Genomic DNA, 113877 nt, shown 5'->3' with positions numbered 1-113877 from the left:
TTCAAAAAACAAATAACTAGTCTGCACAGCAGAACCAGAGATATCACCTTTACCAATCCACACATTCTTCTTCCTTTTCAAAACCTGGCACCTAAATTACCCACAATGCAACTCTGCCACCTAGTGACATCATTGGAGGCAATTAATCAGATTCAGTGCAGCTTCCTCTGGAGCCGCAAAATGCTTTATACTACTTTTTCACATATGCAGTAGAACTCCCCAAAGACCTGTAAACACACTTTAATGTGTAGAGTTGGTGGAGTTACCCTTTAATACTTTCCATGTTAGTCATGATATCCCGTTTTGACTCAGTATTTATTGTTAATCTAATTTTCTGATTTTAAGAATGTTACTGTCCAAAACAGTATTTTAAACCATCTATGACAGTTGTTGATAATGAAGTTAAAACAAAACATTATTAATAGTCCTCATTAGTTTGCTGAATTGTAATGTTAGTTAAGAGTTTACCAAAGTACTGTCTGGCTGGCAATTTAATTTTGCAAGTGTTCATAGCACTCTCCACCAGTAGGCCTTTACAACAAGGACAATTTCTCATGTCACAGTAGGAAAAGCACAGGTGTAGACAATATAATGAATGATGGCTCTATTCCATTTAGCTGCTTCAGTTTCAGGGTCCCAGACTCCCAGTACTCATGCAGACTCACTGTCACAACTTAAACACGCAACTGAATTACAAAAGAGCCATCACAGCAGCTAGTTACGGAGGATGTTAGCGTTGCCTCAACTTTAATGTTATTAGCAACACCTCTACTTTTCCCAGCGTGCTGCTGACTATTATACACCATTTCTGTGAAGGGATGCAGTTGTGAATTTGTAAGCACCACAAATGTGATTCCATCCACCTCCACTGTGAAGCAGTTTTGGAAACAGGCATCATGACAAATTAAACAAAATTTATTTACATGGCTAAATACCAACAAGGGTATGCCAGAACATGTTTTTGTTGTTGTTTTGTAATTTACGTGAACTTCTCCTTAAGTGGCTCTCTGGCCACCCCAGACCTACACCACACCACACATTTTCTTTGATATATTTCAAGAACAGGTTTTATTGATGACGCACCCAAACATCTATACTGTAGGAATACCTTCAATGGGCTAGATTCTCTTATTTACATAACGTTTCCACAAAGTCATACAAATACTTGGTAGGTTTCATGTCAAAGTATAGATATAATACATTGAGAACTGGGAACAGGGAATTTAAATGTTTTGTAAAGCAACTGTCACAACAAATCTACAAATGAAAATGTATGATAGAAAATAAGGGACCAACCGTTAAACTCGTCAAACTACTGCAAAACAAGTCCTACTTCAAACTCTGTACAAGCGAGTTCTCGAGTGTCCATGAAATCAGACGGAAATGCAGCTCTTTTATGTTTCTGTCCTCAAGAGTTCTGATAAAGGCAGATGTCTAATGTAGTTGACAGTAATTCTTTCAAAGGCAAGGATGAGATAAAACAAGCAGTTTGTACAGCGAATCTCGTCCTTTTTATTTGCTGCCTCAAACAAAAGAGAAGTGTGGGATGTGAGGAAGACAGTTCTTCACTTCTCTTGTCTCTTTTGAGGGTGGTTCTCACTTGATGTGGAGCACTTTGTCCTCTGTTTTTAATCGTTTGCGTCTGGGCTGTACAAAGTCGTCCTCAGAGTCGTCTGTGTCATCATCCTCCTTTTCGTTTGTCTCCGCAGTCTCCTCGGGTTCAGGTGTTTCAGGGAAGCTCTGCCCTGGGAACATATTCTGTAACTTCTCCTCAAAGTACATGCTCACTGCCTCGCCGGATATCGCCATCTCCGATCCCGCCTGCCGAAAGATGAGGAGGAGGAGGAGGAGAGGGTGGGAGAGGAAGAGGAAGGGAATGAAGAGCGACATGGAGGAAGCGGGTGTGAGAATACCATTGAGCAGGAGAGATGGATGGGTTGAGGCAGAGAGGAGGAAGAGGAGAATGAGGAGACAAATTAGATCTGGTTAACACTCCTGGTGGTAGGGTGGCCCTGGCTAAACCTTGCTGCAGAGATATCCTGCCTCCCTGTCCCACTGTGGCTCCATGAAGCATTTCCACAACTCACAGAGAAGTTTCAACATTTCAAAAAGGCTGGCTTTAAATACTTTTTTCCGGGGTCAATGAATCAACCAGCAGCGCATGTTTTAAACGTTGTTAGAAACCTTTAATGCCAGTTAGACCAAAGTTAACATTCAAAACATTTTTTTTTTTTTTAAATCACTCACACAAAAAAACAACAATTCTGTAGATGTTCTCTTTTCTCTTGTCAGGGGTTCACTCACATTAAGAAAAAGATTGTAATGTCACAGCCAGTACATCCTTGGTTTTTAGAAAGCCGAGGAAACCAAAATCCATCTTAGAATGAACCATTCATGTGGTCACACCCTGAAATGAGAAGTTCCAACCCTGCAAACTGTCTCACATCCGCATAGCTGACCAATCATGGCATGACGTGGAAGTGAATGTCTTGATTGCTGGTTTCGCAAAGTTACAGAAATGGCTGGAAACAGCACCTCCTAATCCAACAAGCAGTGCTGACAGAATAAACTTCAAGACCTCTGATGTAAATTTAACCAAATATCAACACATTGAGACATCTTTAGACATTATCAGGACCTCTGGACACCCTGCAATCTATCACATTGTTCTCATCACCTTTCATTAAAATTAAATGGGAAGAATGTAATAATTTTTTTCAGCCTTTCATGTGTAATCATTATAGTTTGAAACTCTACGACTGCCCAAGTCTTCTTCTCATGATTATCTAAGGTGAAGGGCAAAAACATTTCTTGGAGCGTCAGTGGGAGGGGACAGGACATACGTGCTCTACTTGAAACGTCTTACCTGCGTATTAATCTTTTTCTCCTCATCATAAACCTGGATTATTCGAGACATCTAAAGAGGGGCAATAACATTACAACAAACACAGTGAAGCAGCAGGGGGAAGAAAAGAGTTCACAGCAGCACAGGCAGGTTAGATAACAGATCAGAAATCTGTTTACAGCCTACTGTGCTCAGGTCTACAAGGTGCGCAACACTAAGTACTGCAGAAATTAACAGCAAGTCAGGTCTACACTCAGTCTTAGGTCTTCTTAGGTCTATCTAGTCAAACAGACAACAAGAAACTAATGATAATGTTAAATAATCTCAAATTCAGTTTGGGGGTACATACATTATATATTTTTTACATATACACATTTCACACAACTCTCAAAGGTTCTATATATTGAGAGTATGTGTCAAAAATGTAATCTTTACAACTGATGTAATCACACGAACAAATCAATCATAGATTATGTAACTGTAGCTGACTGAATATAGTTTATTCTTGAAGTAGGAATGCTATTAACATTATCAAAGCCCTCAATTAACCAGTGCTTTAAGTACTGCTGCTCTCCACAGCTCTTCATTATAACTTCTGATAGCCTCTGAAAGGCAGGTTTTTTTCCTGGCAAGGACAGCATTAAATAGGACAGCCCTTCCTAGCTAACATTTTATATTTTGTTGGTTCAAAGTAATCAGAACTTTTTCTAATTCCTACACATATACAAATGGCTTAGATACATAAGTTATTACCTACGCAAGACTGACTAATTGCTCAACAGACAGACCCAAAGCTGTTCTAAATGTCAGAAGAAACATCTAAAGGCAGTTTCTATTATTGAAGTGAAACTGATTCTTTAATCATACAAATTCAATTTTTTTGTAATAAGATTTGTTTGATTAAAAACCTTCAGTTCTGGAAGATTAAACGATAAAAAGAGCTTTAATCCATCTTCAGTCTAGCCCTTCATTTTTGTTGCCATGAGTAATTGCACTCTAAACAAGGACTTCCTTCTGCTCTCATTACTTTAGCAAAAGGGACTTGAGTAATCTAATTACATTACATTGATGATGTCTTTCTGCTCTATATTGTTAAGTTGTTTAGACTAAAATGACACAAGGTGTCTCAAACATTAACATCCTTCCCAAGTTAGATCCTGGCTTGCTGTTAATTTGGTTAGATAAGAACATTATATATATGGTGAGGTTGTCCTGCAAAGCTCAGAGCCTTTAAGATCACCATGAGCCAATGGTGATGTCTCCGGGTAGTCTGGCTCCAGACAGTGTTCACTTTTCGATTAAACAGAAGCTCCCTCATGTGGTTGGAAGGTATAATACATGATGATATACACTGGACTTTATAGTAGACCGACATCAAGCAAGACTGTGTTCCAATATACACAGACGGTGCATGGTATCATAGGTTATTGAACGGATACCCACACCAGCATCCACATGTAAAGAATCTAATGAAATAAATACATCCAATATACATTCAAAAATATCACCCCCCATAAGAATATACTTAAAGATGAAGTGAAATATGAAATAATTCAGTGAACACTGTCATCCATTAAAACCCAAACTTGTGATTTATCAGTGTGGTTCAGACAGTGTTAACAGGATTCAAACAGTGCTCCTGCAGCAAGAATGAAGTTAAAGCAATGACGTCTTTACACTCCATCCTTCAACAGCCAGTGTTAGTAGGTGGATAAAACTGGACACACTCTGCAGGCTGTAAGCACGACTTCCTTTACCAATGTCAGGCTGTGTCTTTACACAAGGTTGGACTAATATACTGGTTTGCACTGGCCTTATTGAAGTGATATATGGAATGAAACACTGACATATGGACACTGTTTAATCTGTTTTTTTCATTGTTTACTTACATTTCTGGAAATTACTCATTAGTGTTTTAGTATAGCTTGTAAATAGTCAAGTGATTGTATCTAAGCTATGTAATTACCTGGTGGCAATTTAAACTACAACTCATATAATTCTGTCTGCATGCACACACACAAGCAGATGCCATTTCCCAAAGCAGGCTCAAGACTCATGCTGCTCACCTCATTGTACTTGGCACAGTTTTTAAAGATCAGGCGCATGTCGGACACAAACTCCTGGATGGACTGGTAGTACTGGGAGCTCCGTAACTGCAGCCTCTTCTTCACCCTCTTCAGGTCCATGGGCTGCTTGATAATCTTGTAGTAGTTCGGCACCTGGTTGAAAAAAACTGGATCAGACAATTGCAACAATGTGGCTTGCAGTCAGACAGCAACAATAGTCTCCAAAGGCCAGTGGAACTAAGGTTTAAGTTTCGGGAAATATAACTTATCGGTGTCTTTGGGGGTAGTTTGGATTTCTTTACATTGATGCATGATTATTAGTTCTAGCAGGGAATCTAGTGATTTCACAAACAGGTGGTGACTGGTCAGAACAAAATGCACTGCACCGTCTATATTTTTGGCCTTTATTGGATAGCTTTACAGTAGAGACAGCCAGGAAATGTGGAGATAGTACAGGAAAACATGCAAGAAAGCTCACACTCATAACTAAACTGGCGATGAAGCATCACATGGCGTGTGCCCAAGACGAGAGGTACACACTGCTAAACAGTAGGGTTTCAACTAATGAATAATTTCAATTTCAAAAAATGGGAAAAATGTCAATCAGTGTTTCCCAAAGCCCAAGATGACATTCTCAGTGTTTACTCTTATAGAGGGGTAAAGAGACCACAAAATATTAGGAGCCAAGAGACTGGAATCAGAAAACTTTTGAGTCTTTTAATCACTCAAAATGACCAATTATCAAAATTGTTGGTGATCAATTTACTAGTTGACAACTAATTGATTAATCATTACCTGACTAAAAGTAAAATAATTTAAAATAAAAAATGTGTTGCAATGTTGTAGCAAGGAAGCATGGAAGAAAAACACATGAAACAGTTCAGAAATAAAGCTCAACAATATTTTCCACTTGTCACAAGTATGTGGAAAATACAAATCGCCTCTCCTTTCAACCATCTACAAAACTCGTTAATCAGACGTGATTATGACCGTCAGGCACCTGCTTTGCAAACATGAAGGCTATATGAAATTAGGTTTATTTGTAAAGCTCTTCATCAGAAGCGTGCCTTAGCATATTGTGTGAGTTCATAAAATAATGAGCCTGACGAGACAAATCAATGAACTAATCGGTTATTGACCACGGGAAAAAAAATGATACAGTTTAGCAAGCAATGAAATAAAACACAGTTCCAGCACACTGGATACAAAACAGCTGCTGCCAGGTGTTTTCAGAGCATTTCAAAATTCTCCTGGTTTGCAAAAGACTAAAAGCATTTGGAATTTGAACTAAAGTGCAGTTGATTCCACAGCGAAGTAAACGTGTATTTATCTGTGGAAACCATGTGTACTTCAAACATCTTTGTTTCAGAACAGCTACAAAGATGAGAGTAGATGTGGACTGAAAAAAGCAGAGGAGGAAAAATAAAAGCTTGTCACCATATGAGAAATAGAAGTAAAAGAACAGGACAGAAGATACAGGATGGGGGCCAACAGGTAGTGGAACTGGCTGATCTGTGTGTGTTTGTGTGTGTCATGTAGAGCTACTTACAGAGCTAGGAACAGGTTTCCTGAAGCCCACGCTGAGCTCATGACAGAAGACGTTCAGCAGGAGCCGTTCACATCTCTGCAGAGAGAGGAGGAGAGAAAATCAACTCAGACTCAGACAACTTTATTAATCCTTTTGGGAGGTTCCCTCAAGGAAATTGAAGCTCCATGTCACTCACAGCACTGTAACACACACAGTAGAAAGTGTAGAAAGCCTCGTTCTTATCATGAAAAGGCCTTTGAGCGTGCAGTGGCTGTACTGACCCTTTGGTCCTCAGGATTCAAGCTCTGCTCTCCAGTGATCTTCCGGCTGTCTTCGCAGTACTCCAACTCAGGGCTGTTGAGACTCCGGCAAAACGTGCAGAGAAAGTCACCCCTGACATGAAAAAGTAATAAAGTCACACTTTTCTTATTCTCATAAATTTGGGAATGCCCTGGCTATAACAGCGGTTAAACTGTAGTTATAAAAATACATCACCAGAACAGAAAAAGAAATCACTGTTAACGATCACTTACTTTGGTAAGATTTTTATGGTGGGTACATGGCATTTCATGTGGAACACTTTGGGACAGCGGTCACAGCACAGCAGGTCACCACCATTAATACAGACAGCGCACCAATCTTCATTGGGATCATCTTCTTTCCCACCAGAGTTGTCTGTTCCAGCTGACTGCCCCACTTTGGTTTCTGTCCCCTTGTCTAAGTTTCCATTAGTGAGCGAAGCGCCAGCGTTGCTGCTGCTGTTTCCGGCGGATAACGAGGTAGTGGAGGTCATAGTGGTAGTGGAAGGAGAGGAGCCATTTAGTCCAGAACAAAGGGTCTCAGACTGGGGTTCTGTTTTGATCCGCTCCCCTAAAGCCTTGAGAGCATCTTGGCCTGCAGATATGGCTCCCAACACAGGGAGGGGGCTGTTCTCTGGGCTGCTCATCTGGTGGAAAATGCACACAAAAACATTAGAATGTTTTAAGATGGTATGATAATCTTAGGAATATCTGGCCCATTTTTAAAAACACATATATTACAAAACTGTTTGTAAGGATGGAGCACATGTATTATTTTCATCCATTTCCCATTTTGTCCATACTGCATTCTCTTGTGATGCTGTGTTAAATGAGAGGGGCATATCTGAGTATGTCCAAGACAAACGCAAAAGCATTTTTACCAGTATACGCCAATTAATGTAGTTAGAAGGATCCTCTAGTTCTGGTCCATTAGGCATATATTGTTTATACTCAATACCTTCTAATTTACATTGTATTTTCAGCATATCTTGCTGAGGACATTTGTCTGTTGTTTTAGGTAAGATCATAAATAACTAAACAGTGTTATCATAGTACAAGTACTTTTACTGCACTCCAAAACAGCCCTCCTTCACACCTAGGCTGTCTTTCCATAATAAGCTATTGGAAGGAGACTCCATGTGACAGGGTGAGCATATCTTGATGTGAGCTGAACAAAAGCACAACTAGAACTACCGCCTGGCGGTTATATGCCTCCGTGAGGCATACAATTGCCAGACAGTGAAAATAGAGTGGTGGGGGATATGGGAATAAAACAAAATTTCCTCACGGCATTCTTGTGATATTACGTTCACAAGATGTGATGTTCCAGTGACCTTTGACCTCCAAAATGTAATCAGTTCATCCTTGGGTCGAAGTGTGGGTTTGTGCCAAATTTGATGAAAATCTCTCAAGGCGTTCTTGAGATATCACGTTCACAGGAATGGCCCAGACTAACATGAGGCCACAGTGACCTCGACCTTTGACCTATGACGTACGTGCATATGGATACATAATGCCTCCGGCCCTGGCTGTCGTGGAGGCATACAAATTCAATATAGTCCATTCCTAGTTAACACATTCACAAACCCTAAAGCTTCTTTTAAAACTAACTCTTGAAGAACAGTATTCATACCATGCATGCACTCCTGCCATCTTTCCCCCGCTCCGTCTTCATAGAAGAGGCTGGGCAGCTGTAGCTGTCTTCTGTACCAGGCTCCTGCTTCACCCTCACCTGCTCCACTGTGGCTCCACCTCCTGCCCCTGCCCTTCCTGCAGAGCTACAGCTTAAACACACAATAACAAACGACAGAGAAGTTATTAATGCAATTGCAAACTTATTAATAACATCAAACAGATAACTACTAATAACAACTCAAATCATTTATTCGCTGAGACTATACAGGGATCATAACTTCTGTGACTTGATTTTTAATCTACTACATAAAAAGACAAAATAACTGTCTGACCCACCCACCCTCATCTCATGTATCTTTCAACAGATATCCCATCCCTAGTTTCAATTTGAAAGCATCTGGCCAAAGATTTGCATTATGTATTGGTGGGTTGGGTTATAGAGAGAGATGGTAGAAGCAAAACATACAGGATTTTTGAGCGAACATTTTGTAATGTGATACCCAATGTCTTTAACACCATTTCCAGCCCACTCTTTGCACAAACCTATGCTGCCCTCTATTGTCTTTCATTCTCATACACATATAGACACACATTTTGCCATAATTGTGGCGTTAATGCTGAGAGAGACAAAGTGCTCTGCAACATCAAATTAAACCAGTAAACAATTTAGGAGTTGAGAATTAACCTCAAATGAATACTCCTTCAAAAACTGTGAATGTAACGACTAAGCATTCACAATCTGCTAATGTGTCTATTACACTAGCAAGTTTAGCCATTTTCCTCTGTCACATGCAGCTACGTTTACCCAACTAGTGACAAATTAAAGATTTGCTTAGTTAATTTTCTACAAATGTTTACAGGGTATTTTGCTTTAAAAACAGCTTGGGATCGTCTTACCTGCCTCTGCTGCCTGTGCTGGATGTGCTAGAAGGTCGTGCTGGTGTGTGTGCATTCGACAGACCTGCAGATAGATAAGAGACAGGAAACAGGTGATGAAACAACAGTGATCACTTCTTATTGTGCAAGTACATGACAGTTTCATTTCTCCAGAGTATCTAGGAAGGAGATACAGGATATGATAAAGTGATGGGCAACATTCCAATATTTCACACTATATCATTTTATATCATAATAATGACAATCATGTAATGGTAATTTTCTGCTTACAGAATTATCACTTTTGTGTCTAATCCCATTTATTACATACAGCCATGGTCAAAAGTTTACATAAACTTGTAAAGAAAATGTATGTATGTCATGGCAGACTTGAGTTCCAATGATTTCTAAAACTCATTTCCTTGTGATGTAATGAGAGGAACATATATTATATTTGCTGGGTCAAATATATACATACAGTAATTCTAATATTTGGTTAAAAGTCTCATGGCTATTTCACCTAAATTAGGTGCTTTTGATAGCCATCCACAAGTTTCTGGTAGTCCTCTTGCTGAATTTTTAACTGATTCGTCTTGACAGAATTGGTGAAGTAAACTAAATTTGTTGGCTTCCAGGCACGGACTCGTTTCTTCAGCTCAGTCCACATGTTCTCGATGGGGTTCAAGTCAGGACTTTGGGAAGGCTCAGTTCTCATAGATGTAAATGAACATGTGAGTACCTGAAGATCCAGACGAGTGTGTGGACAGTCCAGGTGAGGGGTTCATGTCCACTGAGCCAAGCTGATGCTGCGTGCTGGCTGTGATGTAACGAGACAGAAGGTGTCCAAGGTTGCTGGAACCTGCGTCCTCCAGCTAATGATGCCAGAAAAGTATGTTACTCAAGAGCTCAATGAATTTGTGAAAATAAACATATGTTTAATGAAAACCGGACTCTCCAATATTGGGAAATTTTTAAATTAAGAGTTAAATTTGTCTACTCCTGCACCACGTCATACTTTGTAGCTGTATTTCTCCATATGCTGCCTGGTCAAACATATATATAAATACACATGTGTTTTTATAATTTTAATTTAAAAAAATATTTTGACTGGCAGAAATCTAAAAGTGGTAGGTGAATAAAAACAATGTTATGGATCCTTTCCTGGCTGAATCAAAGAAACAGTTATAATATGCGCACCTGAATGGGCGGGATCTCAGGTAGGCAGGGCAGGTTCTCAGGATTGGTGACGGAAGGGATGAGCTCGATGGGACCTATGATGGGGCTGGCAGGGCTGCGGTGAGCATGGGCACCAGCCATACTGGCACTGGTGGGACTTGTGGGGTTGGCATTATGTAGGGATGCCACTGGAAAAGGGCCTGCATGCCCCGGGTTGGAATGCTGCACAGAAAAGAGAGAGGGAGGGATGGAGGACAAAGGAAGGAGGGGAGGAAGGACAATGACAGGAAAGAAGGGAAAAAAGGAGGGCAAGAAAGGAGGGCAGACAGAAACAATGATCATGGTCATTCACGCAGTTTTATAAAATATTCTTCGTGGTAAAACAACATAGTTCCATGATCATGCACTTGGGCGACAACACATGCTGCACAAGACACACAAATGACAAAGTAGGAAAAAGGTGCCAAACCCCCGATTGTAGTAAGAAACGAAACCTTTGGTGGCTCATCTCAGATTCTATAGACATCTGGACACAAAGAAAAAGGAGCTGGATATAGTGGGGGTTCCTCTTACCTAGTCTTACATGCAGGCAGTGTACATTTTATACTGTATATATTATTTGACTTAAGCAAATAATCAGATTTATATGTATAGATACATTACTAAGGCAGTGTGATGTGAATGAGGAAACAGTACATTTGCACCATGCTAAGAAAATAGTATAAAACAACTTTTTTGATTGAACAACTCGGCTCAACTGCATGTGTAGGGAGGTTCAGATATTTCACTATTTAATTCAAGTAATTCAATCTAATTTAATTAGCCATTTGTTTGCATAAAATAATGCTAAAAAATACATTTTTATGTTTGAAATTCCATTTTTAACCACCAAAATCAAACCTGTATGTATTGTTTTCAGTACAATCTCAAGTACATTGAAACTGAATAAAAAATGGACATAACATTTTAATTTTCAATTTAATTTTGGCAGAAAATATGCAAGTTAAAGGTTCCCTGTGAAGTTTTAGACCTCAAGTAGAGCTACGGATCTGTTTTTCCTCAGAGTGTGTCCCCAATTGGGTAACTTGTACATGTGCATCAGTCATGTCAACAGTGTCATTCTGTTCCAGTGATCCACAGGTGGTGGTAACAAGCTAAGATAAGCTGCAATGTGACAACAAAGACGGGGGGGAGGGAGGAAGGCTGCAAGCTAGTAAACATAGATGTAAACAATGCTGGATTTTAAATATTTTACAAAACCCCACGTCTATGTCCGTTCGTCTTCCGATTTATCGTTTTGCATTAGATGCATTAGATAAAAAAGGATGTAAACAAACAACATACTACATATACTGTATATTATTTCTGAGGCAGGCTGTTAGGCTCTGTTTGTTGTCATCCTGTGTCTCTATAGTAATTGCTATTACAGTAAGACTGACATTTTGGATTAAACAATTAGTCACATTTGCACATCAGTTTCAGTTAATCCAACATTAACAGCAACAAATGTGTTAGACAAAAAACAAAATAAAATGTACGACAAATATCCAAATTTCATCTGTTTGTTGATTTCCATATGGTGAAACCGGAGTGTGTTTGTACTGACCTGTCTCTGTAGCTGAGGCTGCATCATGGGGGGGTACTGCTGGCCATTATGTCTCGGCTGAGCCGTAGGCATTCTGCCCTGTGGTGGACCTGGGAGACGCATATGGTGGGAGGAAGGGTACATGGGGGGACCTGGCCCACCATTCATGCCCCCAGGCCCTCTTGGTAGCTGCTGCATACTGATGAGCCTTGGAGGCTGTCAAAAAAAAAAAAAAAAAATCACACAGACTATATGAAAATCAGATCATTGGATACACACAATCATGGCAATTCATTCAAACAGCAGAGCATTTTCAGGGTCATGCAATTATAGGAGCAACACATATTATTGCTGACATGAAAAGTAGATTTATGGATTTGCCGATCTACAGAAAACAATTGAAGACTTGAATTATCAATTCATCACTTCAAGCATTTATCCTTGAGTAATACCAAATATTAACTGGTTGCAGCTTCTCATATGCTATGATTCGTTTGTTTTTCCTTGTTTTAACAACACTAAATCCCATAGTTTGTATCTTCTGTCCTAAGTGACCTTAAGAGACCACTATGGGTTCTTGTCTTTTATTACAGCCATTAAAGATTGTAAAGACCAAAATAAAAGAAGAGAAAGAGAAGTAATCAATTCATTTGATTTTGATTTATTTTCGTGCAGAATAAAAATCAACTTCTTGAGACTTCAACCCTTGCTTGAGATTGGTAAATTTGTTTTTAAGTTCCAATTATCCCTTTGACACCACCCAGGTTTATTTAATTGTTGCATGCAATGCTATTTTGCTGCTGGTTCTTAAATCTTGAATAGAAAGGTGCTCCTTTAACAAACCACCGATTACTTTTCACTCAATGTACAAAAACTCTAAATAAAAATAAAAGGTAAGAACCTGCTTACTGTATCTCAATCAAGTTCAAACTCTCTGCAAGTTGATTTCCTGATGTATTGAAATTAACTGAAACACCTGAAAAATGCAAAACACTGGTATGGTCTAAGAAGAAAAAACTGAGAAAGAACCCTTTCAAAAAAGACCTTCTAAGATCTTCTATTTCAGCCAATGTCCCACATGTTGTTAGGTTTTTTTTTTTGGATTAAGTCTTATGGAAATTTGTCACTAAATCCCTTCAGATGGCTCCATTATGAATAATCCTGATCTCATATAGACAGACTCTGGTAAAGCTCTCAACGGTCTGGACAGAATCTTATCCAAAACTAAATATACTGATAAATATTTTTTTTTTTAAAATGGAAAACAAGACATTTGGACATTTTGCTTATCCAACCTGGTGCAGATTTTTTTTTTTAAATTAGTATATTTGGACAAGTCACGTGAGCAAACAATTGGAGCAAATTTCCATTCTATTCCACAGAGGTACATTGATTGGTGAATGTTTTCTGTACCTGCTGCTGAACCAGAGGTGGGCCTGCCTGTCTCGGATGCTGCTGGGACATTTGGGAGGCGATGCGCATCTGTTGCTGGATCTGCTGTTGGTGTTGCTGTTGTTGTTGTTGTTGATGTTGATGCTGCTGCTTCTGCTGTGCGTATGCCGCCTGCTGCATGTGCTGCAGACGGAGCTGCGCTAGGTTGATCTGTCCTTGGTGTTTGCCGGCGTGGCTTTGGCCTGTCGAAATGGGCGGTCCTCCTACCATCATATTGGGCGGTTGTGCAGGAGGAGGCGGCTTCTCAATTACCAAATTACCTACAATAAGAGTAAGAAAGACAACATTAAGAACAATTTAAAGATGTGCACCTGCATGAAGTATGAAATATTCCTTTACTTAATATATGCAGCAGGACACATTGATCAATTGCTCACTGCTTCTTTTTCATGATGTTTATGGCCATTATACAGCAAAGCAAGACTCTATCTGAATTTAAGGGCAAATTATGACGGTTCTCAGTTGTAAGCTTGATTAGAAAAAATCAAAGTCATTATTTAAAAGGGTTTAATGACTGATGAGGGATAATAAGTAAAAAGGCCTCTCTCACCTAGATTTACCACGTTTTTGGCCCAGAACGTGGGATCACAGAAGAAGCGCACAACTCCGTTGGCTTGGGGAGCTGGCTCCAGTCGAGCCTTGAAGAGCTGGCGAAGCTGGAACAGGATCTACACGCACACGCACACGCACACACACACACACACACACACACACACACACACACACACACACACACACACAGAATAAGCCTGGCTATCTCAGAGCAACAAATAGTTCATTTGTCAACATGCCATTTGGGAGCATTACCCCACAATCCCACATTAAGTTATCTCAATTATCTAATTTGCTGATGGTCTTGTGGTAAGTAGTGAAATCTACGTGGCAAAAATGTCCCATGTTTGAGCCCAAAAGAAAAAAAAATCTCATCAACATAATGTGGGGGAAAAAAAGCTGGTTCTGCAAGTTTAGATAGTAGAAAAGGCTGAGCCATTAGTGTACTCTAAATAAAATGACATGTTCTTAAACTTCTGTAATACAGACTTCCAGGGCAGCAAAATACTAATATACTAAATACAACCCTACATCTGATTTAGTTTATTGCAGACACATCTTAAATATTCAAATACAGAATTTGACACTATAACTGGTGACACTTCTTAGGTACAGTAAAAATATTGGATCCAACCAAAGTCGAATGTAACGCTCTGGTGCTCAAGAGAAACATACCAGCCTCTTGCTGTAAAGCAGCGCCGTGCTGCTCCCAGTAGTGATGGCCCAGGAGCAGAAGCTGAGCACATGGTGGATCTGTTGGGCCAGCTGGGTGGTATCTTTGTGCTGAGCCACAAGCCTCATAGTGCGCTCTTTGGTCACACTCTGGACAGAAAGTGAGATTATTCTGGTTAAATGAATGCGCCTTGACCAAGCCATATTGCTTTCCAAGCTACTACAAAGATGTTGGCGTATGCATAGAGATCAATCAGATGATGTGATTAGATTAAAATTTAATGATCCCTATGGGGGGTTTGGGTTATTGCAGCACTCCAGAATAGAACGCAGCGAAGACAAACAATTAAATAAATCACAGCACAGCTAATGGGGAAGTAGTCAAGTATGACAGCATATGATATACAACAAATTGCATTCAGTGATAGAACCAAGTGAAGAAAAACAAATCACATCAAATTTGTGATAAAGCAGGAGGACGAAATTCAAACTATTTTTAATTCATGGGATGAAATATTAAGTAAACAGAATGCATCAGAAAATCAAGATATATTCAAAATCTATCATTTAATTAGAAGGTTGATTTGTCTGTGCAGTCTAGCCACACAAGCTACAAAAAGCTTTTTGCAAAACACATTTTCACATTGTGGTGTAGTATCAGTGAAGAGAGACATTCGTATGTTTCAGTTCAGTAACAGCGAGTCAACACGCAAGAGTTGAACAAGAACAACTTTTGTTTAAAATCCATTACAATTAAGGTACTGATTATTTTTTTTAATTACTTTGCAGCACCTCATGAAGCTCTGAGTCAGACTGCCTTTTATTAATATTATCTTACCTCCAACTGCTGCAGTAGGGATTTGCCCTTCTTGTTGATCTCATTAATTAGAGTAAATACTGCAATTTTAATCTCGTGCTCCACCTTCTTATGTGTCTCATTCAGCTCTTTTAACCTGAATGAAAAACAGACAAAAAAAAAGAGAAAATGTGAAAGAGAAATGAGCCACAATTACGTACACTGACTGCATAAGTCAGGTGTTAACATATAGTGAGTATCTCAACAGACAGCACTGGAGAGGAAGTTGATGAAGAAAAACCCGCACCTGCTTTGAACCTGAGAGACAGAGTAATGGACGTAGTTCTTCTTTTCCTGTAGTTTGGTCACGCCGGTCTCAATGATGCCTTTCTGGTTCTGAAAAGCCTCCTCCAGGAACTGGTACCTGACAGATGAAGAGTCACTCTAACAGTCATCAACAACTTTCAATGAAGTGAATGAACACGATTTTACTAACTGTGTTCAAAACATACATTTGGCCTCTAGGGACGAAATATCATTAGAAGTTCACAAACGGGCCAAAATGAAGAGCCCCTGTCAAATGGGAATGTTCGCAATTTAATCACCACTGCTAAGGAAACGTGTGTGAATGCAACTACTGTTTTTGCCATCATAGGTAAAAGCATAATTAATTTTCTGTCCTACTAAGCGGGATCTTCCATTCACCTTGCAAGATGTAAATCAATCCCTGATTAGATGACTAAAATGAAAAACCAGCAGGGCTCCAGATTCAAATCACAAGGATTTCAAACTACTGATATCATCCACCAATTGCTTTGTTGGAAACCAACCTAACACTGAAGATTTTATATGGTGTTCTAAATATAGAACAGCAAGCTGGATGGTACATCAGCTGATAACTTAGGTCGGCTCCCTGTGTTCCTGATTTGATTTAACACCTTGAGAGGATTTCGAGATATGATTCCAAATGCACTTGTGGTCAGTGCTAAAAGAAGCACAGAACAGGGGTGTGATCAGAACTCGTTTTGTTGGACTTCGCATTGGCTTTTATAGTAGTGGATATGTTGTAGTCTAGCATAGTCAGACCTTTCCAAAGGTTTTTGTTCAATTACAGTAAATGCCACTGAAATATCAAGGGGCATATGGGGGAGAAATTGCCTCTCCTGAGGTTTTTAATCCTTTTTCCAATTATGTAGTTAGGTTTTGCCGGCTGGGTTGACTAAAGCAACTGTGTTATTACATGCAATTTCTGAATAGGCTTGACAAGACAATGAGCTACATAAATATAAGTTAGTTGACAAATGTGGGAAAAAAAGATTTATACAGGACTATATTGCTAGGCCATTTATATCCGCTATTTTGACTCCCTTTTTATCACCAACACATCTTGAAACCTTTTGGTCGGACTTGCAGAAAAGCTGTTGTGCGCAGTCACACTCCCAGTTCCACAAACATTAAGGTGACCACATGCTCCACTGTGATGGATTACCTGTCTGAAGCATATTTCAGCTCCCTGCAACTGATTTTCATAATGTACTGAAATGAGCTACGGTAGGATATCAATCACAAATCTTATGCTGTGCTTTGGGAAATTGACAGCAGTAATGCTGAGTGCATGACAACAGCAGTTAATGGTCTGAAACACAGTAAACCAGTCTACAACCAATATGCAAATTTGAATTAACATAAACATTATAAAAAAACAGTCAGAGAAGGTGACAGGCGACAGAGAAAACTAGAAATAGCATAGATGTGTGTTACGATGAGCTACCTGTGCTCCTTGTGCTCCAGCAGCTGGCAGTCCCTACAGGTCAAAGTGTCACAGGTCTCACAGTAAAGTTTCAGGGGCTCCTGCTTGTGGACGGGACAGAAAACAGGCCTCTGCCCTGACGTACTGACGGACTCTATAGACACACAGAAGAAAAAACGTCACTGATGCTCATCTGTACAGAGAGAAACATCTATGGAGGCAAATTAATCATAGAAACCGAGGACAGAACTAATGAGACAAAAATCATCGGCGTGAAAAGAAAGTTGCATTAAAGTAGTTGTATCTGGGTAGAGCCTCAGGATGTATGGTCCCTGAGCAAGAGTTACCATATCAGCAACCAGACTCTGCAGCACTGTTACCATGGCAACACCCCAGCAGCAGCAGCTTCAACTAGGGTTTGTCTTGTTGAAAATTCTGCAGTTTTAGCTTCAGTAAACATCGGTCTGCCCTTCAACGTGTGGGTCAGCCATCTTACCTGAGGCGGCATCAGCGTCAGCATCCTCCTTCGTGCGAATCTTGTGATCCTTGGTAATTTTGACCCTCTGGTGGGCCTCCACACAGGTCTTACACAGCCATTCTCCACACTCCACACAAAAGCCTATGGTTCCTGCGTTGTCTTCACAACTTGTGCACACCTTGAGAAGATAACACCAATAAGCATCTGAAAGAACTCTACATAGAATAGTGTTGGTGCTGAATGGGAAACTCCTAACAATGTGTCTCAATACTGATGCAACGCATTAACAGTACTTGTTTAAGGACAATGTAAAACACATCCAGGTTGAAGAAAAATGTCTGATGTCAAAGTACTAACTTCCTTATACTGGTAGTTCTGTGAAGAGTTGCATAACTTGTATAGAAAACACAGTTTGGTGTATTAAAGCCGAACTACATGGTGATTGTCATACTACACAAATTCTAATAGCAAAAATTAAACCAAAAAGTAATCCACGAGGTACCAATTAGATTTGATATTATTATCACTGTGTCTTTAGTCAACACTGTACTCCATAAATGTGTTTTGTGAATAAGCATTACTTGATAAAGGTGTCAGGTATTGCAATCTTTTGAAAAGTGTGGTCTGATGGTGACAATAACTAAATGGGTTCTCTAAAATCAAGTGGTTCATTTGAAATGTGAACATGATTGTACAATGCAAAAATTGCGTCAGAGTAATTGATCAAGAGAGTGGGGTTTATTTGGTGGTGCTAAAGGAAAGCCAGAGCAATCAAAACAAAACTAAGCTCCGTCATATATTCGGAAAAAGGGATTATACAATGATTAGTGTATAATCTGATTCTTAGTATTTATATATGCTATGAGCTAAACTGAACTTGTGCATAACTAGATAAACTGGCCCGATTCATGGATTCTTGTATTCATTTTATTATAAAATAAAATATGAGAATATCAGGAGACACTTATGTACAAAACACCATGACCACAAGGCCAACTGTTCTGACATACCTGTGCAGACTTTTCATCAGACGTGCTGGTAGCTTCTGTGGTTTCTTTGACAAAGTAGTTGTCAATAATGTCACTCTGTTTGTAGTCCTGGTGGCACACTGAACAGCGCATAACATTCACTAAAGACAGAGAAGATACAGAAAATAAGGGGGGACTTCAATCAAAAGGTCAAACAATGGGTTACAAATTCAATGCTTAGTGAGATTTCACTGATGAATGATCTTTGAAGGAAAATTAAAACAAAGCCAAACAAGCAGTAACAATTAAGCTTCACAAGTTCTTAGGAAGCCCTACTTTCTCATTTCCTTAACTCTAAGGGAACCTGCTCCCTTAACTCTAAAGGAATGAGAATTGAAAATTAATTACATTTTTAAGAGGTACTTTTTGCATGATCTTCCGAAAACCTTTGTATGTATTGTATATATATTCCATGAAATTTTTGTGAGATCCTGCAAAACTTTTGTACGAGTGGAAAGGTCGGGTGTCTTCAGGGCGGGCTGCCCCTCCACACACACCAAGCTTGGACACAGGACTAACATTACTTGAGTTTGGCAAGGTAGGGTTTGCCTACATGCTGCTCATGAAGGGCAGCCCACCCTTTGGACACCAGGCATGTCCTCTCTCTCTAGCACAGATACAGTTCAACAGCAAAGAGCGGCTCCAGAGGAGAAGTATGACCCCAGAAGAGAAACAGCAAGACAGTCAAGAGGTACTGCAAGAGCTGAAGATGGCGGTGTGTTTACCAGGGAAACTATGGAGGAAAATGCAGGTCACAGTCCCCAGGATTAGCACCACCCTGGCTGTTTGTTATACAAACCAACCGCAAAAAAGACTGCACATAATACAGCCTCTCTATGCCTGATTCAAACTGTTAACTAGACATAAGACTACTCATTCCTAAACCTAACCATTTGTAAACCTGATCAAGAGAGGACTTAACAACTAATCACATAAGGGCACTCAGCAGAGTGTCCTTTCTCCCTTCCTTTGGCCTATCCATTCTCGCATCAACCTTTAAAAAGGTTTCAGGCAGGCAAAGGGCAGACAAAGAAACAAGACAGAAAAGGACAAAGGGGTACAAATACTTAGATTTAAGAAGGAAAACAGCTTTCCAATGTGTTCAGTGAACAGATACCAACAAGTGGGTCATGTGACATAAAAAAAAAAAAAATAAATAACCAAAATGAATAAATAAATGGAAGAACCACTTCAATCTAATAGAGACAGGTGTGTCCTATTTGTCCAGTGTAGTAATAAAGTTTGGAATCGCTTTGGAGTCACTGGGTTACATCACATGGAAGCTACTGGGGGCAAAAAAAACAATGAAAATATGAAATAAAATTGAAGAACAAATATCCAGTTAAAGATGTGTGTCTTATTTGTCCTGTGGAACACAATTTTTTACTAATTTGGAGACACTGGGTCTCATGACATGGATGCTAATGAAAAAACTGTAATTACTTTCTAATCAAATATTCATGCGATGTAAATAAATCAGTTCAATAGTTGCAATTAAAATAGGTGTTGCTGCATGAAACGAATGATTTTGCTTTCATTACAAACACACATTGGTTTGTCTCACAAATAACAACAATTCATCCATTACCTTGATCTTGCAGAGATTGTTTTAAGTGTTATTATCTTGATGCCTAAGGTGGTGATCTGCTGATGAATGGCATACAAGTTTTTGGCATAAAAAAAAAAACTGTCTTTGTCGGAATTATTAACAGAGGAGGTGGCCAATACAGAGGCTGTCTGCATTTGAGTTGGAAAGGGAGGGAAAAGCCATACATAAGAGAGATAATAAGAGGCCTACAGTAGACTTTCTGCTTATTTCCATAATTTCCTTAAGGTAAATTCCTGTTATTAAAAAATTCTTGGCACTGTGGGATACCTCCTGCCCATTAATTTGGGGCTAATTGATTTAGTGCTCGTCTCCAAAAGATTAAATCCTGTCATCCTTGGCAGTTTTATTAGAATATTAAATCACTCTGCCAAACAACAAGGACTGATTCCACTTAATCACTTTAGTTTGCTTCGTTAATGGAATTAGTTGAATTACTGCTATAATCAAACACCCCAACAAATAATTAGTTCAGCACATTAATGTTGGCATTTATTTTCTAAAGTCTAATATTATGCACAAGATTAAACTTAAAATAAATTATTTAAATTGAGTTAGAATAATAATATCTCATTCCTGTAGCTGAGGTAAAAACCAGTTTAAGCCGGTTTGAGCCAGACAACACTGGCTTGAGCAGCACACAGCCGGTTTGTGTAAGCTCCAGCTGCATGGGTCCCCCAGTGATTGGCTGTGAGAGCAGCTGGACTGGGATTGCGTTGAGGAATCAACACAACCCCTAAAACCACACACACACAAACAAATGTGCCACACAGCTGTCACTTTGAACTGGAGCAGTCCATGCTCAGCTATATCTCCTGTGTACCCCCTCCTCCTTCAAATCAACATCCACAATTAAAACCTTACTATAAACAGGATTGGGGTTTGTGTTTCACTACATTCATCAGTACAATCCTCTAGTAAAGAAAATGAGGGGTAAACAAGACTATAAGAATATTTAAGCCCATTAACAGGTTGATTTGACAGAATACAGCTATTGCTTTGCCAAATATTAATTTAGTCATTAAGCATGTGCTCAGTACCACTAGTACAACTGATAGACTTGAGCAAGCTGCAACCACATCTTACAGTGGGATCCAAATAATACTAAATTTCCTCAAAACACAGGAAAATAGAGAAATCTCACAGGACATCAAATATCATGCAGATTAAAACATGACTTATCTAGTTATGAAGTAGTATTGTGCAGCTTAATGCAAATCTAACTATGTGCATCAGATAAAGCATTGTCCAGACACCTGACAGGATCCTCTGGATATTTCAAGGTCTATATTAGTGAGACGCAACAACGCATGTCACAGGGTGTCGCATTAACAAGCTGCTACCACCTATTATACCTGACATTACAAGGGGTAGTAGAAAATGAGGGTGAATTCATGAATGAATTAGTTGATACAGGTGGGTAGCAGGGAAGTTGCTTCTGATATGAGCAGTTTACTCACCTGGCTTTTACATTTCCTCATTTTATGTGTATATTCACATACTATAGCTTCTGATAACTTATTAGCCAGCTTTCCTCCAACCAGGTAAGGAACAGGATTTAATACTATCAATCAGTAGCCTGAATAAGTGCTCAGGCTGCTGGGCAGGAATTGCATACTTAGTCATCCTTTATGTGAAGCTAAGTTAATCAATGCTATACATCTGGTTACTAATAAACTTTTGGTGGGATTTAACTGCTAAGGTGGATTAGGTGAATTAATAATTCCCTGAGATGTTTGGACAAACTGAGGAAAGTCGTTTGGAAAGACTGTACCAGAAGCTGTATGGTTCACTATTATGTTAACTTATAAGAAATGTTGTAAGACTCCTCTTCAAAACTTTCAGCCCAGGAACTACTGAGTCTTGTAGCAACTGTGACCAAAGGAACATTCAAAGTGAAAACAGTTTGCCATATCACTTTCAAATTGTAGGGCTGAGTCTTATCATATTAACCACATTGTCTGCTGAAGTGAGATAAAAAAAAACTCCCCCTAAAAACACAATATGTTAATGTTCAGTCAATCCAAACATTATCTAAATCGCATTGTGGTCAAGAATTTAATATCCAGTTTGCAGAAGCTGCAATTTTTTTTTTATAAAAAGGTAAAATGTGCGACAGACATTATAATTAAGTGCTGCAGCGTTACAGAGATGGTGTTGCCAACATACCTGTTGTTGGACTTACAATGCTGCTTTGTCCACACTCTTGACAGCACATCCCCACTTTATCTATTTATTATATTTATATGGACATTCATAACAACCTCAGTACCAACTTGCACCTTATGTAAATACTGCCTATATCTCTTTTTATCTTATTTATACCTTTATATTTCTCTATTTTAATCTATACATTTTTTTCAATTTTTATTTTAACTAGCTGACTGTTCTGTGTTGTGTTGTATATCTGTTAAGTGTTGTGTTGTGTTGCGTATAACTGCTCCAGGTGCCTTGCCTTAAACTGCCCCCCCGGGGACAAATAAAGTTTTTTTAATTGAATTGAATTGAACATTTCTTGTTCTCCACATGTAATAAAACATGTTTGGTTTTTTTGTAGACCACAACAAATTTCACATCGTTATGATCGTAGTACTTTTAGCTGAGTGTAAATGAAAATTGTGATGCAAAAAATATCATTCCCACTAATTGTGAATCATCGCAATCGCAGAATCTGTCAAAATAATTGTGAAATGATTTTTTTTTTACTACATCATGCAGCCTTACTAAGAAGCAATCCTTTGTGGTGACAGGCAGTGCTGTAAATACAATTCAGACCATGTGATTCTGAAACTCTCCTGAAACCAATACTAATGCAATTCCTGAAAACAGCATTTAGACCATGTGATATTAAAACTCTCCACTGAGACTGAGACTAATACAATTATATCAAGCTGGGTGGCAGGTACTGTGCAGAGGTAAAAGTTCACACATGTAGATAAAAACTGGAGAATAAAGAGTAATATGAGATCTCAACAAGAGTCACTTGTAAGAGTCCCTCCGTTGAACTTGAAATACGACACTTATTTTGTGTACACTGCTAGTGCTCAGGTCAGTTCTACACTGATGTTGTAGCGAATCCAGACATCTGCCAGTATATTATCAGTAGAGTTACTTTACAAAATGTCACCTGATGACAACAAAGACAAATTAGCTGAAATCTCCCTTCAAGAGTGGCTATATGGAGGATGATAACTGATTGAACAGTTCCCAGTACAAAATGACATTTGCCGTTTGGCTGCTGTGACACAGAAATTTCCCCGTTTGCGGTACAAATAAAGGAATTCTGATTCTGATACTCATCTGTTATATTTGAGGGGAAGTGAAACTCCAAATACCAAAACTATTTTTTTCTGTAGTTTTAGTCTGCTCGCTATATGAATGAAGCTTTTGGTACACCAGCTGAACTGTTGTTGACTGACTCTTGGGACTCTTGCTAGGTATCTGATAATAAAGCTTCCCAAAAATGTATCAATATCATAGAGGCTACTAGGCAGATGGTGAGATGTGTGCATCTTTTAAGCTCAATAAGGCAGCAAACACATGAACAAGACAAGTTTGTGTGTGCATTTAAACAACACTGGAAATTGTATTGAATCCCACTCACTAAAGAAAAACAAATAAGAGAACTTATCTCGTATTTATGACTTAACTTTCTCACAAGATTTTGAGAGAAAAAAAAAATATAATCAAAGAGTTGTTGACCTCATTGTTTTATCAAATGATCTTGTAATTTCGAGTAGGGCTGCACTATTAATTAAAATGTAATGAAAAATTGCAATATAACCAAGCGCAATATCCTAAATTGCAGGAGCGTGCAATTTTTGGTAAAAGTTACATTTGTGACAAAGCAGCATTATAATGAAGTGCTGTAGTAATGCCCTTGCATACACATTTTGTTTTCCAGATGTAAGATAACATGTTTGTTTGGTACAGACCATAACAAATTGAGATTTTAGTATTTCAGTTAAAATGAAAATTGAGATGCAAAAATGATTAACCAAATCACAAACCATGAATCAAATCACAATCGTAAGATCTTTTCAAATACCATATTGTGCAGCCCTAATTCCAGGATGAAGATATAATAATTACAAGAGAAGAGATAACAGTATAGACATATTCCAAAGTTGTATTTTGATACATGTCATTTAGACAATTTGGCATGTATCAATCTATAACATGCTGTTTACATGCACACATGACATCTGGATCTCAAGGAATCCTCTATGGATATTTCTTTACATTTCTACTCCTCCTACTCTACTCTGATTACTTGCTACCGACTATGGAGTGGTGCATTATCAACATTGCTTGATCAGCATCTGTTCATCTTCATGAAATTAATAGCCAAACCAAGAGAGAGAGACTGGCATGACAGAAAGCCATTGGAAATCTGGTAAATTAAAATTGCTTTACAATTTATTATGGCAAGTATGATAAAGTGAAGTCTGTTGCAAATTATTTCGGTACCATCATCGATTCGGCACATACATAGGGTGTCTTAACAGTCCTTTTCCCCAATTAAAACTGAACTGGTGGTTTGGTTTCAGGTTACTTACTGCCACCTGTTCACTACTGTGGGAGAAGTGATCAACGGTTGGACCAATGATGTCCTTAAGGGAGATAGGAGTGTATTTAACCACAGACACACACGCCACCCTCTTCTGTGCAAGGCAATAGTCTGAAATTCAACTCCCTGGCCGGTAAGCATCGGTGTGTTTAGGTGTAGTCATCCTCCCAGCTGTCTCTTAGCCGATCTCAGTTTTCACCAAAAAATGGGAATTGAAGTTTACCCCTCCAACTATTACAACACGACCTTCTGACAGACAGCAATTCATCTTATCAAACATCAGATGACAGAGCAGAAGACTGTTCACAGGTAGCTGACTTACTCGAGAAAAACTCACCTATGTGTGTGTCAGTTTGCCCGTGTGGTCCAGGCACCTGTACACTTATCTGTCTCTCTGGTTGCGGGATACATTTGAGGCAAAACGAATGCAGACAAGGCAGAAGTTTTGGTTCACAGTCTCGGCTCTGAAGACTTTGTTTACACACTGCGCACGTATCCAATAAATTAATGGGAGTGGATACCGGCGCGGCCGCTGGAGCCGTCGGAGGGGGGGACATTTCAGTGGTGAGTCCGCCACCGGGAGCATCCCCGGCGGTCGTGGTTTCGGCCGCCGTTGGCTCTGCATTGGTACTGCTGGAGCGAACCGGGCTGACGGCGTTGCTAGCGCTACCACTGGCTTCCCCTCCCGCAGCAGCGGCAGCTCCGCCGCTGCTAGCGTCCCCTCCGTCGCTAGTGGGTGTAGGTGCTTCGGTAGCGGTATCACTTGACTGTGGTTCTTCGCCAACCTTTGTATTCTCTTCAATGACTATTACCGCATTTTCGACTTTCGTCTCTGGTTGCTCATTTTCTTGCGCTGAAGGCACTGAGTCCGTATCAGCAGACGGTTCCATATCCTCCTCGCCTTTGTTATCCGCCATCTTCCTTCCTCTTTGAACCGCTGCACGTCCTGCGTAACTTCTCGAACCAGGAGTACGTACGTTACGTCATGACGTTAACCAGGACCGGACTTTGTTTATTTGCTTGTTTGCTTGTTCCTATCTATCTATCTATCTATCTATCTATCTATCTATCTATCTATCTATCTATCAGAAATACTATAGACCTACATGGTGTGGTGAACAATATAAATTCATCAATTTGTAAAAATAGTATTATATCAGAATCAGAATCAGAAATACTTTATTATCCCCGGGGGAAAATTGTTTATTATAGATAGATATTTGGAAAATTGGAAAATATTTTTTCACTGTATTGATAATGCTTCATCATATTGGTATGAATGTATGAACTTTCATTACACTATATAGTGTAGCAATTTACTGTATAGCGTTACTGTGTACTGTATATTGTATAGTCTATAATTTATGAAATTTATACTTGGTCATGGTCATGCCAATAAAGAAAATGTACAATTTTCTGTTAAAATATAAAAATACATTGCTTCTACTACTCTTTGACCCTTCCCGACATCACAAGGACAGAAGGAGAGAGGGGGAGGGAGGGTTGTGTGTGTAGTCAGCACAGCTGGCCTGCATCTGGGCTCATTTTTTGTCAGCAAGTACATCACCTGCTATTAACTTACCCCATTTAAATGTAGTTTGGAAATCAAAACTAGTTTAGTACAAAATTAGAGCATGTATGAATACATCTGCACATCAGCTAAAACAGCTTTGTAGTTTCAATTTTTGGCAGACTTTTCTGTCAGTTGTGTGAGTTGTAATGGAATTAGTGGCAGAAAAAGAGTACAGCTGAGCCCAGTTAAAGAGACTGCTGACAGCGAAAAAAAACCATTGCAGCCAACCAGAGCAACATTAATTAGCATAATGAAAGCTGACTGGTTGAGGAGCTTACAGGCTGGAGTGAATATTGGCCTTGTCCTAAATGGTACCCTGGCACTGTGGTTCTTTGCAGACTCTGCTCTTTTATAAGTGATGTCAACAATGGTGTGGTGAGGTGCATGAGAACTCAAGGATGCATGGGTTTAAAAGGAGTCTTGTGATCTCCTTGACAAAATGTCAAGGGGTTGTTTCCTCTCCTTAGATTAATTTGTTATTTTTAGTACATCTCCAATAGTTGCCCTGAAAAGAATGACTGTTAATAGTTGTGTGTGCTTCTGCAAGAATACATTATGAAGAGGATGCTTGAGAAGGAAATGGCACTCATGTGGCTCATTCTTGCATGACTAACTGACAACTTGTTTGTATGTAACAGATCTATCTTTCCTCTCAAATTTGCCTTAGGAACACCATTTTAATTTATAAGAGGACATTATCACTGTCTAAAAGCAAGGTGTAAAGCCCACTACTATTGAGACGGATGCTGGTACATAGCTAAGCAGCCCAAATCAAAATTCTCAAACGCAACTGAATGTATTGAAAATATCCATCCACTAACCAAACAAAGTAGGGCAGATCAGTCTTATAACTATCTTCTCTTCATGTTTAAATGTCACAGTATTGAAAGTTGTAAGCATAGGTGATGTAATATATCTATGTGTCTGTTGGATCACAGTATCCATTCCTGTAAAGCTGGACCTAACTGAGAAAAACATGTTGCATGTGTGGATCTAAAAATTAAATTATTTGTATTGATTGTAAAATAAAATACACTGTTTTTAAAACTTAGATTTTCTAAGTCTATAAGAAAAATGTAAAACAATACAAAGCAAAAACCTTTACCAGTATAATAACATTCTTATTTGGGTATTTCATGTTAACACCCTTACTCTACTGTTTGGTTTCATTACGCTGCAGTTGCACTCCACTCCACAAAGTGTCGCCAACAAAAACTCACGGCTGTGGTAGGCTTTTATTTTGAAGGTCGACACCGGAAACTACGATTTTAGATAGCTGGAAGATTTTTTATCGGAGGGAGACATAATTCAAACTAATTCGACAATATAGACTGGTTAAAAATGGCTGGAACGGCTTCAGTAGCTGGTGAAGTGTTTGTCGATGCCTTGCCATATTTTGACCAAGGCTACGATGCAGCGGGTGTCAGAGAAGCGGTGAGTAAACTTTATGAGAGAATATGCTAACCGCAGCGTGTTAGCTAACAGCTAAGCATGCTTTACCTAATGTTTGATGGTGAAGACACCATGAAGATTTTGTTATTGTCATGAGAGGCTTGGAAATTAAAAACTTACCATTTATTTTGCCAACAATTAGTTATACTAACATTTAGCATGCTCATTTGTTCAGTGAATTATTTAGCCGACGCTGGGTAATGCGCTTTAGCTCATAACTTCCTGCGAACAGACACAGGAAATTTAATATAATACGTTTTTCAATGCCTTTAATAGCAGTAATGGCTTGTGGTCTAAACTGTATCAATGTACACCAGCGTTATATTACCACAGTACAACAATGAGACAATACAGTACAATACAAAGTAATAATAATGATGTCTCTGTTGAATTCAAATGCAAGTTTAGCTCTTATCTCTTACACTTATTCCAAGTTGCTTTAGACTAAAGTGGCTGCCAAGTTAATGTAATGTGTCTTCAAAATAAGACAGTTGGGGCCCAAGTTAAAGCAACATTATGTAGAAATTGGTATTTTGTGAAATTCGGAGCCCCCTACAGTTTATGAGTGTAACACCACTGTGGTAAATACAAATCCCAGGTCTGTAACAATTAAAACTACAAACAAAACTCATGACGCTAACAGTGTTGAAAACTTGTATCTTGAAGTAAACATGTATGTAACGCTGTGATCCTACCATATTACAAGACACTGTACCATCAAAATGATTAGGCGGCTGTTATTTTAAGGTAAAAAAGTGACATAATGTTGCTTTAACTTGCTGCCAACCCTTGTCAGAAACATTCAAAAACCATGAATTGTTCATAAAATAAATACTCCTGTCCTCCAAAAAGGTGGAAATGCAGGTTAATAGTGACATAGACCATTATTAGTGTCACAATGGTTCAGACTTTTCAAATTAAAATGAGATCCATGTTTCATCATGGTGAGAAAACTATTTAATTGTTACAAAATTAGGATCTCATGATTATAAGGTATGGAGCTCTCATTGCAATATTGAAAGTAATGCGCTTTTTGTTCAATAGACCCTTTTCACAGACATTTCAGACATTTTGACTTGTCAAAGCAGGAAAAGCACAAGTGGAATTTATAACTGTAATGATGGCTGCATTTCACTTAAGTAAGATAGTTCCAGGTTCCTGGTATTGTGCATGCTCACTCAGTGAACGTTACTGGTCAAACCTGTGCTTTTCCTGCTTTGACAACCCAAAATGTCTGCCAGGAAAAGGGTCTGTAAAAGTTCCTAGTAAGCTGTGTCACAGACAGCTTGACAGCCCGGGGCCTTGACATGGGAACACCTAAATAAAGTGCAGCCATCATTAATGTTGTTAATTCCACCCAATGTCCTGCTATGTCATGTCAAAACATCTTCTTGTCCATTGTGGCACCTTAGTGGAAACTTAAAACCACATGAAAATCCATTAAAGTTTTTGTCAGATGAATGTGGTTGTGGTTACTGGCTCCTAAGGAAAACCTCACAGAACAAGACCTTTTACTAAGTGCTCAGTTGACCATCATCACACCTAAAGTCGACTAGTTTAACTCCTCTTAATGATGTGTGCTTTATACAAGCATTTTCTTAGAGCAAATATTTTGACATTTCATGGTAGAAATGGCACAGGTGTGACTAGTGAACACTAGTAATGACTGTTCCATTGATATACATGTCAGCCACACTTGGTCTGTCAGCATTTACAAAACTTGATGGCTGACACCTTTTGTCAGTGTTTGAAGTTACACCTGTGTTTGACAACAGCAGGCAGGAAGGTGAGGCTGATGTGGTGGGTAAAATGAATGTGGTTAATATTAATATGTCATTACTACTCCTTTGAATAATTTGCAGTTGTGCTGGTACACATAGTTATGCTATTGTACACATTATTTCAGTCACATTGACACAATTCAAATTCACTTCCATTAGCTCCCTACAGAATAGATACCTCCAACAGACTTCACAACCAGAATGAATCAAAGAAAAGCAATCTCTACAGTTCTGATATGAACACAGAAATGTAGAGTACGGGTCAGATGTTATTGCATCACACAATCCTAAAAGCATTTTTTCAGAACTGACCATTGATTTGATGAACCACAATATGCTGCTATTTGACTACCAATTAAAAACAAGTTCACTGTGACGCACATGACGCTCTCTCTTTGTGCAGTTCAGCTTGTCACCACTGTCTTTGCCTCCAATGAACAATTGTTCATTTAGAGGTTAATGACTTGGCTCACACCTGACTCCTCCAATAGACGTCTCAAGGCAGCAGCAGCATTTAAGATCTTCAGTGAAGGCAGCTTACAGTTGTCAAGAGAATTACAAAAAAGAAACATGATTAACTGTTTATTACAGCATTACGCCTTAGCTGGTAGGCCTGAAAACTTAAATCTTGGTCTGAGGTACAACAAAAATGCAAAAAAAATGTGTTTGGACCGCTTATGTCCTTGTAGATTCAATTTGGAAAAACAATGAGAGTGAAAACATTTCTTTTTTTATACTCTTTTGTTACATTTCTTTATTTTTGCTTCAGGGAAATATAAACTAATATCATTACTTGAGGTCTTAGTCAGGTATAATAATTTTTGTGTACTAAACGAAACGTTCATTTCCGTTTAAAGAAGACATGAAACTACTGATCATGTTGGGTCGGAATCTGCCGAAATGTAGGCTTATGGGGAACCTGAAAAAAATGTTTTGGTATTTAATAATCAAATTCAACTTGATACTAGCTTTAATGGCCAGTCCAAAAATCACCAGTACCAATGGATTTTAAAACCATTACAGAGGCTGAGAGTAGCTTTGCTTGCTATTGGTTTTTTGATCTAATTATCCCGAGATAACAAACCTCATTTTCTCACGATAACAGATTCATATATCTTCTCTACCCGAGAACACAAAAGGCTTATTTGTCGAGATAAAGAGATGATTTCTCATGAGAAAACATTGGTTCAAGTCACTGCCATATTATTCAGTATGAATTATCATCATGAATTGTGACAGTCAGCATTTTCATGTGTCAATATTAGGAAGCTGAATGAAAAAGCGCAAACAAGGTGTGATCAAACATTGATCTAGACAGGCTGACTAGACCCAACGTCATGTTGGGTTAGTATCTTGGGAGAGCTGTGGTTATTAAACAGTATGTGCTGTATTGATTTGTCCTGCATGGACAATTTCTGCCTGTGATTACTGCGTCCTTGATTATTGTGTTGATCAATAATGAATCCTCCTTGATCAAGCTTTTAGCTTAAATCAGTTACTACAGTTGTCAAGAGGCCATCTATGTGTGCTGGCATGGCACCACTGATCGCTGATTAGCACTAATGGGAGGAATTGACCTGTTTTCTCATTAGAATGGGGTGATGAACTCGTTATCTAGAGATCACAAAGCTTGTTTTCTTGAGATAACTAAAGAATTTACTTGTGATGTCAAGATAACTGCGTTAAAAAAATAACTGCAAGTACGGCCGTTCTCAGCTAATTTCTTGGTTGCAGCATTGTTTTTTGTGTAAAAACGGAATTATCTTTTGGCCTCCAGGCTGCAGCGTTGGTGGAGGAGGAGACCAGAAGATACCGACCCACCAAGAACTACCTGAGCTACCTGCCCACACCGGACTTCGCTACCTTTGAGGTGACTTTATCCCTCACACCTCTGAAACTGTCTTCACAGTTTCACCCAGTGTGACAGAGATAACAGCATTTCTTATTTCTTATCACCCTTTAGACGGAAATTATGAGGAACGAATTTGAGCGGTTGGCAGCTCGGCAGCCCATGGACCTCCTGAGCATGAAGAGGTAAACTTACAAACTGCACCAGCCCGTGTTTATATGTAGAGCAGCAGAACACCTCACTGACCTGCAGGCCTCTGTGGGCACCTAAATACATACACAGCTACAGAGAGTCATGCAAATTGTAGTTTAGCTGAAAGTTGTGGTTTGTCCTCATTTGACAAAACTCATTACGTCATAACAATATTTTGTGTTGAAAACTTGTATGTTGAAGTGAACATGTTTGTAATGTTGTTATCTGGAATGGTGTCGCATTCAAATAATCCCCTAATTAGATTAATGAAATGGCCGGTAAAACGCTTCTTAACCAAAGCTAAAAACTCCCTAAACAATCTACACGCAAGTTGATCCACTACTTGCTTATTCGGGAACTTTCAGCCTGGCTCTCTAATCACCAAACTGTCATTGTAAGACTTATTTCATGATATATTTATGTACTATGTGTAACTATCCGGTTAATATCGAAATATGTGTGCAATAGGTGGTGCGAGACTTATCGTACCTCCAGAGTGACCTTATGTAAGATCAACTCTGAGGCATTCTCCGGTTTGGTACGGGGCAGATTCACATCCCCATTTTGACCATAACTTCTAATTCAAACACATAAACATATAAATAACTAAAACCAGGATTCAACCCCTGACAGAGTGAAATCATCAACATGTGAAACTGAAAATCAGTTACTTGTCTAGTACAGATGAGAGTTGGTCAAAACACCAAGTTCGACACAATATTTCTTTCTAGAAGTTCCTTTTTATTGCTTCAAAGCAAGAGTCACACATCAGCAGCGCTCTCTCAATCACTTGTAGTTGTAAAAATCCAATACACACAATTGTAGAGGGTCACAAGGTTACATCTGGACCACTTAGAATAACACCCCCATTATCTCTACTTTCTCCACAGGTTAACATAAATTTAACATGTACGTACATCCCATAGTTTATGTTTCATATATCAACCATTCTCAGAACACATATTTCCAGGAGGGGTTACACAGAAAGGTCACAAAAAAACTCTTCAGGATGAACTCCTTGGACAAGAGTCTGTTGTCTTGTCTATGTTAGGTTTTTCAACCCTCTATCACATACACTCTGAAACCATATACTCTGCAACCATCAAACTGTCACATGACATAAACCATGGGAGGCCCATAGACACAATGTTTTCACTCTTAACACATCTTCTGTACTCGTTAAGTTTCATATGCAAGAATAGCATCAAAATAACAAAGGGACATTTGGGAATTTCCCTTACAAAAACTAAATGAGTGTCAGTCATGAACTCAAGTTCTCAACCACAACAATACATCACATTGTTTCATCAGTGCCAAATCACGACATTCATATCACAGCTTTAGCTTTCAGACACTTCAATTCTTAATCAGCTTTAAATCATCATACAGGATTTAGCTTTAGCAATTTTCAAATCTTTTGATTTAGCAAAAAATGTAGTAATCTACTGTCAGCCTTTCACAGGGAGTAAGAGCTCTTACCTAGACGCTCTGGTCAGTCGGCCTTTGAGAGAGGAGCCAACAAAGGAATTTAAGTTAGAATTTACAAAATACAACCCAGTTTTATTAAAACTTTTTTGGTCTTTAATTCAGGAAAATAAAAGAGTACAAAAGGAACAAAGTCAAAAATGAATAAAATCAATCCGAAGAGCCTCACAAGAGCCAAGTCAAAGCCAAAGGCAAAGACCCACTATGAAGCATTCCTCCCCGCCAGTGAGAGTCAGACAGTGTCCGCCGTTTACTGATGGCGATTATGTAATTATGTCATTTAGATTGAAAAACGTAACTTTGTCGCTTTCCGACGATGTATGGTGGGTCAGGATCTCAATCACAACACATTAAAACAGCGTCCATATGATTATAAACAGTCGGTAGTTACATGTTTAGATAAACAGGTGGACACCAGGGAAACACCTTGAAAAAAACACACAGATCTCATCATCATGACGTGTACCGTCACACCTCTATGGATCTGCAGTGCCGGCATCCCGTATGAATTGACACACAGGTGCGGCTCTACGCTGGAGCTGCTTGGTTCAGTGTGAACAAACAAAGACGGAGAAATGGCGAGCCTTCGCTGCGCCGATAATGCGGAATGCTGTGTGAAAAGGGCTAGAGACACCGTTCACCCTACTACAAGACAAAATGATTTTGAAAACTGTTAAAAAAGGTAAAAAGAAGTTACATAATGTTGCTTTAAAATGCATTATTCAGTGAGGTTCTACAGTATTTTCAGTGATAGATATATTTGAAGGTATTCAAGGTTATGACCTTCGAATTGCTCAGTCAGTAAGTCAAAATGACTGTTTTAAAAAGAAAACCTGAACGGTATTGACCCAATTAGGGAAGTTACGAAATACAACTAGAAATTTGTGCTGCAGCTAAGGAAACTGCAGTGTGTTGCAAGTGTCAAGACCGAGACACCCAGCAATCCTGTAATGTCACATGAATAAGCTGAATTATAACAGCAATAATGATTGTTTTCTCAATCGAATAATCTACAGATCACTTTCTCAATTTATCATTTGGTTTATATAAGTGCCCATGGGGACGTCTTCAAATGTCTTGTTATCCAAACAATTTCTCCAAAACCCAAAGGTATTCAGTTTACTTTGATAGCAGAGTTAAAACCAGAAAATATTCATATATTCACAGAAGGTGGAGATGGAGAATTTTGGTAAGTTTTTCCTTAAAAACACACTTTGATTCACACCTGATTAATCAACTTATTATTTCCCCTCTAAGTGTCTATGTGTGCGTAGAGGCGACCGAAATGTTGAAACGTCGACTCACAAAGTGCTTCCTGCTTTTAGAAGGAAGTGTGTGTGTTAGTCATCACTTTCAGTGTATGCAGGTGATTTCCTGCCATGACTTTATTTTTTTTAATTCCGCCGTGGTGTTTTCTGGTTGTCCGTCCAGGAAATTCTTACGAACAAAATATCTCAAGAGTGCTTTGAGGAAATTTCTTCAAACTTTGCACAAATGTCCACTCAGAGATGAACTGATTAAGTTTTGAAGGTCAAAAGTCAAAGGTCATAGCGACCTCCTGCCCCATGAGCTGATATCTCAAGAACGCCTCAAGGGATTTTCGTCAAATTTGGCACAAACCCACACATGGACTCAAGGATGAACTGATTAGATTTTGGAGGTCAAAGATCACTGCAACCTCACATCTTGTGAATGCAATATCTCAAGAACGCTGTGAGGAAATTTTGGCACAAATATTTATATACACTCAAGGAAGAACTGATTTTGGTGGTCCAAGGTCAAAGGCCACTTGACCTCATGATTCATGAACGCGACATCTCAAGAATGCCTTATGGGAATTTCTTCAAATTTGGTACATAGGTCCACTTGGACTCAGGGATGAACTGATTAAAGTTTGCAGGTTGGAAAAGCAAAGGTTGAATCTTATGATAATGAAGTTACAGTGGGTGAAGGGTGTGACCTGGCTGTTACCACATTGACTGGATGGTTCTCCACAGTGCTGGGGGATGGTTACCTGTTAAATCTGTCCTGCAGTCCTCCTCACACAGACCAAATGTCTTAAAAGTAAACCTGTGTAACACTTTTCAATGTAGCCACTGTGTAAGCTCTCAAACTAATTTTTACTATGTTTCTGGCCTACTTATACAAAATTCTATCTTCTACAAGCCTATTTCATGGATTACGAAACATCTTACATTTTTACACACTTCCTCACAAAATTTGACACCACCTCATCACACATCTAACAATAAATTAGTACATTTACCTTACACATATAGAAATACTCAATGTAACTACAGTTTTGGTTTATATTTACTTACATTTCAAACAGACGTTTGCTTCCTAAATAACTACCTGTACGATAACACTGACTATATGCATTTGGTGTTCAAACCAAAAAGCAATTACCAAGACGCATGAATTACAACACAAATAACTTCAATCATATGTCAATAATTGTTCATATATCATGTTTATAATTTATTCTGACTTTAATCTTCTGCTGTATTCCAACAAACACCCTGTCTACACAATCAAGACTACAAAACAAAGCTCAGTGATACACTGATGGAAAATCAGGAATTCTACTTAGAAACAACAGCCTGGCCTCTCCCTTACCAAACAGGGCTCTTGTGTTAATAAATTTAGTCAAATGTTTTGCTGATATGCACCCAACTACTTTTATTTATTTATTTATATATATATATATATATATATATATATATATATATATATATACATACACACACACACACCAAAAATAAATATAAATACCAAATAAAACAAGAAGACTTCCTGTTCCTATAAATAGCCTTTGCTAGCAACCTAATTGGTTTTTGCCAATATTCATCCTTACCTAACGATACCATCAATCACCCTTTTTGACTAAGTTTTGCCAAACTAAACACCCAGTTATGCAGGATTCACATGACTGACGGTCTTTGCTTTCTTTATTTGACCATTTGTCTTTTATTTAATTTTATTACCAACACTAACATGTTTCACTGTTTCCTATATCCCTATTTATTTGATACTTATTTAATGCATCAATTTGACCCCTATACACTTAACTAGCTCTGTAATTCAAAGTTTATTACAAAACATGCACCTAAACCGCTAAAAAAAATAGCTTTCTGCCACTCACACTACCCCAAAAACCACACCAGCCCTTCATCTTTTTTTTTCTACTTTGTATTAATACCCCAAAATTCATACCTTCCATAGTTTAGAAGTTAAACATCTCCACATTCTTTTATATAGCACTACATGTGACATTCATGTTATAGATATATGAAGAAAAACCAAACACCCTGGGGAAAAAAAGACGCCAACAGCAGAATGACAAAACAAAACAGAATGGGGAGAAAAACCTAAACAAATACATTTTTTTAAAAGGCAGATAGACATGGTGGTTTTCTATATTTTAAGCTCTTTGTGTTTTTATATTCGACATGGCTGATATCCATGGTGACCATATATTTCAAAAACATTTTGAAAAGTGCTCATACAACTGAAACACTGACATTGTACAGAATTTATGATGAATACAAAGTAGTGGCAGCTGCAGTTGTAACCCGTTTCTCTTGTAAAATGATTGCTGGGGTCTATTTCTGACTATTTTTTATTTTTATTCTGTTGAAAATATTGATCATATCATCTTGAACCTTTTTCCCTGTGGAGATATGAGCTGCCAGCGCCCTCATCTGGACAGAAGAATGACATCACAGCGTGGCAGGAGTGCGTGAACAACTCGATGGCCCAGCTCGAGCACCAGGCAGTCCGTATTGAGAACCTGGAGCTCATGTCGCAGTATGGAACCAACGCATGGAAAGTCTACAACGAGTATGTGACCATCAGCAGCCACCTCTCTCTTCTGCTCACTGCATTATAAATGTAAAGACTGCTAAAATGTTGTCTTGTCTTCCTCCTTCAGTAACCTGGCCTTCATGATTGAGATGGCTCAAAAGGAACTTCAGAAATTTAGGTGAGCGATCACTGGTACATTCGTGCTGTATAAAATAGTTGTCAAACCAGTTTTCAGATGTTAACCACTCATTCATTTTGTTACCTAGGAAGCAAATTCAAGATTTAAACTGGCAGCGCAAGAACGATCAGCTGGCAGGAGGAGCCAAACTGCGAGAGCTGGAGTCAAAGTATGTTGTTTGAAGATTTTACGTGTTTATATCACTGCGCACTGGGAATATGTAGGTTAGATCTTCCTGTGTTGTAACATCTGTATCCGTCTCTGAACAGCTGGGTGTCTCTGGTCAGTAAGAACTATGAGATCGAGCGGGCCATCGTCCAGCTGGAGAATGAAATAACTCAGCTCAGACAACAGCAGGGGGACGAGAACAAGGAGAACATCCGACAGGACTTCTAGAGCGCAGCAGCTGTCACCCTCATATCGCTGATCTACAAACTGAGATGTCATCTTGTTTGACTGAGCTAACAAGCAACATGAGGAGGGAAAGATGCCTGTGTGGAGGAGATTTAATGTGCAACTGCGTATGTTCTGCATCATCAAATTACTTTGACATTCAGAATGAGTTGCCTTGAAACCTCAGTAAGAACACATTTCTACAGATTTCACACCTCTTATTCTACTGTAAAAACTGGAGGAATAACATATAAAGCAGGTTTTTTTTTACTGTACAGATGTTTAAAGCGAGATTATGTACAGTTTACAATAAAACAGTTTCATCTTCTTACAAATGGATCGTTGAATTCATAAGCAATAGGACATCTTTGCTTAGTTCAATACACTGATAGGTTTCGTTGATACAGCCTCCCTTGGTCTGGTGTGACCAGTAGCCAATGCTAGCTAATGTTAGCCAATTTAAGATATCGGTAGGTACTGTTTACCTGACATTACTGAATCAGTGTGCTGGCTTAAAGATTATTTTCTTCTTGTGCTTCTGTTAAAGGTGCTTTTTTAAGAAAAGTAGATTTTTGAGTCTCATTCATAACTCGTCAAAAACTGATGCTTTGGGATGGTGGCAGACCTGTCCTACAATCCAGAAGCATCAGTTTTTCAACTTTTCATACAAGTGGCACCTTTTAGTATTTAACATTATTCCATTAATGCTGCAAGAACCAGCAAAAGTGACACAATCTCGCTTTAAAATGTAATTCATACCAGCAAGTAGGTTTCACGTTTTGAGTCTGCCTACCAACAGAGGGTGTGTTTATAATTAAGTGTACATAGTTTGTCAGGTTTGTCAAGGACAAAGTTATCTCTGTGAATCCTGCCTTGACTTCTGTTCATGACATTTTTTATGCTGTTTGAATAAAATGAACATTTCTTATATAACCTTGTGTTAATTGGATTTTTTCCATATCAGACATGTTTATTCTAAACACAACTTTAGTCAGTTCTGCTGATGCAAATCTCTTCAATTGCATATGTTGCATTTTTGTAAGGACTTCTGTTTGATATTTGAAATCTGTGCTGTGTTATTCTATTCAGATTTTATATATTTATTCAAAGCTCAGTATACTCTACCTTCCCAATACGATAAATGGGCAGCCTCAGAGTCAAACACGCTCGACTCATTTCTCTTCCCTAGTTCTCATTTTCTGCTGCAGGCACATTCAACTAAGTTTGTCAGAAATCACAGCTGTATTCTCAGGTGGACATGCTGTAACCCCATTTGACAAATTACAAACAAGCCATTAATTGAAATCCCAATAACCTGTTAGAAAAACACAGAGCTAAAAATTATAGATTGATCACTCAAGAGTAAGGCCAAGATACCTCAAATCAGAATAACAGCCAGTCAAATACTTCTTGCAGCTTCTGACTACAAAGTAACCCAACACAGTTAACTGGAGTTTAGTGACGCACATATCCAGTGACTTTAAATTCTCCTGGATCCAATTCAAGACGGCAACACAGCTGGAACTAACCGCACTGTATTCATCCTCAGTCCTGCTTACGCATCATACACTGCAGTAAACATCAGCTATGTTTAAAGGTTAACTGCTGGAGCTTTGACATAAAGGGGAAGAATATTCCAAGAAATCATTTTGACGAAGGTAACCATATTTGTTTTGTATGGTCTTGTGCTAAAATGTGTCTGTTTTATTGTCCAATGTGTGGCATTAGATCATTTTTATTTACACCAAAGGAAATTAATGAAAAGGAAATAAATGGCTTAATATCTTTTAACACTATCAGTGATGAAAATGTCTAACACATCTCTAAATTGAAAAATGTGTCACAAACACATGTCCCCCTGGATAATATGTCATATATCATCTGATGCACACAAAAACAGAAAATTATCATTTATTATTATTTATTGCCACATTCCTTACACAGTGTGCATAACAATCATTCATCCACCACTCTTCATTTCCCCCGTCGGTCAGATCGAACAAACAGAATGCTCTGAACAGCCGAATCCATATAAACTCAATCTGTGGCGTTTTAAAAAGCCCAGCTGCATGAGATTATCTGCATGGTTGTCATGAAAAGCCAGATGTCCAGCATAGAAAGGGGCTAAGGTAGCGTGGTAGGTAGACCGGATTGGAGGAGTTTCTATATACACCTACCAGGGATTGAACTAAAATGAAACCCAGCTAAAACACTGAAAGTCATGCTCTTTCACTCTCTCATCTTTTACAACTTTCACACATCTCACGCACTCGAGTTTGCAGGCACCGTTATACCGTTCGCAGAGTTCTCTTGAGGAAAAGTCATCCGCTGTGACTGAATCAAATCTGACTATGTGCAAAACTTTTGTGAACAGCGTCAGCCACCGGTAGCTAGAGAAGCAGAGGGTTATTTTGGCTCATGCTCCAGTCTATATACTGAGAGTGTTGAGAGCTGGTACTAGAGTAACAGCCTCTGGCAGGTTCTGGTTCTGGTCCTGACTCCCTTTACTCTGGAGAAACTTCTGCCGATGCCTCTCCTCCTGACGCTTCTTCTTCTCTTGCCGCTGCTGCTCTTTCCTCTGCTTGGTAGATACCTGGGAATAACGGAAACAAAAAGCAAGGTCCTTAATCTCAATTTAACTGAAGTCTGTTTTGACCTCATATATTTGTTTCCCTACATAAAGAGTAAAAATGCTGCGGTCAGTCTACAAATAATAGTATATAGACTGGTCATTTTATGAGGGAGGAAAAGGTTAAAAAGAAAGAGGCTGTAGAAAGTGACTCTACCTTTGGTTTTTGTACATTGCTGCCCTCCGCTGGCTGTTTCTGCTCACTGCAGTCAGTGGCTGCCGCTCTGCAGGTTGAGCAGGATCCTGAGGAACACTGGCCCTGGCAGGACTGGCCCAACATGGAGCCGACAAGCCATTCAGCATTGATGGTTGCCGCGCTCAGCTGGAGAAGGTTCTCCTCATCACCTGAGGAAGGAAACACACACATAAACACATGAAATGACCAGTCAGTGTGATGTGATCATTACTGTTTATGTCGAACAGTCTACTTAATTACAGGCTGACGTGTTCATGAGATTTTTGGAAATTTTAGCTGAATAGACAAGCTTGAATGCCTGATGGTTGTGAAGTCTGTAATAAAGTTGATTCTCTTTTGCCCTGACGGACTAATTCTTCCAGCAGCTAATGAGTCAAGTGTGACTTCTGACCCTGGATTCCTCGGTTCTTGATGGAGCTCAGGATCACGTTGTCCTCCTCTGAGGCTGTGGGAGAAGGGTTTTTCTGTCTGTCTCGCTGACCGTCACCAAACTCACGCTGCTGGCCTCGTGAGTTCTGTAGATTCTGGGAACAGTAATATCAGTAAAGGGGTAACCATATTTGTTCTGTATGTGAAACCTCAGCCTCTTGCTAAAATGTGTCTGTGTTCAGTAAAGGGTACTTTGAAATCAGAATCGGTCATCAATGTAATCGCACAGGAACAGATACATGGATAAGAACATGGCAACAAAAGCTGGTATTTAAAGAGGTAGGATGAAATTAACTAAATCATCCCAGCTACTTTAAGCTTTGAGGGATAACTGTTCCTAAATACTGGTCCATTATATACTATAAAGTCTACGTACCTCTATGCGGAGCTGGGCAGGACTCTCAGAGTTGTCTCCAGTCCGCCTCACACTGTCATAATGATCCCCGTAGCGGTAGGCGATGTGCAGCTCTCTGCACACCTGCTTCTCGGCACCATTTATCTGCAATGGGAAGAGACCATAAACTGAGTGGTGTGCCATAAGGAGGGATAAATTCCACATAATAATAGCATCTTAGATGACATGATGTCATTTGAAAGTCTTCCTCTGTCCTTACCTCCCACAGTGGCGTGTTGAGCTGATGGATGACCACTCTCACCTGTTGGCTACGAGCAAAAGCCACGATAGCGTCATTGCCAGCGAACGTACCGGGTTGAGAGAGGTTGGACACTGGGTGGAAAGACGCAAAAACAGTAACTCACGAGATAATGTGATGACATGATTTCTTCTTGAACTTTCTATGTTGTCATCACAAGTATATATATTTTTTCAAGTTTTTAAAGTGATTATATAAATTGTTAACAAATGTCATTCTAACAAATATATAATTTCAACTAGCCGTTATGAATAAAGTCAAGATAGTTGCAACTAGCAGTGATTTCCAATCTTGTCACCTTGTGGCATCTTAAAACAAAGCAAAGTCTGTGTACAACTCTTCATCAACAGTTGCATACGTCCACCTGTTGATAATTGTTGAACCAATAAATGACTTTTTTTCTTCATTTTAAGAGTCCTGAAAAGGGCAAATTATCCATTAAAGATACAAAAAGTCTGGCAAAAATCCCCACATTGTTGCACCCAAGATAATTGTTTTCATTGTTTTGTTTTTTCCCCCAGAAAAGTAAGTAACAGCCGCTCAGATTTTGTCATTCAACTGCATGTACGGGATGCCAATCCAAGACAGGGAAACTTTGGCCCTTTTCACACCTGACAGTCTGAACCAAGGGTCACATTTTAGTTTCACTGTCTATATTTAAGCTGGTTAGTTTTGGTTTCACACTGCAACAGTGCAAGCGCACTCAAGAAGTATACATGACATACATACTATACCCTGTCAGCAACTATGTGAGCTGAGTCTCCTTATATTTCCAAGTGATTTGTTTATACACAGGTGTGCGCCTGACGCCCTCAAACAATAATTTTTAGAACAATTGAAATGTGTTTGAATTTTTATAATGATTTATTTTATAAGTCATTAGACCAGATGTCAATTAAACATATGGCCTCCTCCTCAACCCATATACTACCTCAGTTCATTTAGTTTTGTTGTTTTTCTGTTTTGAGAGTTCTGGTGACAGTCCTGTTACAAAAGTCAGAATGAAAACATGTTCACAATAAAAACAAACCAAATCATGTTTCAATATAAATGAGCCGAGACCACCTCCTTCATCAAACCAAGGGTTTGCTGTTTTGTCAAGTGGACGTTTCACACCTGTCATTTTTGGTTTAGATCAAATTGAATAGTCTGACAGCTCAGCTAACATACAACATCTTTCACTCCATTGCAAGCAAAGCTGATGGCCACCAGGGGTCAGTGCATAGTTGCTGGTCAAATTTGTCTCCCATTGAAATCAATGCACTTCCTATGTACACTAGATGACAGAATAGTCAATTGTGAATGAGACATGAATGAGTCTTATCTGATCAGAGTATTTAATTTCATCTGTTGATTTACTCAGTGTCACACACTGGGTCATTTTCTTACGATGCTGTGTGAAGGGCACGTCGTCCTCAACAAACGGCTCAAAGTCTTGTCGATGGGACGTCATATACTGGACCGTCTCCTGCCGAAGCCGGAGGTGACCCCGGGAGTGACCCTCTAACTGGTCTCCCAGAGCTCTGAACAGGCAGTTCCTGCAAGAAGAGAAGACAGTGACAAGTATGTCTACACATGGCTGCCTATGGTTAAATGCCTCGGTTTCAAGGTTCTTGCCACACTGAAGGTTATGTTATGTTTAAATTAGATTCATTAGAGTAAGCATTAGCATTAGGTTTCTGGGTGCTGGCCAATAACAATGACTTAAGTCCTGCAAATCAAGAGACTCCCTGACCTTCTGTACAGTAGTTAGCATGACTGATAGATGCAAGACTGTATAGTCAATTAATTAAGGTCCCATCTGGATTTTTCATGAAGCTAGAGTGACGTAAAGACATTTCCCTCGTTGTTTTCTTATCTTAAATGGCACAGTACTGCTGGTGTTGTCAGCTTAAGAAAGTCAAATTTTGTTTCAACAAAGATGAGGCCTGTCAAATTATAGCTCTCGTGACATTTACGATAATAAGCAGCAGACACGCAGCTACAAATACCTTGCAGTTTAGTTAACTGTACACTGTCATTGACTGTGAGCTTGGTAGAAGGCATCCTCATGGTAAGAAAGCTGTCTCCAGCTTGAAAATAAGCTATATGTATATAATAAAATTTAAGAGACATGTGTTGCAGTATCAGTGATGGCAGAGGAAAGCACAGAGTAAGACAAAGCTTGACGCAACAATATTTTTCTGGCTCTTACCCATCTCCGGGGACTTCTCTCAGCCTGAGTCCCAGAGCCTGGAGCTGATTGGAGAAACTGACAAACTCTGCTCCCTCATCGCAATCCTGAGGCCTGTTCTTGCGGTCCTTTACGATGGCCCTGCGTGCTGCCCGCTCATCCCTCTTGCGTTCCAGTTCACTCTTTTTGTTGCTCCGCACAGGTTTGGGCGTCTGTTTTCTTGACATGTTGGCTACAGCCGTTTCTGCGGGCCAACAACACCAAAATATGTCTTCTTATAGTAATGAGCTGGTGCTTGCATCAACCACTGCCACACATCTGAAACCTATTGAAAAAGACACAGAAACAGAGGTGGGGGGTGGCAAGTTTTCAGATCAGATATATTACAGGGTATATTGTTTTCTTAGTCTCACAACATACAAAGGTTGTCATTTCAGTCAGTAAGTCTTCTCTGAAGCAGTAATTTGCAAAAGATATATTGTACATCCTACCATAGTCTGGTCTTGATGTAGAAGATGTTATGCCAAACTCCATCAGGAAATTTGACACCTTATATGCTGAGATTCTTAGACTTTTTTTTACACATGTGGAGTGTAGCTAGTAAGCTATGAGCCAGATATTTTGTCTGATTTTCTAGTGCAAATTCCAAGTATAAATAACATAATAAGCAACCATTTGTTCCAGTGTAACCCTAGGCTTGGTTCACATTGCTGACTGTCACGGTCTGTTTGGATGAATGCATATTATCTGAGTGACTGGTTAGCCAAGTTAAATATTACAGCTAGCTGATCCCTATTCAGTGAAGTGGTGTTTGGTGCAAATGTTTATCAAATTGAAGGCTGCTTCCAACAGTCATGACATGAAATTAATAGTCTTTCGTCGGAGTCTTTCACATTTTAGGATGATGCCCTTTGAGATAAAATGTCATATGGCCGATGTTGAGATAAACTGTTATACTGATTTAATATTCTTCACAACGTTTTACTGAAGCTAACATTATTTAGCAATTCGTCAAGTTTAATTAAATAGCTAACTCTAACTAATTACTTAGAAGTACTGATATAAACAAGTAATGTTGTACTAACCAGTACTATTAATGAGAAACGGTACTTTTTAGCTGACACAAACGAAGTATTACCGGCGTCAGGTCAGTTAGCTGCTAGCTAACATGAAGTCCAACAGCTAGCTAGCTAGCTAGCATCCAGCGGCTGGGTATTAACCCTCGTTACATAACAAATCATATCTTCCCGTTTGTAGCACTCACTACACAGTAAACTATTAAAGAACCTGACGCAGATGATATATTGATTCTTACCTTTAACACGTTCCGTTCCAGAAGATATGATTATGTTTCGTTTTATTTTTAATTTTTGGCTCAAAAGAGAAAGGTAGTGATTGTCCGTTTTTGTTTACAACTGAGTTTCCGCATACGTATGTGCGTGTACGTCAAAACGTACGGAAGGAGGGATGGGTCAAACTGCAGAGGCGATTAAAAAAAGAGATTCTATTGGGCTGGTGGTAGCAGCAGCTTCATTCAATGAAAACAAGGCGTATGTATGTATGTATGTATGTATGTATGTATGTATCTATCTATCTATCTATCTATCTATCTATCTATATATCTGTCTGTCTGTCTGTCTGTCTGTCTGTCTGCCTGCCTGTCTATCTATTTATCCATCTGTCTATCTATCAATCTATCTATCTATGTATCTGATAATTATGACAAGCTAAAAGGCTCTGAGTCATTTCATATAGCAGACTGTGACTCAGGACAAAGTAGGAGGCTGAGTTACGATCTTGAAAGAAATTTTGCTTCTGAAAATCCCTCCACCTCCTGCTCTCCTCGACTCTTAGAAAATCTACTCACCATCACCAACTCCTTCTGATGACTCCACACAGTTGGTGAAAATAATGTGGGGGAGGAGTGGGCTGAGAAGCAATAAACAGGATGTTTGCAATGTAAAAAGACCAGCAGACACACTGAGACAAAAAAACACAGCCTCGAGACAGAAAACTGCATCAGAGAACAGAAGGAAGCAGTAATACAATTTAATAACCTAAAAGTAGAAACATTATACAGAATTGTACAACAGCAGCTGGCATAAAAGAAACAGGGCATACATCTGCAGATGTTAGTTGGTATGTGGTTAACTATAGACCTCAGTGAGTGATGACACTGTGTGTGCACAGATGTAATGGCCTGAAGGCTATCTGAGCATTTGTTCATGTGAGGCAATCAGCGTCAGTAACCTGAGTGGAAAAGAAGAGCAGTCAGCCAGGCATGGACAACAAATCATTTATATTATATCTGAGTACATGTACAGTATGCTTGTGCGTGTTTGTATGTGAGTAAGTCCAACATCAAATCGTTACGCTATAGGAAAATAGTACATGATGTCAAAGAAAGTCTGTTTTAGCTCATTTCACAATGTTTTATTTAAGGAAGGTTAGGCCGCCGCTTTTCCCGTGCAAGTATCCAATATAAGGAAATGTCATGGTACAGTAAGAGATCCTTTTAATTATGAAAAACAGATTTTGCGCAACCAACAAACGCAGAACTGTGCTGCATATTTGATAACAGCTGATACATTAAGGTTTACAGCTGTGATCAGGTGGAATAAGTTCCCTCCCACTTTACATTATTCACCAAATATCACAGTTTTCAGTAAGTGTTGGGGTGTTAACACAGGAGATAGACAAAATTAGTGTAGGTACACATGAAAGGAGACATTAATGGGGCATTTTGCCTAATTTTCTGGCCCATTGGTATCAAGCCATGTAGATAGAGTTGAATCCATGTATTTAATTTTTCCAGATATTTGCACCCGAAACATCAGCTGCCAACTACATAGAGTGGAGGTGAATGACATTTGTTAAAAATGTGAACAACAGCAATGTATATTTCCAGAAACAGGGTCATTTGATTCCTGAGGCCCTTGGCTCCGAGGCTTGCTAATAATAATTTTACTGTTTTTAAAGGAGACATATTATTCTCATTTCAGGATCATCTTCTTATTTTATGTTACTACTAGAATAGGTTAACATGCTTTAAAGCTAAAAAAAACACTTTTTCTCATACTGTCCAGTGCTGCAGCTCTGTATTCCCCCTCCGTCTGAAACACTCACACCTGTCTCTTTAAGGGCCCCCCCATCATGAATACCCAGTCTGCTCTGATTGGTCAGCACACACATGCTTGAACCAGCACCACTGACACCAACAGAGCAGCTGTGCTGAAATCAATTTGTACATGCCAAACTAGCCGCTAGGCATTAATTATGCAAATGTGTGACTCTGTGACCTTTTTAACTTTCAAGATCTTTTACATGCACAAGAACCTATAACACACTGCAGCAAAGTAACACTCTGTCCTTTAATGTTGGTTGCTTTGTCAGTCTTTGTTAGACGTGTATGGCTGAACACTTTTAGAGATGATAAATGCTCTTAACACTCGTTCATCTTTGAGTTTTTAGCTGCGCTCATGATTGTGATGCACAGGTTTCAAGTTCTTTTACCATTAAATGTTTACATTACCCCCACTCTACCCCCTGTAGGTTTTAATTAGAGCCTTCTACACTGGTGCCCAGCTTGGGTGCAGCCTTCACTGGGGGAGGTCGAAAATTAAGTAACACTAGCAGCGTGCCTGTGGGTGACGACAGCAGATGTTTTCAAGTCAGCGCCAGCAAACAACACCTTATGTAGAATAACATGAGACTGGTTATTGATAGTTTTTACACCATGTTTCTATTTTAGTTGTTAGTATAACATGCATGTAAAATGTTGTGGCTTTTACAATAGTTCAGAAAATGTACTCCAGCTGGTAAATGCAGGCATGTCGTTGCTGTCCATGGTGCTGAAACAGCGTTTGCTGTTCATTCTATGGATTACCACATTAAAAAGGATTTCTCTTTCAGCTCACTGTTACAGTGCTTACTGAGAGTGATTGGTTGGGTTACCCGATACGTTTGATCTTGACATTTCTACCCAGGTTTGACTGGTTTTACCAGATGGCTAGGTCTGAATAAATAATGGTTTTATGAAGCTACATGTTTGTAGTGTCCAGATGTTTTACCTGACACTTTCACATCAGATCAGTTGCAGGGGGGCCGCCCATGTTTGAAAAAAATACTGCGAAAGAGCCATCTTGGATGCCACTATGGTAACATTACACGTAATCACATTATGTGGATGCTTCACTATAAACATATCACAACCTTCTGTGCACTGGTGCTCATTGTTTTAATTTTTTGTGGAAGTAGTACCTACAGTATTGTTGCAGTATTAAAATTAAGGTATTTGGTCAACCAATATCGTGATATTTGATTTTGTCGTCCGGTCCTATCATTTATGAAAAGGGCTACGTTTGATTTGATTTCAAAATATCGAGACATATACCGTGTATCGCGATATAACCTACAAATATTGCGATAGTTTTTGAAAGCCATATCGCCCAGCCCTAGAAAGAACCCACCAGAGTTTTATTCCAAAGAAAAGGCTTTGGATGAAGAATTTGTATGTTTTTTTCATTTATTTATCTATTTTTTATATTTTTTTCTCAGACACTCACTTTGAACATTAAACATGCGGATTGTTGGAGTAGAATCAGAAGGAATGGCGCAGAATGAGGAACCGAGGAGCTGCAATGTATGTGTGTGTGTATGTGTGTGTGTCCAAGTGGCGGTATAGAGGGTTAAAAAGGGGTTAAGCCTCTGGAGGAAAAAGGAGGTTAAACCATCATCATGAAGAGTGCCATTCTTGAAGCCGCTCGGTGCATCTGCAGGTATCCACTATAAATAATGAGCCTATAGGCTGATGCCATAAAGGCAGTTTGCAGATCTCCCCTCTCATACCGCCCACTATACTCTCTCTCTCTCTCTCGCTCACACACGCGCGCGCACAGACGCATGCGCGCGCACACGCACAAGAGGTGGGAGTGGATGCTCGTGTAGCTGCTGGAAGCCAGGATGGGATAATCATGCGTGTCTGGCTCCGGGCGTTGATGCAGCTGCCGTTGCGGGATCCGGACTGGACTCGGGGCGCAGGGTGGGTCTAGTTCCCGACTGGAGCTATCTGGACCTCATGTCGATGTTATCAAGCATTCCGAGAAAGACGAGGGCGATGGCCGTGAGAGGAGCTGTCGGTGCAGCTCTCTGAGACGTCCCGGCCGACTGAAATCGAGCGTTTTCGCCGATGGAGGAGAGAATTCGCCGGTGTTGAAGCGCAGCCGCGGCTTGGAATAACTTGGAAAAGAGGAGGAGGAGAGGATACCCATCAGAGGATACCAAGGGAGCCCTTCACCTGCTTTTCTTTATGATTTTTTTCCAAACTGGGATAGAGATAGAAACCTCACCTGGGAGAACGGATCACTTTTGCATCGGTAATTAGGAGAGGACTGCCTCCTTGGAGCGAGCGGCAGCCGCATCCGACCGACCGGGGAGGGGGGGGGGATACTTGGATGGAGAGAGGGCGCAGTGAGGGCTGAGAGAGCGGGCTTTGCCGTGTGCGTGTGTGTGTGTGTGTGTGTGTGTGTAGGAGGGGACGGAGGGAGACCGGGCAGTTTGAAGGGACGGGGAGCCAGGAGCGGCGCGGCGGCTCCATGAGCGGCTCCTGCCGGGACAGAGCGCCCAGAGCCCAGCCGGAGCGTCTCCACCGCCGCGGGTAGAAGCCCGGGCTACAGGACGGCGGCCAGTTTGGAAGTTTTGATGCATATGATCACAACCACCATGATTTTTATGATTCTTGGTGCTTCAGTTGTAATGGTAAGACATCTTCACCTCCCTCAGCCACAATAAGCTGCATTAGGCTAATATTTGATCAGATTGTCACACATGTCCCTGAATGTAGCACATTTTTGCGAGGGACTGCCTCACACAGCAGGCCCTATCAATGACATGTGGAAGTAGGTTAGCCTACCTATAATTACCTGCTGTCATAAATAAATAATCCAAGTCCGTTTCGAGGCAAGAGTCCCCCCTCTTAGAATCGGGAGGATCTGCCAAGGCTGTTTCCTCTGCTCCTTAATGAGCCATGTTGTTGTTATTTATCCTGACATGATGATGAGAACAATCCCCCGCTGTCTGCAGGAATAGCCTAGCCTATTGCTTGACATGTCCCAGCTGACTTGCGTGGTTCTTTGCAGGCGATAGCCTGTTTAATGGACATGAACGCACTACTGGATCGCTTTCACAACTACATCTTACCGCATCTACGAGGGGAGGACCGCGTCTGTCACTGCAACTGTGGAAGGTAAATGCCATCACCCTCGCACCACATTTGGGATAAACACGGTGCTGTGTGTTTTTTCTCCCTCCTCTAGCCCCGTCAATTCTTAATTGCTGAAGAGGCCTCGAAGATTTTGTGGCGGTGAAGCCCCCGCAGAGCCGCGCTGCTACCAGCTGCTGTCTGCTGGTTTCATACACGCGTTTATATCGTCGGCTCGGACACAAAACACGATGACACGTTCGGTCGCGGTGTGTGTTTTTTTTTTTTCTTTCTCTTTTCTCCACACATCCGCCGCCAGGGTTTCGTCTTTTGCTGCATATACGAAGGTGTGCGTCGGAGCCATAAATAGGTAATGAACTATGAGCGATATGAGGCCGTTTGAAAACAATCTGAGCATCAAGTGCGCTGCGCGATCCACGCAGGCCTGCACGGCCGAGGCGAGCATCCAACACACCGCCGGGCCAATTGTGAACATATGAGTGTTGAAGTGAAGTGGTTATGGCTTGAGGAGGGCTGTGGAGCTGGCTCATCTCAGCCTACCTGCTGTTTGCTGTCACGGTGAGAGGAAGCTGGGGGTGGAGGGTGGGGGGCTGGAGGACAGCAGCAAGACACTCATTAATAAATTAATTCGGGTATAATCAGCTTTATTATGCGTTTTCCACCAGCAGTAAGCATGTAATACAGCAGGATGTGGGCTGTGTGAATGAGCAGAGACACAAGTGGGCCTCTGTGTGTGTGTGTGTGTGTGTGTGTGTGTGTGTGTGTGTTTCGTGGTCTGAAGTGCCTGAGGGTATGGCAACAGTGTTGGAGCAAGATTTAAAGTAAGAGTCCTGTTATCCAATAGATGCACACCTATATATTGTCCTCATATTAGATCCTGGTTGACTCATGTCCTGCAGGCAACCCACAGCTACTGTACAGCCACCAGGACACACAAGTGTTACAGGAATGCTTGTTGCTGCAAGCCGAACAGATGCACATTGAAAGCAAACAGCAGTGTGTACTGTGCATACTGCAGTGAGGGGGTTGATACAAGCAGTTCATTAGCAGCATTAAGAGGCCAGTTCCACTGTGTGTGTTTTTTAAATCCAGAAATGGGTCATCATCAGGTGCTGTGAGATCGTGCTTGTCAGTGAGGGATATAATCCTGAGACAAAGTTTTGGAGAGGCTCCCCCCCCACACACACACACACACATACGCCAACAGACGTGAGGTGATATGGACTAATTGAGACAAAACGTATGTTCAGAGACAGGATTGGTGATGAGGCGATGTACCACTTGTGTCATTTTTGTTACTGCGAAAAAGGGGTTTGGCTGTGAATACCAGCAGGATTTTTTTAGAAAATAGACTTATATCATTAACATTAAAGGAGAAGTCCTCCCAAAATTTGAAATTTAGTTATAATCTACTCCCCCCATGTGGATGGAAAGTCCAGTGAAGTTGCATACATTCACAAACATCACAAAACATGTGTGCAGCTTTCTCCTAAACAAGTGAAGTAGATGGGGACTTGTATTAAAACGTAAAAAAATGACTCGTCCAGGTTGATCCAAGTCTCAAGAAGCCTGGAAATCTCAAACTGATTTGAAAAGTCGTTGTTTACAGCCTTTATAAAACTGAAATCTTCATTGTAGCTGCTAAGCTAAAAGCATCAGCACGCACCGAATCTGAAGTGGGTGCAGGAGATCGACTGGCGTTGAGGGTGTTAATTATATCCTTTTCAAATCAATTTGGGATCTCAGGGCTTCCAAAGACTTAGATTATGCCGGACGAGCTGTATGGAGCCATGGAGGAGTTTTTCAGCTGTTTTGTTACATTTTAAAGCAAGTCCTCATCTGCTTCAGTTGTTGGGGAGAATGCTGCAACCTTGTTTTGCTGTGAAGATCCAGAAATGTTTTGTGGACTACAAAACATCCCCAGACTTTCCATTGGCATTGGGGTGTGTAGATGATGACTACATTTTCATTTTTGGGTAAGCTTGTCCTTTAAAGGTCCATTTCTTACATTTCTTAAGATAGTTCTTGGTCAAGTCTCGTTGCCAACCTTCAACTAATGACGCTTTGGTTTAGTGGCCAGCCCGACCTGCCAACCCAAAGCACCTGTATCACGACTTGGGAAGCCCAAAGTGTCGGTATTTGCCAAGTTGGGAATGAGACTCAACCGACAACTGTCATACAAAGTAGACGTTTAAGCAGTGATTTCTATATTTATAATGCCAAAATGATATTTTTCCCTCCATTGAAAGTATTTGTCAATGCATAGGCACTGATGAAACAGTGAAACTTTAAACCACAGTCAGACCTCACGTTACAGGACCCACAATGCCTTTCACTGACCTGGAAACACCCCCTGAATGAGAGTCAGTGTCTGTTTTCTCATAAACAGCAGAAACACAGGAAACATGGATAAATAGAGCAAAACCTGAGCTCCACTCGCCCGTCCTTCCATCCGTGAGGCGTGGAGGTGTCGTGACGCCCACAGCGCTCACCTTATCAGCCTCGAGGACACAGCCAGTGTCATTTTATTTGGCAGCCTCTGTGCTCTGATTTTGGATGTAGTTGTAGCTTCTCTGACGGGCCGAAACCTGGCCTACAATAACTGCCTCCGTGGCAGAGGAGGAGATCGGAGGAAGTGGAGCTGTGCGTGCTGCTGGGTGCACCCTGCTTATTGGTGTCATGTTGTTGTGGGAGGCTGGAGGATAGCTGGCCGAAGATGATCTAAATTTGCGAATTGTGGCGTTTTTAAACTACAATCTTACAGAAATACTCAATTGCTTTTTCATTTTCATACCAGAAGAGAAGACACATACAGTATGATGTACAGGGGGCAGCTGAACAGGACTCAGTCAGTTTACAGGAATAGAGACAGTATTAAATAAACCTTTATTTTATTCACAGGCATACGGCCAAAAGCCTCCTTCAGGGAAGTGAAAGAAACCTGGAGGAAGATTTTGGCTTGTCATATAGCTTTGTTTTTTTAAAGAAAATATTTTGGTGTTAATGGATCTCAGAGGCTGAATGGCTCGAGTCAGTGAGGTCCAACAGGGGGTTTGATCCCCCATGTGGCGCCACTACTTCCTCAGTAAGATACTTAAGCAGCTAATCTGCACGATCTGTTTTTTTCCCCCTACATATTCAGGACTAAGTGCTGTGGTGTTTCCGCACTGCACCTCCCAGAGATCACCTGTCAATCAGTCGGCATGGGTGGATTTTCTGTTAATGAAGTTCTGTAGGTGGGGAGTCTTTCTTTGTCCAGAAACTGCTCAGCGTACTCACTTCTCCCTCAATTTACACCACACAAGTACAACTTCCAGTTCACTTCCAGTGCATTGTAGTGGTAGACACCCAGTACACACTGGGTATTAAAGGGATGGCTCACCCCAGAATCAAAAACACATATTTTTCCCCTTTACCAGAAGATATTTTTATCCATTGAGATTGTTTTGGTGTGATTTGCCGAGTTTTGGCGATTTCAGCCATAGATATGTCCGCCTTCTCTTCAATATAATGGAACTAGATGGCATTCAGCTGGTGGTGCTCAAAGTGCCAAAATAATGCATTTAAAAGAAGAGAGAGATGTAAAGAGATGTAAACATTAAGGGTGTCCTTTTCGGCTTAGCTGTAACTTTAGCTATCTTAGTCAGCTTAGCTTGCCTCACGACCACGAGTAGATACACACTTCCCTCTGCGCTGTGATACATTTGGCGGGTGTAGTTCGGTAGAAAGAAAATAGTTCCTTCATCAGACTGCTCACAACAAGGTCTGTGTGCCTATCTTGAATAACCAGGTCATTGTTTCTGGAAAGAGACTTGCTGTCGAGTTTTTTCGATGCATTTTTTGGTGCTTCAACCACCACAAGCCGAATGCCGTCTAATTTAATTATATTCAAGAGAAGGCAGACATCTCTCTGGCCAATATCCCTAAAGCTTGGCAACTCACACCAGAGCAATCTAGATGGATAAGTAGGACAGGAAAGAGGAGGAATTTGTATTTTTGATTTTTGGGTGAACTGTCCCCTTCACTAATTAGGTGTAATGTCAATAAGAGATAGAGATGAGCAATGCAGACATTTATTTTAACATGTAGGCAGCCTGTGTTGCAAACTGGGGGTGTGTCGTTTCAAAGATACTATCACTCGTTACATTACAGGAAAGGTTTTTGGAGCTTGAGCCATACTAGAGACTGAAAGTCCTGATATCTCCGTCTCTGCTGCCTCAATTGTGACTATTCCTTCTTTTAAATCAGCCTCCTGCACATCTTTCAAACATATAGAAGTGCAGCAATAAATTGCCAGAGTACTCTTCGTAAGAGTCTTAATGGCCTTTAAAACCTGCATCAGTCCAAACGTGTTATCAGTATTAAGTCCCAGAGTGTGTGAGCAGAGGTGTGTGTCTGTACTCACTTCCAGCAGTTAAATCTCTCAGCTCCCACTGTGTTCCCGTACAGTGTTTGTCAGACAGCTGCCTGTGTTGTTAGATTGGAATAAGTCTTTGTTCACTTTCAGGAGGGCCAGTAATACCAGTCTGAACAATGTGGAAATGTGGATGTATGGGACTGGATGATTGTTGATTGGTAGCGTCAAGAGCTGATGTACTGAGCTACACTATGTGGTGTTACCATGCAGAGTGATGTATTCACTGATCTACTACAACTAATTAGTTGTCTTTAAATTGGCTGTCTCTCAGCGTAACATTTCAATATGTTTTCACCACAGCTCTTCTTTCTACTCCTGTGAGGTGTGAGCACCTGGTTAGCAGCAATCACACACCCTGTGGATTTGTGGGAAAACAATTAAAATCGGATTTATATTGAGTCCTTTCATGTCTCCAACACTTGGAAGAAATTTAAAGAGACTTTCTACTCAGAACCTGTTTGGATCGAAAATAGCTTTCCAGAAGATGTGAAAAAGTCCACTTTGACAAAATGAATGCTAGTTATAAGATAACTCAATACCTTGTACACTCCTGCATGTGTTTGTCTCGGCGAAATATAATCTAGCCAGAAAGGTTTTTACCAAGCAGGTATGACAATTACCTGTTCGTATATTGTATTATGCCTTGCTAAAGGGCACCTTAACAGTAGTCAGTGAAAGAGGTAGTGGAGTGTTGCTTATTATACAAGTCCGTCTTCTTAAACTTGCCTAAAGTGCAGCCTGGGGACACCCAAGAGTCCTTGAGAGGGATTCAGGGGGTGTCCAGCAAAGTGCGGATTAGTGCAATTTGATTAAAATTTAGACAGAAATCTCTGGACATCATCCGAGGTAGAATATCCACATATAGGATAGACAGGTTTATATATAGGACTCTAGGATTATTTGTTGGTTTCTGTGTATCTAACACTTCCATCATCTTCCCCTGTCTGTCCTCGCCCCAGGCATCATGTCCACTATGTAATCCCATACGATGGGGACCATTCCTTGGTGGACTCATCAGAGAACTACTTTGTGAGTGACAGTGTGACCAAGCAGGAGATGGACTTGATGCTGGGGTTGCTGCTTGGCTTCTGCATCAGCTGGCTGCTGCTGTGGCTGGACGGAGTGCTACACTGTGCCGTCAGGGCCTGGAGGGCGAGCCGGTACTACGGTAAGATTGACACTATCCGCTGGTCTGCCGCTGAGCAATCCCTAAAATATCATAAAAGTCTATTTGTGGTCGCTTCCATTGTGTGTTGTGACGTGTGGATGCAGGAAATAACAGGTCACAGCATGGAACAGGAACAAACACTTAAATAATCTTAATTTTGACAGGTGAAATGATAAAAATGTCTGTAATTTAAAGCGGGATCTGGGCAGCAAATGCTATGAGCACAATTCTCTAAATATATGTATCTGTATCTATCCACCATGTGTCTGCATGTGCAAGAGCTTGCCAGGTTAACACAGCAGTTGGTGGAGCTCTGGTTAATGACCTTCCCCCCATTGCTTGGCCCATTTTTGGCTCCAGTCATCGTTTTTTTTCTCGGTTTACTGCGACCTCTTGGAAAATCACAGCTAAACCTTCCAACTGTGTGATGAGTCAGATGTCGCCTATCAGTTGATGTAAAACTATATTTAAAATCGCTGACTTCTTTTTTGGACAGCGAGGATGCCTTGAACCTTTTTGCACTAATAATCCTCTTAATTTGTTTTCAGGAAACAGCAGCAGTCTTATGCTAATGTAATAGCACCATCATTAAGTGTCATTACTATGTCCTGCATATATTAAAACTCATTATATATGACAAATTCATTTAATCAGTCAACAAAAAATCAAGCCTTAATGAGAACTGCATTAGTATAGACTGTCAGTAAGAGAAGTGTGATAAAACAGATGTGATTGTAACTATCATTTTATACAAATTCAGGATAGAGATTAAGGTTAACATATTCAAAAATCATAGGGGCTCTATGTAAAGATTTGTAGCAATTTACATGTATAAATCAATGTTTTATTGGCCATATGTGAGCGGATTGTAACCTGACGGGAAAAATTAGACCTTTCCCGTCTCTCTTGTTTGCCTATAAAAGCCTGTGGATGATCTGTTTAAGTTGTTTAAAGCTGCTGGACTGGATTTCTTTGTGAAGGACTGATATGATTTTCCATGACAGTCCAAAGGATGTAACTTTATGTACGTTCTCAAGTAGCTCGTCTCAGTGAAATCACTGAAATGGAGTCCTCTAACATAAACTAACGACCTTTCAGCACATCACAGAAGTTCCACAGAGCCCCTTTTACCAAAATTATAAACAGAATGTGAAGAAATAAAAGGTTTGACGTCATGTCAAAGACGTCTATGTGCTGTGTTGGAGAGATGTCTGCTAAAGTTAGCATGCTAACCAGCTAGCCCCAGCCTATCCTTTCTTGTAATACCACTCCGAGCTCCCAGTCTGGATCACTAGCTGCATAGGGGGGGCAACCGCCATTCCGACATAACGCCATTCCAACATTAGGCCCTAATTGTTGGAATGGCAACACTTAAACCTTTAATGAAACATCCCATCATTCCGACATTTTTTGCCTCCTAAGGTCGGAATGGTGGTATTCATTTCTTTTTTAAATGTCTTTCCATTCCGACACATCTTTTAAAAGGGTTAGGGTTAGGGTTAAGGTTATGGGTTGCGGATTATGGTGAAACTTTGTCGGAATGCCGGGATGTTCGCATGTCGGTATAGTGGTATGTCGGAATGGTGACATGTCGGAATGGCGGTATGTCGGACTTTTGGGATGTCAGAATTTTGGTATGTCGGAATGCCAGCGTATAACCGCTGCATAGCTAGCTGAGCTGACTAGCTAACTGCAGCTACATTTAGCAGCAGCAGGTATTTCCTATATGTTTGGAGTAAGAATCTAAGAGGCGGCCAATTCTTAAATATTGCACCTTTAAAAGAACACTTTTATAGACGGGTCTCTGTTGTTTCTTCCACAAACAGCTCATTCACAGTTAAGATACTTTTGATGACACACAGCAGTGTAATCACTACATGCGATGCTCTAGCAGGTCTTTCAGTGTTAGCCTGTTAGCTAAAATGTTGTGTTATCACTGATCCACACAGAAAGGTTTATGTCCTTGCAACAGCTGATGTCAGAAAACATCGCTTCTCAGCATGTTTGGTTAAATCCCTTTTCAGCAACGGTTTGAATTAAATATCAAACGTTTAGTGTTTCAAGCCAAAGTCTGACAGAGCACCCTCTGCTTACTGTAGCTTCTGTGCACCATTGTGAGAAGTTAAACCTTTAATGGTCTCATTGGGGACAGTGCAAGAGCAAAATAGCAAAGCAATGCAGTGAAGTGAAGTGAAATAGAATATTAATAGGAATAGAAATAATGCAGATGATGCGGACCCAGATTAACACTTGGGTGAGTCAAACCTCAAGGGGAAGACTACAAAAACAGCTTTGCAGGGTACAAATTGGCTTACGGGCAAAATAGTAATCCCCTCAGTTTAAATACGTGATCATAGCATCCATGGCTTCATAACTTACTTTTTTTGTTGGTTATAGGCTACAAATGTTTGACATTTTGACTCTTAGCTAAGCATGACTGAACGTTAAAGTGAAAACAGACAACATTTAGCATTTCTGAGGTGGTATTACTGTCACAAAAACAACTATCGCTTTACGTTTTCCTCAGAAAAACTACTACTAACAACACCGGACAAGAAATGAGCTTATTTATTCATTAAGTCTTGAATGGATATGTGAAAGCAGATAGAAATGGTGCCAGGCTGCCGGTCTGACTACATCGCCAGTCAGACTTCATTTTCCCGGGAGATTTCATGGTGGAAGACAAATTGGCAATGAATAGTTAAAGCAAATATCTTTATCTCTTTTGTCTATTCCCTGTTTAATAAAGAATTTTTCTATTGCGCTTTTCAAAAAACAAACAAAAAACACATTACAATGTAATTTACAGGGAAAGATAACACTGTATTATTAAAATAGTGAAACTGTGAAACAGAATTAATAAAATTAAATATAAATTAAATTTAAAAAGGGGACTGTTGAAAATAAAATAAGTTTGAGTAAGGATTTAACACTAATTTTGCAAGCCTGAGATCCTCTAGCATGGATCTGTACTGTTGAGGGGCCAGAGCAGTAAACACAGGTCTCCCATGGTGATGAGGAGAGACGCAGGACTCACTTGAAGGTCCTGAAAGAGGATCTCAAGCAGCAATCAGGCTCTCTTGGGGTTAACAAATCACACAAATAAGCTGACTTAAAACCTTGAAAATCAATTCTACAATTGACAGGCAGTCTCTGAAGGGAAACAAGGATTTGTGGTCACTTGTCTTAGAGAGAATGATTAGCACTGGGTGCACTGTTCTGAATTAACTGTAGTTAGTTGATATTTCTCCTGCTAAGAACACAAGTGCGTCACAACAATCAAGCCTGGAGGAGATAGAAGCATGAATGACCTTCTCAAAGGCTGCAAAGAAAAGGAAAAAAATCTTGTCTTAGTAACGTGGCCCAGTTAAATGAAACACATCACTTGAACTAATGACTAGACCTGTGATTATGGGCTTCTGCCTTCATGTTTGTTGACAAGCTAACCAGACAACACATGTGATCATTCATAACACTAGTACAGGGATTAGGAGAGATTATTGTTAGGATCTCTGACTCCATAAAATGTTTAGACAATCAGATCTTATTATGAGAGACATGACATAATCAGGGTTACATCTATAACACTAAAAATGTTAAGCCCTAACGGAGCCCAGTTGGGCTATTTTTTGAGCACCTATGGTAACATGTAAGTGACATATATAGTTTGGTACCTTGGTACCACAGATGGTGCCAAAATGTACCAAAATGTGCCAAAGTGGCACATTTGTGCCAAAGTGGCACATTTGGAGATTCTGCCTGAGTACTCTGTTCTAAACCTCTCTCATTTTGTTCTGATTCATTTAATTAGCATAACAGTTGGCAGAGGTATTGTTCAGATGTTTTGTGAGAGATTTGGAGCTGCAGCTGCATCATTCCTCAAGGATATTCATTCTAAAATTGTAATTTAAAAAAGAAATCTTTCATTTATGCTGTGTGCCAAACTAATTTACTCAGACCCGGTGACATATATAATTATACTTACACATCTGAACAAATATTTCAAGTGTTCCCTTTATTACGATACCTTGATTATTCAAATAGACCTTGTAATTGCCGAGATAAATTCTGTTAATTATCGAGCAGAATCACAAAATAAAGGCTAGTTCTTAAAAACACTTAAAAACAGTGGGTCAGCTATGAGATACCCCAAGAAGGTCATTTAATGACAATAATCAGGGACCCAGGATAGACCCTTGGGGGACTCCCAAAAAAAAAGAAAAATGTTTTTTGACTTAGGTCTTAATAATAACTTTAAAAATGGCTCTGCTCTATTCAAGGGTACCACTGAGCCAAGATAGTGTGACAGTAATCCATCAGGTACAATACCACAACAATGAAGCCTAGTCCGAATGTAAACAGGCATTCTTTTAAAACATAGCTTTTTCTGTGTTTTGGCCTTTTGTCCACACACAAGCTGTGTGTTAAGTCAACGGACATGGAACCTTTGGAAAACCTACGCTATATCTACCCACTAGCTTGATGAACAGAGGCGTCAGAATGCAATACAGAGGTCATTGCTTAATAATCCAATACCCCATGAAATTCAACCATCAGACCTCCTTACATTCTGTATGTACCGCTTCAGTAATTGTTTTTTTTTTTTTTTACTTTTGATGTGGATCCGAATAAAGGGAAATTCTTCTCAATTTCTTTAACACTTCAAGATCGGGCGTTTTCCCAGATTTTTGTTAATTTCTCAGGGAATAATGGATCTTGATATTTAGGTGGCTGGTATCTATGAGTGAGTCCAATTTGATGTTGATCTGGTGATCTTAAATAATGGTTAAGCAGTTATGGGTGGTTTAGAATTTAGAGTGGTACAGGACTATCGAGTTTGACGTTGGATTAGGCTTGATTGAATTAAAGGAGACTGTTGATGCGCTCTACTTATTGTATTGTAGTTTGAACTGAGATTTGATTGGACAGGAATTTCTTTTAAGAACCAAGGATGAAAACCGGGCCAGAAACCAGTTTACCTATTCAGCCATCAGTCATTTTATTATTTACAGCTGTGCTTTTCCTACTGTGACATGTCAAAATGTCTTTCATGAAATTTTAGGGCCTTTCACACCCACACAGATGTTTCCAATGAGTGTTGCTGATTAGACCTCCCCTCTGGTTGAAGGTGGGCACAGCTATAGCTATACCAGATTTAATATGATGTCACCAGACTTTATAAATTAAAAATAATAGCCTCGCTCCATTTGCCTGTGGTACTTGCTACATAGAGGCAGTGGTGGCAGTAATCTTTTCACAGCTTTTAAGTGTTGGCAGAGCCGGCACAGTGCTGTTTCTACTTGAATTCATCCAAACAGGCCACCTGAAATATGCATGTATTCATCTGTATTATTTACGAAGCTGTTGGTATCGTTGCTGCTTTGTTTTCCTGCTGCACAGAGCTGTTGATACAAATATGTACCATTTGCAAGCCTAATTGAGACGGAGTTGAAGCCACACCTTACCAGCACAAACTGTGCTAATCAAGATTTCTAAAACTGTTGTTAAATTTATACTTGAACTCATCATTTACAGCTCTGACGGTTTACTTAAGTTTGAGTCACATGCAGGTTTTAAGAATCCCATCTGTAACTTTCACACCTCAAATCAGCTTAAAATTGATGCCACCTTCCTTGCGATTAGCCCTTATATAATGCCAGCAAAAATGAGGATTTAGTCAGGAATAGCCATGGACCAAAAGACAAGATGAGATGTACGGCGTTGGGAGAGGAGATTGAAGCCGGGGAACATGTATTATAAGGTGGGATGAGCCAAACATGTAGCTTGGGAGTGTGTCACCGCTGCATGCTGCTCGTGCAAAGTTCATCACAGGCTTGGGCGCAAACCCAAACTGCAATGCCCCTACATAACAAGACGGAAAATCACTTACAAGTCTAGACCTTGAGTAGACATAAGATCAATTCCACATCAAGGTAAGGTTTTATAAACAACTACTTACACATCCTGCATTTCTGCTGAAGTCATACTGAGCATCAGACTTGACTGTAAGTCTGTTTTATAAATGAGGCCCCTGGTTTTGCAGCACACCCAGTGATAACGGTCTATGTGTCCCATCCAACAAAGCTAACAGGAATCAGGAGGATATTATTCAAGCTCACACAGTCTTGGGTCATCCAAAACAATTAAAATCACATGTGCAGGGTTACCAAGGCCTTTTTAACTACTAGCGATATTACTTCTGTCTCGGGAGAAGCCGTGTGCCCCAGAAATGTCCAGTCATTGAGAACAGTTTAACTTCTCACTGGTTGAGTGGTTAGCGCTGTCACATCACTGGAAGAGGGTCCTGATGTGAACTCCAGCCCTGTAGCTCTGTCTGCATGGATATTCTGCTTTAGTCCAAAGACAGTTCAGGTGAAATGAAACTCAATATTACATCCATAGAAGACAAAAATTAGGAAGATGTGGGAATATATTAAGAAATTATACGTTTACAGCGACTAAACATGATGTGTAAAATGTGGATTATATATCTAAGTGCAGAGTTACAGTCTACACTGAAGATAAGACATTAATTAACTCCAAGCTTAAAGGTGCAATATGTGAGAATTAATGTTCAAAACATTCAAAAATGTATTAAAACTTTCAACAGAGTGTAGAAAGAGAAGAAAAATAACAATGTTGATGTGAAATCGAAAACGTCTATTTACCATGCTAACCAGCTAGCCCTGGGCCTGTGCAGCCAGCGGTCCAAAGCACCAACACTCTCCTGGTAGTCGGGCTAGCTGCACAGCTAAGTGAGCCATCAGCTAACAGTAGCCACAGTCATACATGTTTTAAGAGAATACAGTCAACAGCAGTTGGCAGAAAGGCCAATTCTTACGTGTTGCACCTTTTTAAAAATTGCTGTCTAACGAGAAAATTGAGCCAAGCTGCCAAACTTGTTTCAAACAAGCATTGGTTTCGTGTGGCACCAACACGTTACGTCTATGAATACACATACTGCAGTAAGACTGGTTCAAACCAGGCTTGAGGACCAGAGATTGAGAAATGACTTCACTCACACCATCTGCTGTGCTTTGGTGAAAGCTGCATTCCCACATACCATGAGTTTAAATCCAACCGAGTGTGATAGTTTCTCCTCAATTTCCTGCCTCCTGTCAACGCTCTCTCTGAAATATTTGTGAAATTTCTCTTACCATCTCCTCCTGACAGATGAAGGATGCATGTTACTTTAGCGAGAGTAGAGCAATGCGGCAGACGTAATGAGGCAGAACATGTGGCGTACAGTTCACCAACAACGTTTGCCATGCGTGGTTGTGCAGATACGAGCAAAGGAAAAATAAAAAGCTCGCAGTGACGCTCAAGCTAAGCAGCTATTAGACACACGTGTGAAATCATGACATGGCAGCATGAAATCCCCCATAGTCTGGCGCTTTGCTGAAGACAGCACAGACGATTCATCTCCGCGCTGGCAAGATGCTTCACTGATGAGCTGAGCATTAGCATCCGGGATTACAGTGTTTTAGTTTCTCACGATCATGGCGTTTTTGCAGGCTTTTCCACCCGAGCCAGGATCAAACTCCACAGGGAGACACTAACAAAGTTTTTTTTGCATCCATTTGGCACAAATTAGCTAAATTTAGATATACTGAATATTGCAGCGGAAGGATTTGGAGGTTGAATATTCTCTTTGCTCTCTACAACGCTCAGTGTCGGGGCAGGCCTGTGTTTGTGGAGGTGGCCTGGATCCTCACTTATAAGGATAAAGTAGGTGATGTGTGACCTGGATACTTGGACCGGCAAGGAAAAGCTCCTCAGGCAGGATGGGGAAGATTCAAGAAACAATAAAAGGATGATGGTTGATATGAAAAGTTTAAATGACTAATGACGGCTTTTAGGAGAGAAAATATCATGTGGATTTAAGTTTTTTGTGTGTTTTAGGAGCTGCTACATTAAACAAAGGGCTTGAATTGTTCGAGCCTTGCTTAGCTGAGAGGTGTGGATGATTCTGCAGCAGCAAGTGCAACAACGCTGTGTTCTCCAGTGCATTAGTACAACAGTGTAAAATACATCATCATAGGAAAAAAACACCCAGAGAGCAGGGAGCATCCATATTCATTAGCAGCAGTTATAGAGTGGGGGATATAGGCTTCTTCTTTTGTACTGGGAGGGAATGCCCCTCGCTTCACTGTGTGTGTGTGTGTGTGTCGACTGTGACGTTGATGCTAGGTCAGACTCATTTAGCCTCCCCGATATGAGGAGTGAAGGTGAGGCTGACAGAGCGGGGAAGGGTGTGTGTGTGTGTGTGTGTGTGTGTGTGTGTGTTACGGGTGCAGGATGGAGATGCTGTCACATCCCCCACCCCCACTTACACACACACACACACACATACACACACTCTCTCCTCCAGAGCTATAAATAGAATGAGAGAGAGCAGCTGGAATGGCAAGTGAGAAACACACACACACACACACACACACACACACACACACACGAACAGTGCATTGAGATGCACATTGATTCCCATTGCTTTTTTCCCCTCCTCCTAATTCTATCTCTAGCTCCTCCTCCTCCCCTCCCTCTTCACTTATTGAATCTACTCCTGGCCATTTCCTTTACAATGCTTCCTGCTGCAACTACTTTTTTTTTTCTTATCGTTGATGTGCTGTGAATATCTGATACCAGAGTCTTTTTTTTTTGCAAGAGAAACACAAAAAAATGAAGAAAATTGTGCCCTGGTGTTCAGCATTAACCCTTCTCTCCTCTAAAAGATATAACTTAACAATTGTGTCTTCACCTGCCATTTCCTGCATTGTATTATATTGTCTCCACCTCCACCTCCACCCCCATCTCCATCCTTTTATTCAAATGAGAGAAACCTGTCTTCGTTGCCCCTTTTCCTTTGGATACCCTTCAGAGCAGTCCTTGTGGACAGCATACCCATTCACAGCTATAAATAACTCACTCTCTCTCCCTCCTCACCTCCCCTCCATCCAACACCTCACCCCACCCCCAACTACACCACCACCACCGCCACGACCGCCACCCCTCCTCCTCTCCTCGCTCATCCTCTAGCAGGGCCATTTGCTTCTGGGTTTTGCTGTCTGGGGCTCTCCCCTCCTTCTCCCTCTCTCGGCTGTCTCTGTGGACCTCGCTCCGCCTCGCCGGCTCCGGTTTATAACCTGACAAGCACAAATGTCTGCTCCGCCATTCCCCTCCTCACGTTTTACATCTCGCATTCATGAAACCCCACTTTGTATCCAGACGGTCACTGATTTCTCGACGGGTCGGCCAAGTGTTCTGTATGTGCCTCGTGGTGGCTCCTAATTGGTCAGAAACAGAAAAATGATGGGTCAACCTTCATCTCACCTGTAAAATATTTTCTGACTGTAGATAAATGAAGCGAGGATACATGTCACATGTGTACCAGCCAAACACAAATGTGAAGAATCAAGGGCAATGCCACGGTGCACTTGAAGAGATTGACGGCATTCACCATCCTCATCTAATATTGTCCATGTCCCAATCTTTTATCTGGTCTCTGTCACTCTGCCCTCACAGTAAAAAGCTCACCCCTACTTCCCAGAATTAAACGTTGTTGCAGCCATGATGAAGCCGGTGGCTAAAAGACATATTAAACGCCACAGCTGCCGATGCTGGAGCTAATAACTCACTTTTATGCTGCACACCGTAGAGACACAAAAACCTTACAGCATGGCATTCTGGCCCATTTCTTTTAGTTTAACTCTCCCATCTTTCCAAAATACTAAATGTTGCATGAGAGATTTGATTTTGAGATGCATTTCACTCAAAATTGTATTTATGTCGGAGTAGATAGGAAGAATTTAGACCATCAACTGTGCTCTGAAAACTAGCATGACAATAAAAGGAGAGAGACAAAATGTCAAGTCAAACTCAGTCCTGCTAAATCCATACATACAATATTAGAGGAGAAAATGAGAGAATGAAGTGGACTCATTGACATTAACATGGAAAAGGACAGTTGACAGCACTGGGATCAGTCCTCTGTGTCGCTGGTTGTTATGTCTTGTCTGCCTCTAACTGGATTTGGAGGCAGAAAGCCAGGCTAAGAGGGATTTTACACCATTGTGTGTCTTGATCTCATGAGTGTGCCGTCGAGCTGTGTCGACTCTGAAAGCCTGCATTCAGTTTGTCTTCGCTCACGTCTGCACGGCTTCAAAAGCAACACTGTTGGTTAACAAAAAGCCACATATACAGTTATTGTTACACTTTATAATGTATGCTTGTGAATGGAAGTAATGTAGGGGAGCAGAGAATGTAATAATTTTGTGACATGTTTGTATTATGTACTGTCTGTTGCAATACTGATGTAGAGGTCTTTTCTTATTTTCCTTTTTCGTGTGTTTAAAATGATCACACTCATGACCAAGTTATCTAAGGCACATAAAGTACGATGTAGTCTTAACTTCCCCAGTTAAATTCATGGTTGGGACCTTTACTGCATGCCATCGTTACCATCTCGCCATGACTGTCATTTTCCTTCAACTCCACGTTTCCTGTCTCTTCCCTCTGTCAACTGTCAACAAAGGCAAAATGCCCAAAAAATTAGCTTAAAATCACAATATGTAAGAATCGGCCACCTGTTGAATTCATACTCCAAACAAATATGGGGCAGTAGATCACTACAGTGATGCTGCTAACTGTAGCTGTTGTTAGCTCATTAGCTCAGTTAGCCATGTAGCTAGTGGTCCTATTAGCTGACCTGAGTATGACCGGACTGAGAACTCGGAGCAGTGGAGGAGTGTTGGTGTCTGGCGTCTTTGACACAATGCCAAAACTGATATTTCTTCACATTCTCTTGATAATTTTAGATATTTTTTTAATGTTTTAATGTACAATTCTAACACATTACACATTTAAAAACTGCTTAGACTCACTTTGGTGCCTGTTATTCAGGGCGGCAGCAAACCAGCCTTAGACAGTATATCACCAATCGCTTTGTGTGTGTTTGTGTGTGTGTGTGTGTGTGTGTGTGTGTGTGTGTGTGTGTGTGTGTGTGTGTGTGTGTGATGTGATTTAAAGATGACCTAAGATGTCATATTTGATTCATAAAATGAAATTAATATTGTATATTATATATCGCCAGCAATTTTGTTTACAGGTACCTGCTTTCTAGGTGTCAGTGCTTGCATTGTTTGTCATTTCTATGAACAGATATCTGCATATAAATACAGAATCTGTCTGCAAAGGACAAGACTTTGTTATCACAATCATTCTGGTGTCTGTAGTGCATTTGTAGTCTAAAAAGTATTGACCAATCACGCTTGAGCAGGATTTGGTTGCATGCGGTTGTAATCATACCATGTGGAGAGCCAAAGAGGTGGAAGCCATCGACCATAGTCACATGGCAGCCATTGTCCTTTGACATCACACTCAAGGTGGAAAGCTCAGATGCTGGGATTATGTTGTGCTGCTGTTTTCTAGGTTGCAAGTCATATAAACATGGGGAATCTGACACATTTATATCACTTCACCGCACCCCGATCAATCAGTAACTGAAAAGATGATGGATAGTGAAAATCTGAGGGGGACTTAGGGCCTTGAAGGTAAAACAACATATTTGATAACCCATTAGCTAATGTTAGCAGTCAACCACTTCAAAGCTACTTTTACTGTTTAATTACATCCAGTATGTTTCACTTCCTAAATAGGCTTGAATGAATATGTCCAAGATGTGCGTTGCTGTGCTTTGATATTTTTTAAATCATTTAAAGATTTTGTTTCGTGAAGTCTAAAACTATCAAAAAATAATGCGAGCTAGGAAGTGGCTAAAGGTTAACGATAACTGTTGTTTAATAAAAGAAAATGGGTTATCAATTATGTCATTTTATTTTTGAAATATGGCCGATGTCCCTCTGGATTTTCTTTAGTCATTGCCTTATTAGCTGCTGATCCATCAGGAAGTGGTGAAATCATAAAAGTCTGTCAGATTCCCTTCATTTATTGGACTTACACTGCAGTACAACATTCGAGCTTCCCACATGATGGCAAAGGAAAATGGCCGCCCTGTGAATATGGTCTATTGGCCGAAATGCAATCTCAGAACCCAAAGGCTATTTTCTGTGAAATAATCCGATTATAAATGTCAGCGCCCCAAGCTGCCAATCGCACTGTAAACAATGACCAACACACAGAAGAGGAAGTCTTGGCCTGGATATATCTTATCCCCATATCCACTGGCTATGACAGAACCCCAGAAACACTGGGCCATTGCCTTGAGAGGCTAAATCATTGTCAGCTGATGGCATATGGTCACTTTTAAATACATGAAAGAGATAAAATAGTATTATAAAAGGCTACTGTTTGTTATTTTTAAACAAAACTTTGCAAAAAAGAGAATTACTCTCAAAATCTGAGAGCAGGACAGTTTGCAGTATATTTTTCACTCTAGGCTCATAAACTGCATTAGAACAAATTCAAGTTTGTGTCCATTAAGGTGTTATTGCATCCATCAGAGGCGGATACAGACCAGCAAGTAGTATTTAAGAAAAGGCCAATATAAGCTGTTGGTCACACACTAACACCTGCCCCTGTTGCTTCTCGTCTCCTTCCTCCAGATACCCCGTCCTGGTCATGGCTGCCGCAGTTCTGCAACCTTCGAGACCTCCGTCGCCGAGCCCAGCTCAGACAGCTGGAAGACTCCAGCGGCAACATGGTCCACATCAAGCAGAAGCTCTACCACAACGGCCACCCCAGTCCCCGTCACCTCTGACTCTAAAAAACAAAAAAACAACAAAAAAATACCCTAGACCCCCTCCCCTAAAACCCCTTCTCCTCTCCTCCCCAAAACCCCTTGATCCCCCTTCCCAAAACTGCCCCTTGGCCAACTGTTGCCTCAGAGACCCTGGAAAACTGCCCTCCCACTGTTCATAACATGGCCCTCTAAAACCCCCACGACAGGACTTTCTTATGACTAAACCCGGCCCCTGTCAGCACTAAAAAAATCCCAAAATGGAGCAAGATGACGATTATTTGTTGCCACTGAAATCTTGTCTTATGTCCATGTCCACCATTGTGGGAGGAGGAAGAAAAAAAAAAAAAAAAACATTTTTAAGGGTGTTTTTTCTGTATAGAGACATTTTCTGTGTTCATTGTTAAACTTGGCATGCTCTTTTAGAACAGGGTAAGATGTGGGCAGCGTATGGAGCGGGGCGGCAAAGACAGGTGTCAGGTTAATTTTTTTCCGTATCGGGTGGGAGTGGGACTTTGTTGGCGCGGGGTGGGGCGAATGAGACTGGTGGGTGGGTGGGTTTTTGTGATGGTTAGATTGCTGCTTCTGTAAATAGTTATAAATACGGGCAAGTGGGATTTAACAGTCTTTAAAAGGGGGTGCGTGGGGGGATTTTTGTGTGAGTCGTTTATCAATAGAAAACCTAATGATGGACTGTGTGCGTAAAGAGTATAGGAATGGAACAGAAAGACGAGTCTGTTTGAAAACTGGATGTGAAACCATGTGATTTCTGCTAAAAACACAGATTAATTAGCTTTGTTACTTAGTGAATTAACTGAATGTATTAATTTTTCCTGTAAATACGTGAGGGGGAGGGGAGCGTGTACGGTTGTGGTCGGGGTTCTCTTTGCTATATTATCATTCTTTAGTAGACACGGGAGGAGAAACAAATGCCAGCCAAGATGAGTCAGTTCAATACGCACACACCCCTCCATCTTCCCCACACTGTGCTCGACAGCACAGTTCAATTTTCTTTATCCAATTCCCTCTCACTTATCAGGAGCAACCAGCCTATCAGCAGAGGGAACCCTCACCCAGCCCCCCCCCTCGTCCTCTCTGTCCAGACATTGCTGTTGTGAGGATGAAATGTCTGTTTTATTAAAAGTGCCATTGAAGCACAACAGTGACCTCTGATGTTTGATTGTGTCATTCCAATCATATGAGCGCAGATGAGAAACACATTCTCATAGCGAGAGGTTATTCGAGAGCAGCGACAACAGAAGGATTATACGGAGAGGTCCTGCTGACAACTTCAGCTCCGTTTATTATAATTCTAACAGAAATTTCACATGCGCTGACTAACAACACTTCTGAAGTGACTAACAATGCCAATGACATCCTGATGGAACCGAGAACAGCCCTTCACTACTATACACTGGCACAATACGACACGTTCCAGTGACAGCGAGGGCATTTAAAAGAGTATTTTCACCTTGGCTGGGTTATTCTTTAGAAAATACATGTTAAGCTCTTCAGCCTGCATCAACAGTCCAAAATATTACCTGACACATGTAATTATGATGTGAAGTATTCTTTGAAAAATCGAAACTACAGCTGAAACCAACGATTATTTTCATCAAATTTTCAAGTCATAGTGTAATCTAAAATATTTGCATATAATTTTAGCCTAGTTGACAACTTCAAGTTGTTGTACTGTCACGCCAAAGATATTAAAATTACAGCGATATAAAACTCAGAAAAAGCCAAGAAATATCTCATGTCAAACAGCCACCTGGCACTGGTTTTTGGTTAACACCTGAATGGCTAGCAGCAACAGATAAAACAAATCTCAAACACCTGATGTAAACAGTGTTTTTTTAAAATGTTTTTTACGGCAGTTACTGTGGATCTAGTGTCAGATTGTCAGACCTAAAGTATTTCCAAACCACAGCTAAATAAGGGTCTGGCAGAGCATGCAGTCATTCTCTGAAAGATGAATATTTGTCAAGGGCAGGTCTCAACTGCACCAGCACTCTTGCTAACAAGTGCAAGGGTAGAAATGTTCTGAACATTTTGCAGACGTGTAATTGAACTCTTGCCAGAACTGGTCAGCAAACATGGGAGAACATTCCTTTTAGAGGGCAAATTCTCAAAATGTCAGACAGACACAGCTTTTGAAAATGGTAACGACGACAAGAACAGAGAAAGGAAAAAAGTGGAATGAAACAGTCGGACAAAGATGATGATTTACACATTCTTTTACTCAGACTTCTACAAACATACAGAGCATAATCAATCTATTACCTTAATCGTTGCATTCCAGTCTAAGAAGAGACTAATGAGCCGAAAGACAACTTCTGAGCGCAGGGGAGCTCTGGAGGGGAGAGCCAGGCAGAGCTGGAGCTTCTGGAGGAATAAACACCTGCACTCACACCAGATTCTCCTCTGATCTGGAGCTGTTTACCAGCAGGAGTAGAGCTCAGAGTTTATTTTTTACTAGGTTTAAAAAGTAGATTCATCTTCACACTCACTTCTCAACCTGTCTGCAGCAGCAAGCCACAGAGGGGCTGACCTCCACTGCCACGTGTTATGTACTGTACATTAATTAGTCTCTTTGGCCATGTTGACTGCTGACTGGAGGGGACATTTACTCTATAAACGTAAAGAGACGAGAGGGGATAAAGAAGAGAGACTGAAGGGAAATAACAGAAGGAGTCTCTGGTGAGTGCTGAATCCAGACAGAAGCTGAATACAAACACAAAGACACACACCCTCTGCCCACAATATTACAGTTTATGTACAGTGTTCCATTTGTTTTTATCTGAGATGCTTAGTGCGACATGTAGTTGCAGTGTGTGTTGTATATAGAACCTTTAAGAATTACCAATAACATTTCATCACAGATTCCAAGTGATCACTTCGTTGGACTAGACTTGGCTGGTGGTTTGCCGTCATCATCTACACTCTGTTTGTTTGAAAGAGGTTTCTCAGATTGACTGGGTTCAGCTTCTTCAGTGCTGGGAGTTTGAGGGGCAGCGGACTTCTCTGCGGTTGGACTCTCAGGTTTCTCAGACTGTTCTGGCACAACAGTCTCTGTATCAACCTTGGTTTCGATTTTGGGAACTGCTGCTGAGTTTGTCACATCTGTTACTTCAGTTGCTACTGTCCCTAACTCCTCTGTAGCCTTTGTTGTTTTCGCCTCAGCTTCCTTTGCAGCAACATCAGTAGTCTCAGGCGCTTTCACATCTTCTGTAGCCTCAACATCAGCCTCTTTGGTTGGTAGGACTTCTGCTTCCTTGGGAACCTCTGCCGGGGCGACTTCTGCTTCCTTGGGAACCTCTGCCAGGGTGACTTCTGCTTCCTTAGCAACCTCTGCCGGGGCGACTTCTGCTTCCTTAGCAACCTCTGCCGGGGCGACTTCTGCTTCCTTGGGAACCTCTGCCGGGGCGACTTCTGCTTCCTTGGGAACCTCTGCCAGGGTGACTTCTGCTTCCTTAGCAACCTCTGCTGGGGCGACTTCGGCTTCCTTAGCAACCTCTGCCGGGGCGACTTCGGCTTCCTTAGCAACCTCTGCCGGGGCGACTTCGGCTTCTTTAGCAACCTCTGCCGGGGCGACTTCGGCCTCCTTAGCAACCTCTGCCGGGGTGACTTCGGCCTCCTTAGCAACCTCTGCCGGGGTGACTTCGGCTTCCTTAGCAACCTCTGCCAGGGTGACTTCAGCTTCCTTAGCAACCTCTGCTGGGGTGACCTCTGCCAGGTTGACTTCGGCTTCCTTGGCAGCAGTCCCAGTCGTCACAGGTTCGACCTCCTTAACAACCTCTGTAGCAATACTCTCAGACTCCTTGGCGACATCTGTCACTAACACTTCAACCTCTTTAGAAACCTCCAATGTCTGAGACTCCTTGGTAACTGCTACCTCTATCTCTTCAGCGACGGCTGCTACAGCATCGGCCACCTTGGCTACATCAGTTGCTATTGCCTCAGCCTGTGTTACGATGTTTGCCATGGAGCCAGTCACTTGAGCTACATTGTTTGCAATTTCCTCTGCAACCTTTGCAGCATCAGTTGCCACTTCCTCTGCCTCAGCAGCCTTGGTGGCTTCAACTTCTACACCATCAACAGAGGTGGCAGCTGACTCTGCCTCCTGGACAACATTAGAGACAACAGCATCTGATTCCTTCTCCTGAGCAACAGCAGAGACTGTTGTTTCTAAATGTGCAACAGCATCCTTTTCCTCCTTGACTAGTTCTGTGGCCTCAGCCTCTTGCGCAGCTACATCAGTAGTTAGCTCTTCTTTTGACACAGCAGCAGTTTCTTGGACAGCAGAATCTGGTACACCCTCAGCCTCTTTAACCTCAACAACCATATCCTTCACTTCAGGAACAACGGTGTCAATAGCTACAGCTGTGCCTGTAACCTCCTCAGTCAGGTCCTTGATAGCTTCAACCTCCTGCACCAATGGAGCAGCAGTAGCTGTCTCAACAATGGCTTCAACTGTTCCTTCAGTTGCCTCTGCAACAACTTCACTTTCCTTAACCAAAGTGGCTGCCTCTTTGAGAATAACCTCTGCCTCCACTTCTGAAGGTAGAGTGGCTGCTTCTGCCTGGGCAGCGCTGCTCACAACCTCAATGAGTGGAAGGACTTGTTGTATGGTCGGGGTTGCCTCTTCAGTTTGTCCAAGTGAATCAGCTTCCTGGGCTGTGATCCCTGCAGCCATTTCCTTAGGGAGGATCACACCGACCTTGCCAACCCCCACACCTGCTTCCATCAGCAGCCAGTCCATTTTCTGAGCATGCTGCTTGATGGCAGCATCAACTCTTGAGTCAATCATCACTTCGGTCAAAACTCCATCTTCAGAAGAGTATGCGGCAGCCTACCAGGAAACCAGTTTCAGTATAAGTTTGGCTTTGGATTTGTTTTGAAGCAGATTCATATTTTGTTTCAACAGACTTTTCTACTCACCTGCCAGGCAACACCAAGTTTGGAGATTTCACGACCAGACATGCCTTCTGCTCGCTTTGCAATGTCAGAACACTTCAGGCCATAGTCGAACTGAGCCAACTTTAATCTCCTGTTGAGTTAAAGCACAAGGGATCTGTAAAGGGTGTGAGCTTTAGCTTGTTTCTTATCATTGATCAGTCACACATTTAATGGTTTCAATTGACCAATACACTCCACAACGGCTTCTGTACTACATCTCTCGAGGACTTAAACACCATTTCATGAAAGCTCTGAGTGAAGAATCAGAGACCACTTTGGTTTCAGTACTGAATACATTATATACACCATTAAGCAACTTGAGCTAGCAAGGCGACCTCTAGGGACCAATGCTTTCCTTTGCGGTAGTAAATTACCTCTGCAACGGAGCAGCAACAGTAGCTGTTATTGAAATACAATAAGTGTACTCACTGTCTCCCTGTAGTGGCAGGACCCAGCACGAATTTATCGAAATACAGGCGCACCAATCTTTCCCTCTCCTCCAGACCCGGTAACGCAAAGTTTACAATCTCATCAATGCGGTCATTAATGGCCCAGTCGAACTGTTCTGGCTGGTTACTAGCAAGCACCAGCATGAACCTGGGGAGAGAAAATGAGACCACTTAGACTCGGCCAGTGACCTTTTCAGTCATGGCAATGACCTTTTCATACCCAGCCATGCACACTGAATAACATAAGATACCAACTTGTTGCTCTGCTCCCCAGTGCGGTAAAGGAATGCATTGAGGGCGGCTCTGAGGTCCTCACTGATTTTCTCCTGCAATACAAAAATCATGACTCATGAATAAATGATCAAAACACAGGGCACCATCACTGTGCACATGGACTGCAGCTGAACTCACAGTGGATCGCTTACGCAGGAACGCGTCAGCTTCATCTACAAACAGCAGGACGCTGCAGAGAATCAGAGAACATCAAAGAGAATGAGCTTAAAAGCTGCCATTTTCTGAAAGACCTTTAATGTAATTAGCCAGTAGAATGACAGCAGCTCTGTTTATAACACAACATACAATCAACACTAATGAACTTCAGTCAATAGTTAATATCAATATCTGACAGCTGATACATGTTTACTAAGGACTAATTAATAACTAATTAACCAACTAATTTATCAAGTGTTTATGGAGAAATTAAAGTGCCCTACCCTCTGCCGCTGGTGCTGGCCCAGTCAAACACCTTGTGCATGGCAGTGACTCCATCTCGCCCCAGGGGTGCCACGTCTCCACCTGTCATGATGGCATAGTCCATCCCTGAATGGAGAGCCAGTTTCTGAAAGGTAATGGAAAGAGCTTTGCTCAAAAAGGCACAGAGAGGCAAGAAAATCAAAATAGAAATGCAATCTTAAAGCTACATAAATAGAAAATACACCAATATACGGAATTTCATCTTTAAGAATTAAATATTTTTATAAAAAAAAAAAATATATATATATATATATATATATATATATATATATACTAGAGCTACGAGATAAGACTAGAGCCACAAAATGTAAAAAAAAAAAAAAAAAAAAAGCATGAAAGAAAAAGACTGGCCATACCTTGGCAAAGAGTGTTTTTCCAGTTCCTGGGGGTCCATACATCAGGATGTTTCTGTGCAAGCCTTTGTTCTGCCTGGTGTTACGAGTGGCGATGGCAATGTCCCTCACACGTCCCTCCAAAGCTGCCTGTGGGATCCACAGCAAAGTGACAGCATTCAGCATTTTTCACAAAGTCATAAAATGTGAATATATCAATACGGCAAGAACCATGAAACGCAAATGACTCACGCTGAGCACCACACCCTCTAAGGCATCCTGCGGTCTGCTTCTCAGACGCCTGGTTGTCTAAAAACAGAGGAAAACAAAGAAAATTTCATTCTACCTCGTTTTAGCTCAAATCGGTTAACAGCTATTCACAGGAATTATATCTGAAATCTGACTGCCTATACAAAGACTTGTATCTCATCATAGTAATAAAATAATAACAATAAAAGAAAAACTTCATTAATTTTAACACTTTATCACCAATGAATGACCCTCCTGTTCTTCTAAAGATGAATACAAATGTTCAGTTTCTTTTGAGGTAAAAATATGAACAATAACAAATCATCTGGCAGGATTAGCTGGATGTATGACCTTGATTGGATGTTTGATGGCCTCTGCAACAGTTATCCTGGAGGTCTCTCGGACCAGTGAGGGTTTGCCCAGACGAGACTCTATGTAGCGCCCAGCCACCCCTGTGGCGTTCCTGGCAGAATACACTCCAGCTGCCAGCAGGGTCAACCCGGCAACCTGTGGCAAAAAAAGCAAACACACACATCTTCAAATAACTGTGCGGCATGTCAAATAGGAAGACAACTGCCTCCAATAATCCTCTGCAGTCCTCCTGTGACCAAAGTGTGACAAAGCGTGACAGGTAGGACATGGATTTACCGTGGCTGTGAGTTTGTCCCAGTCCGAGACGAAGGCCCTGAATCCCTCCCCAAACACTGTTCCTGCCGTCCTGCCAGGAACAAAACACAATTATCACACTGACTGCCTCCACTGTGGCAGCCACACTTGCTGCTGCCCTATGGGACTTTAGTTCAACACCTCCTTCCAGCTGAGAGAGATACTAGAAGATAACATGCCAGTTACTCCGAGGATTAAGGAAAGTGGAAAGTCATTCTGCCCTCACTTTATAGATTCAAGGACAGTTTGTCTGTGTTCAGCAGCTTTCAGGCGAATCTGTTCCCTGATCAGGTCTGCGTTCTCCCGCTCCACCTGGGCCCGGGCTTTTGCCTCCGCTTCAATGCGAAGCAGATCGTTCTTGTGTCTCAGATCCATCTCATGTTCAATGGTAGCTGGGAAGAGAGGAGGCAGATATTAATAAAAAGAATTATGTTTATGACCACTTTTGAAGATATGTCAGAGAATTTGACCTACTTTAAATCAACGTGGTTTAACATTTTATTACACCATGTATAAACTAGATTAAAACTGATTGAACGATACAGTTCCTTTCGACTTACAGGCTCTTCTAATATATTACTTTTCATCAGCGTTTCAGTAATGGCATTTTCTTCCTTGCGATAAAATATTAAAATAATATATCATATTATTATTCTGTTCTATTAATATCTCTGTCTGCTCCTTTATTTCACTCCTGAGCACAACTGTTAACAGGATGTCACTGAGAGCTTGTATGATCAGTCAACCTACTGTGTATAAATAAAAGTTAAAGCAGCATAGCCCTATTAATGGCCACTTGGGGGCAGCAGAACACAGTGTAAACGCTGACGTACTGTATTTTTTGACACATTTTTTGTGTGATGACGCGTTATCAACATCCAGTGGTGGCATGCAAATAAGGAAGGAATTTGGGATGCGGTCTACTAAGGATGTCTTATTACTGGACACAGTGTTGGAGGTGGAGGACCCGTCCATTCCTATGAAAGCTGCTCAGTGGTGTTTTGAAGCCAAAAAAGCTCAACTTCCCAGCTCTGATCAAACCTGGATCGCAGACCGAGCTGGCTTAATTACGGTTTAGCGCTCAGCTAACTTGAAGGGGGATAAAATAATTTAATCGTGCAGCTCTTCTAGACTTTCAAAATGTTATTAGACCCAATGACTCAAATTATGATAGTGAAATGAGTCATTTCGTGGGGGTTGTGACGCTCAAAAGCATTTATTCACCGTTTTACGGACGCTTCTTTCACAATGGGTCAAATGTTGTTTTCTCTTCTGTTACAACTGTTTACTGTGCATTGGTGACATGAAACATGACGTCAGCGACGCACAGCATAATAACACTTCAGATAAAAAGCGTTATATTTTGCCTGCGGGAAGTGGGAATGGGGTCAATAGGTGATTTTTAGCGGGTGTACCGGCATTTATAAAACCTGTGTAGACCCGCTTATTTTGGTGGAAAAGCAGTACAATATTCACCCCCTTGGTTTTGATCCCCACCATCTCCTGAGAAAACATCTGGCTCTTTAGCTGCTAAGTTCTTCACTATGTTCACCAGCTAGTCGCTAACTTCATATATCTGCTATTTAGAGATGTCTTGACAAATTTCCAGTTATGGGTGATATTTCTGGTGTGTAATAACTGATGCACCGGTGGCACTTTAACCTTTAGCAGTGTTTGCTAAGTGGGAAAAGCATAATCGTGTTAGTAGTATTCACACAAAGCTGCTGCAGCTCTTTATGAATGAATCAGCATACCAATCACTCTAAGAAACAAGATTCAACTTCATGTTACCACTGAAAACGCTGGTTCAGGTTAAGCACGCACCAATAATTCACGCAAGGTATGATGGCGGCTAAGAATAATGTGGACACAGTTGGTTTCATCAGAGCTTTGCTGCTGAAAAAAAAGCTGCCTGCTGTGGCTGGTAACCCACACTAAGTGTAAACTTGGTGTCACCCACTGGTTTGAGGACTACTGTTTTGAAGCCTTGAGTTTGGCATTACAGCCGTCGCCATCTTGGTTTTTAGAAGCCAGAAGTAACCGTGTTTGAACGAGAGGGTGGATCCAATCGTTTATCATCTAAATGGGACTAAACTTAAAAACACTTATTAGGAAACTGTTTACAGTGGCAATATATCCAATAAAAAGTAGGGTTGTTTTCTCATAAGCTTACATACAATCTAAATCCTTGCTGCAACCATTGGAGCTGGCCAATAGAAAGAATGCAGGTTTAAGACACTTCTGTATTGTCTTCACTTTTCAGGCCTGGAGGCTCCGTCCATATTTTATACTGTCAATGGACTAAACCATAACGGTATAGTTATGGGCTGAAAAACCAAAACAGTGAGCTAAAAGCTCTGTAGAGTTGAAGGACACTGCAGAGTCTATGTTTCACTGGGAGCGACACCTTCCAAACTGTACATAGTCATTTGATCCATTTTTAATACAGAAACACTGATTAGTGCAGCTTTGAACAAATTGTGTCTTTCATACCCAAAAAATCCTCAAAGTAGCACTGCAACTTTTAACTCAAATATAATCTATGAGATCCATCAAAAACAAAAGCAGCATGTTGTCTCTGTATGTGCCTCTACCCTATTTGCTTATTTTTGGTTTATGTACTTGTACTGTACACCACTAAATAAGGTCTATTTGTGTCTTTGTCCTTCGTTGTTTAATTAAAGAAAATAAAAAGAGTGGCTAACTGGAGCAGAGACCCAATGCAAATGTCTAGTGCTAATTCATCAACCTGACAAATACTAGTATAATGCTAATATTGTGTGGGTGTCTTGAAACTCCACTGGGTTGGGTAGCTTTCTTCTAAAGCAGAGTACGGGCCCCAGAGAGCCACAAATCTCACAGTGAGCCACGTAATCGCTGAGTCATCTGTACTGATCAACAACCTGCAGATATATCAGGGTCACTCTTTGCTTTGGAGCAGCACAAATCCTACTTACTGCAGCTTAAAGTAGGATAATAAAGGAGCTTTTACATGACATTATGAGTGGGTGAATAAGGTGTAAATTCAAGGGTGCGTTTGGTTTTTATCTTCCACCTTTTCTCATGGCCTCTTGCTTCATGACCGATTCCTCTTGTTTGCGAAGGCTCTCCTCGTTCATGAATTGCTGTGGAAGAAAAAAAATTATGATGAACGCTCCATTCAGGAATTAAAGCACTCAATTTCAAGTGGCAAGTTAAAAGGTTTACCTGTTGCCTGAGCTGATCATCATACCTCTGCCTGGCAAGTTTGTCTTGATATTGTGCCCTCTAGGGGTGATAGAGAAAATAATTCATTACATTCACATGTAAAATACATATTACATTTGTTTTACTGTCAGAATAGTGTGTGGAGTGTTAATCCCATACCGCCTGGTTTTGCTTTGTCTCTTCTGTGAGAGTTTTCCGTCTCTCCTCGCCTTGCAGGTGGATCTGTTCGCCCTTCAGCTGCTCCACGGCCGCCTCATATTCCTGTTGGGGTGGGGTGGGGGGTTTGGTTTGTGTTAAGTTCACTGACATCAGGTTTTAGCAGGTACACAGTATCAGCCGATCACAAGATCACATCAGAGGCACTTCCAACTCTTCCAACACCTACTTTAACTTTACTCTGATGCTCCAGCTGTACGGTCTGCTCCTGCATACGAGCCAGTGCCAGCGCGTCTTTGGCATGTCCTGTTGAAATCAATCAGAAGGAAAACTGAGTGATGCAGCTTATGGTTACACTTCTGCCTACAACATACTGTACTTTAAAAAGGCGCAATATGTAAGAATTGGCCACCTGTTACATTCACTTTCAAAACAAATACTGGGAAGCAGATCATCGTTAGCTTGTTACGTTAGTTAGCCGTGCAGCTAGCAATCCGAACTGGGAGCTCGGAGCACCAGGAGTCAGTGTTTATACCGCTAGCACAGAATGGGATGTTTGGATTGAGATGGCGGCTAGCTGATTAGCACGCTAACTTGTCAATTTTAGTTCGTTTCTGAATGTTTTCAACTAAAATTCTTACATAATGCCCCTTTAAAGAGCTTTTAAAAGATAATGCAGAACAGAACTTATTCACCAGTGCGCTTGCAGAGAGCAGAGCTGATGCTGGAAGGATGAATGAAGTGACTGTTAACAACATCAACAACTGTGACCGACACACACAGGGTTAAAAATACACACAGTGAACAGCAGAAAGCATGTTCATGTGCACATGCTGACATGGAGGGACGGATGTGTGGGACAGGTGATGGGCTGAGCTTGCAGCTGGGACACTTTGTTCCCTCTTTGCTCAGTGACACGCCCACCAAAACTCTTCAACTTTACTGCAGACTGTGGAGGTCAAACAGGCGAGCACATGTGCAGCAAGCAGTTTGCAGCATTGTAAGTAATTCAGCAGCCCGAGATAAAGAACCACAAGCCAAGTCAATTACACATCTTCAGACTTTCAGGATTAAGTCTGAATACACACCATTAAGGCAAAACTTTTTGTAACAGTCGGGTCAAATTGTTTCATTGTTTGGTGGATGCAAACCACTTTAAAAAAAGTTTAAATGTGATCTATGATGCGCCGAATTAAAGAATGACGCCAGACAGTTTAGCAGTGCTCAAACAACATGATGTCCACAGTCTGCACATTTGACTGCGAGACAATTAATTCAGCTTAATTTACTGAGTGGAATTCGGCCCGAGAGAAGAAAAGAACACAACGTGCCAACATGGGACAGCTCGTCACGTGCAGCAAATAAATACTAGACTTAAAACATAAATACATTACAGCACAGGGATACTGAAAGAAAGTAATTCACTCTGTAAACGGTGGTAAAGAATGAATACACACGTGATTTGTCGAGATCCCTTGCAGCTTTTGCAGCTCTCTCGAGCCCGGTCGGATCAAAGTTGCTCCACTTGTCCCCGGGTTTGCCTCCCCCCTGACCTCCTGGTGCTCCTCCGGCTCCTTCACCGGGAGCAGCCGGTGTCTGCTCCTCCGCCGGCGGAGACCCGGAGCCCTTCCCCCAGCCGAAGAGCCACGACATGCTGCTTCAAAAGTGTCCGAACAACAGGCAAGACTTGGAGTTTAGGTGCCTCCACAATGGTATCTAGTCCATGCTGGCTGGACCAGAGTCAAGTTCACCACAAGGTGAAGAACTTCCTGTCGGACCTTCAAAATAAAATTATTATTAACGACCATTACTATCCCTTTGCAACAATATACTGTATGTAACGGGAAACTAGAGGAAAGAGGCATAATGTATGGTTGATCATATTATAAATTGTTGTACAAACATCTTCGTATTGTTGTTTATATGGCCTATTATTTTGACTTCATCTTGTATCCATGGCAAAAAATGTTTAGGGCATCAGAGAAAACATAAATAAATCATAAAACGAAAAATCAGACAGATGTTTTCTATACGGAAATATCAGTTTCGTCCTATGTTGTTGATGTTTAGTGAGTGCTATGTATCTAAGAATTATTCCATCCGCTGACAAATTTGATTCTTTTATTCTGAAATATGAAAACATTACTGTAGGCGAGGCTGCATCTGATGTGGTCCAATACATCCATTTATTAGCCATACATTATCACTGTAAGGTCCAGGGGTCTTCACTTTATTTGTGTGTTAATAGATGTATACAGTTTTACATATGAGAGTGAAATGAATAACATCAGACAACATTTAGGGTGAAATGAGGTGTAACATATTTGAGATTCTGAGCCAGGAAAATATTTTGGCAGCCCTTATAGGCTGTGTACACTAAAGTCACATATGAAGGGCATATCTCATTTCCAATCTGCAGAGTGAATGTTAAATTTGATTGACCATATGGACGAAGATCATTCAAAAATGTTTAATCTATATTCGTTTTCAATTTGACCTTCAAATTCATTACCATCAGAATAGCGTATTGTGTACGTCACTGTCCCAGAGATGTCATGCATATTAAATGAGAAGACTGGATGCCAATACATCATTGTTATACATACATATAACTACATAGTATAACCACACAGTGACACCTGTCTTCTATTTAATTGGCTTTATTAAGGTATCATACTGTAAGGAGTCTATCAAAAATGGGTTATTTAAGACTAAACTTAAGTGATTTCTTTGCCTTTACTTGAATATTGCAGCAACAATGAGAAAGAGCATATAGCATATATGTTTAATATGGATGGGTCAAGGACAAATTAAGCAACAGTGTGTAAGTATAGCATAAAATTTGAGGTACTTTATTAAGATAGCATGAAAAATTACGTATTCAGACAAAGAGGACATTAATAAGACAAAAGAACATAATGGAAATATACCAACACCATATACAGTAAACAGTATGTAACTGACCCTGGCTTACAGCAATGAGAGTTGTGAAAGAGGCTCTTACGTATGGTGCCTTCACGTGCTATCGGATATATATGTTAATCGATAGTCATGTGTAACACTTACGACTTAATTTAGTGAAGCATGTGTTTCATATGGAAACATGACCGAAGCGATATTCACACTTAATGCTTATTTTAATCTCCAGCTGCAGCAAAAAGTATCTGCGTGCCTGTTTGCCGGATGGACGAGCTGCCGGAGGACCCTGAAGGCAACAACCATGACGCAGCCCGACGTGCCTTACGTCACGTGAATGCACATGGAGGGCGGGGCTTGAGCTTACATACTGGGTGTCGGTGTCGGCGTGCTGGACAGAGAGGAGCCATCTGTGGTGTAGTGTAGTGTTTATTATCAATTAACTCACTCAGTCAGGAAGATGTCGGCGGTTTGTGTTGCCTTGAGTCGTAATGTTTTGGCTATCAGGAACTCTGGCATGATGGTGGTGAGTACAAAACATTTAATTCAGTGTGAGAACAGACGTGTGTCTTGGGCGGCTACTTTTTAGACAGTGTTATCTTCACATTTCGGTGTTTGTATTGATTTATGGTAAAATATACAGGCTTAAAGTATGCATTAGCTTGTGTATACTGTAAAGTGTGTGGTACGAGCTTTATCATTTTCCGACCTGTTATAACACACCCTGCTCCAAGGCCAGGTGTTGTAAATGTGGCAGAATATTGAAGAAGCTTGTGCTAGCACTATCTGCTGCACTGTGAAGTGTGGGAGACAATAGTAGAAATATATATCATGTAAAAACAGTCGATGTGTCATAGCTTTTATCAATATACTCAACTGAATGCCTAGTAAACCTAAGTAAATGAGCTGAGCTGTTGTGCAACTCCTCCCTCCAATTTTAGACTCGTATAACAATTTTTGAAAGTCTTTAAGCAGTTAGGCTACACAAATAAATGTTTACTTGTCATAAGTGTTTAGATATAGTTGAGTTATTTTGCTGAAGTACACTTTTCATTGTCCTCGAAGAGTCAGTTAGGTAACCAGCGACTGCACAGTGATGTAACACACTGATGCCAGTTCCTCCAGTCTACCACTAGGGGGAGACTCCATAACCTCTTATGCAAAAGGGGTAAACTATTAGGCTGTTTAACAGGCCAAAACAGCATAAAATATAATAACATTAATGTATAATAATGTATCTTATAGATAAAAATCTTTGAGCCACACTTATACATTATATAGATATAATGTATAAGTGTGTCTCAAAGATTCATGTTTTTATATATATACATGTATATGGTTTACATGTGGATACTAAAGGCTTTATTGCAATGGTCTTAATATTTTGGTTGTTTTGACCTCATGGTACTTTTGTGTTTTATGTAAATATGCCATTTCATTGTACTGTAAAGAATTTATTGTTATTTCATGCAATATATATATAATATCATAGGACTGGTCGTGTCTTCTGGTGTTACCTGATAGAATTACCGAGTGCTTCCTATTTTAGCCTTGGTTGGTGCAACCAGCCGCTAGGTCACATAATGATGTGTCCCTTTGCACATAAATCTTGCCTTTTTTGTTCTCTATCCTGTCCTACCTGAAAGAAACTGCTTTGGTGGAAGTGACAAAAGAAGTGTATACCTGGAAGAAATTAAAATATTTTGTGAATTATATGGATTGAAGAATCCCCATGTGATACTTCTATTTGATTCACATATGCCGCCTCTATTATTTATTGTCTGTGATGCAGATGGTGCGGTATGCTCAGACTGCTGCTGCCCCGGCTCCTGAGCCCAGGATCAAGAAGTTCCAAATTTACCGCTGGGACCCCGACACCGCTGGAGACAAACCACGAATGCAGACTTACGAAATTGATCTCAACACGTAAGTCATGATTGGGTCCTTGAACTAAAGATTGTGGAGCTGTACCTTATTTTATTCTTTACATTTACATAATCAGTGTTATAATCTATTGACATGCTCTTGTTAATATAGCTGTGGTCCTATGGTTCTGGATGCCCTCATTAAGATCAAGAATGAGATGGACCCCACACTCACATTCAGACGCTCCTGTCGCGAAGGTGAGGAACAAACGTGCACATATTAATGTAAATAATTAACACTCAGATGAAAAATGAAATAAAAGAAACACGTTAACAGGTCTGTTTAGTCACCCAATGATTGTGTATCTCCTCAGGTATCTGCGGCTCGTGTGCCATGAACATAAACGGAGGCAACACACTGGCATGTCTTAACAAAATTGACGCCAACATAAGCAAACCGACCAAAATCTACCCGCTCCCCCACATGTATGTGGTCAAAGATCTGGTGCCTGTAAGTACTACAAGTGTAGTTTCCATTGCTACAGCAGATATTCATGAACACTGGACCATGGTGAAAATGACATGAATTGTTATGGTGCATTTATTAGTTGTTTATGTGCCTGTTTCAAGTTCTCACTCTTATCATTTCCACCAGGATATGAGCAACTTCTATGCACAGTACAAATCTATCGAGCCCTACCTGAAGAAGAAGGATGGAGCTCAAGAAGGAAAGGAGCAGTATTTCCAGTCAGTGGAGGACCGGCAGAAACTGGTAAATAAACCAACTTCTTACTGTAAGAGTTACCGCCTTCCCACAAATGATCTAACACCTTCTGGCAGCCATGTTAGAGGTCTTCATATCTTGACCGCAGAGATCATTTCATATCTGGGATTTTCCAGTTGCTAGCTTACTACAGTAATCCTCTATATAATTCGCCTGTGGAGTCGTAGAGGAGCAAAGAGACCGTCTGAATAAGCTGTTCTTCTTCACCCAACAGGACGGCCTGTATGAGTGCATCCTCTGTGCTTGCTGCAGCACCAGCTGTCCCAGCTACTGGTGGAATGGAGACAAATACCTGGGCCCTGCTGTCCTAATGCAGGTGGGTCAAAACACTTTGTGATTTTAGTCCAGAGCCACACTACAGACGGGTTATTGACCATTTTTAAAACCAAAATCGTCAGATGGAGGAAAAATGGAAATAAAACTTTGATAGCTCCCTACCACTAGTGAGGCAAATAATATGCACTCTAGCCAGAGGGTGGTGCCAGAGCAAAGGCCATGTTGTTAATATTTAACCAGATTATCCTCTGGTCACATTGAGGTACACTGAGGTACTTTATCAGCCTCAGCTGTTCTTAATCTCACCTGTGCTTTAGGCTCAATGCTGACGTCAGAATTGGAACGTATGGAACGACTGGATGTTACCATGTCACGTGCATATACATTTAGCATTTTTCCAGTTAAGACATTAAGTGTCAGATCACTTAAAAAGTTTTAAAATGTCTTGAATTCAGTTTTTATAAATATAACACCTTAAATTCATCAAATATTCTTAAATTTGAATTTGTAAGGTCTTGATTGCCACAAATATTTTATCTTATTTCATATACCCCTCCTTTAATTTTGTTAGTCAAAATGCATCAGGCTCTTCAGAATAAATGTCCACATTTCTGATGTTATAAATCATATACCCTACCACTAAACCTAATACTGTTTTTCACTTTATACTTACACTTTTCTGGTGGTAAAATTTAGATTACCCTTACTCACACTCATAACCATATTCTTACATAAAACCTACATCTGCACTGGACTACATTACATAAATTAGACATCCCCTTATACTTACCTACAGTGCTTGAATAAGAAAAAGCTGATCTGTCCAAAAATCTGTCTGAAATTTGTTTTAAAATAATCTTGAAAATGTCGTAAAAAATTCAAATTCAAGTGTCTGATATCTGTAGACACCCTAAATCATTTCATAACATGATACCCCTAAAACTCATAGTGCAGAATCGGTCACAGATGAAGAGGAATCACGTCATGCACTGAAGTGGGAACTCTGACCCTGCTGTGTTGCTCGATCCTCTGAAGGGAATGCGTGTCTGTCAAATTTCATGGCTTTCCATTCAGTAGTTGCCTAGATATTTCACTCTGGATACAAGTTTTTAATTGATTTACCACCATAGATATAAAATGGAGCAAGTAAACAAGAGATGACAACTGTGATATTGTTCTGCAGGCATATCGGTGGATGATTGATTCCCGTGATGAATTCACTGAGGAACGTCTATCTAAACTTCAGGATCCCTTCTCTCTCTATCGCTGCCACACCATCATGAACTGCACCAAGACTTGCCCCAAGGTACTTCAAAAACATTCACACACTCTCTCACAGAGTTAATAGAGTTTTAGTTTCTCACTGTCTGTTTGACCTATGTCTCCACAGGGACTGAACCCAGGAAAGGCCATTGCAGAGATCAAGAAAATGATGGCGACTTACAAAGAGAAGAAAGCAGCAGCTTCATGATCCAAAAACAATACCTTCAACTAAGTTAAAAGGAAGAGAAGAGCCAACCATGAACTTTTTTTTCACTGCATCAGCACCTTTTATGATTTCCATGAGTGTGTGAGATGTGAGAGGTTGGATGTGTGTGAGTATGATTGAATCAGGGAGCAGGAGAAAAAGAAGGGAGGCATGAGAACAGGGTGCTGGAAAGAACTGATAAGGAAAATATTTGGAGTGCTGCAACATGTTGGACCACATTTCTGCTTTTTGTCTGCACAGTGAAAAAACAAGGCTCTGCTGTACTTACTCTTTGGGTTAAGCCCGTGATATTGTATTCAGGCTGTAAATATTTAAATATGTGTTCATTAAAGATGTGCTCAGCTCACTATGGAAGTCAGATAAATGTTTTTGGTTAAGGGAAGAAATAAACTGTTGTCGATTTGCTATTGCAATAAACAATATTGAAGGATCTATCAAGACATTTTTGATTGCCAAAAAGGCACACAAAATACATGTCTCATTATAACAAGATACTTTCCTGTTATATCAAGATATAACCTTATTTCATCAGATTATCTGAGTCTTTGTGTAACTTAACTTGACATAACAAAACCATATCTCAAATCTTTTTGTTGATGCATAATGCACCTTTTGTAAAGCAGACATTTTGACTTGTCATGGCAGGAAAAGGTGTTACCACCAGAATACACAATGGCTCTGTTGTATCCAAGTGTCCCAGTAGGCCATGAAGTGTGACAGTGAGTCAGAATACACCTCGTGACCCTGAAATTGAAGCGCCTAAGTGGATCACTGACATGGCTTACTGGGACACTTAATGGAATAAAGCCATTGCTGAAAGTTCAGTCTGAAGAATTGGACAAATTGAATTCATACCCCCAAGAAATAGGGGCAGCATATCGCCAGAGTACCTGCTAGCTGCATTCTGTTTATATCCATGACTGTAACTACTGTTAGCTCAGTTAGCTTCTTTCTCCACGTTCTGTTGATAAATTTAGTTATTTTTTTTTATATTTTCAACTGAAATTCTTATATTTGGACCTGCTTTGACGATTAAAAATGTCTGCTGTCAAAAAAATGGGTGCATCAGGATGTCGTCACTGTTTGTATTTGTTCAATAATATTGTGTTTTCATTTGTTCATGGGATTTAATATTAATTTAATTTAATAAAAGCCTAGGTGGGAAGTATATGACCATGCACTGAATTATTACTCTTCCCAGCTTTCTGCAGTAACTTCTTAAGCATGATAAGAAGAAAGCTGGTTTCATCAATTACCTTAAAAGAATACGAGAAACCTTAGTATCAAAACTAATTCTGATCAAGGAATACCATTTCTTGCCCATGAATATGCTTATCAGGGTGACAACTAAAAACAGTGGTTATGGTTTGGGGAGAACATACTGTCCAGATGTTTATAAGCAGGAGCTCTACAGTTACCACAGTAATATTACAGTCCAGGTGAATCATTTTTGTCTTTCAATAAAGTATTTACAATGCTGGAGGGGGATAACCACCAGCTGAAGGTATCCACAACCTGGCAACCCAAATGTTTTTTCTTATAAATGAATAATGACGCTATGGAGCATTAGTAAATTAGTTTAGTTGGTTTAAAGCCATACATTGAATCCTATCAGAACTGCAAAGGATGTCCTACACATATCAATATTTGTAGTTTTGTGAGTCCTGATGGAAATTTGTAGGATTGGCAGATGCATTAAAGGGACAGACACAGATCAATCTATTTGTGATTTAAATTTCCAATTAAACTAGTATAGGGATTTTTAAATATTTTGTCGGGACATCGAATATCTTCTCACATTGATAAAATGGTGAGCTATGTGGAAAAACAGAAGAGTAAACCACACTATAAATGTAGCAGTCTGACATCAGCGCGTTGCGCTTTCTACACATGGGCACGCTTGCGACTATTTTGGACCACGTGAGTTGCCGTAGCAGAGTATGAGTTGTAGCAGATAGCTGGATGTTTTGAAAGAGTCTGTCCTGTCTGTCTGCCTGAAGACAGTCTGTCATTACGGCTATGACTTGTGAAAGAAGGTAATGTGAAGGCTGTCATCTTGACCAGAGGATGGACAGGCGTGGTAAGTGTGTTTGAATGCTGTTAAATGACGTTAACCCTTCACTCCCTACAGCTACACAGATGTGTTTGCTAACCGTTAGCTCACTGAGGGCGGTAGCTTGTGCTGAAGCTGCTCTGTGCTGACAAATGATAACAGACAGAGTGACCTGCTGTCTGTCTGCGATTTCTCTTACCTCTGTTTGGTTGAACAAACGCTACGATCACCAGGAGCTACTCAGTAGTTATGTTGAAAGGTTAATGAACTTAACTTTAGCTCAGACCCTAATTTAACTACTGTCATTTGGCAACTATTGAGGACAATAACTAAATCTGATCAGAGCTATTAGTAAGCATTTTATTACCCTTCAAGACTATCCTTCCAGTGTGTAATTAACATCACAACTGTTCTGCAAATACAAACGAGGTGTAATATAAAGGGTAGTTTCACCTCATTTCTAAAGAAAAGAAAAACATACCTTCTCACCTCCAGTGGTTTCAAGCCATGCAGATGTTTTATTTGCACAGTTGACAGTGGATGATCCATCTCAAATTACATTTAAAGTCAACAAAGGCATCTCCTTTTAGAAACAGACCTCACCGCTGCCCTGCTGCTGCTAACACACGTCCTAATACAAGCACTACTGCAGTAACTACTGCTGCTATTAACTGCTACTACCAATAGCACTAGTACTAAATCTACTCTACTGTCATGTGCGCTGTTGGTAAGAGAAGTGGTTTGTTTAAAGTGGGAAATCTGTGTGTTACAGACAGACAGGTAAATCAGCCTTTATTATCTTCGTACAAATAGGCTATAACTATTTGCTTAGGCTGATAAGTGACTGTTGTGCAGAAATGTCAAACAGGTCTCTAGGGAGGACTGATAGTTCCTTTTTTTTTTTTTACCAGTAAAGTGTCCTGTTCATGTCTTTGTCCCAATTCTTAAGAAAAAATATAGTTGTATATGAAATGTTTAAATTTGCAATAATTGATTGAAATGTTCCCTGATGTTCACTGGCTAGTCACTGTATCAGTCAGGTAGTGTACAGTGGGTTCCTCAAAGCTTTTTAGCTGAGAACAGCTGGTGAGGAATTGACACTGATGAGAGCGGTAAGATTGAATCAAAACCATTGTGTACCAAGTAGCTGAAAGACCATTGTTAACATAGAAATATAGATCAGAGCAGCTTTAGAGTCTGAAGGTCTCTCCCAAACAATTGAGTATACAGGCTGTTGACCTTAGCTGGTGGCATAGCTGGTGTAGAATTTGAGGCTGAGGATTTTTTTTCTGCAGCTTCAGCTCAGATGACTTTCTTGTGCCTGTCTAGTCATTTGTAGGCCTACATATTCATTTCCCTTTTTCGACACACCAGAAAGTTTGCCCTGTGTCATGCTCAGGGGCTGACAGTAACACTGAAAGCCTGGACTTTCTTAGGGCAGCAGGATTAATATCCTTGGTGGCCTTGTTGGGAGTCCTCTTCTCTTCCAAATGTAGGTAGTCCTTTGAACAGAGTTATTGATTGGAGCCTGGGACACGGGTAAATTAAAAGGAGCATAATGAAGGACTTTCAGATGCCTGGAATTCCTGTGTATGTGTTCAGACAGTCTATTTAAGTGGGCTGTGTGTAAAACCAGCTGGACTTCCATTAAACCAGCTGGACTTCAATAAAACATGAAGGAAACATGTAGCTTTATTGTCAAATAGACATGTCTTTAGATGGGTAATTCCAAATAATCCGACACACAGCAAACTGTGATCTGTGACTCTTAAACTAAAAAAACAAAACAGTTTGGCTTGATTGCAGACCTGCTCATTTTTGGGCTACTTTTGGTAGAGTTTGGCCTAGTTAGAACAAAGCAGGCATGTGATCTGGCCAAATATCTCAGTTTCCCACGTCCTGAGAAGCTTTCACATGATTATACTACAATCATGTGCATGCTGATAAAAACAGATGACTCAGTTTTTTGGTTCCTTGTGTGTATCGTGCTGTGTATGAAGATTAACGGTGCTCTATGTAGTTTTTTGGAACAATTTCTTAAGAGGATTTATTGATTTGAAACTAAATAGACAAACTGACCTTGAAGGACAACACAATGTCATACTGTTTTACTTTGTTTATATGTGGCGGACCCTGCCATCTTTCTAGCTTCAAACAGTGTTCTGGGGACTTATTTTCCCCTGAGAACAGCTTGTTTACTCAGTTATGGAAAAAAATAATAATTATGAGATTGTATTATTGCCTCATTAATATTGTAAATATCTCTAAAAATAAACTACATAGTGCTCCTTTAATGTCCATACAGCAGGTCACCAGCCACAGGACACAAATAATACACATTTTTACAACCTTAATCTTTAACTTAATAACTACTCGTTTAGATTTGAATGGTTTAATGATAAAAATAATAATCACGGGAAAGTAATACTATCAAATATTTATTGACAACTGTAACTTTTTTAATGTTGAGATGGCTACATTATCGGTTCTTCGGCGTCGTCGTATGAAGAAACCACGAGATAGTGTGTCTTGTCGCGTCCATTTCATCTCAGGGAGTGGCAGTCCCGTGCACAGTGTGTAATAAACAGCGTGTAGTAACCGCATTAAATGACCCTTTTTTCTCATTTGTTCCTGATCCCGGGTTAATCTGATGCCACACACGGCCGCGGGGCTCGTGTTCAGCTCTGCCTCAGCAGCCGGTCAGACAGGTATCTCAGACAGGTAGCCGCCGCTCGAGGCACCGCGCAGGTTAACCACAGAGGGGCTGTGGCAGCGACAGCTCTCACTTTTACTCACTCTTCATAGTGACTTAATCGCTTTCGGGAATATATTTATGTAAGACTTCCGGTCTCGACTGGCGGTAAGTTCTGTCTCTTCCCCAAATGTCTTTTCAAACGAAGGAATGTGGTTTCGTTTCGATGTTTTCCAGGTCTGTTGGAGGCGGAAGCGAGCATCAGGTTAAACATACAACTAGCTTTACTGCACTTGTTTTTAACGCCTCTGCTGTTGTATACTGTGTATATATGTACTTTACTGTGAGTTTAAAGATAATTTATATCGCTTTATGAGGCATTTTACTCTCGTCCGTAGCCCTTTAAAAGTTAATGTTTCTTGAGGAGCTCGCAGTGTTTCCGTCGGGTTTACTGACCTTATTACAGCTGATGGTCGCTCTTGAATCTCCCACTAGCTCACATATCTGACCAAAGTTTGGTTGCAGAGGGTTTAAATGAATTGAACACCCAAAGCACTGTTCAAACCACGATGACCCAAACTATAAATGTAGTGCTGTGAGGTCTGAGGGGTGTCTGATCGCTCAGCCGTGAAGTTTATATTAGTTTTTTTTTATTATTACTGTACACACAAAACCTTCCACGTTTTTATCTTCCACCACTGCCTTCATACAGAAGATGTCAGGTAAACCATGTCACCACAAAGCCTTTTTAAAGAAACCTTAAGATATATATTTTAAATCCGTTTCTTCTCAAGGGGCCTTGTCCTTTTTTGCCTCAGTTTTTACACTTTTGTCCATTGATTACATTTTTTCTTTACTGATTTTTATGTAATATTAACATTTGTAAACCTCGCAAATTCTCTTTACTGTTCTCTATTGTTGTTTTGACTTGTGTTGTTTTAGCCTTGCTACAGGCATGATGTTTGTATGAAAGGTGCTGTATAAAGAAGTCTGAGATGAGTGTTAATATTGACTGAGGGTGTGATTGTGCAGGTCAGTTCACGTGGTGTATGTTGTAGCAGAGGTATTGTTGTGTTAATGGTGTGAAACCTGTAACCTGTAGGAAGTGTGGTGGAGCCGCTGAGCGGACTCCCCTCACCCAGTCCACGAGACCCCCTGCTCAGCCCTGAGTCACACATGGTAAGAACCTCCACAGTGTTTCTGCTCAATCGACCACAAGTGTGGCAAATGAAGTTTACAACAGAGAGTTAGATATAGACGAGAAAAGAGGAAAAAATGGGGAAAATTTTATGTGAACGTCGAGGGTCTTTGATGACAGATGGACAGGCTGAAGTGCTTGTGGTTGTCTGCTTCGCTTGCTTGAATTGAAACCTAGAATGACACATGCCAGCTTTACATGTAATGTTAGAAGTTAGAGATGTGCATGGTTCCCTATAACCCTGATGTATTTACAGATTCAGAGGAACCAGTGGTTTTGAATATGTCTGCCACAATTGGTTCAAGTATCACTGTTGAAAGCCGAACAAGCCGCAGTCACAATCTGGCTTTTCTTTTACCTTAATGTGGCTAACCAGCTGTATGGAAATGAACCTGTATTTGAATCTGACTGGACTGTGTGACTCCTTTGCCTCACCAGGATGCTCAGGGGTATAAGTGGGTGCGCTGGCGGGTGTGGTTGTGTCGCCTGGCTGCCCTGCTGTCCTTGGGTCTCCTCCTGATTGTGTTTCACTGGCGCCCGAGGCTTGGCGTCCTCGCCCGCTGCTGCTCCTGCCCTCTGGCTTTGGCAGATATTCTGCTAATAAGAGTGAGAAAATAATTAATTCCTACTCAGATTTGAAACTCTGGCTGCATTGCTGAACATGGATTTCTCTCGGCATTGCGTGAATTACAGCTGACCTGTGTGCCACTTTGTCCTACATTAATTTTTATGTTCTTTAAGACACATACAGGACGGGGTTCAAGCTCATAATGGCAGTAACTGACCGGTTCATAAAATATTAGATTGAGCAGTCATAGCTATTATAAAAGCTGCACTGAAATGTTAATTTCTCAGTCCAGTCTATATATTCACTTAATGTTCAATTATGTGTAAACGATTTCCTGATTTTAAAGTACTGCTCTAACCTTGAAAGACGCACTTGAGTTTTAATGTATATTGATGGCTGAACTGGTGTAGCAGAGTCTTTTCCACACTGGCAGAAAAAACAGTATACTTGTCATTTTTGACAAGTACATACATCAGCACAAATTATTAGGAATTAGCAGCTCCGATTTAAAATATCTACCTCCAAAAATCCATTTCAGTCAGGTTAGAGGAAATGCTTCGTCTTTCTTCAGCAGTTTCTGACTGGTAGTACTACCATCAGTCGGGTTCACACTTACCTACTGGAGTATAATGGTGGATTAAACTTTCCATTTTGCACATTTACCATACATACAAACATTCACCCTCAATGCTGCTGAAGATGAACTAAGAATATTTGTACCTTGACTTCATTCTTTACTTTATATGTGGTGATTGTGTCATTGTCTGGATGCAAGTGCAAGATGTAAAAGAGGACCATGTCTACAGCAGTATTCTGTCTTTTTTTGTCTCTGATTTACTGCATTAGATGTTTTCTTTCTTGGTGGGTCAGGTGCCTCATTTCCAACAATCACAGATGTATTTTGTGGTATGTTTCCTCAGGACTGTTTTGGCCAGCAGCATGTGGTGGAGGTCCTCACAGAGGAGATTGAGGAGGGCAGGTAAGCTACATGTCTCATAACCTTTAGCCTTTCAACACCATGCACATGCCTTATAAGACTGTTAAAAAGTAAACAAGCTTACTTGGTTTGTCCCTTTCAGTTTGGATTTGTTGGGAGAGCTGGAGGACACTGAATGGAGAGATACAGTTCAGCTGTGCCATGAGAAGGTAAGGGTTAAGGGTAAAGTTGTTTTTTTGCAGATTAATGTGCTCAGAGATCTTCTTTCACAGACTGAAAGTGACCTTAAATGTGTTACAGAAAACCCTGCTGCGCTACTACCTGTTTGAAGGACTGCGCTACATCTGGCTGGACAGAAAAGGAGCATTCTGTCGTGTTAGGTACTGAAACAGGAAACCCAGAAACTCACTTCACTGAATGATGAACAGCTGGATTCATGCTGTATATTTAAATAAAACGTGTTTTTTATGTATAGAAAGCCAACTATTTCTTACCTTTAACCTTTTTTATTAACCGAAATGTTGAAACCTTCTGTCTTTGTCTGTAGTGTCCTCAATGAGGGCTGGACCTGCAAGGAACTGTATGGCTTCCAAAAGGGCCTGAGTCACCTGGAGCAAAGCTTCAGGTAGGAAAGGATGCATGAATGGAGAAATTAACTTAGTCTTGAACATCAGACTGAGTAATTCATGACATGAATTATTTCAGGAGACGCATGTATGGGCCCAATCTTATTGATGTGCCTGTGAAGCCTTACATGAAACTACTGTTTGAAGAGGTGAGACGAAAAAAAAAAGTCTTTTATATACTGCCTCTGAATTTGTTGTGATGGTTGTGATTTTATCAGAATTAAACCTGCTCCTTCCTTTTTGTCTCTCTCTTTATCTGCGTCTTCAGGTCATCAACCCTTTCTATGTGTTCCAGTTATTCAGCATCACCCTGTGGATGATTGATAATTATTATATTTACGCCATATGTATATTCATTATCTCCATTCTGTCCATCTGTATCTCACTTTATGAGATCCGCAAGGTGAGCCTACAGTTGGATACTTGATCTGAAAATAATGTATTTGTTGAGACCTCAAAATGGATGGAAAGGTTATTTAATAAACCTTATTTGATGTTACTCCACAGCAAAGCGTCACTCTCCGCAGCATGGCACGGTTAGTCACAAATGTCACAATACGGAGAAACTCAGAAGGTGAGTTTATGCAAATGTTGTCTTCTACTTCCAATATGAATTATTTTTAGCGTTCTTTTCTTCTTGATCTTTGTGGATGTGTTTTTTGATTGGCACTTTGTTCACTTAGCATTGCAGTAATGTGCTTCCTCTGAAGGTGGAGCAGTGGCAGATCTATTAAAACCAAAATGAATAGCTAAAGACTTTTGGCACAGAAAGAGTTTTATCCTGATAAAGGATCAAGGCAGAAGGCAGAGAGAGAGCAGAGTGTCTTGATGTTAAAGAAACACCTTGGACCACCTTAGTTTCCTGATGAGCTGTGGGCTTGGTGAAGAGGTTTATAGTTTTGAGTTGTAGCCATGGTTTTATGTAGTGATGAATAACCATCATTCAAAGGGGGTCAGAAACAGTAAAGATGGTTTTGAGTTGCCAACTGATACCATACCCAGGTGCTGTTTGAGACAATAATAGTTGCCATGTGTTCTCCATAAATAGATGCATTACTGGAACCACCATTGTTTCATTTTCCCAAGTAGTGGTTTAACTCTTCAGTAGAACTTCATGCAATCAATCGTACCTCGTCGGAATGGTAGTTGTCAGTTCTACATCTTTACAATTCAAATGTGCTGAACAATGGATGAAAAATTTCAGAATTATATTTTTTGGAAATTTGCAGGAACATAGAATAGTTTATTTTAAGGAAAATTTACTTAAAAACATAGTGATTGTATTGCGTTGAACGTGTACTAGTCTCTTCTAACTCTTTTGTTAATTTGAGTAAAGATCAGGAAGTAATTGCGTTTTATTAGGCCAAGAAAAGCCAGACTGCTTCTGTCCAGTCATTCTGTATTAAACCCATAACTCTTTAAAAGGATACTCATTTCTAGTTGTGTGTTTTCTCAGCGGAGGAGTGTGTGAGTTCGGAAGAGCTGGTCCCCGGTGACTGTATAATCATCCCTCAGGAAGGTCTGCTGCTGCCCTGTGATGCTGCCCTGCTGGCTGGGGAGTGTCTGGTGAATGAGAGCATGCTCACAGGTGATCATCAAAACAACACCACCAGGCAGAGGGCAGCTGCAAAGATGTGTCATATTTGCAACATTGCACATTTGCACAAGCACATTTATTATATATTGCACAAGTATGTGTGTACATACAAGGACAGTTACTGTATATAGTATGTTTATCTTTATGCAAATAGTTTTTATTATATTTTCTATTCAAATTGTTAATTTTCTATTTTTATTTTTTAAAACTTCTCTGTGCTGCTACTTATTTCCCTCTGTACTGCTGTGTTACCTGCAAATTTCTCCCAAGGGGGATCAATAAAGGAACATCTTATCTTATCGTATTTTATAACTTAAACTTTATGATAATTGCCATGATCACTCGCCCCATGACACACCTTTAGAGTAACTTCAGTGTTGCATTGCCACAGTTTTCACTTTAAATATAATATTTAATTAAAAAAACACTTTAAACTGGCTCAGGTCACGACCTTGAGGCTGATTGGAATCACAAATTGGCCGTCAAAAGTGACTTTCAAGATGACTGCTAACTGGTGCTAGTTCCTCCTGTGGTATGTGAGGGTTCAAGCATTTGATTTCTCACCCTTCAATAAAGTTGGTACATGAATTTCTTCAGAAATACTGTATATCAATTTAACAAACTAAATCTGAAATGAACAAAAACTGGCATTTTGGGGCAATAAAAGGGAAAAATGCAGTAAATGTGGCAACAAAAGATGAATAGCATCTCCGACATGTGAAACCGAAGTGAAACAATTCAGTATGATGTCAACCTAGAAAGAAAACTCAGCCTCTCCAGTTCCGCGTTGTGCTACGGTGAAAGTTTGATCAGTGTATTCTTCAAATCCAGTTTCATCCATCAAATCCAGTCCAGCATCAGGACAAAAGCATTTGCAAATCATTGAATACAGTCTCCAGATTGTTTTTCATTGAGGAGTACATGTATTCATCTGTGCGCATCATTCCTGTGTCCAGGTGAAAGTGTCCCAGTGCTGAAAACCCCACTGCCTGCTGGTGAGGGGACGTACAGCTCAGAGACTGAGCGAAGACACACCCTCTTCTGTGGCACCCAGCTCATTCAGGCAAAAGGAGGCGGGCCGGGAGGCAGCGGTGCTGTTGCTGTGGTCACAAGCACCGGTGAGTCGAGAAAATGATGAGCTGAATCGTTAACTTCTTAGGGAGATGTCAGTTAAAGGAAACCTGTGGAAATGTTGACAAATGGAACAGCTTTGTTATGAACAGGTCCATTTTGTTTCTTATGTTTGTGCGTGGATCTAAACACTGCAGGTTTCCAAATTTCCTATTTAAAAAAAACTGTTTTGCAAAGAGTTTATAAGGAAGGAACTGTTTTTAACACGTTTGTAAGAAGTCAAGGACACACACGTTGTGTTTTGGTGAATCACAATGAGTATAAACATAACTTTTGTTTGTTTACAAGGACGCTCCACAGGGCGCCTTTAAAAGCTTACTGTTTGCCCTCCAATTCAAGCCAGTTCTCCTTTTCATATCTGCTCCACAGGGTTTTTCACAGCCAAAGGTAACCTGGTCAGCTCCATTTTGTATCCTCAGCCGACCGACTTCCGCTTCTACCAAGATTCTGTCAAGTTCCTGCTCATCCTGGGTTGTGTTGGTAAGAGCTTTAGCAGAGACCTGCCTTATTTTGTTTAAAGACTCTATGAAGAAACGAATGTTGTCTGTATCTACTGCTGAGTTACTTAACCTCCCCTCTCCAGGTTCTCCGTCAATGACCTTGTAGATCACTTCAGTTCTAAAGTTACAAATGTTATTGATGCCATTGCACCCACTAAAATGAAGGTGGTCTCTGGTAAGAAAAAATCTCCTTGGAGAAATGCCACACTTGTCAAAATGGAAAAAAAGGAATGCCGAAAGGCAGAGCGCAGGTGGCGCAAAACTAAGCTCCAAGTTCATTTTGACATTTATAAAGAGAGACTTTACATTTTTAATTTAGAACTGAAAAAGTCAAGGCAGTCCTTCTTTTCAGACATTATCACCAAAAACAATAATAATGCACGTGCCCTGTTTGCTACTGTCGACAGGCTAACAAACCCTCCTGTGCCAGTAGCCTCTGAACATCTATCTACCAGGGCCTGTAATGAATTTGCATCCTTCTTCACTGACAAAATTCAGAAAATTAGACAAGCGGTCTGTGCCACCGTACCTAGTACAGGAGGCGTGTTATCCATGTGTCCACCGAAAACCAACTCTAACACCATGACACAATTTGACCAAATCAATGACAAAAACCTGCAAGAGATAATACAACATTTGAAATCTTCCTCATGCTGCCTTGATATTTTACCAGCAGGGTTCTTCAAAAAAGTTTCAGACTGCATGACTTCAGATCTGCTACAGATTGTCAACATGTCTCTACTTTCAGGCGTCTTCCCCCAAGCCATGAAAACTGCAGTTATTAAACCACTCCTGAAGAAGAACAATCTAGACACATCAGTAATGAATAATTACAGGCCCATATCGAACCTCCCAATTTTAAGTAAAATCATTGAAAAAGCTGTTTTTCAACAGCTGAACAATTACTTAATAGTAAATGGCTGTTTTGATGTCTTCCAATCAGGATTTCGACCACATCATAGCACTGAGACTGCTCTAGTCAAGGTCCTCAATGACATTCATTTAAACACAGACAATGGCAAAATTTCAGTCTTAGTATTACTGGATCTCAGTGCTGCGTTTGACACAGTCGACCACAACATACTACTAGACCGACTAGAAAACTGGGTGGGACTCTCTGGTACAGCACTAAACTGGTTTAAATCCTATCTAAATGATAGAGACTACTTTGTGTCTATTGGTAATTACACATCTGAAAGGATGAAAATGACAAGCGGAGTACCCCAGGGCTCCATTCTGGGGCCTCTACTATTCAACATTTACATGCTTCCTCTAGCTCAGATAATGGAAAACAACAAAATATGTTACCATAGTTATGCAGATGACACACAAATTTACATAACCATCTCACCAGGGGACTACAATCCCATACAAACGCTAAGTAGATGCATTGAACAAATCAATGATTGGATGTGTCAGAGTTTTCTTCAGTTAAACAAAGATAAGACTGAAATAATTGTTTTTGGAGCCAAGGAAGAACGACTCACAGTCTCTGCTCAGCTTCAATCTATAATGTTGAAAACTGCAAACCAAGCCAGAAACCTCGGTGTAATAATGGACTCAGACCTGAACTTCAGCAACCACATTAAGTCAATTACAAAATCAGCCTACTATCATCTTAAAAATATATCCAGGATAAAAGGACTTATGTCTCAGCAGGATTTAGAAAAACTTATCCATGCATTTATCTTCAGCAGACTCGACTACTGTAACGGTGTCTTTACAGGACTCTCTAAAAAATCCATCAGACAGCTGCAGCTGATTCAGAACGCTGCTGCTCGAGTCCTAACAAGAACCAAAAAAGTAGATCACATCACTCCAGTTCTCAGATCTTTACACTGGCTTCCTGTCAGTCAAAGAATAGATTTCAAAATCCTGTTGTTGGTTTATAAAGCACTGAATGGTTTCGGGCCAAAATACATTTCTGATCTGCTGCCACGTTATGAACCATCCAGACCTCTGAGGTCATCAGGCTCAGGTCTGCTTTCAGTCCCTAGAGTCAAAACTAGACATGGAGAAGCAGCGTTCAGTTACTATGCGCCACACATCTGGAACAAACTCCCAGAAAACTGCAGGTCTGCTCCGACTCTCACCTCTTTTAAATCAAGGCTGAAGACCTTTCTGTTTGCCACTGCCTTTCACTGAAGCAATTTTAAGTCTTTGAACTGCACTGTGACTTTTATTTTTTTTCTCTGTGACTTTTGTTTTCCTATTTCTTAACTTGTTTTAATGTTTTGTTTTAATGTCTATTTCTTAACTTGTTTTAATGTTTTGTTTAAATGTCTATTTCTCAACTTGTTTTAATGTTTTGTTTTAATGTATCTTAAATGTTTTACTGTAATTGTATGCGCCTGTAAAGCACTTTGAGTTGCCCTGTGTCTGAATTGTGCTATACAAATAAACTTGCCTTGCCTTGCCTTGCCTTAAGACTTTTAGGCAAAGAATTTGACAGCAATTCCAACATTTTCCAATCTCGTCCTTCTTTCTTCAGCTCTGAGTGGCACCATTTACAGCTTCGTGGTGCTCTTCAGATCCAGTGTAAGTGCACGCTACAATGCAAAGTCCAAATCATTTCTGGCCTGTCTATATTTGACATGGCAACAATAAATGAAGAGATATCGCTCACTTGTGTCTGAATGTGTGTCCAGGTGACCTGGATGGAGCTGATGATTAGGAGCCTGGATATCGTGACCATCGCAGTGCCTCCTGCCCTGCCAGCTGCCATCACCACGGGCACTATCTACGCTCAGAGCAGACTGAAGCGGCAGGGCGTCTTCTGCATCAGTCCACCACGCATCAACATCTGCGGCAAGGTGTCAGTCTTCTGCTTTGACAAGGTGAGAATGAGGAAGTGTGGAGGACAGTCGTGACCACTTGACATGTTGAAGTCGCCTTTCATCAGAGTACTCGTGTTTCTCCAGACAGGAACTCTTACAGAGGACGGTCTGGATGTGTGGGGAGTGATGGAGGGGGGACCTGCTGGTTTCTCTGAGCTGGTCCCAGAGCCCAGCCTCCTGCCCCCAGGGAACATGCTCACAGGCCTGGCCTGCTGTCACACTGTGACACTGTTGCGAGATCAGCCCCTCGGAGACCCTCTGGAGCTCAAGATGGTCGAGTCCACTGGATGGGTATGAAGCTTATTTTATTTACTTCAAGAGGTGCTTGACTAGAACTTAGCACTGTTCAAAAATGTTCACTATTTGTACAAAAACAATACTTTTTGATACTATAAAACCTACATCTCAAATATTGTTTTGTTTTTCAGTGCCTTCTGCAATCTATTGTCATAATATGTCATCTTCATGTGAATTTCTGTTAATTCAAACCATTATCTTAGACTTGTATTAGATCTTGAACTTGGTTTTTGTCTAGCGCTTTCCGACAACTCAAAGCACTTTTGAAGACATCTTTACTTTGTGTCTAATTTTCCAGACGCTCGAGGAGCCAGAGGGAGATGGAAAGGCGCTGGATGCAGAGTTTGGAGGCCACAGAGTTTTGGCTGTTATGAGACCTCCAACTCAACGGCTCTCAGCTCAAGGACCTGTGAGTAACCCGAACATCCCTCTCATGTAGACTGATCAATGGGGCAAATTTTCAATAAATGCCTTGTACAATTATTTATCTGTCCTTTTTTACCATAGTGCTATATTTTAATCATGTGGTAAGTGTATTAAATTACGAACTGAATAAAATGTAGATGTAGAAGTGGGTAAACATCAGTTATCTGCTTTGCTCACTGATCCCTAATATGTCAACTTCTGTCTGGAGTTTCCACTTTTCATCACTGTTATTCTTCTCTTCCATTCTGCTGTTAGTCCACGAGAGAGGCGGTGGCCATTGTGCAGAGGTTTGCCTTTTCCTCGACCCTGCAGCGGATGAGCGTGGTGACGGTGGCCCGCGGGGGACGCTCAGCTCTCGCTTTCATCAAAGGATCCCCAGAGATGGTGGCTAGCCTCTGTCGGGCAGAAAGTGGTCAGTATTTTAGTATCAGTAATGAAAATAATAATATTTATTTAACATGTAAATATACAGTTCAGCATTTTAAATGGAAATAATTTTATCACCAATTCCTGTCAATTATTGTCAGTGTAATACAGGGATGCTTTGTGCTTACAGTGCCGGCACAGTTCTCAGGAAAGCTGCAAAGCTTCTCCAGTGAAGGCCTCAGGGTTCTTGCACTCGCCTATAAACCATTAGACAGCAACACTGACTTTAGGACCATTGAACGGTGAGAACCCAGTCTGTAATTCTGGCTTCTTTGCAGCTCCGTGGCAGAGTCCTTTTTTGTTTCCTAGAAATGATGCTGTGAACACAATGCAGCTGTATGTCTTTCACAGAGGGGAGGTAGAGAAAGACATGCACTTCCTGGGCTTGCTGATGATGAAAAACCTGGTAAAGCCGGAGAGTGCCCCGGTCATTAACATCCTGAGACTTGCACAACTTCGCAGCATCATGGTCACAGGTGGGAGTTGTTTTGTATTTGTATAAAAACCATAGTTAAAAAAGACCCTTGACTTTGTTGTTATTGAGGCATTAAGATGCCAGCATCAACGTCATGTTAAATCTAGTTTTTTCTTTCTCCACATAGGAGACAACATTTTAACAGCAGTCAATGTAGCAAAAAGCTGTGGGATGGTGGGATCTGATGAGAAGGTGATATTCGTCAATGCAACCCCCCACACTGCCCAATCCATGCCCACCCTGAGGTTCAACCTGGAAGACGGCGGGGCAACGTCCGCCCAAAGCTCTGTAGAGGTCATCACTCAGGTTGGTCCTGCTCACACACACACACAACACTCCTGTACACTCACTGCTTCTCATTCTGTTTATGGGTGCACTCAACTGCCAAATGTGAGGAGAAGGGTAGTTGTGTGACAGTTCTGTGTTTCTGATGCTGTTTGGATTACAGCCATGATTTTGCTACTTAAGAATAAGTATTTAAGGGAAAGACCTTCAACATGTGCCATGACTGAGTGGGATTTTTTCCCACGCAGCCATACTCTAGGACCTGAAAGACAACAGTGATAAAGTTTGATTGGAAATGGTACCTTAATATTTGTCCTTATCTGCACTCTGTGTGTTTAATAATTAAGTAGATATCGCTGTTATTGATGCTTTTCTTCTCTCCTCTCAGGGCCTGTACCAGGGTGGTTTTGGCTATCACTTGGCTATAAGTGGCAAGTCCTTTGCTGCCCTCTGTGACCATTTCCCTGAGTATCTGCCAAAGGTACTGTGTGTTATATATTCCCAGCAGGAATAGTCTGACAGTGGATATGATAACTAGGAGAGTAGCGATAAGGAAAATAATTAACTTATAGTTTGGTTCAAACAGATTCATTAGACTAACAGACTGTATTTCACGCACCATTTTCTCTTGAATAAGACAGATGATGAATGGATGAAGTCAGTCAAGTGAACATGTGATCATTTGCCATCATTTTTTGTCATTGCAGGTTTTGTTGCGAACCACTGTATTTGCACGCATGACTCCTGACCAGAAAACCCAGCTGGTGAAGGAGCTGCAGAAGCTGAAGTGAGTCCAGACACAAAAGAGGAAGAGTGGGAAACTCAGAGGAAGAACAGAAAGAAAAAATAAACCCAGCAGAGTAGAAATATACTGAGGGCAGCAGAGAATTGAGTATTAGGAAAAATCGAACCCTCAGTAACCGGCTGTGCAGTATTTGTGATTATTTTTATTTAAATTGTGAAGTATTGCTGGTTAATACTGGCTGATACCTGACTTTAAATAAGACAACTATTATTCAAACCTGTCTCTTTAATACAGCTACCGGGTGGGCATGTGTGGCGACGGGGCCAATGACTGTGGGGCTCTGAGATCTGCTGATGTTGGAGTTTCCCTGTCTGAAGCCGAGGCTTCAGTCGCTTCACCTTTCACCTCCAAGACTGACAACATCAGCTGTGTGCCGCTTCTTATCAGGTGAGGAAATAGGAGGCGTTTAAAGTGTTGAAGTAAGAAAATAATAAAATCCAACCAAACCAGGATTGTTTATGGAACAGTTTGTGCAGTAGAGATACAATAACACATTTTTCCCTCTTTTCTGTGCAGAGAGGGTCGATGTTCTCTGGTCACCTCCTTCAGTCTCTTTAGATACATGGCCCTCTACAGCCTCATTCAGCTGTGCTCCGTCCTCACCCTCTACACGGTGAGCAGCAGTGGAGCTCGTCTCAATTTTTAGATCAGATATTATGGAAAACCCAAAAAAAAGTTCAATATTAAATAAATAAATAAAGATATTGTGAAATAAATATACATAAACCTTTTTATTGCTTAAAGAACTCTCATTTAAACATGTGACTTGTTGATGTGTGTGTCCAGATTAAGACGACCATGGCAGACCTGCAGTTCCTGGCCTGTGACATTTTTGTGGTGTCCCTGCTGGCCATCGTGATGGGAAGGGGAGGCCCCAGTGAGGAACTGCACCCCCGTAGACCCCCAGCCAGTCTGATAACTGTGCCAGTCCTGGGCAGCATCTTCATCCACACCTGCATGGTCATCGTGGGCCAGCTGTCTGCGCTCTTCATCACCACCTCACAGGACTGGTCAGTAAAAATACAACATCTCAGATTTTAAAGGAGGACCAGAACCACAGCTACACGTGACACACTTGAATCTACTATAAAACTTCCCTCCCTGTGTTTTTTAGGTATATTCCACTCAATTCAACAGTTTATGGAACAGAAAATCTACCCAACATGGAGAACACAAGTGTGTTTGCCGTGGCAGGTTTCCAGTACATCATCATGGCTGTGGTGGTCACCAAGGGCTACCCTCACAAGAAACCTCTCTACCACAACCGTGAGTCATTCCAAGGATGATGCTGTTCATTGTTGTCAGCTTGATTAAATACAATATTATTAAGTGAAACGTATCAAAGTTTCTGAACTCAGATGTGACTTTGGTTCTTGTTATCTTTGCAGTGATTTTCCTCAGTCTACTGATTGTCCTCCTTGGCCTGATGACTTGGCTGGTGGTGTATCCTGGGCCTTTAGTTTGTAAACAACTTCCAATGTACAACTTCACTGATATGGGTTTCAAAATGCTGCTCGTCGCCGTGGCTGCTCTCAACTTCCTCATTTGTTTTATTGTGGAGGTGAGTGATGATGGACAATTATTTGTATTTGTCTACTTCCATGAATAGCCGGCTCAATTATTAGCTCCAACACAAAGCAGATGAGACACGTGACTTTTGTCTGTGGATAAAGTATACATGCATCTTTGAAGACCTCCTACAGGCTGGAAATGACTTTAAAATGTTTTGAAATATTCTCCTTCATAAGTCAAACAAGTGAATGTGTTCATCTGAAGTTCATGTCACTTGCTATGAAATTTAATGGTGACATGTTTTCGATGCAGAAAAACTCCATATATGTCCATATTAACTTCTCTTACCACTCCTGGATTCTCAGTATATTAAAAGTCATCATAATTCATCATAATATTCTTACTCCTGCTTGCTTTTACTTCATTTATCCACAAGGGTGGTCGGTCAATGTTTGCTCTCCGCCTCCATGAACCAATTTTACAAAAGTCATAAAAAAATGCATCCATAAAGTGTGAAACCTCAGCTTTAAATGCAAAGCACAGAGCTTTGTTATCATGAAAAATTCAAGTGTCATTAAAATTTACTAAAGCGTTGCTTCTGGTACAGTGGAGCAGCACAGATTTCTCAACATTTCATTTGACAAGCTGTTTTTTTTCTCTATTTTTGGCTGTTTAAAGCTGCCGTTTCCTATTTTCTTTGGATTCTAGAGGTTTTGTGTACGGTGGCCATGTGGGTCAATACACATTTCAGAAAACACAACAATTTACGAATGTTGTCGTGAATTGGTATGTTCATAAAAGCTCTTTGTAACTGTTCAGTTGCTGTATTTTTCTCCCAGGCGCTGATAGATGCGGGTATCCTGAACTGTCTTCGGTCGCTGTGGGGGAATCATCAGTCAAAGAAACAGTACAAACGTCTGGACGTCCTTCTGTCCAACTCCCCATCATGGCCGCCTCTTAATCAACCCCTGTACCCCATAGATCACACAGTCATCAGCCTCAGCTAGCATCTACTTGCCCCTCTGTGGTACACCTTCAGTCACCTGAGCCAAACAATGCTGTGGATCCACAAAATCCACAGCTTGACCCACAATGCAGTCATGTTTACCTGTGTTAATAAAAACTATTTTTATGTAAACTGGAGTAAAGACGTTTATATTTTCTATCAAGTGATTTAATGCTGTGGTCTTGGGGGGTTATTGTGAGCTGCTTAGGACAAAAGCACCAGCCAATTAAATGAATGAAAACACATCACAAAACAAGTGACATTTTTTGCAAATCATTTTATTAAATCAGTATTTACAGGCAGTTTGTGTTCTCACCCAGAGCTCAGCTAACCCCGTCCGTCTCCTGCTCTGCTGCTAGATTTTCTGAACTAAAATCTCTTACCAGTATTGTGAATTCTCCCTCGGATCAGTTTCTTGAACTACAGTAATAAAAATCAACAACCAGGAAGTTAAGATGTGATACAGGAGGCACAAGCTGAATTCAGCCATTACAATAACTTTTCTATTGATGGTGTGCACCACTGAATATGGCTTTATTGAGATCTCTTCTCCGTTTGAACAAATAAAAAGGTGAAAAACTTAAGAACATCTACTGGGCACAATGGTCCTGGTCACTCAGCCAGGTAGTCAGCTCACATACAGCTGTGTCTCCATGATCCATTTCAGCAGAGGACCATCAGTTACTGAACAATCACACGTGGGGTGATGTTACCGTTTCTGTTCCGTTACATGACCCAGAAGCCAACAGACAAAAAACAAAACAAAACTGGCATTCATTCATCCTGGGACATCATTTCAGATACATTTCATCGCACACTCTACAGCACTGTTTCTATCAAAGTGCCAGCCCAAGCTTTAATACGGACATTTGCTGTTTGAGCAATCAAACCCTCTGGAAAAATACAATCTTAGTTCATTTCATGAACATTGGTGATTTCACATTTTGGCTTGCCACATTCAGAGAAGAACAGGTGTAAATAAATGTAATAAAATAAATGGCTGTATTCCATTCATTTTGCTTATATTGTGGCTAAATGTCAGAGCTTACAGCAGTGATCATCAACTGGTGGGCCCGCCGAACCTTCCATTCCGGCCCGCGACTGGATTCCAAAATTGTGAGAATCAAAGAGAAAATATCGTGTGGTCCCCGCTATTAAAGCAACAGAAAAAAACAACTTAGACTGAAATAACTATCAGAAATCCCCACCTTTTATGACTCTCATAGTCTGTTTACTTTCCAAAATGAGGACAAACTCGCTGCACTGTTAAGTTTTAAATACTGTTCTTCTCTGACATAATTTTTCCACATGCCCTTGCTTAACATTTGTTTTTATTTCAAAGTCTCAACAACAAGCTTCAAACTAGACTTCTCAGTACAAAAAGAAAAGAAGGAAAAACAGAACACAGCACAAGTCACAAATAATGCTCTGCACATCAAATTAAACGTTGAGTAGGCTAGACTACTCCTGGTGGTTGACTGTGGTATAGGTGATAGGAGCATGACTGGTAAAGTCTAAAAATGCCTTCAGTTTTGTAATAAAATTAAAATATCTAAACAATAAACATGAAACAATAATGTTTTTAGGCCAAAATGTGATTTTTATTTCATTTAATTTGAATGTCCCACCCCCAAGGTGTCTGTCCGGAAAAATTCTGGCCCTCCAAGGGACACTTGAATGGAACAAGCCATCATCAGTGTTATTAGTAACTCATGTGCTTTTCTTGCTAAGACAAGTCAAAATGTCTGCTTGCTGACTGTTTCCATCATTGATAGACATTCCAAGCTGACGATCCCATGGTATGTTCATAAAAGCTCTTTCATTCATAGCTTCAAACAGTGTTCTTTGGACCTTTTTTTCCTCTGAGAACATCTTGTTTATTCAGTTATGGGAAAAAAGTCTGAGTTTGTATTATTACCTTATCAATATTGAAAATATCTCCAAAACTACATAATGCTCCTTTAATGTCCATACAGCAGCATCTCCTTTTAGAAACAGACCTCACCGCTGCCCTGCTACTGCTAACACAGGTTCTAGTACAAGCACTAGGCTACTGCAGTAACTACTGCTGCTATAACTGCTACTACCAATAGCAATAGTACTAAATCTACACTACTGCCATGTGGGCTGTTGGTAAGAGAAGTGGTTTGTTTAAAGGGGACATATTATGCAAAATCCCTTTTTCGTTAATTAGTGGGCTGTGCCCCGCAAAGCCCACTATGTACACCTCTGTACAGAGGTGTACATAGTGGGCTGTGCGGAGCACAGCCCACTACTGTTATTCACCGCGCCTCTTTTTTATTATTATTCTCCCTCCCGTTTTTCGGTTCGTAACTTGCCCCGCAGCTTTGAGCGCACACAAACAAAAAATATATCAAAACGTGCGCCTCGATCGGACTCGCTATGCTATTATTTATTTCTCCAGAATATTTATTTTTCGCGTCGTAAGACGCGAAAAACTGTGAAAAATTTCCCATAAGAATGAATGGGACGAGGAAAAAAAAACTCGCAAATCTTCGACGTTTTTCAAACATCTCCTGCTCGGGCCTACGTTGACCTAGAAACACCATTCAAACTTTAAAACGTAGGCACGGGTCTTGTCTATCTGAGTTGTATTTGAAGTTTTTTCCCACGATGTTTCGTTCTTGAACTCTGACCCTTGAAAGATGGTGAGTGATTTTGGAAAAATTCAGGACTTTATAATGGGTGTGTATTGCGGAATGTTCGTGCAGAGCCAACTGCCAGAGTGGGGGGAGACTCAGGAAAACTCTCACAACTTTTCTCTTTCTCTGACGACCACAGCCACAAATTACACAGTAGAAAAGTGATTTTTTCATCAAGTTGTAGCCACACTTGTCCTCTTTCTCCCAATGTGTCCACTTTATTGGTAGGATTTGCGGTTTTTGATTTATCTGCCTCCAACCGACAAGAGTAGCTCTCAACTGCTCCATTTACCCCAATGTTAATCTGGAGGAGGATTTTCGAGGATTTTCCAAACTGCCCCTGTTTTTAACTCGCTCCTATGACCACATTTCAGAAGCTAGGACCACCAAAAATAATGGCTGTGTTCTTTAAGGCCTTCCTGGCTTGATGGTGAAGAAAATTTTCCAATATCATGTTTGGTTTTGAAGATATAGCACTAGTTTGAGGTCTAGATTTGGGGCAAAAGTCACTCTCAAATCAGCTGTCCCAGGTGGTTGCTAGGGGTTAACGACAACCATCACCGCGGCAACCAAGCTGAACTGGACCTGCAGATGTTTGTATTACTACACCCCCTTGCCTGATTTCGGCACTTAACTCGTCCCTCACCGTTGAGCGCACACACACAAAAAATATATCAAAACGTGCGGCTCGCTCTGACTCGGTATGCTATTATTCAGTTTTCCAGAATATTAATTTTTCGCGTCGTAAGACGCGAAAAACTGTTTCCCATCAGAATGAATGGGATGAGGTCAAAAGAACTCGCAAATCTGCCTCTTTTTCAAACATCTCCTGCTCTGGCCTACTTTCACCTAGAAACACCATTCAAACTTTAAAATGTAGGCACGGGTCTTGTCTATTTGAGTTGCATTTGAACTTTTTTTCTACGATGATTCGTTTTTGAACCCTGACCCTCTAATGATGGTGAGTGATTTTGGAAAAACTCAGGACTTTATAATGGGTGTGTATTGCGTGAGCTAGAATGCAGAACATCACTGAGTCTCCCCCACACATACAGAGAGAGAGACAGAGAGAGAGACACACAGACAGACACACAGACAGACACACACGGACACACACACACAGAGACAGACAGATAGACAGAGACACACACACACGCACGCACACACACACAGACAGACAGACAGACACACAGACACACACAGAGACAGACAGACACACAGACACACACAGAGACAGACAGACACACACACTCCTTATGGGGACATTTTCAATTTTCATCCTGCTACTGCTTCGGCATACGTTCAGCTACAGAAACCATTCTGTCTGTCTGTCTGTGTGTGTGTGTGTCTGTGTATGTATGTCGTCTGTGTGTGTGTGTCTGTGTGTGTGTGTCTGTCTGTCTATCTGTCTCTCTCTGTGTGTGCGTGTGCATCTGTGTGTCTGTATATCTGTATGTCTGTGGGTGTGTGTGTGTGTGTCTGTCTGTCTGTCTCCCCCATAAGCCGCAGTGTTAACATGGAGCCTAAATTTCTGGAGTGGAGCAGACAGTACCGGTTTTGTCTCTCGCTCTGGCTCCCTCATTTTTCACTCTACAGAAATAAAAAAGACATCACATGGTTCAGCAATGTCTCCTGTTACTCAGTGTATGCATATTTTGGCAATAACCATTAGACTTTTTTCTCAAACTGCAGGAGTTTGGGAGGTGTTTTCCCATTCATCCTTATGGGGACATTTTCAAATTTCATCCTGCTACTGCTCCAGCATACATTCAGCTACAGAAACCGTTCAACTATCAAAATGTTCGGCTTTTTGAGCTCTTTCAGCCTAAACTACTTAAAAGGTAGATCTGAAAGTTCTCAACGTACGTGGGGTTCGAATTTGCACAGAGCACAGCCCACTCTCGCGATTTCCCAACGGGAAATTGTCTAGTTAGTATAATTAGTGGGCTGTGCCCCGGAGCACAGCCCACTATTGATATTCCCCAGGCCTCTTTTTTATTATTTTTCTTCTTCCGCCGTTTTTCGTCCGTTAACTTGCCCCGCAGTTCTAAACGCACACAAACAAAAAATATATCAAAACGTGCGGCTCGATCAGGAGATTTATGCTATTATTTGTTTTCTCCAGATCGGAAGTTTTCGCGTCGTAAGACGCGAAAAACCGCGAAAAATTTCCCATAAGAAATGAATGGGACAAGGAAAAAAAAATCGCAAAAGTCAAACATCTCCTGCTCGGGCCTACGTTCACTTAGAAACACCATTCAAACTTTAAAACATAGGCACGGGTCTTGTCTATCTGAGTTGTATTTGAACTTTTTTCGTACGACGTTTCGTTTTTGACCTCTGACCCTTTAACGACGGTGAGTGATTTTGGAAAAAATCAGGATTTATAATGGGTGTGTATTGCGGAATGTTCGTGCAGAGCCAACTGCCAGAGTGGGGGGAGACTCAGAAAAACTCTCACAACTTTTCTCTTTCTCTGACGACCACAGCCACAAATTACACAGTAGAAGAGTGATTTTTTCATCAAGTTGTAGCCACACTTGTCCTCTTTCTCCCAATGTGTCCACTTTATTGGTAGGATTTACAGTTTTTGATTTATCTGCCTCCAACCGACAAGAGTAGCTATCAACTGCTCCATTTACCCCAATGTTAATCTGGAGGAGGATTTTCGAGGATTTTCCAAACTGCCCCTGTTTTTAACTCGCTCCTATTACCACATTTCAGAAGCTAGGACCACCAAAAATAATGGCTGTGTTCTTTAAGGCCTTCCTGGCTTGATGGTGAAGAAAATTTTCCAATATCATGTTTGGTTTTGAAGATATAGCACTAGTTTGAGGTCTAGATTTGGGGCAAAAGTCACTCTCAAATCAGCTGTCCCAGGTGGTTGCTAGGGGTTAACGACAACCATCACCGCGGCAACCAAGCTGAACTGGCCCTGCAGAGACACACACACACAGACAGAGACAGATAGACAGACAGACAGACACACACAGACACAGACACACACACACAGACAGACAGACACACACAGACACACACACACACACACACACACACACACAGACATACAGATAGACAGACAGACAGACAGACACAGACACACACAGACACACACACACACAGACAGACATACAGATAGACAGACACACGACAGACAGACACAGACACACACACACACACACACACACACACAGAGAGACACACACACACTCCTTATGGGGACATTTTCAAATTTCATCCTGCTACTGCTTCAGCATACGTTCAGCTACAGAAACCGTTCGGTCTGTCTGTGTGTGTGTCTGTGTGTGTGTATGTCGTCTGTGTGTGTCTGTCTGTCTGTCTGTCTGTCTATCTGTCTCTCTCTGTGTGTGCGTGTGCATCTGTGTGTCTGTATATCTGTATGTCTGTGTGTGTCTGTTTCTGTCTCTCTGTCTGTCTGTCTGTCTGTCTGTCTCTCCCATAAGCCGCAGTGTTAACTTTGAGCCTAAATTTCTGGAGTGGAGCAGAGAGTACCTGTTTTGTCTCTCGCTCTGGCTCCCTCATTTTTCACTCTACAGTAATAAAAAAGACATCACATGGTTCAGCAATGTCTCCTGTTACTCACTGTATACATATTTTGGCAATAACCATTAGACTTTTTTCTCAAACTGCAGGAGTTTGGGAGGTGTTTTCCCATTCATCCTTATGGGGACATGTTCAAATTTCATCCTGCTACTGCTTCAGCATACGTTCAGCTACAGAAACCGTTCAACTATCAAAATGTTCGGCTTTTTGAGCTCTTTCAGCCTAAACTACTTAAAAGGTAGATCTAAGAGTTCTCAACGAACGTGGGGTGCGAATTTGCACAGAGCACAGCCCACTCTCGCGATTTCCCAACGGGAAATTGTCTAGTTAGTATTGTCATTTAAAATACAGTAAATGGTTAAACATTTATTTGTTTTACATGGACCTGTTGCTATAAAAACTGCTTTGTTATTAGATTTTTTTAATTTTTGAGTCAAATCTCAAAATTGTCCTATGGTGTGGCTGTCACATGCATAGTTAAATAAATTACAACTTTTATAAAAAAAATTTAAAAAGCATAAAATGTTTATAAATAAGTCAGGCATAATTTTAGTGTGAACAAATAAAAGTGTTTATTTTAATAAATGGCAATCACTTTTTTCATCCATATATTTCTAAATGCATAGGAACTTGATACATTTTGTCACAAAAAAACATGTCCTTCAGTGTGACACCTTATTCTGATTTTAAATTGGGCAATTCCACAAACAACTTTATTTAATTGAAGGACCCCATTCAAATTCCTGTTACTGAAGCCTCCTATGAAGCCAATGACATGAGTACATGGTAAGTTTTTGTCTCAGCATTATTCAAATATTTAACTTTTTCTGAACCAAAGTGTTCAGTTTTGTTGTCCTTTGGTGTGACGTCACACAATTATATTTTTCAATTAAAAACTGTTAGTTAAACTACATAATTATGGAAAATTATACAAATGCTAACTGCTAACTGCTAAAGACAGGTTAGCTAGGAATAGCATGGTCATTAACTCACACAAAAGGCTGAAATGTCCTTTAGTGTGACAGAAAATGTCCTTCGGTGTGACACCTTTAGCTGTCACACCGAAGGACAAATATGTCACACCGGAGGACAAGGTCTCTTTAAGAAGCATTTTAAACAATTAAATAAGATTTTTTTTTAAAACAATTTTTATTCCCTTGACCATTTTCAGTGTTTTTAAATGCAATAGCTACATTAATTAAAATATTTTCTGTTTTGTCCTTTAGACATAATGTCCTATGGTGTAACATAGTAAATGTAAAATGTATTTGTATGTCAAAAATATCTTTATAAAAGGTTGAGTATTGCATTAGGGGATATATAATCATCATTCACCCATTATTATAATTTTTTCAACAGTTTTGAAAGGTTGACATCAAAGTTGGACTAGCATTTATTGCATTTATTGAAAATGTTCAACAAGTTATGGGGGAAAAATAGTGTTATTCATAATTTCTCATCAAATAAATAACACTATATGAAAATAAGTGTCTCACAATTAAGATAAATCTGTCTCATGTTATTTGTGTAGCATTTAAGGTTTTTTTCATTATTTTTTTTACGTCACACCATAGGACATATTTATGGTGCAGGTCAGAGAAGATGTTCAAAAAAACAGTGAAATAACTGAAAAAGTAAGTGATAACTTATATATTCTCAAATATCAGATTTCAAACTACATGAATATATTTATATTTTCTTCAAAAAATGTGTTTTACAAAAGAATGATTTTTTGCTTATTTGTCAACAACCCATGTATTTAAAAAACAGTATAGTTTGTGTTACTTTGGCCGTTTAGCACATGAGCTAACGCTAACCGTCGATGTAAATATGAGGCTGAACTAACGTTACATGTAAAGTTATCAACATTGGGCTTACTGGCCATAGGATTCACCATAATGTTTATGTTACCAAACGTTAAATCGTCATATCAGCACTCTTTTAAAACATGACAGTGAATTAAGAAAGTGAATTA

At 40.5% G+C, this 113877-nt stretch overlaps 7 protein-coding genes across 9 annotated transcripts; 4 read left to right on the top strand and 3 right to left on the bottom strand.

Annotated features, from left to right (window-relative positions):
- Positions 1-1049: 1049 nt before the first annotated feature.
- trim33 (tripartite motif containing 33) lies at positions 1050-25856 on the bottom strand. Of its 3 annotated transcripts, XM_084366676.1 has the most exons (21): positions 25252-25856; positions 18721-18839; positions 17729-17888; positions 17254-17386; positions 15790-15906; positions 15525-15639; positions 14690-14836; positions 14013-14130; positions 13424-13722; positions 12032-12226; positions 10895-10951; positions 10447-10647; positions 9989-10121; positions 9271-9334; positions 8372-8522; positions 6973-7385; positions 6721-6832; positions 6461-6535; positions 4912-5064; positions 2867-2917; positions 1050-1821 (listed from the first exon to the last, which is right to left on the bottom strand). In XM_084366676.1, the coding sequence occupies exons 1-21, from the start codon at positions 25829-25831 to the stop codon at positions 1597-1599; spliced, it is 3618 nt and encodes a 1205-aa protein (XP_084222802.1). In that variant the 5' UTR covers positions 25832-25856; the 3' UTR covers positions 1050-1596. The 3 variants fall into 3 exon arrangements, with proteins under 3 accessions (XP_084222802.1, XP_084222803.1, XP_084222804.1); XM_084366677.1 differs by lacking the exon at positions 2867-2917; XM_084366678.1 differs by lacking the exon at positions 10895-10951.
- Positions 25857-27734: 1878 nt separating this feature from the next.
- Positions 27735-38557, top strand: bcas2 (BCAS2 pre-mRNA processing factor). Its single transcript, XM_084366058.1, has 7 exons — positions 27735-27921; positions 31498-31590; positions 31684-31754; positions 36928-37089; positions 37181-37231; positions 37320-37400; positions 37501-38557. Exons 1-7 carry the CDS (start codon positions 27829-27831, stop codon positions 37625-37627), a joined length of 678 nt encoding a protein of 225 aa, XP_084222184.1. The 5' UTR covers positions 27735-27828; the 3' UTR covers positions 37628-38557.
- A 960-nt stretch (positions 38558-39517) lies between these two features.
- Positions 39518-45143, bottom strand: otud3 (OTU deubiquitinase 3). Its single transcript, XM_084366057.1, has 8 exons — positions 45020-45143; positions 43726-44029; positions 42921-43069; positions 41493-41605; positions 41255-41377; positions 40841-40973; positions 40411-40598; positions 39518-40217 (listed from the first exon to the last, which is right to left on the bottom strand). Exons 2-8 carry the CDS (start codon positions 43929-43931, stop codon positions 40053-40055), a joined length of 1077 nt encoding a protein of 358 aa, XP_084222183.1. The 5' UTR covers positions 43932-44029; positions 45020-45143; the 3' UTR covers positions 39518-40052.
- A 3467-nt stretch (positions 45144-48610) lies between these two features.
- tmem240a (transmembrane protein 240a) lies at positions 48611-69369 on the top strand. The gene is made up of 4 exons (XM_084367137.1): positions 48611-49461; positions 49842-49948; positions 55301-55509; positions 68070-69369. Exons 1-4 carry the CDS (start codon positions 49405-49407, stop codon positions 68222-68224), a joined length of 528 nt encoding a protein of 175 aa, XP_084223263.1. The 5' UTR covers positions 48611-49404; the 3' UTR covers positions 68225-69369.
- A 1053-nt stretch (positions 69370-70422) lies between these two features.
- LOC311265314 (uncharacterized protein) lies at positions 70423-80944 on the bottom strand. The gene is made up of 16 exons (XM_084366842.1): positions 80432-80944; positions 79204-79280; positions 78978-79079; positions 78819-78878; positions 78667-78736; positions 75838-76003; positions 75594-75663; positions 75297-75452; positions 74949-75005; positions 74721-74846; positions 74325-74449; positions 74023-74074; positions 73867-73937; positions 73592-73759; positions 73145-73253; positions 70423-73055 (listed from the first exon to the last, which is right to left on the bottom strand). The coding sequence occupies exons 1-16, from the start codon at positions 80625-80627 to the stop codon at positions 71097-71099; spliced, it is 3564 nt and encodes a 1187-aa protein (XP_084222968.1). The 5' UTR covers positions 80628-80944; the 3' UTR covers positions 70423-71096.
- A 1179-nt stretch (positions 80945-82123) lies between these two features.
- On the top strand, positions 82124-86736 carry LOC311265315 (succinate dehydrogenase [ubiquinone] iron-sulfur subunit, mitochondrial-like). Its single transcript, XM_084366843.1, has 8 exons — positions 82124-82416; positions 83683-83816; positions 83928-84013; positions 84130-84266; positions 84411-84527; positions 84754-84855; positions 85999-86121; positions 86206-86736. The coding sequence occupies exons 1-8, from the start codon at positions 82351-82353 to the stop codon at positions 86284-86286; spliced, it is 846 nt and encodes a 281-aa protein (XP_084222969.1). The 5' UTR covers positions 82124-82350; the 3' UTR covers positions 86287-86736.
- Positions 86737-88260: 1524 nt separating this feature from the next.
- LOC311265360 (polyamine-transporting ATPase 13A2-like) lies at positions 88261-105812 on the top strand. Its single transcript, XM_084366939.1, has 29 exons — positions 88261-88384; positions 92152-92228; positions 92686-92853; positions 93736-93794; positions 93895-93961; positions 94053-94132; positions 94300-94377; positions 94458-94527; positions 94647-94781; positions 94886-94952; positions 95835-95966; positions 96932-97093; positions 97476-97586; positions 100098-100144; positions 100255-100443; positions 100528-100734; positions 101039-101149; positions 101422-101578; positions 101723-101834; positions 101944-102068; positions 102195-102373; positions 102741-102833; positions 103060-103139; positions 103392-103544; positions 103674-103770; positions 103944-104167; positions 104272-104423; positions 104546-104718; positions 105509-105812. Exons 1-29 carry the CDS (start codon positions 88372-88374, stop codon positions 105674-105676), a joined length of 3486 nt encoding a protein of 1161 aa, XP_084223065.1. The 5' UTR covers positions 88261-88371; the 3' UTR covers positions 105677-105812.
- Positions 105813-113877: the final 8065 nt, after the last annotated feature.

Source organism: Pagrus pagrus (genome assembly GCF_965226575.1).
Source record: "Pagrus pagrus genome assembly, chromosome: 11".
Classification (NCBI taxonomy): Eukaryota; Metazoa; Chordata; class Actinopteri; order Spariformes; family Sparidae; genus Pagrus; species Pagrus pagrus.
The sequence above is the reverse complement of the archived record's forward strand: the minus strand, read 5'-3'. Positions and strand labels throughout refer to the sequence as shown.

What these genes read in the sequence shown, in the direction of transcription:
- trim33 (XM_084366676.1), bottom strand. Translation starts at nt 25,831, where the DNA reads ATGGCGGATAACAAAGGCGAGGAGGATATGGAACCGTCTGCTGATACG. An exon ending in AGCCTCAGCTACAGAGACAG is followed by an intron (nt 10,952 to 12,031) that starts GTCAGTACAAAC and finishes CTTTGTGTCCAG; the next exon opens with ATGTCTATAGAATCTGAGAT. An exon ending in GTTTCTTACTACAATCGGGG is followed by an intron (nt 10,648 to 10,894) that starts GTTTGGCACCTT and finishes TTTTCTGTGCAG; the next exon opens with CATTCCAACCCGGGGCATGC.
- LOC311265360 (XM_084366939.1), top strand. An exon ending in GACTTTAGGACCATTGAACG is followed by an intron (nt 101,835 to 101,943) that starts GTGAGAACCCAG and finishes TGTCTTTCACAG; the next exon opens with AGGGGAGGTAGAGAAAGACA. An exon ending in TCATTTGTTTTATTGTGGAG is followed by an intron (nt 104,719 to 105,508) that starts GTGAGTGATGAT and finishes TTTTTCTCCCAG; the next exon opens with GCGCTGATAGATGCGGGTAT.
- tmem240a (XM_084367137.1), top strand. Translation starts at nt 49,405, where the DNA reads ATGCATATGATCACAACCACCATGATTTTTATGATTCTTGGTGCTTCA. An exon ending in TGTCACTGCAACTGTGGAAG is followed by an intron (nt 49,949 to 55,300) that starts GTAAATGCCATC and finishes TCCTCGCCCCAG; the next exon opens with GCATCATGTCCACTATGTAA. An exon ending in GAGGGCGAGCCGGTACTACG is followed by an intron (nt 55,510 to 68,069) that starts GTAAGATTGACA and finishes TCCTTCCTCCAG; the next exon opens with ATACCCCGTCCTGGTCATGG.
- otud3 (XM_084366057.1), bottom strand. Translation starts at nt 43,931, where the DNA reads ATGTCAAGAAAACAGACGCCCAAACCTGTGCGGAGCAACAAAAAGAGT. An exon ending in AGAGAAGTCCCCGGAGATGG is followed by an intron (nt 43,070 to 43,725) that starts GTAAGAGCCAGA and finishes CTCTTCTTGCAG; the next exon opens with GAACTGCCTGTTCAGAGCTC. An exon ending in GCAATGTACAAAAACCAAAG is followed by an intron (nt 40,218 to 40,410) that starts GTAGAGTCACTT and finishes CGTTATTCCCAG; the next exon opens with GTATCTACCAAGCAGAGGAA.
- LOC311265314 (XM_084366842.1), bottom strand. Translation starts at nt 80,627, where the DNA reads ATGTCGTGGCTCTTCGGCTGGGGGAAGGGCTCCGGGTCTCCGCCGGCG. An exon ending in CCATCAAACATCCAATCAAG is followed by an intron (nt 75,006 to 75,296) that starts GTCATACATCCA and finishes CTCTGTTTTTAG; the next exon opens with ACAACCAGGCGTCTGAGAAG. An exon ending in TAGAGGGTGTGGTGCTCAGC is followed by an intron (nt 74,847 to 74,948) that starts GTGAGTCATTTG and finishes TGGATCCCACAG; the next exon opens with GCAGCTTTGGAGGGACGTGT.
- LOC311265315 (XM_084366843.1), top strand. Translation starts at nt 82,351, where the DNA reads ATGTCGGCGGTTTGTGTTGCCTTGAGTCGTAATGTTTTGGCTATCAGG. An exon ending in TACGAAATTGATCTCAACAC is followed by an intron (nt 83,817 to 83,927) that starts GTAAGTCATGAT and finishes TTGTTAATATAG; the next exon opens with CTGTGGTCCTATGGTTCTGG. An exon ending in TGGTCAAAGATCTGGTGCCT is followed by an intron (nt 84,267 to 84,410) that starts GTAAGTACTACA and finishes CATTTCCACCAG; the next exon opens with GATATGAGCAACTTCTATGC.
- bcas2 (XM_084366058.1), top strand. Translation starts at nt 27,829, where the DNA reads ATGGCTGGAACGGCTTCAGTAGCTGGTGAAGTGTTTGTCGATGCCTTG. An exon ending in CGGACTTCGCTACCTTTGAG is followed by an intron (nt 31,591 to 31,683) that starts GTGACTTTATCC and finishes ATCACCCTTTAG; the next exon opens with ACGGAAATTATGAGGAACGA. An exon ending in GCATGGAAAGTCTACAACGA is followed by an intron (nt 37,090 to 37,180) that starts GTATGTGACCAT and finishes TTCCTCCTTCAG; the next exon opens with TAACCTGGCCTTCATGATTG.